At 41.8% G+C, this 140,111-nt stretch overlaps 12 protein-coding genes across 19 annotated transcripts in view; 6 read left to right on the plus strand and 6 right to left on the minus strand.

Annotated features, from left to right (window-relative positions):
* Window positions 1-20,419: 20,419 nt before the first annotated feature.
* nqo1 (NAD(P)H dehydrogenase, quinone 1) lies at window positions 20,420-24,883 on the plus strand. Its single transcript, XM_042062539.1, has 6 exons — window positions 20,420-20,423; window positions 22,040-22,207; window positions 22,322-22,452; window positions 22,566-22,679; window positions 22,898-22,999; window positions 24,488-24,883. The coding sequence occupies exons 1-6, from the start codon at window positions 20,420-20,422 to the stop codon at window positions 24,824-24,826; spliced, it is 858 nt and encodes a 285-aa protein (XP_041918473.1). The 3' UTR covers window positions 24,827-24,883.
* A 2,875-nt stretch (window positions 24,884-27,758) lies between these two features.
* LOC121682200 (gamma-aminobutyric acid receptor-associated protein-like 2) lies at window positions 27,759-29,877 on the plus strand. Its single transcript, XM_042062247.1, has 4 exons — window positions 27,759-27,948; window positions 29,077-29,132; window positions 29,228-29,400; window positions 29,502-29,877. The coding sequence occupies exons 1-4, from the start codon at window positions 27,915-27,917 to the stop codon at window positions 29,590-29,592; spliced, it is 354 nt and encodes a 117-aa protein (XP_041918181.1). The 5' UTR covers window positions 27,759-27,914; the 3' UTR covers window positions 29,593-29,877.
* Window positions 29,878-31,239: 1,362 nt separating this feature from the next.
* LOC121681586 (uncharacterized protein KIAA0895-like) lies at window positions 31,240-37,581 on the plus strand. Its single transcript, XM_042061395.1, has 7 exons — window positions 31,240-31,732; window positions 32,594-33,392; window positions 33,549-33,692; window positions 33,783-33,915; window positions 34,928-35,233; window positions 35,384-35,481; window positions 35,568-37,581. The coding sequence occupies exons 2-7, from the start codon at window positions 32,631-32,633 to the stop codon at window positions 35,727-35,729; spliced, it is 1,605 nt and encodes a 534-aa protein (XP_041917329.1). The 5' UTR covers window positions 31,240-31,732; window positions 32,594-32,630; the 3' UTR covers window positions 35,730-37,581.
* A 755-nt stretch (window positions 37,582-38,336) lies between these two features.
* Window positions 38,337-44,468, minus strand: csnk2a2a (casein kinase 2, alpha prime polypeptide a). Of its 3 annotated transcripts, XM_042061398.1 has the most exons (13): window positions 43,160-44,468; window positions 42,674-42,701; window positions 41,891-42,002; window positions 41,666-41,767; window positions 41,412-41,462; window positions 41,259-41,318; window positions 41,065-41,148; window positions 40,482-40,592; window positions 40,233-40,334; window positions 40,014-40,114; window positions 39,660-39,808; window positions 39,172-39,252; window positions 38,337-39,054 (listed from the first exon to the last, which is right to left on the minus strand). In XM_042061398.1, the coding sequence occupies exons 1-12, from the start codon at window positions 43,182-43,184 to the stop codon at window positions 39,179-39,181; spliced, it is 999 nt and encodes a 332-aa protein (XP_041917332.1). In that variant the 5' UTR covers window positions 43,185-44,468; the 3' UTR covers window positions 38,337-39,054; window positions 39,172-39,178. The 3 variants fall into 3 exon arrangements, with proteins under 3 accessions (XP_041917332.1, XP_041917331.1, XP_041917330.1); XM_042061397.1 differs by lacking the exon at window positions 42,674-42,701 and having other exon boundaries at window positions 38,337-38,585; window positions 43,160-44,465; XM_042061396.1 differs by lacking the exon at window positions 42,674-42,701 and having other exon boundaries at window positions 43,160-44,465.
* Window positions 44,469-45,519: 1,051 nt separating this feature from the next.
* On the minus strand, window positions 45,520-50,393 carry LOC121681584 (zinc finger protein 319). Of its 4 annotated transcripts, none has more exons than XR_006022193.1 (3): window positions 50,199-50,392; window positions 49,952-50,096; window positions 45,520-46,112 (listed from the first exon to the last, which is right to left on the minus strand). XR_006022193.1 is itself a non-coding variant. In XM_042061392.1 (3 exons), exon 3 carries the CDS (start codon window positions 48,998-49,000, stop codon window positions 47,210-47,212), a length of 1,791 nt encoding a protein of 596 aa, XP_041917326.1. In that variant the 5' UTR covers window positions 49,001-49,191; window positions 49,952-50,096; window positions 50,199-50,393; the 3' UTR covers window positions 46,339-47,209. The 4 variants fall into 4 exon arrangements, 3 of the variants coding, with proteins under 3 accessions (XP_041917326.1, XP_041917327.1, XP_041917328.1); XM_042061392.1 differs by lacking the exon at window positions 45,520-46,112 and adding an exon at window positions 46,339-49,191 and having other exon boundaries at window positions 50,199-50,393; XM_042061393.1 differs by lacking the exons at window positions 45,520-46,112; window positions 50,199-50,392 and adding an exon at window positions 46,339-49,191 and having other exon boundaries at window positions 49,952-50,153.
* Window positions 50,394-50,805: 412 nt separating this feature from the next.
* jph3a (junctophilin 3a) lies at window positions 50,806-58,386 on the minus strand. Its single transcript, XM_042062452.1, has 6 exons — window positions 58,093-58,386; window positions 56,987-57,843; window positions 54,626-55,391; window positions 54,322-54,446; window positions 52,673-54,003; window positions 50,806-52,417 (listed from the first exon to the last, which is right to left on the minus strand). Exons 2-6 carry the CDS (start codon window positions 57,366-57,368, stop codon window positions 52,337-52,339), a joined length of 2,685 nt encoding a protein of 894 aa, XP_041918386.1. The 5' UTR covers window positions 57,369-57,843; window positions 58,093-58,386; the 3' UTR covers window positions 50,806-52,336.
* Window positions 58,387-59,045: 659 nt separating this feature from the next.
* LOC121682206 (26S proteasome non-ATPase regulatory subunit 13-like) lies at window positions 59,046-69,952 on the minus strand. The gene is made up of 13 exons (XM_042062258.1): window positions 69,629-69,952; window positions 69,026-69,104; window positions 68,879-68,913; window positions 68,725-68,780; window positions 68,593-68,636; window positions 68,052-68,138; window positions 67,795-67,966; window positions 67,492-67,571; window positions 67,265-67,390; window positions 65,591-65,653; window positions 65,424-65,504; window positions 65,213-65,329; window positions 59,046-59,372 (listed from the first exon to the last, which is right to left on the minus strand). Exons 1-13 carry the CDS (start codon window positions 69,727-69,729, stop codon window positions 59,277-59,279), a joined length of 1,137 nt encoding a protein of 378 aa, XP_041918192.1. The 5' UTR covers window positions 69,730-69,952; the 3' UTR covers window positions 59,046-59,276.
* A 290-nt stretch (window positions 69,953-70,242) lies between these two features.
* sirt3 (sirtuin 3) lies at window positions 70,243-74,593 on the plus strand. Of its 2 annotated transcripts, XM_042062345.1 has the most exons (9): window positions 70,243-70,304; window positions 70,398-70,495; window positions 70,684-70,783; window positions 70,865-71,035; window positions 71,199-71,431; window positions 71,622-71,722; window positions 71,815-71,976; window positions 72,576-72,788; window positions 73,968-74,593. In XM_042062345.1, the coding sequence occupies exons 2-9, from the start codon at window positions 70,417-70,419 to the stop codon at window positions 73,980-73,982; spliced, it is 1,074 nt and encodes a 357-aa protein (XP_041918279.1). In that variant the 5' UTR covers window positions 70,243-70,304; window positions 70,398-70,416; the 3' UTR covers window positions 73,983-74,593. The 2 variants fall into 2 exon arrangements, with proteins under 2 accessions (XP_041918279.1, XP_041918280.1); XM_042062346.1 differs by lacking the exons at window positions 70,243-70,304; window positions 70,398-70,495; window positions 70,684-70,783 and having other exon boundaries at window positions 70,897-71,035; window positions 71,183-71,431.
* A 1,208-nt stretch (window positions 74,594-75,801) lies between these two features.
* drd4b (dopamine receptor D4b) lies at window positions 75,802-86,126 on the minus strand. The gene is made up of 4 exons (XM_042062518.1): window positions 85,383-86,126; window positions 84,760-84,872; window positions 83,977-84,626; window positions 75,802-77,868 (listed from the first exon to the last, which is right to left on the minus strand). Exons 1-4 carry the CDS (start codon window positions 85,671-85,673, stop codon window positions 77,666-77,668), a joined length of 1,257 nt encoding a protein of 418 aa, XP_041918452.1. The 5' UTR covers window positions 85,674-86,126; the 3' UTR covers window positions 75,802-77,665.
* Window positions 86,127-103,236: 17,110 nt separating this feature from the next.
* cdhr5a (cadherin-related family member 5a) lies at window positions 103,237-109,286 on the plus strand. Its single transcript, XM_042061700.1, has 14 exons — window positions 103,237-103,377; window positions 103,823-103,998; window positions 104,382-104,444; window positions 104,538-104,627; window positions 104,764-104,850; window positions 104,938-105,042; window positions 105,120-105,305; window positions 105,415-105,505; window positions 105,592-105,689; window positions 105,890-106,096; window positions 106,271-106,384; window positions 106,516-106,582; window positions 106,960-107,117; window positions 107,531-109,286. Exons 1-14 carry the CDS (start codon window positions 103,284-103,286, stop codon window positions 108,134-108,136), a joined length of 2,142 nt encoding a protein of 713 aa, XP_041917634.1. The 5' UTR covers window positions 103,237-103,283; the 3' UTR covers window positions 108,137-109,286.
* Window positions 109,287-113,825: 4,539 nt separating this feature from the next.
* On the minus strand, window positions 113,826-115,832 carry rxfp3.3a2 (relaxin family peptide receptor 3.3a2). Its single transcript, XM_042062155.1, has one exon. The coding sequence runs from the start codon at window positions 115,752-115,754 to the stop codon at window positions 114,480-114,482; it is 1,275 nt and encodes a 424-aa protein (XP_041918089.1). The 5' UTR covers window positions 115,755-115,832; the 3' UTR covers window positions 113,826-114,479.
* A 1,000-nt stretch (window positions 115,833-116,832) lies between these two features.
* LOC121682129 (A disintegrin and metalloproteinase with thrombospondin motifs 7) overlaps window positions 116,833-140,111 on the plus strand; it is a 64,882-nt gene continuing 41,603 nt past the window's right edge. Inside the window, exons 1-10 of one of the 2 annotated variants that reach the window (XM_042062153.1) lie at window positions 116,833-117,293; window positions 118,413-118,774; window positions 119,062-119,251; window positions 120,193-120,386; window positions 124,498-124,581; window positions 129,229-129,353; window positions 129,764-129,913; window positions 131,469-131,612; window positions 135,972-136,116; window positions 140,009-140,101. In XM_042062153.1, coding sequence (XP_041918087.1) covers window positions 117,170-117,293; window positions 118,413-118,774; window positions 119,062-119,251; window positions 120,193-120,386; window positions 124,498-124,581; window positions 129,229-129,353; window positions 129,764-129,913; window positions 131,469-131,612; window positions 135,972-136,116; window positions 140,009-140,101 — 1,611 coding nt within the window. In that variant the 5' untranslated portion in view covers window positions 116,833-117,169. Of the gene's footprint in view, window positions 117,294-118,412; window positions 118,775-119,061; window positions 119,252-120,192; window positions 120,387-124,497; window positions 124,582-127,325; window positions 127,602-129,228; window positions 129,354-129,763; window positions 129,914-131,468; window positions 131,613-135,971; window positions 136,117-140,008; window positions 140,102-140,111 lie in introns of those variants that run through there. The other variant, XM_042062154.1, reaches the window with a different exon arrangement.

Raw genomic sequence — 140,111 nt, forward strand, 5'->3', positions numbered from 1 at the left:
ATATTCACAGAAAACTGTGTCTGCCCTCTACCATGTGGGGTTACATGCCCACCAAGTTTCGTGTACCCCGGTCTTTCAGTGTCCCGGGAATCCTTGACGGAAATTTGGACATGCGAAAAAAAAAAAAAAAGAACAAAAAAGAAAAAAAAAATCATAAGGCAGTCATAATAATAAGCTATACTCTTCATATAATATATATAATAAGCTATACTCTTCCAATATTGATGCTACTTTGTCATATATGATGTGACATGCATTATATTGCACTGCATTTAAATGTGAGGTAATGCTGACATATTTTAGTGTTCCAGGTATTTCCAAATGTGGAACATATCATATTGGTTTGTTCTTCCACATCACTGACTTCAGCATGTTAGAGGTATTTGCTTGACTCTAAAATACTATTGTGTGATTTGGATTTCAGATTATAAACTGATGCTACTTCCTACTGTAATTCGTATTTCCAAATCCATGGAAATGAATCGATTAAAATCTTTCAAAATCATTGTTAGGGTTGTGTTTGTGGCTGTGACAACCCGATTGCTATCAAAATAAATGTGTTTGGCCAGTACAGCAGGTGGAGTCACAGTCAACAGTCAACAGTATAGCTCATTTGCATTAAACTTTCCAGGCAATAATTGCCTGGAAAGTAGAATGCAAATGAGATATGATGTACAGTAATAATGTAATGCACAGAACTATTTTTAAAAATCTATAAAAATAACAAACAAATAAATAAACAAACAAATAAAAAATAAAACAAATACATAGCACTGTTACTATACTCTGAATTTGCGTAAAATGCAAACAACAAAAAATTGGTGCCTTGACCGCAACACAATAATGTGAGGGTAAATCAAAATAAAAAAATACATTCAATACTGACTGAATCTCTGTCACAGAATATGTCCTAAGTTTACAAGGTACATTATAGCATATTATAACTAGTTGAATACAAGCCCTTAAATACAAGAATACCAGAGACAGATGAAAGAATGCCATTCATCAAAAGTCATAAAGCCTAAGTCAGCAGTTGGGGAACATCAAAAGTCATAAAGCCTAAGTCAGCAGTTGGGGAACATCAAAAGTCATAAAGCCTAAGTCAGCAGTTGGGGAACATCAAAAGTCATGAAGCCTAAGTCAGCAGTTGGGGAACATCAAAAGTCATAAAGCCTAAGTCAGCAGTTGGGGAACATCAAAAGTCATGAAGCCTAAGTCAGCAGTTGGGGAACAACACAAGTCATGAAGCCTAAGTCAGCAGTTGGGGAGCAACACAAGTCATGAAGCCTAAGTCAGCAGTTGGGGAGCAACACAAGTCATGAAGCCTAAGTCAGCAGTTGGGGAACAACACAAGTCATGAAGCCTAAGTCAGCAGTTGGGGAACAACACAAGTGCACGCCACAGGAATAGGAAGAGAGCTGACTTCAAAATAGTATTGCTTCCGCTTGAAGGGACAACGTTTTCTTTTCAACACCATCTGAAATCGGTACACTGCGACAGAGTTGAGGCTTTTGTCCTCCACTTCATCAATGATGCACCCCTTATACTTGCATTTAGCAAAATATATAATAGATGGAAACCTGTCTTGGTCTTTGTCTTCTCTGAAAATAAATATCAGGAAGTTAAGGCATTTTGATCCAGCTTACACACCAAGAAATCATCTATTATTAGCCCCAGGTGTAATTCTTACCTGTACAGCCAGGGGGAGATGGAGCGGTTGGCGTAGTCAGGGTAAGAGGGTACCACATTTGGAGGGGCTGTCCCATGAAGCCAACCTTTCATCAAGTTATCCGCTCTTCTTGAAGTTATACATTTAATCTTTGAACTGGATGTCTTCACCCAATGCAGTAGAGCAAGAAGCACCAACAACTAGATGTAAAAAAGTCCAAGTGTGTAAATGCTTTCAGAAAAAAGATTTAGTCAATATAAATATCAAAATGAGGTTATAAGTATAAGTGTAAATAAAAGTTTTCAAGGCTCATCTCAAAACAAACAAAATCTCCAACCCACCCTTTTCATCTCAGGTGTTTGAATGGTGTGACGTAGCAACCCCCTGAGGAAGGAGACCTAGCGGTACAGCGGTGTGGTGATTCTTATTGATGATTGTCTGTCCCATCTTGTCCTCCTTCCTTTACATTTATAGTGGCACAACCACCCTGGGGAAATCCAAGGCAACACTTCTGGCAAGGAAGTGGAAATCTTATTGGTCACCAAAAAAACAAAATCAGGTGAGCTCATCGAAAGCTGAGGCCAGGCTGAAATATTACAGCACCACCCTGACAGACAGACATGCAAATGACATGCAGGGGTGCAGCCAGAGAATCAGTGCACAAATAACACTGCAACTAAATATGAGAAACATCATTGTGAATTAATGATTTGTTTGATTTAATGTCTTATAGTTTATGCAATGCAAAATGATCAGAAACACCTCCAACCTAGTCATATGCACTCTTTAATAATAAAGACGATGAGGCATTTTTCATATCAGTAAGCAGGATTACTCAATGGAAGATTTTGTTTTATCTAATCTGTAAAACATTACAGATAACATTAAGGCCTTCAACACATTCACAAATTTCACAAACAGGTATCATATATTTTTTATTGTAAACATGTATTAAACTAACCTTTAAACTTCCTTACAGGACCTGTTTACTATTCATAAGGTGAGCATGATTCTCCACCCACCTGTTATGACGTATATATAGTTGGAGGCTTAACTTAGAAATTCCCTCAGCATGAAGTCATTTGCTGAACAAGGGGAACTAGATAAACCAGCACTCGAGTAGTAAAAGTGTAGGACAATCAATTAAGTGTAACAATAGCCCTTGTTTATCTTTAGGTACACTGAATAAAAAGGCAAACAATAGTGAAAAAAGCAAACAATAAAATGACGTTCAAAGTAAAGCAAATAGAAAGCTTCAAGATAAATGTGATGCGAGTAAAACAGAGTTATTATTAGAAATAAAATCACAATGATTTGGTAGCACATGTATAACCTATCGGGGAATATATGTGCACTCTAGGATAACTGCAGAGAGGGACAAAATCAAACCACACATGTGTATACATTTCTCTTATTTGAGGTTCCAATCCAAGGTTAACTGAAGAAATTCAATAAAGCATAGATGAGAAATGGATGAACTTACTAACACACATTCAATGTACTTTTCTGCAACCACTTGCATTGTGAATGCATCATGTTAACGTCAATGAAAAGCAGAATGCAACAAGAAGGGATTTTGTGTGATTGAGTGTGCTTGTTTCATTTTGAGCAATGTCCCTATAACTGATTACACGGAGGTAGAAAAAAAGGCAAAAAAAAGAGCCCGAGTCCAAGCTCCACCCAAGGCCATCTGTGAGTAAGATAAAAGGCAGCAGGAGTTATTTTAAAACCAGCCTGGCAGCAGAGAGTCTGGGATGCAGAGGCAGTACCTGAGTAAACTACAAACATTGACTGCAATGTGTATTCCCTCACATTGTTGACATAGAATGTTCTGTGAGGTATGCACTCTGTGACTTTTTGATAAAATTCTGAGAAATACAACTAGTGTTTAGTGTTTTTATAAGAGGCCTTCCTGAACACATCTGATAAGAAAAGAAAGTACAGTTCACGTTTATCCAAGAGCATGTTTCTTGTATTTTGACACTTGGGTGAGAGGAAATGGGCATCCCCCTGCATCTGTGATAGGCTTATTTCTAACATTAGAGTGTTATTGTTAACATAAAGCAGGTTCTGGCCAAGGCCCCCTAAATACCACTAGGTTCTGGCCAAGGCCCCCTAAATACCACTAGGTTCTGGCCAAGGACCCCCTTGATTATGATATGATTATGATTATTAAACCCATCGACAATACTACGGCAAATGTAAAAATACATTCAGTTAATCCTAATAATTATTTTAGCCACAAGCACTTTGCGATGGAGTATACAGTGTGTAAAAAATGCATTTGGGACTTTCTGCTATATGAGAGCTATCACTCTACAATTATTCCCAGTCATTATCATGGAAAATATAATATGTGACAAATGATTATAATGGCATTGTATAACAACCCTCATAGTAATAGGTATTTTACATTTTTCAAATGTATTTGTTTTTTTGCTTTTATTTTTCCTTCCAACTTGCTGTGGCCCCCCTGGCACCCCCTTGCGGCCCCGGCCCCCACTGTTATAGGCAACGCTGAACACTGCAGGCATTAGGACCTGTAGAGTCCTGTTTACCCTCAAACATTATTATGCAATGTAGGAAGTAATGATGACATGAGGTGTGTTTCCTGCTTGCTCCTGATATGTTGCTGAGCTCACACACCTACGACACACCCACTACTTTAGACACGCCACCTGAGGATGAGAAGGTTCTCGACTCTGAGAAGGTGAGAGGTTTACTTAAACAAACGGCTGCTGTAGGATGCACTTTTGCTCACTGCAGTGGAGTACACATTACTGTTGTCAAGATGGAAAAAGTAAAGCTAAATAATTACAGTAACATTTTAAAATAAAAAATAAAAATCCACACAAATCAAGTTGTTACGCAAAATGCAACATATCTCCTGCAAAATAATACACAACATTCAAAATATAATACATCTTAAAAGCAAGCATTTGTCTCACATTGTAAACACTTTTGTCATAATGGATACATAATGTACACTGTTGCTCAAAACCTAAAGCTCTTCTGTCTTTCATGAGCTTCTATATATATTTCAAGAGTGAACGTCAACTGCAGAGAGACTTTGAAATATACACAGTAAACATGTAAGCAATATTGATACCAAAAATCTTGATTTTTCCCAAATAATTTGCTGTTGTGAATACAGTATTTTACAGCACACAAAAACAAAGCAAACTACAACAACCACCACATGTAGTTGGACAAAAACCAAACACACTTTTGAAAAGGCTGATTTTCCAAAGACATTACTCTATATGTGTGTGTGTGTGTGTGTGTGTCGGTAGAGGGATGTGTATGTATTCATAGACCTATAGACCATTTCAACTACAGAAACAAGGTGTGTTCCTAAGGCATTTCCAGCGGCACAGTAGTCTGGATACCAGACTCTCTGACTTCGCAGTAGGCTACTGTAGGGAAAAGAAATCGAGCAGAAGCGACATTCTAAAAGCTTAACGTGAAAAAGCTTAACATGGCTTAAGATCGGAAAACAACAATCAATCATCACTAAATTTCTCATGGCCATCTGTCATGAACACTTAAGCCTGTTGTTGTGTAGTAGAATAGCACGACTTACTTGCTTTATTCAAAACCAGCGTTACAAACGTCAAAAACAGCATACAGCCAACTTGAGCATTGCACAGTCTATCCTTATCACTCTACTTCTAGGCTAGGTAGCATATCCTTATTAACCAATACGACTCCACCTAGTGGCATGGATGAGTATCACATATCTCACATATCCCCCTTAATAAGAGAACACATAGCACATCAATAGTATTTAACAGTGTAGGTCTATTCACCTTGGAACCATACAGTATATCAACCCATTAAGTATATAATATACACTTGTAATTAAAGATATGAGGAGCATTTTTTTAAAATGTGAACTGATCATGTAAAACCCTTACAGTCAAAATGAAGACTTGAACCTTTGTATGATTTATCCCTTACTCTACTAGTAATTCATTTTTATGGACTCAGCACAAAATCCTTAGTCCACTCTGGAGCTCTTCTGCACCTGACCGGTCTGGCAGGCGGTGTAGCTACATCAGGTTGTGGTGTAGCTGGAGTGTGTTCAAAGTTCAGAGGTAACAGCTCGCCCTCACCTTCTTCCATTTGAAGGGAAACCGGTGCCAGGTACGAAGCATTCCAACAACGTCCATCAGAGAGTAGGTAAGTGTACTGTCCCCTCTTTTCCATCACTCTAAGTGGCTTTGAGAACTTGCAGTGTGTCTTAGGAAGAATGCCAGGTTTTCTCACCCGGACATATGACCCACACTGGAAGGACACGCCTTTGGCCCCCCGTTTGTGATCAGTGTAAGCTTTGCTTTTCCTCTGGTTTTCTCCCACCTTGGATGCAACTTGCTGTAGAGATGGTGAGTGGTTTTGTGGAAGTGGACGTCCCGCCACATGAAGTCTGGTGCGCATGGGTCGACCATGCAACAGTTCCGCAGGTGAGCACTGGGTGGTGGAGTGCGGCGTAGCCCTATAAACATGGATGAACTCACGTGTGAACTCTTTCCATGGTTGTCCTTCGAGCAGCGCAGTCTGCAGGGTGTCTTTCAGGCTTCGATTGAAGCGTTCAATCTCACCGTTTGCTCTAGGATAGTAGACCGATGATTTCCTGTGTACAATCCCCCTGTCCTGGAGGAACGTCTCGAACTCCAGTGACACAAATTGAGATCCATTATCCGAAATCAGCTCTTTGGGGTCGCCTTCCCTGCTGAAAACAGATGACAAGAACTGGATGACAGTCTGAGAGGTGGCATGGGAAAGAAAAGCCACTTCAGGCCACTTGCTGTGGTAATCAATCAGTGTAACTGCAAAGCGACAATCTATGGGTGCCCTTTCAAAAGGCCCCACTATGTCTATTGCCACCTTCTCCCAGGCACCATCAGGATATGGCACAGGCTGTAGTGGAGGAGTGTGAGTGACCGCTGACTTGTCATGGGACTGGCACGTGATTCATGATTTGATAGCAGTCTCTACCTGAGCATCCATGCCAGGCCACCAGTATGCTTCTCTGAGTCTTTGCTTTGTCCTCACTATGCCTTGGTGTGTGTCGTGGGCCAGGGAGATGAATTTCGACTGAAGACTGTCTGGCACCACGAGTCTGTGTGGGCCACGTACCACACAATCACCCTGTAGGGAGAGTTCGTATCGAAGTTTGAAGAATGGCTGCAGGGCTGGAGTGAGGTGTTTTGCTGAAGCAGGCCATGTTGAGGTAAGAAGTCCACGCAACTGTGTTTGAACAGGACATGAGGTGCATGCAGCCTTAAACTCAGCATCGGTAACAGCGGTCAGTGTAGAGGTAAGTGCAACTTCTATATCTTCCTCTAAACTAGGCTCTGAGTGAGGGAGTGGAAGCCTGGATAGACAGTCTGCTGTTACGTTCTCCCGTCCTGGCTTGTACTGGAGGTCGTATGTGAATGAAAGCAGTCTAGACGACCACCTGGCGATCCGCATGCCTGCTCTACCTTGACCTTTAGATGCAAGCAGTGTAGTCAAAGGACTGTGGTCGGCACGTAATGTGAAATGTCTTCCCCATAAGTACGTTCTCCACTTTTCAGTTGCCCACACACACCCCAAAGCTTCTTTTTCTACCGTGGAGTATTTCCTTTCTGCCTGGGTGAGTGTGCGTGATGCAAAGGCCACAGTTTTCTCTGATCCATCTGGGTGCATCTGGGTAAGTACCGTGCCAAGGCCATAATCAGAGGCGTCTGTAGTGACAACTGTAGGTAGTTCTGGGTTAAACAGGGAAAGTGCAGGGCTATTCACTATGAGTTCTTTCACAGTGTCAAAACTCTTCTGAGCCTCAGGTGTCCATGTGAATGACTCAGAGCTACGGAGAAGTGCTCGGAGAGGCTCAACAACAGCAACGTAGCCTGGTATGAACTTGGAGTACCAGGATGTGAGCCCCAGGAATGAGCGCAGTTTGGGAAGGTCTGTAGGTGGTGGTGCTTGAGTGACAGCTGTCACATGTGTGGCATCTGGCTGAAGGCCATTTTCTGACACTGTATGGCCCAGGAAAGAGAGTTCTTTTTGTCTTATATTGCATTTTGACAGATTCAGCATTAGTCCAGCCTCCTTGATGCGCTGGAGCACCACAGTCAGCCTTTTGTCATGTACCTCAGCTGTTGGTCCTGCTATTATGATGTCATCTAAGTAGCACTGGACCCCTTGTATGTCTTTCAGGATCGATGACATCATCCGCTGGAAGCAGCTGGGCCCGGATGCCAGTCCGTATGGCACCCGCTTGAATCGAAACAGGCCATCATGGGTGATGAATGTTGTCAAACTGCGGCTGTCTTTGTGAAGAGGCACCTGGTGATAAGCACTCTGAAGATCTAATGTAGAAAACAGTGTCGATCCTCTCAGCTCTGTAAACATTTCTTCCATGTGCGGCAGTGGAAAGCCATCCACCACTATAGCCTTGTTAGGCTCTCGCAAATCAACACAGAGCCTCAGTCCTCTGCCCCCTTTCTTTGTGGTGACAACTATGGGTGAGATCCACTCTGAAGAATCTACAGGCTCTATGACATCCTGCTCCACCAGTTTTTTCAACTCCTCAGACACTGCTTCTCTAACAGCAAAAGGCAACCTACGCAGTTTCTGGTGAACTGGTGTGATCCCTGGCCGTACTTTAACCAGGTGTGTAAAGCCCTTAGCACATCCCAGTGTGTTCCGCTTAACGTTCTGGACAGTGGCTGTAGACAGCTTCGTTGTAACTTGGCCATCTATCACTTGCATTTGTAACGCAGAAAACAAATCCCTGCCTAGCACTGCAGACCCGCGTTTTGCAATGTAGAGGTCTGAGACAGTACTACTGCCACCAAAAGTCACAGTCACTTTCAGGCAACCCAGCACAGAGATATCATTACCCCCATAGTCTTTAAGTCTGTAGGCAGGCTTTTCAAGTACAGCTGTAGTGAAGAGCTTTGTGTACACAGTCTCTGGTAAGATGGACACTGCTGAGCCTGTATCTAGCATTAAATCAATGTCCTGGCTCTCCATCCCTTGTGTACTCACTTTAACGGTGCACATGATATTGCAAGCATTTCCAACACTCACATTCAAAATGGTTACCTCAGGCACAGCGATCTCCTGAACCTGTTGGCTACCCCTGCATACTTTTGCAAAATGTCCTTTCTTTTTGCAGGCATTGCAAAGTGCTTCTTTAGCAGGACACCCCTGGAAATTAGCTGTGTGTTGAGCAGAACCACACCTGTAGCATGTTTTTCCTTGTACTTTTTGAAAAGACGGAGGCGGTTGACTTTTTCCCTTCCTGAACTTGCCATGCTGCTGGTGAGCCTTCGACTTGAACTGCATGTACCGGGCCATCGGTACTTTCTGTGCACATAGCTTTAGCCTCTGTTACAGCCGTCTCAATCTGGCGTGCTATTGTTAAAGCTTTAGATAGAGTCAATGGTACCTCTAGAAGCAAACGCTCCCTGATGCGCGTTGAATTTGTCTTTTCGACAATCTGGTCCCGTAACATTTCCTCTTCCATTGCTCCAAACTGACATGTTGCAACTAGCTCCCTCAAAGCAGCCACGAACTGGTCTGTAGTTTCGCCCGTGCGCTGACCTCGTTGTCTGAAGCGGTAACGTTCACCCACGACGTTTACTTTTGGTGAAAAGAAATCCTGAATAGCCTTCAAAGCCTCTTCCTATGACTCGTTTGCAACTGGAAGAGTGTAAAAGACTCTTTGGCCCTCCGTGCCCAAACAGTGAATCAACAACGCGCGCTTTCTGGCTGCAGGCAAGTCCTCATCAGACATAGCCAGAAGAAAGTTTTCAAACGTGCGAATCCATGCCTTGAAAGGTATCGGCGGTTCACCAACGTTTTGTAGAAACGGCACAGGCTGGCTTAAGTGCAAGGTCGTCATCCTCGTCGCCAATATGTTGTGTAGTAGAATAGCACGACTTACTTGCTTTACTTGCTTTATTCAAAACCAGCGTTAACAGCATACAGCCAACTTGAGCATTGCACAGTCTATCCTTATCACTCTACTTCTAGGCTAGGTAGCATATCCTTATTAACCAATACATGACTCCACCTAGTGGCATGGATGAGTATCACATATCTCACACCTGTCAAAAAAACTAAACCGAAATCCAACGATTAGAAGATATCTCACATTGTTTTCTTCTTTATTGGCGCCTATGGCGAGAAAAAGGCTTAACATGGTTTAATGTACCTAAACAACGATCAATGATCGCCAAATTTCTCTTTCATATTGCTACTCAAAAGCACATAAAACTGTCAAAATATCAAACCCAAAGTCCAATTATTATGGACGTTATATGATATAAAGCGTTTCTGCTTCATTGAGGCCTAATGAAAGGAAAAAGCTTAACAAGGTTCAATGTACCTAAACAACGCTCATGTGATCACCAAATTTCTCTCATATATTGCTCCTCATAAGCACATAAAACTGTTAAAAAATCGAACCCAAAGTCCAATTTTTATGGACGTTGTTCAAAATGCTGTCAACTAGTTGTAGGCCTACGCAGCTGTGCAGCCCATGATGCGTGTGCATTCTGCACACTGTTCACGTGCTAACTTAGTGGCCAGACAGTGCTCAGCTCGAGAACCAATCAGAACTGTCAATTACCTCGCACCGGCGGTAGATGGATCTACGACTGCACAGAGTGGAGGAGGAACTTTTCCTGTTGTTGGAGTTCGGTGGATATTACAAGGACATTTCTCTGTTATCATTGTTACCGTGCGTCCATGAGACTGTAAGTCTTTGCAAATATGTTTGTGTGCTTATCTGCAGTAACATGTGAAGCGTTAGTTATTATTAGGCTATTCATGTGTAATTGTTGTCGCGTGTGGCGACACATTTGTTATTTCTTTGAAGGAACGGTAGCGTGTTCAGTATGCAATGTTTACTCAGCTTAGCATTAATAAGCACTGCCTCAGTTACCAATGGGGAAAATGAGTTTAGAAACCTCTCAAGCTAGGATGTCAAGCTAGGATGTAACTCGGTTACCCACTTAGAGCATCTGTGACACGGTCGCATGCTTTGCTTGCTTTTAAAGAGGCGGTCTCCGTGTTCTTAATGCGGCACGGTAATGCGTGCAGTCTTAAAGGGACAGTATCCAGTCTACCTCTGCCATGTCTGCATTTATAATGTATATGTATCTGCACAGAAGGTATTTATATACATATTCAAATGTATAGGTATTTATACATATTCAGATGTATGTACATATTCAGATTGTAAGCTACAGCTGAGCAGTTGTTATATTCTTATCGTAAAGTGTCAGACTCTTTCCTGCTTGCATAGAATAATTAAGCTTTATTTCAGGAATACATTAGTATGTGATGTGCATAATGTTATTGTCACATATATGTTTATTGCACTTATTGATACTTCGGTATGTCTTCATTCTGTTTATAGAAACCACAGTCTTATGTCAAGTATGTCAAGAGATCTACTAGATGAGTGGCATGTTTCTGAAATGTGTGAATAAACCAAGAGTTTGGAAAGTGACATCTTCCAGTTCTTATTGGACAACCTAAGACGATTAGCCTAGAAATCTAGACGCACCCTAGCGGCGGCAAATTAATTTGCTCAGCCTGTACGTCTAGTATCAAACCATAGGGATTTCTATTGGCTGACGCCGTGGACTTCATCCAATCACAGCGCTCTATTTTGTTTGAGTCTTAAGGCGGGCTTAACAGGATAACGACATCCTGCGACAGTGAACAACAAGGAAGGTGGCTATGGCGAACGAAGAGCGGTTGTTTGAATCGGCGTTGGCGTCAACTTTGGAGGAGTTGGACTTGTGCTTTTCTTTGAAAGTTGAGCAACACAATGCACTTAAGTCATTCCTTTCGAAGAAGGATGTATTTGCCGTTTTGCCGACCGGATACGGATATGGTCGTAGCGCTGGCCTATTGCATGCCTAGGCAGTTTGAAAGACAATTCTCTGCCCGCCCCTTGGATTAAGCGAGGTGAATGGTTCGATTCCAGACTATACATTTCAATGATATAGGATGGCCCGCCAGGCTATAAGACGATTGCTGCCTAACTAAATCAGCACTAGTATACATCAGTCTTGTGTCGGGTTCATCTCCCAGCACCCTCTTTTACAGACGTTATCTGATATTAAGCATTTTATAGGCCTAGGCTGCCTATGAAAAGGCTTAGGAGTAGAGTAGAATTTAAGTAGACAGGCGGAGCCGGGCTAGCGGCACAGATAACATTGAGCTAATGGTAAGTTGGGGACAAACAAAAAATATGTTTTAAAGTCTACATTTTGTAGAGCATTACACTAAAGTCTGATTCATTTTCATTTCAACGTTTCTGCATTGGTTTTGAAAGTTTCAACTGGAAATCCTCTAACAGACTGAAAGGGTTTAGGCCTATACTTAGGCAATGATTGGATGGTGTTCATTAAAGCAGAGGCGTATCAAGCTTTTTTAAAGTGTGGGGGTTGTGGGATAGGAAAATGAAGCAATCTGGCCAAATTATAAATAACTCCCTACAGGGACGTTGTAAGTATTTTCTGAGAGGGGTGCGGACTGGTGTCTGGGAGTTTCTCTCCCGAAAAAAAATGAGATTCTGATTGCTAAACACACCATTTTAATGCAGTTTGGGTGGGACAGAAGAAGCAGCGCCTATGTGTGGCTCATGTGACATGTAGGCCTACATGATCTACTGTACCTGCTATCACTTCACTATTTGACACTACCCTACATGGAGACATATCTCATGTTATAAATCAAGAAATCATTTCAGAAATTATGTTTTGTGCATGTGGGTTAGCAGGCTACAATAAATTGCCTCACAGACAGCACTTCAGCTGTGCCTACTGGTCGGGGTTCGAACCGGCAACCCTCCGGAGTCTGAAGCGCTAACCAGTAGGCCAGGAATAACTGTTCCATACGGTCTCGCAGATTCCTTCAAATGCGCCGGTGACTATTAGAATACCAATGCATTCTTTGAAGTTGCGCTGCACGCAGTTAAAGGGAATGACAGATGACATGATGTTACGCCCAAATCACACCCATGACTGTTTAAGAAACCTTGGAACGCCCTGTTGCGCCTTCCGCCCGATGTTTGATAATGAAAACACCCCCAATGTGGACTGGACATCCCACTAAATTTAAATAAGCTTTTCGCCAGTGACCACGTGTTTTAGACTGTCAAGATAGCGCCCAAAGTATTACCAAAGGGAAGTTTGTATTTGTAACTCATGTGGTTCAAAAGTTATAGCCGCAACCCTTTTGGGGCAGTGGCAATATTGGATTTGGCCGCCATCCAGGCCCCAAGGGTCGCTGGCTCCGGCGCCCTAGCTAAATCATTTCAGTATGTCTACTGAATTATTTCATATATTGTGCTTTTGACATTACAGTAATAGGCTATCCTAAACGCACGCATTTACACGGTAAAGGTCTCGTTCCTTGGCAGACGCTCAAGTATCGCTCTTTTTTATTATTACAGCTCTCTCTTCCTCGTAAGCCTTGAGGAGAACCTGCTACTCCACCTTTGAAAAGTTTTCACTCATGGTTTCGACTAATAGATGATGATGTCTTTATAAGTTTGCCATGAACGCGCACAACTCTAGGTTAACTAACACGGGGCTGATTGAACTAATTGGAAACCGGTGTTTTGGAACTGACAGCTCGGGTTTAGTGGCCACGGGTTCATACAACCTAGACGTTATGTTTTATCTCAGTGTTTGTTAAACCTCCTTTCTGGAATACCCCCCTGCACAGGCTGTTTAGCCTGTTTTAATTTCTAAGCATCTGTTGTGATTATCTTATCAAATGACACCCATGTTGAAACAGAGAAAGAAGATAGGAATGAAATGTGATTGATGAGAACAAATTTCACAAGACAAATTAGAACAAATTCTTCCGGTACAATATATTCTTCCCATGCTTAAATGTTGCATTTTTGACTGTAGATAGTTGTATGATACAGCGGGGGGAAATATTGAACATGTATACTTCCAATGAGACTATCTGCATGAAACTTTCACCAGACATTAGTATTAACTTAGGTAATCCACACATACAGTTATGAGTAAAAAAAATGGAATGACACAGGGGAAAAAGTATCAAACACGCTAAGAAAAAGCAGTACACAAAGGCAAGGAATGGCAAGGAACGAGCTGGAATCTATAGTGTACAGTACATAGTAGAGTAATTATCCCTCCTATCTGCAAATTAATGTAAGCTGAGTTAGTACATATGGGCTATAAAAAGGTTTTTCGTTACCAAGGTGTCACACAAGAAACATTTCATGATAAGTAAAAGCAAAGAGCTCTCCCAAGACCTTTGCAACCTTATTGTTGCAAAACATTTCAATTGAACTGGTTACAGATACATTTCAAAACTTCAGAATCATCCAGTAAGCAGTATTGGAGCCATAATCTCTAGTGGAAGGAACATCACTGCATCATCAACTGGCCATGCACAGGATCTCCTCGCAAGACTTCAGACCAGGAAGTCAGAAAGATAGTCAGAAGAGTAGTCCAAGAGCCAATGACCAGAGAAAGCTCCAAAAAGCTGTTTTTCATCTCTGGCAGATTTTATACAGTTGAAGGAATGATGAATGGAGTCATTTTGTTCCAGGAGAATCTTGCCATCCACCAGGATAATGAGGATGAGACATGGTTAGACCTTCCAGCAGGACAATGATCTAAAGCATTTAGCAGAAAAGAAAACTCTCAATTGGTTTCAGAGAAAGAAAATCTGGCGAAAAGTTCATGCAAATAGACTCATTGGAAGTATACTTACTGACAAAAAAGTTGACGTGTTCAATACTTATTTCACTCGCTGTATGTATTTGGCCTATGTTTCCGTATAGTAGGCTACACCATAGGCTTTCTTGAAAATAAAACACCAAAAATCCTTGATTACTTCCGCTTCAAGGTGCCATGTGTAATGTCTGCCAAAAAATCTATTCATACTCCACATTCTATAAAAGATGGGGGCAGTATATCTCAAGAAAGTGAGTTGGTCTCCTAGGGGTGCAACGGATCAAAAAACTCACGGTTCGGATTGTTCCTCGGATCGGATCATTTTTCGGATCAGCAAAAAAAAATATAAAAAATCGACAAATAAACATAAGTTGTGTCTTTTTGTTTATTAGCAATATAAAATCAACTTAAAGTGCACAATTAATATCTTCTTTTCAACATTATTAATGAAAAACAACTTAAAGTGCAACATAAAAAGGCACATCTCCTTTCTTTAAACATGGACCAATGACCATTAATAAAAAAACAACTTAAAGTGCAACATAAGAACGCACATCATCTTCCTTGAAACAATAGCTTTATGAGAGTGACATAAAGCCTACGTCCACATCATCAAAGAAGAATTAAAGAAAGAAAACAAAGCATGCATGAGCTTATAATTTCAAATTCTTTTTCAAAAAAACAAGGGTGCCTACATTGTCTGGGGAGAGTGTGAGCCTCTTTGCAGTCGCTATGTCCCCTGCTGTTGAGAACACTCTCTCGGAAGGAACTGAAGAGCCTGGCACAGCGAGATAGCATCTTGCCATCTTAGCAATATGAGGGTATTTACACTCATTGCTTTTCCACCATGTCAGTGGATCACCATCTTGCTTGCATGCTTGCTGCCAGGTAGAATGCCACCTCCTCTTTGATGATGTCAGCAGGAGTCTTGCTGTCCATGTCTTTGCTGGCAAAGGTCTCTCCAAAAAGCTCTGCCATCGCCGACTTCTTTTGTGGAGGAGATGTGTCCAAGTTTGCTCCTGTTGGCTCTGCAGCTTGACCCTGCAGAAAAGAATAGATGATTAATTAAACCTATTATTTATTTTCATGTTTCATAGACATGAAAAATGTGGCAATAACATTTAATGAATGCCATTATTACTGAAAATAAAAAATGTATGTAGATTTAAATTGATCATTTTTAAATAATATATTTTTTTCTTTACCTCATCACAATCTCAGTGGTGAGGTCACTGTATGTCCTCTGGCGTAGGTCAGGGTCTATGTGAGACAGGGACTTGAACCTCGGATCCAGGGCAGTAGATCTGTGAAGGTAGTCCTGTAGAGTAGGGGGTGAAGTGTATCTTCAGGTCCTCTCTAATGGCAGTCTTGACATCTTGAGTGATGGTGCTGTCTTCCACACTTGGAGCCATGGATTGTAGAATCCTTGTTTTCAGCGGCAGGATCATTGACACAGATGGCAAAGTTTCAGTGCTCAGCAGAGATGTAACAGTTTTAAGGGGTTTAAGCACCTGGAGGACCTCCTCTGCCACTCTCACATCATCATCAGAGAGGGTTATGATGTCTTTGACATTTTTCTTTAGGGTCTTGTCGGTCAATGCAGAGTATATAGCTGCCTGCTGCTCCAGATAACGCTCTAACATATCATAAGTGGAATTCCACCTTGTTGGGACATCATGTATGAGCTTATGAGTAGGCGGCTTTAGCATCTCTTGCCTTGTCTTAAACACATGAGTAGCTGTTGTGCTTCTGTGGAAGTAGGAAACCACCTTCCTGATCCTCCCAAGGAGGCGGTCCATCCTATTGACTGAGATTCCCTTCTGTGATGCCAAATTCACTACATGTGCAAAGCACCCTATCTGTGGGCCCAGTCCTGCCTCATTCGCTGCATTTATTTGATTTTTGGCATGATCAGTTGTGACTGGGATATTAGTAGTGGGCCTCTTTATCTTCCATTCCTCCACTGCTTGTGTCAGTACCTGCGCAAGATGACTGCCTGTGTGACTTTCGTAGAGGGGGCGTGTCAGCAGCACCGGACTTCTCATCTCCCAGTCTGCTGTGATGAAGTGAGCTGTTATTGTCACATAGCTCACCGGGTACTAATAGGTAGGCTAATGTGCAAATTGGATTATCGCTTGATGGAAAACAGAACGACTTCGAAGTATATGACTCAACACCCAAACTGAAATCAGGTCGGAAGCAGGCCTAGTCATGTCATTTCTCTTTAAACTGTTTGATCTTACTCCACTCTCTTCCATTCAGTAGGCCTAGCCATTGTCACATAGCTCACCGTTCCCCTCGACGTCCACCCGTCTGTTGTGAGTGCAACAGAGGGTGCTACAGATAGTTCATCCACAACTTTTTTCTTCTCCTGCTCATAAAGATCTGGCACAATCTTTTCGCTGAAGTGGGTGCGCGACGGGATGTTGTAACGTGGCTCGAGCACGCTCAGCATGTATTTAAAACCCTCGTTTTGCACAACTGAATATGGCATCATGTCTGCAGCTATAAACACACCGATAGCGTGTGTGATAGCTTTAGCCCGGTCGGATTGTGCAGGAAGGGGCTGTTTAAATGCCGCGGTGATAAGCGGTTGTTGAGCCGCTTTCAGTTTCACTCCTGTCAGTGAAACACCGGGGTGATGTCGCTGCAAATGCGTGGCCATGGCAGATGTGTTTCCACTGTTGTATGGCTTTCTAGTGCCACAGTGCCTACGCACCGTCACGGTTTTATCCACTAACCTCTTTCCTTCATCATTAACTTTGACAGGGAAACCAAAATGCTCCCAAACAGGGGATTTAAATGACGCGGGGCGTTCAAGCTCCTCCGTTCCTCCGCTCGCCATGACCACGCTGTGTGTGGACTGAACATGCGCACAATTGTTTTTTCATAAATCAATCCGCGGATCATGTGTGTGCCGAACCGAAATAATTGATCCGAACGGATCACGGATCAATGACGATCCGTTGCATTACTATGGTCTACCCTAGAGTAACAACCGAGAAACGTGTTTTGCAGTCTGGCTGGCGGTTATGTTGCCCGCATACCGCCTCCCATGGCCGAAACTGGTATTACGACACCTGTCGGGCTGTGGCTAGTAATTTAGCATGCTAATTCAGGTTGATATCTCTGCAGCACTATACCTTGTAATTTTTTAAATGACATCATCGCCCTTATTTATTCTCATTGTTTTGATGCGTGTAGCTCATTTTTTGGATATTTTTACCTCAATTCTTACACATGGCACCTTTCAACCCTTTCTGAAAACACTTCACAGCCACTAACCATCACCATCCTCCGCAACCATGAGGATCTAATGGAAAACAATCTTTCGTCACCTTTTTGCTTCATATTGTTTCCCAAGTGGCCGGCATCTCTCTGTCAATATTTGATTAATTCTGAAGCTATTTGTAGCTATTGTAACTGTGTAGCCTATGCAACATGACTGTTATAGGCTAACCTACACATACAGTACCACTCTGCCTTGCCTAGCCTACCACTCTGCCTACCACCCCAGTTGTAACAAACGGTGACGTGACATTGTGACGTAGATGCAAAGGCTACTGCTTGCTGGTGCTCCCACTTTTTTTTTTCCACCCTCTGTTTCCAATTTAATATACACCATTTTGCTGGTTTTTCTAATAGGTAGGCTAATGTGCAAATTGGATTATCGCTTGATGGAAAACAGAACGACTTCGAAGTATATGGCTCGACACCCAAACTTAAAGGGAAACTTGGCAGGATTTCCCCCTCTGCTGGAGAAATTGTGCATTATGCTATTTCAAACTGTGGAAAAAGGTAACGATAAAGCACATGGATTTGTTTACAAGCTAGCAAAATGGTTAGCATAAGTTCGGCAGACAATGTGGATGTTACAAGGTAGAAAACACTATTTAAAACGAGTTTCTTGTTTCTCACTTCTCTTTCCGGGCCGGTTTTCCGTCTGGGGACGCTAGGGGCAGCGGGAAAAGTCACCGTTTCCGGAACAGGTCATTTAACCATCCAAATGATTTCTAAACGGGTTTATTACGTTGAAATAGTTGCCAAGGTCCCCTTTAAATCAGGTCGGAAGCCTAGTCATGTCATTTCTCTTTAAACTGTTTGATCTTACTCCACTCTCTTCCATTCAGTAGGCCTAGCCTAAGTGATTACTGAAAAATAGCTTTAGATTAACAAAATAACAGCCTGGTTGGATGTGATATGGTATTTAAAACAGGTCTGAAAAGCTACAGCCATGTTTTCGAGAACTGAATTGCTTGGAAGAGCAGAAGAAGGCTAACCAGTGGGCAGCCGTGGCCCACTGGTTAGCACTCTGGACATGTAACCGGAGGGTTGCCGGTTCGAGCCCCGACCAGTGGGCTGCGGCTGAAGTGCCCTTGAGCAAGGCACCTAACCCCTCACTGCTCCCCGAGCGCTGCCATTGTAGCAGGCAGCTCACTGCGCCGGGATTAGTGTGTGCTTCACCTCACTGTGTGTACACTGTGTGCTGTTTGTGTTTCACTAATTCACCGATTGGGTTAAATGCAGAGACCAAATTTCCCTCACGGGATCAAAAAAGTATACTTATACTTATACTTAAGAAATGCTACATTATTCTTTGAAAAAGTACTAAGATCAGATGCACAACAATATTGAGATTGTACTAACTATAATATTGTCTGAGGCACTCCATTTAAATGTATTGCTCAACACTGCTATTGGTTTGGCTTTAACCAAATATTGTATTATAACCTAGGCTTGACTCTGCCCACTTGCATCTGACTCGCTCTGCCACTCCCACTTGGGGCCTAAATGTTAAATGGTAATGGCGCCACCTGCTGGTATCAAATATACAAACCAGAAGACATTCTTATGCAGAAAACTTGTGAGCTCTTATCCTCAGCACTTACAAAGTTCAAGAAAAGGTACACTGGACAGAGTGATTGGATGCCTCTCCTTTCAGGAAGAAAATCACCTATATTAAACCTATGAACAATTACACCACTGTCAATAGGCAGTTTTTGCTGCAAACTTTAGAGCTAGTCTATTAAGGAATCATATTAAAACAAAAATTAGAACAGGCATTCACAAAAAGTTTGTTTTAACAATATAAAATAACTGATCATCTTGTTGGTAGACTGAATTTAATGACATGTCTTACATTGCGGCTGAGTTAGCAATTATTGTAGTATTGTAGTTTGTAGTAGTGCATTTAATTTAATTTAATTTCAATGCATTTTATTTTAACAGATTAGAGAATAAAAGTTAAAAAAAAGACCATTGAAGATGAATTAATTTGTCCATAATATTATTTATTTGCAATTATTTTGAATTATAGAAATGTCTGGTTAAAAATAATTGTAAAATTACATAGATATATATAGTGCTTTGCACATCAGTTCTGAAAAACTGTTTTGCGGGGCAAAGGACCAATAGGGAAGTGTACATTAAATATTGTCTGTCAAGTTCTTCTGCCTGTCCCCGTCCCGCCTGGCCCAGCGTGACAAAACTGTACCGATGACATTCCTCCTTATCAGTCTCAGTCTAAGCTTGCTCAGGCAAAGCCTTTGTGTGGAATGAACCATTGCAGGTACAGCAGGTGTCTAGGTCACGCCTATGGGTCAGGGCAATAACACCTTCCCTATAGAAATGCATTTGTCAAGTCGTACCAACACACTTTTGCAGACTAGACTTGGTTTGTACTTCACACACAATCTAGTAATCTAGTAATGTGCTGATCACTAGGGAATATTTTTTTTTCAGTTAAACCCAAACCCCCAATTAGAAAAGTGGAATGTCCAATGTGTGGAACATTTGGAACATGTAGTTAGACCTGTCCTGTGGCTCTCCTGTTACTCTCCTGTGCATTATCAAGTGAACCGGCATCAACCATATCTATATCAGACTTCCTTTCACAATGCTTCTCACGCAAGTCGGTACCAGGGGCTGTATAAGAGCTGTGAGCACAGCACTCAGGCATTCCCCCAGAGTGGTCAGTCGAGATTGCAGGATTACTGTAGCCTGTTCCGGAAAACACACAATGGGTGAGTCTGCCTTAAGTACAACAGGGACTTCCTGTGTTTTTTTGTTGTTAAGTACCAGGTTATAAATGCATTTCAAATGTTTTCTTTTTTACTTTAATTCTATTCTATAATTAACTATTCATGCATTATTCATTGATAATGCATTAACCGGGTTTAATCCAATCCAAATCACTGCTTGAATTTGTGCACGGTGCTATGTCTTTATAGCTCATGCCAATTTCACTTTTTTCCTCCTCTTACTGTTTTTTTTATACTAGTTTACTGCTGGTAAAGTGATTTATACATACAATAGTTCACAAGTTAGGATTGTCTGTAGGGCTGTCTTTCTCTTATTTGAGTGTACACTTCATTACTGTTCTAAGGAAAGATAGTTTCTTCAAAAGCAGCATCAGATATCTTCCAAAAAATCACATAATCTCAAATCAGTGTTCTGTGACTGCGCTCTTCTTTGAGGATAATGTTGATGTACCTCTAACTGCTTTGGATACTCTGGAGGGGAATCCAATGCACAGATGTTTCCCATGCACTACTGCTGTTATATCCATGATATACATCATGAACATTTTCTACTTCATATTGTTATTATACCTATAACAAGATGTCTTTAGCTGCATATCTATTTAAATCATGCTAATCATGTCTATCAAAACTGCAAAAATAGTGGCATTGTTACATGTGCACTAGAATTTATCCATAGAATAGACAAGTTGTTTACATAAATCCTCTATCTGTGCTCGACACGCTCTCATCCAATGTAAAGTGGTACATCGTGTATATTACACTAAAGTTAGATTGGCCAGAATGTATGATGGAGTAACTGCGACTTGTGATAGATGCAAGCAGTCTACGGCGAACCTTGTACATATGTTTTGGAACTGCCCCTCTTTATACAGTTACTGGTCAGACATTTTTGCCACTTTGTCAGAAGTACTGGGTGAAAATCTTGAACCCAATGCACTTACTGCGCTATTTGGTATCCCCCCTTCCTTGAAGACACATATTCTTTGGCTTCTTTTGCAAAATCTAAGAAAGATGTTCTTGCTTTTGCCACCCTACTGGCGAGACGACTGATTGTTTTGAACTGGAAATCATCTATACCACCTTCACACACCCGTTGGATTAGGGACATCCTTTACTTTCTCAAACTAGAAAAAATCAGAATGTCAATTACAGGTAGAAGTGATATGTTTATGAATCTTTGGGGACCATTCCTTGAGTATGTCAACAAGTCTGATGTCTCACTTATTCCAGACTCCAACACCTGAAGGAGACATACTGAGCGTGTTTAATATGCTATATTTGTCTGTGGCTATGTATATGAAGTTGTTTAGCTATTAGTTATATCTTGTATTTAGCATTTTCTGTCTGATGTGTAGGTTTTTGTTTGTCTATGTCTGTTTGTTCTTTTGTATGTTTGGGGGTTGATTGTTCTTCAAAAAAAAAGAAAACTGTACATGAATGTGAAACATTGTTTGAGATCACTTTGCTTAATAAACAAAGTTTGGAAAAAAAAGGGAAAAAAAAAGAATAGACAAGTTTTTTTTTTTTTTTTTTTTGTCCCCCCCCCCCCCTTTCTTTTGCCGTACTCACACTGTTCCTATGTGTGTGTATTACAGCTGCCAAGACTGTCTTGATAGTTTATGCACATCAGAGCCCCACTTCGTTCAACTCCGCTGCTCATAAAGTCGCTGAAGAAGCACTAAAGGAGCAGGGCTGCAAAGTCCTTGTCTCAGACCTGTATGCCATGGACTTCCAGGCCTCTGCAACCAGAAAGGATATCTCAGGTAGACACCATTCTAATTCATTATTGGCTAGATATGTAGGTAGGTAGCACACTATACTGAGATTACATAATTTGAATCTCTTGTTAAAATGTATGCTATCTGATACTGAGCCAGGTGATCTGAAGGAACCAGAGAACTTCAAGTATGGAGACGAAGCGATGGCTGCTTGGCAGGAGGGTCGACTCTCTAAAGACATTACAGAAGAGCAACACAAGGTGGAAGAGGCAGAGTTGATCATCTTTCAGGTTTGCTCTCTCTCTCTTGCTTTTTCAGGTGCATATATTGGTATCTACACTAAAAGTACAACACTATAGCAGTAGTTATTTGACCTGTCTACTGATTCCATGTGTCTTCACAGTTTCCTCTCTATTGGTTCAGTGTCCCTGCCATCATGAAAGGTTGGATGGACAGAGTTTTGTCACAAGGATTTGCCTTTTCACTCCAAAACATGTACGACAATGGCATTTTTAAGGTACTTGTTGTGAAAGTTTTTAGATATTTCAGGTATTTTAGCCCCAGAGGGCAAAGGGGGGTTGATGAGGCCTGTTTGGGCAATTGAAGTGATACTATCTTTAAAAACTTGATTGCTTGACTGTTTGTCTTATGAAAGTGTGTTCTTGATTTGCAAATGATAAAGATTTACTTTGGACTGCATCTAATACCTGTTGGTGCGATAACATGTTTTTCAAGGACAAGAAGGCTGTGTTGTCTATTACCACCGGGGCCATGGAATCTATGTTTTTCTCTGATGGCATCAGTGGGGACATAAATGTAACACTGTGGCCATTGCAGGTCAGTATTTTATCCAAGTTCCATATTGCTGCAGAAATTCCCCTTTAAACATGATTTACAGTTTCATTAGATCTCTGTAACCAAACGGAAATAAGTTTAAACACATCAGTGGATATTGCCTTAGACTGTGTACTTTAAGTCACCGTGGTCTTAGGACAAAATATGGTAAGACAAAAAAGTCGATAAGGCAACAAAGATAATCTGTAAATGTCATGAAGACACTGAAGCTTTTGCCATAAGTGATGACAGCATAGTTGTGATTGAGGACAATATCTGAAACAATAATATGACAAATTATGGCAGTATATCCACGATATTCTCCAGCCAACAATATAAGTATAAGTATATATAATTTTTTGATCCCGTGAGGGAAATTTGGTCTCTGCATTTATCCCAATCCGTGAATTAGTGAAACACACGGTGAGGTGAAGCACACACTAATCCCGGCGCAGTGAGCTGCCTGCAACAACAGCGGCGCTCAGGGAGTAGTGAGGGGTTAGGTGCCTTGCTCAAGGGCACTTCAGACTACTGGTCGGGGTTCGAACCGGCAACCCTCCGGTTTCAAGTCCGAAGCGCTAACCAGTAGGCCACGGCTGCCCCTTAGGCCAATAGGTGTCACCATGACACCTCAGTATTCAGAGATACGTTTTTCTATTACATTATGTGCTTACATGATTGCAAAAGGGTTCTCCAATGTTTTCTCAGTTAGCCTTTTAAAATGATATCAGATTAGTAAACAAAATGGTTGCTGATAATGGACAATGATAATGGACAATGGTTGCTGATAATGGACAATGTAGATATTGCATTAAAGATCAGCCATTTCTTTCTACAGCAGTCGAGAACCCTTTTGCAATTATGTAAGCACATATTGTAATCTGAAAACTGCTGCCCTGATTAAAAAACAATGCAACTGATCTCAGCTGGTATTCTGTCTATAATGGAGTGGAATGGAAATGTCTAAGTAACCCCAAACTTTTGACCGGTAGTGTACTGTATTCTACGTAATGTAAAAGCAAACATTTTGTCAGTCATAGAATATCCATATAGAGTGCAGAATTGTCAATATTTCGAAATACGGTAAATATAAGTTGACGCATATAGTTAGCCTGCTGAGACTACACTAAGTTATAATGTGTATAAACAGAATGAAAGGAAGATGAAAACCAGATGGATTTCCAGTTTAAGGAATAAGGTGAATAGTCTACACTGCACTATATAACATATACTGTTTATACTGCACCACCTGTCCATACTGTAGATCACATAGCACTTTTTTCTTATTTTTTTTTATTTTTCTGGTTAGACGCAAACTGCATTTCGTTGTCTCTGTATTTGTACTCTTCACAATGACAATAAAGTTGAATCTAATCTAAAATGAATCTATATGACAGCATGACCTAGAATGTTGCATGATATGTGTGTCGTAGGCCTACCTGCCAGATAACCGTAGGCTGTCATGTCTTTGTCTCTATTATATGCTTCCAGAATGGAGTCCTTCACTTCTGTGGATTTCAAGTTCTTCAACCGCAGATCTTCTGGAGCATTGCACATACACCCCCCAACATAAGGACAGTCTTGTTGGATGCTTGGAGAGCAAGACTGAAGGGGATATGGGAAGAGAAACCGCTGTCCTTCGCATCCTGTGCACTCTTCGATCTTAGCTTTCAAGGAGGGTTTCGCCTGACCTCTGAGGCTAAGGAAAAACTTAACGTTGCTCCTTATGGCATCACAACAGGGCAACACATGGGCAAACCACTTCCTCCTAATAACCAGACCAAATCAGAGAATGAGGCTGCAAAAAAAATATCCGATATTCTGACATAATATGGCAATTAGACAGGGCATATTTGTAAGCCTAAATAATAACATGAATACAACAAACTATTGATGATTCTCTCACATACACCTATGTGTGTGTGTGTGTGTGTGTGTGTGTGTGTGTGTGTGTGTGTGTGTGTGTGTGTGTGTGTGTGTGTGGGCTGTAACGATATGTGTATCGAAACCAAAATCACGACACTCACATCCACGACCCTGTGTCGCGGTGAGAGAAGGCAGTATTGCGACACACCCCTTCCAGTGTTTCCGGTAGCACTTGGCAGCTTAGGCGGCCGCCTAAGCAACACACGTGTCCGGTACGTTGTCCAAAAAAACAAAACAACAGAATTTCATAGCTCTAGTAGCTTTCACTGTAGAGCTATGTGTGCAACCTTACCATATAGAAGTACCTTAAACCCCCTCTCCTTGCCCTACTCTCTCTCTCTCTCTCTCTCAGGCTCAAGATGTGAAATTAGCACAAATACATTAGGGAAACCAGATGCAAACACCATACTCATAAATTGAAGGACAAAAAAACACAAATACCTTACTCTCATATAAAATGTCTTTGTATTTAAATAAAATGTAATACAAACATATTAAAGTTAATTATCTAAGTTGTCTGTCACTGGGCTATGCTGTTCTAAAACAAATTCCATCATGGGGACATTAAAATATAATCAATTTTATTATATTTTTATAAAAATATTTTATTTTGTAGCTGTTACAATAATTTGACCTGCTTTTTTGTCTATTTGTTTATTTTCTCAAGAAACTTGAGGTTGGTATGAAGGAGTGTATTGTGTATGTGAGCAATTTCATCTTCCTGAATCTCAATATTATGATCACAACAGGTCTGGGCAAATTATTAATTAAATTTTCACGTGGGGTAACTTGTTGCAGGGCAACCATAACCGGTTCCATGTCTTCCGATTAGATGATTAATCATCAGATCATCAGATTAATCATTACTTTAAAGTTCTCAAGAAACTTGAGGTTGGTATGAAGGAGTGTATTGTGGATGTGAGCAAACATTGTACACATTGCACATGGTGCAACTTCTTGCAGGGCAACCACATAACCGGTTCCATGTGTTTGAATTGGATAAAGTTCTTATCTTAACTTATCTACCTGAATCTCAGTATTCTGATCACAACTCTGGGCAAATTACAAGTCAGCACCAGTGCTGCATTCATTGTTTTGCACTTTTATAATCGCATCACCAAAAGTAGGTTATTGGTTTTACCAAAAGAATTTGGCACTATTTTTAAACTACAAACCTATAAAGTATTTTAATACAAAATATGATGCCATTTTTTTCCAACTAAATAAAATAAAAATGACAACATACTATTTTGTATTTTACATACATGTATCAGACATACTGCCTATCCCTGGCTGTTGGCTGCAGCAACTCAAGCTAGGTAGTACTGATTGTTTTGTGTTTGTTTTGTGTTTATGTTAGTTTTGATCCAATTTGACAAGTGAAATAAATGTTTTTTTTTTTAAAGCTGTCATCGTCATAGGAACGATATTTAGGCTACCTCTGTTAAGCCTACACAAAGTTGCGTATTAAGGAGTATTTCCTGATCGGGGAAACCTTTCGTTCCGCAGTTCAATTGTGCCGCAGGCCAATAAAGGCAAGCGTGTTTGCCACTTACATTTCTGACATCTGACACTTCACACTGCTGCAAGTGCATCAAGAAAGGTCCCGCCTTACACCATGTTAATGGCCAATCATAGACAAGGATTTGGGGTGGCACCTGGGGTGGCCAATCGAATCTCAAGGGTGGCCTGTGTCACCCGGCGCCACCCCTCAGCATGCACATTTAATCCAATTAAAACATTCACAATCATGAAAGCTTTCGCATAGAAGACAACTAGCTAAATTGTTATTAGATCCGCTAAGCATCATTAGCACGCAGGGGCGTAGCACAATCCTGATGGGCCCCCATGTCCCCCCCTCATGCATATATTCCAGACTTTTCAAGGGCCCTCTCCCCCTTGGGGCCCGGTAATCAGTCCCACTTTTACCCCCAGTTCAACGCCACTGTTAGCACAAATTTGTTTAAAACTCTTGCATTCAAGTTGACTGATCATCTTAATACCAATGTATTCCAAGACTCAAAAGGGCCTGTCCCAAGGAGAACAAGTATTACCTTGGAACAGTCCAACCAGTAGACCATAATAAGCTAGCCAACACGGCTAGGCCTACTTTATTTACAATATTTCCAGGCTTCAACCAGAGCTGCTGTCAGCTTAAGCTGTAATAATAGTACCTAGGCTATAATCTGCATAATGTGCGCTGTCATGAATATCAGAAATTCAGTATTTTCTAAGTTTATATCAGTTGTTTATATATCAATATAATTCATATTATATAATATAATATTGTATATTATTATATACAATGTATAGGCTATGTATATTTAGTGTTCAAATCAGTCCAATTTATACATGTTTTCAAACATTCTAATCCTCTAGTGTTCCAAATTATTGAAATGTTATTTAATACTGTTACAGCCCTGTGTGTGTGTGTGTGTGTGTGTGTGTGCGTGCGTGTCTTTAAAGTTTATATCGAGTCCCTTTACTATCATTGCATGCAATACCTCTGGTTAAATGAGTAATAAAGGATGAGCAGCATTTGATATCCATTTGTCACAGAACACCTATTTATCCAAATATTGCCATATCATAACATGGTTAGCCTGTACTCACTGCAATTGGTTAGGTGGTGATTGCTGACCACTTGTCGACGATGTTGACTCATTTTGCATAAATGACTGTTTTGGTGAACAGTAATAAATAAAGAGTGGTTTTAGAATACATTTATTGCTTAGATTTAATCCTTAACCACGTAGTTTTAAGGTTTACATAATGCGTCTGAAGAAACGCTCTCCTACTTTGGGAGAATGGTATGCTCCTATTATGACGTATCATTCTGGGTTGAACTGTATCAAGGAGGCCTGTTTTGCTACCTTGTTTATGTCGACGTTCTTACTTTGTATCGAGTGAAGTAATACTAGCTCTTATTTAGGCCTAAGGGAATTTACTTTTTTTTATCTGAATATCGCGTCATAGAGGGAAAGCAGCAAAAATGAAATGGATGTTTAAAGAGGATCATTCTCTTGGTGAGCTCTGCACTAATTATTTTATGATTGTTCATATAGGCTACATTTCTGAAATATACGATTTGGGCTGCAGCCTATATAGCCAACATGTTAACAAATCAATCAGAATTTGGATTTGGCAAGCAGTTTACGAGTGGGTTTCTAGACCTTGACAGAACATCTGACTGTTCCTCCGTGAACTCTGGCTAACTGTAATAGCATTCGGCCAGATAGATAGTTGGGGTTACATTATAATTTTACATAGCGTGCGATTAGCGCCGTGCGCAAATTGATTTTTTAATTAATGGAAACCACCGAAGTAACCTCGGTCAGAAGCCTATAACAAATGTAAGATTATAAAAGTGAGTCTGGTGTTGACAAAACACACGCGTGACGCGAAAGGAACATAACCTTTCAACTCTGATAGCCTAAACGAATGTTGTTTTGCTTGTAAGAGCACTCAGTTTTGCAGCCCTTATATAGGCTGTCATATCAGTGTGAAGTGTAATAGCATAGGCCTAATTTAAAATGTCAGTCGACTCCAGTTTTCTACTTCGAGTTCACCCAGAGGTTGAAATAAAAATGAAAACGATAGCAGCACTGTGTTTAAACTAGTTACTTTCGATTTGATAATGTCACCATGTTTTGACTGCACGTAATCTTCTATATTTTGGAGGTCATTCCTCAAGTAGGCACAGGCCTTCAACTAACGCTTAAGTCTTATGATCATCCCATCCCATAAACAGTTTCTCAACTTTTAAAACGCTAAGTCATCATGTTGGCAACAACTTGCTACAGGCCTATCACATTGCCCTGCAACAACAAACCTCAGTTTGGTTTGTCAGGCTAATCATCCGTGTAGTATGCCTTAGAGCTGCAGAGGAAGAGGTATGCCACTATAGTGGTGTTTAGTTTTAAGACAAGTTTTGTTATTTTAGAGTCTGTCTTAAGTTTGATTAACTGGTTCTATCAGTTGTATTAGCTTTGGCCATATTCATACTGTCAATTCTGATCAAATACACAAGACCCTACTCAGACCTGGAGTCGTGATACAATAACAAGTCAGCACTACTTTTAGTTCAGATGTGCGTTTTCCCACAGGACCAGGTCTCTTATAACCTGCTGCCATTACTCTCTGTCTTTCCACAGAACATCGATGTGTAGAGTCAGCCAAAATTCGCAACAAATACCCAGACAGGGTTCCAGTGAGTATTAGACCTTCCCATTCTGGTACAAATGATTTGTTCTTGTATCTCCTCCGCCATTTTGTGTGTTAAATGTCCCGTACCCTGTTTTTCAGGTAATAGTCGAAAAAGTATCAGGATCACAAATAGTGGATATTGATAAACGGAAGTACCTGGTTCCCTCGGACATCACCGTGGCTCAATTCATGTGGATCATTCGAAAACGAATCCAGCTGCCATCAGAAAAAGCCATTTTCCTGTTTGTTGACAAGACGGTGCCTCAGTCCAGGTCAGACCTCAGTCTACACCAAAATAGCTAAAATAAAAGTTTGCTTGAAATTGTTGATAAGTATGAAATCATTTGACAATCTATGTTGTGTTTTCTTTCAGCATAACAATGGGACAGCTGTACGAGAAGGAGAAAGACGAGGATGGTTTTTTATACGTGGCTTATAGCGGCGAGAACACTTTTGGCTTTTAAAACACCTTGACTACTCCTACAGACTCCCCCATCACCCCTTTCTCCAACTCAATAATGATAAGCAAATGTGTTATGCGAAAAGGATGACACAATGGTGACCATAAAGATAGAGAATGTGGATGCACCAGTTATTGCTGCCTCGTTTGTGTGTTTTGAATTTGTGCACATTGACATTCTGTTATGTAGAGGTTTGAAAGAAGAGTTGTTTGTGTGTGTAAATAATTTGTATTTTTGGTTGGAAGTGCTTTTTATGTCTCATCAATGATGTAAAAATATTTTGTTTGATATTTCGTGGTCTTCATTTACTATAATATTTAACAACAAAATATTTTATCTATAATGAATATATATATATATATATATATATCCAACCAATAAAGATCTGTCAGATTATGTTCATCTATTGCTGTGGTCAGACTTCTGAACTGGAAATAACTACTCTTAGCAGCACCGGTAAACATAAAGGTGCATTTAAAATTTTAGAATATCATGGAAAAGTGAAAAGTAAAACTTTCATAATCTAGATCCATTACACACAAAGTGAAATATTTCAAGCCTTTTTTGTTTTCATTTTGATCATTCTAATCTTAATTATGGTTTACAGCTCATGGAAATCAAAAATTCAGTATCTCGGAATATTAGAATAACATATTTAAAACAGAGACGTCGACCTGAGAAGAGCTCTAATCAGCTAATTGTGTCAAAACAATTTCTTAAGCCTTTAATCTCTCAGTCTGGGCAGGGCAATTGACTTTTCCCATGATATTCAAATTGTTTGAGATGCACCTGTAAGAGAACAGTTCCCTTCAAAGTGCAGAGTATCTGTTGTGTTGTTATGGGTAGCCCTTCTTTAAAATGTAGCCTACACCTAATGTGAACTAGAATCTTTATCCATCAAACACAGGGAGAAGGATTTTTTCTTGGTGTAGCTAAAAAACGAGGTGCAGTATAGGCCTAGTTATTAAAAGATCAAATGAAGAATAAATAAATAAATAAATAAAATTCACTGACATTGAACACAAGCAGACAACAGGTAAGTGCATGCTAATGCAACAATTAAGATCAAGATAAATCACTCATAGGCCTATAGGTTGCAGCAACAACTAACTGTGCAGAAATAAAAAATATACGTCTACTTAAATATGTTTAAGTAATAATCAGGGTTCCCACTCTAAATCAAATGTAAAATTCCATGACTGAATTTCCATGACTTACTATATAATGAATGGTACAATATACCGACCAATGATTGCAGAGCAACCGCATATAGCGTTCAAGAATCATGAATAAATGGGCATTGAATAAACAAAGTTGGGCTACTGAAGCAAGCAGTAAAGCTAATGACCAGATATACACCAATTTTGTGTGGAAATATATGGGTCATTCCCATAGGATGGCCCGCCAGGCTAATGACCCGTGGGAACCCTGAATAATATAAAAGTGCAAAAAGCTGCCAGGTCTGAGTGATGAATGTTAATTTAAGGTGTTACTGATCCTGACCCTTGTGGCCTGAGGGCAGAAACTCCTTCTCAGTCTCAGTCCTGTTTCCTGAAGAAAGGAAAGGAGAAGTGGATTTTAAAGATTTTCCTGATTGATGGCCATCTCAACAGACTCATTTCTGTCACATGTATCTGTGACGAAAAATAGAATCATGTGATGTTGTCAGAATCAGACTTCATGATCTGATTCACAGTGCAAGTAATTGAAATATGATAGGCTTTTCAAGCAGGCTACTCTGTTTACGGACAGATAAGTGGCTTTGTGAGGTAGGCTATTAAAGTAGGCTAGTCTTTGAATGAAACGGGGCCGCCGGCAAATATATTTTAAAACATGAATTAGGCCTTTAAGGTCTGTGTGTCGGTGAAATTGAGCGTGCATACGCAGCAAACGTTTCTGCGCAATAGGTCATTTTGCTGCGCCGGGCCGCACTACGCGTCACTTTCCAACAACGTATTCCCGTATTCGGATGCCTACCGCCTACCATAGACGCCTATCGTAAATGTACCGTTAGCTGCCAAATATTCAGCGGATCCATCCACCGGAAGTCTAACCACCATTTGTACAGAAGACCAGGCAATAGTAATGGGACACTATGAATGAACACACACATCGAGTCGCTCATTCTCGAGAACGCTGCATAGTAAGTAATTGCTTTCTTCTACATGGGCGTTATAAACATTGATTCCAACCTATTTTGGTTAGTTTTACAACCTGATACTCACGTCATATACGAGAGCATTGGCTACTTCAATTGTTGCTTAGACAGGAGCCTTCATTCGAGGAGACGTTCCTTATTGTTCACCTAAATCTCCAACTAATTTAATTAATCCTGTATTTAATGGAATTTGGAACTTGTTACATAGGGACTAAATCATGTAAATGCAGTGTCGACCTACACAGGCAGCGTTGTCAAAGGGCTATAGCCTACTCTTTGATGTTGCTGGCTAGCTGTTTGGCAATTTGAAATTCTGCATTGCTTACCTCGCCCTTTTCACATCAACCGCGTGGATCATACACATCATGACATAGACTGTTGCTTGTTTAGGCTCATATGTATGCATAATGAAAACAATGTTGCTTGTAGTGTAAATGCAACAGTTTGTATTCGGTTGCGTGCAGTTATAAACTCTGATACAAATGTAGCCAACGGAGTCGACATGTGTCACGTTGACATGGATACAGGCCAACTGTATGCTGACCAAATACACCTTGAAAACACGCACGGTTTGAAAATATAAAGCCTCATTTCGGTAGTTCTGGATTTAGAATATTATATTAGTTCAATATAACTATAGGCTAACTATAAGGTGTAGCCTACAGCACACAGTAACATTTTTACATATTTTTTGTAGATAGATATTTAGATTAGGATTTCTTAATGTGCTAAACAGACTGGCTTGTTGTCATGTCAATGTTTTACATTTACCTCAGATACAAATAATGCCCGACTTTTGCTGTTTTAAGAGACAATCCGATGGACTAATATACTCCCCCTTTTCAGGTGTGCAGCATCCACTACATGAGCTGTTGATGTTGCAATGGTGCTGGACCTGGGTGATAATTGCATGGAGCAGACAGAGGGCATGGGTGCAGTCAGGAACAGCACCGATGGGATAGGTCCTGAGGCCCAGCCTGACAGAGCCAAACCCGTCAGGACCCGAGCTAGAACCAGCAGCATCGGCCAGAGGGACCGTCTCTCCCACAATGGGCTGCAGCCCAAGGCTTGCTCCGGTGCGGGCATCTCCACAGACACAGACCACAAGGCCGTTGCCGGGGAAACTGTGGTTCGTCGGGGCACAGGGGAAGTCGCGCAGGCAACGGGTCGGAGAGCTAGTGGGCGGAGGCCCCTGAGTCTGGAAGTCACCCCACAACGGCTGAGGACCAGCCAGACCACTGAGAGGAAGATCCTGCAGCCACCATGGCGGAGTGGAGCCCCCTCTCCGCCCATGCGCAGCCTAACAAGCCCCAGCCTGGGGCCAGAGGGGGGCTGGATGCGCCGCAGCGAAAGCACCTGCACCATGAATGCCAGCGTGACCCCGAGGCCCAGCAAGGGGCGCATTCGCTCAGCCACCTCCCTGCCCCATATTGCCAAGCTAGGCAGCCTCAAACCAATGCCCCCAGCCCCCTCACCCAGGGTGCCCTGTCTGCTGGTGGCCCTGCGGCCGATCAATCTGGAGCAGGAGCGCCAGACCTTTTTTGAGTCAGACTACCAGTACGAGCCTCAGTTTGAGTATGTTTCACCAGAACCAGTGAGCGTCCTGGAAAAGTACAAGGAAGGTTCTGGTCTTTTCCTTTCCCAGGTACGTTGCATCGAATATCAACATGATAATTAACTAAAGGGCTAAACAGGAGAAGAGAACAAAAAAAAATGTAGTGCATGTGTCCTTGTTTGAGGAGAAAAAATGCGGTGATTTTTAATCAGGTGATTTTTATAATTAACTGTCCTTCTATTACAGGCTATAGGCATCATGGAATGTGTTCTGAGGAAGTTTGGCACATATGAGAACTTTGAAGAAATCACAGGGGGAAGTGTGCTTCCTAAAAGCCGCGTGTGGGCATCGGCACGCAAATACTTGCAAAAGGAGGGCTGTGTGGGAGAGGTGGATGTTTGTTTTTGTTTGTATTTTTGCGTTTAAATGTTTCTTTTTGTAGTTTTCTCCTGTGACCTTAGTTGTTCTGTGTCCATCTAGGTGGTGGTGTGCCTCTCTGATGAGCTGCTGTCCCAAGCAGTGATGATGGTGGAGCGCTGTCGACCAACACTGACCATCAACCTGCAGGGAGCTCGTCAGCATTGGCTAGAGGGAATGCTCAGGCATGAGATTGGTATGCTACGGCCTATGGTCAAAAATTACTTTATGTCAGTAATAACAGTGTAATTATTCAACTATTTCATTGTTGGCCATCGCCATGCCACCAGAACCTGGCCAGAGGCCCTTTCCGAAACTAGTGATTTCGGCCACTCTCTAGCCCCTTGCACTCTGTTTGCGCATTCAGGAGGAGGCTTATTATTAAGGGCTATCCAAAACTAATTACTGTTAAGTGGTAGAATGTTATAAACCCTCCAATGCCGAGTGAACACCAAGGGTGACTTGTCGAGGGTCAATTGTCAATTAATGTGGCATGTCATGGAGGATGTTTTATACCCTGAGTACCCCTGTAAACAAATCCATGGTTCCGTTACAACCTGTTTCCGCTAGGGAGAGTGAAGTTCGTCCCAAAACTGAGTGCGATATTATACCCTACGAGCTAATCAAGGGAGCTTGATTTAGCTGTGAGGGTGATTCCCACCCTAGTGCACTCCGTAAGGGGGAGTGGGTAGGTACTAGTTTCGGAAAGGCCCATACTCTTGCAATATAGAATACATACAGTATATATCCTCATAGAGAATATTGCAAGAAGACCATGTCAAATGTATTATTGTAGTTTTCATTGGTAAACCAATATAACTCACCCAATCTTAAGGCAAAAAAAGAAATATGGTGACAAGGCATTATTTGAAAGGGATCATCAATTGCAGTTCCTCAGATTCATTAAGGGGGAAATGTAGTGAAGTTCTGTACTGTTACATAGTAATACCCAGTGTGAATTTCTCCAAATATGGATCTCAGTCCCTGTGAATGCTTACTAGTAGACGGGATATGTTTGAGCTTTATCCCCCTTAATCTGCTTAAGCCATCCTTTAATGCCAGAAAAGTTATTGCAGTAAATTAGTGCAAGTGTGGTATATATCCCCAGGTCTTTGTGCCATTCAGAGTATTGGTCTGTTGGAGGTGTTAAGATGGGTTCACTTCTAGGTCTTATTTATGCTTGGTACAATACGGATTATCTTTGTTAGGCACTCACTACTTGCGAGGTGTGAACAACAATCTCCAGTCTTGGAGTAGTGCCGCAGGCAGGAAGAAGTTTGGCCTGAAGCCTGCCAACCCCACCGAGGAGGGCCTTGCCAGTTTACACAGCGTGTTGCTAAGGAAACAGCCCTACCTGTGGCGTGCCGCTCTGCTTTACTACACGGTGCACCACGCTGCCAACATGAGCTTCAGTCAGCTCTTCAGCCACATAGCCCGCTTCGTCCAGGACCCCGCAGTGCGCTGGGAGTACTGCCTCCGTGCCAAGAGGGGACAAACTGATACCTCCAAACCAGGTCTGTGAACATGCCGTATGTTAGGTTAGCATCCAGTTCATTTACAGGAATTGAAGCCATACCTTGTTTAAATGAACTGAGCCATTTAAAAATAGTTTACCCAGATGAAAGGTCAATTTAAGTCTTAACATGTGTTTTTGGTTTGTACAGGCTGCTTCAGTAAGGATCAGGTATATCTTGATGGAATCCTCAGGATTTTGCGACACAGGAGAAACATTGATTTCAAGATGTTAACCTCTCTTGGCAAGGTCAGGTCCTCTGTGAATTACGGTATCCTGACGGTACTATGCTGGCCTTGATATGGTTGCTGATGCTTTTTTAAATGTCTTCACAGGTATCTTATGAGGACGTGGAGAGGCTCCGACATATGGCGGTCCTCCACAGGACCAGAATTCCTCACTTTATGCAGGATGAGGTGCGGTACCTTCAACACCTCGACTACATTGTTGAAGTCAACGAGCTGGATGATGCAGAGCTCCAAAATCTCGTACCTTAGGTCTTTTTCCAAGGCCTCAGAACCATGGACTGTTGGTGATGACAGGGGCCAAGGTTTTTACAGAGGACCAGGATGCCTGGAACGGGGCCATTGACAAATATCTACATCTTCACTATACACATACTATGATATCATAGATGTCATCAGAAGTAGCCTATTGGTTTCTGACTTACAGAGACCTACATGGCATAATCATATACCACTATATTATCATGTTTACCAACACTGTTGCAAGAAAAAGTTTCTAAAACCTTTACAATTACCTATCCTACTGTGTTCTTAATCAGACTGTTTATTACTGCATTTTAAATGAAAGATATATCATGGATAAAATCCTGGTGTGTCCAAAGGGTCCAGAAACTTTTTCTTACAATGATAATCCTAAACTCTCTTTAGGGTCATATCATTATCATATTACAAAGATAGTATTCCATAGCCAATCCATTTACTATAATTATGAGGGAACTATGATTAGCCTTACTTACGATAAATGCACAACCTACTGGGCAAAGCCATCAGCAGTTTTTATAATTGTCCATTTCTTAGATATTCCATATATCTAAATGGCACATAATAACAATGGAGTAAATTTAAGAACAAGTGTAGAGAACACAATGCAAGTTATGTCCTCTATGAATTATTCAATTTGATTTTAAATGAGAATTCTTGGGGCCCATAACTCAACGGTAGTGATATGATTCTAACTCCTTTTAAGTCACATATCAACTGGTGGCCTTGTATTTGGGTCAGTATACATCTTGTGTTGTATGAAAGCATGCCAATGTTGAACTAACATTAGTAATCATTCATCTGTCAGATGGACCTTGTGCATATCTAAAGCAAGTTGGTATAAAAAAAAAAAGTGACTGAGCACACCCTTCGCTCAACTCCTTTTCATGTACTCTCAAAGGCACTGCATTTAATGTATCTCCTAAAATGCCTGCCACAATATTGCTACTGCTTTGTCAACATTTCAAGATCACTCATGTTCTACATATTTATGCAACTATTTATTTTATATTTATTTTCCGTGTGTACTTTGAAAACGAATGTTACTGGTATTAGCTTTATATCTCCATTTTGAAGGAGTACATTGTTTCAAGCCTTAGTATTGTGAACAGCAGTAAAGGGCACCAAGGATGACTCATGACTAAAATTTAAATTTATTTTGCCACATATAAAAGACGTGGCAGATGTTATCAAGATTGTCTCAAACACCAACAAGTGCCATTGACTTGTGTCTCCTCGTGATATTTACAGTATACTGTAGCAGCAGCTGTACAGGGCAGCCTTTTATATGTATTGTACACTCAGTACAGTGTTCTGACCTCTTTCAAGGCATTAGATTTTACTTGATTCTGACTGTGCCGTGCACACCTATCTAGTATGCTGAAAGATAATCGAGAAAGAAAAAAAAAACGGGACCGTTTACTTCTCAAGAGCAACCTTGGTGGACTTTAACATTGGCATATACATGTACGTAGGTTGACTGTGACTCATCCAAGCAAGCCTGTTACTGCTGCAGCTAGGTGCAAAAACAGCTAAAAAAGCAAGTGCTTTCCATAGCTCCCTCATGGCTGTGATTTTGTTTTAGCTTATTTGTTTTTTGTAGTACCTGTTTGTAAATTGAAGCGTACTGGGCTCAGGGGTAGAGAGCAAAATATCGTGTTGTGTGCCTTAGGAAGGCGCAGGGCTTATTATGTAGTGGCCACATTTGTTTAAGTGCACAGACTTGTAAACACTTCTCTGTACCGTCATGTTACACACTGCACGAATATTGCACATTTTGTGTTTGATGTGATTAAACTGGAAATTCCAGTGTATTTATTAAAATACCACAACCAATTTGTCACCACCAGCCCAGAGTCTCCTCATTCAAAGATGTAACTAGAGTACACTTTCATACACTAGATATTTTGTTTTGGAGACCCAGTAGATTTCAGCCATCACATGTAAACACAATGGAATCTTTCTGGAATTCACTGAAACGGTGCATGGTATGTTCTGTCATTTCACCAGACTCTCATTACACATGTATTTGGTATTGAACAACTTTTTTTCCCCAGATTTTATTAGAGCACATTTTCAATTACTAGACCGGCGAACTAAAATGAATGCAACTTGTTTACGTTTGCTGCAACACTCCCACTGGATACCAAACCAATCCGAAACAGCAAGTCAACAAAATAAGAGAATGTGCATGTTCACCTTGCAGTATTTTGCTTTTGTTAAGCTAGTATGTTTTAACAATACAGAAAAACGAGATATTTGACACTAAAAAGAGATAGGTCACATTCTCAGACTTTTAGGCAAAGGTAGAAATTGTTAATGCACACTTGCAAGACAAAATTAAACCACTGCAAGGTAGACATGTTTTTGGAGCCAAAAACAAGGTTTTACAAGGTTTCTTTCCCCTGGTAACATGATTACCATATAAATACATAGTTATAGACATTTCATCAATAGTGTGACAAACATTACATAATGCACTTTAATATACTTCTTAAACATCATATATATGCAATGTCATTTTGGAGGCTTCTGTTGCTGTATAAATAATGGCATCCCTGCACTATAGTAATGTAATGAGGACATACATACAACAAATAAAATAAAATTTATTTATTCTCATTGATAGTAATTCTCAATCCAACCATAGCAGAAAAAAAAAAATTCTCCATGCCACTCAACACTACAGCTTCGGATTCTGACCTCATATCAGCAGGTGAGAACCCCGTCCAGCAAAAACCCCATTGGCACTGCTAGGACCGATCCCTCTTGAGATACGCAGACCCAATGCAAGGGGGGAAAGAGCAGGCATTCTTTCCTCCGGTGTCTGCCAAGCTTATTTTAAAACTGGGAGGGAGGGGAGAGGAAACAAAAGAGGGGAGCGCAGGTGGGATGGGGTTCAGTGTGTTCTTTTACAAAACGCTTTTTTTTTTTCTTCTCTTCTTTCTCTCTAACTAAAAATAAAAAGGAGTGGTTGGAGAAGGAGGGCGAACTACTGTTGGTTGTACTGTTCCTGTTGGGGGTCTAGAGCAGCGGGTAAACAGTGTGGGTTTGTTTGTCTGTGTGTGTGTGTGTGTGTGTGTGTGTGTGTGTGTGTAGAAGAGACGATTTGCCAGTGTATGCACATGTATTTTTGTGTGTCTTTGTTCGTTCTGTACATGTCCGTGTGCTGGATGACATTTTTGTTTTTTGTTTTTTTTGTTCCAGTAAAACTGTCCTCCTGAGGGGCAGAGAACTCTGCCACCAAAAAAGTTTCAAGAGTTGAGGTAAAAACAAAAAAAGACGAAAAAAGAATCATAATAAACTGGGGTGTTTCCTGGGAAGAGAAAAGGAAGAGATATGCCAAACCATCTGGTGAGTATTGAAAACTAATACACAGCAAGAGAAAATAGAGAAAGAGAGAAACCTGATGAAGCAACAGAAATGGTGATACCTGCTCATCATGTTGCGTTGGAGCCGCTTATTGCAAGAGTGCTGTCTGTGTTGGAGAGAGACTGTCCCTTCAGCACAGGATCTGTTGGGAGAGACCAGAGGTCACAAAGGCTCACACTGCACTACACTGGACTTCACTGAGGTAATGTGGTAAATACACAGATCATCCACCCATCGATGGATTAATCAATCCATCTCTCTCTCGTATATATATATATTACATTACATTACATTTAGCAGACACTTTTTGACCAAAGTGACTTATATATTACAAGGGATCACATTGTCCCCAGAGCAACTTGGGGTTAAGTGCCTTGCTCAAGGGCACAACGGTGGAAGCCGGGAATTGAACCGACAACTTTCAGGCTACTGCACGCTAGCCCAGCTCCTTAACCACTACACTACCACCGCCCACGGTATATATGAGAAACGCAGACAGGGAACAAAGGACAGACAGGGTTACTATTGGATAGGATGACCGAGTCTTACAGAAGTAAGGGTGCTCCATGGCTTCGGCAGCGGTCAGCCTCTGCTGATGGTCATAGCGCAGAAGCTTGTCCAAAAGGTCGAGGGCCTCTGGGCTCACCAGGTGCTGGTTCTCCGGCTGAACAAACTGCTCCCAGCGCTTACGTGTCTGCCTGCACAAGAGCCACCAAAACGCAACAGAGCAGCGACCCGTTAAGCTTCACCAACCAAAATTGTGAAATGATGCTTAAGGCTCCAAAGAATGTCCTTATACACTAATATATATATATATATATATATATATATATATATATATACACACACACTAATTTATACTCATGAGGCTCTTCCCAACAATTCAGCCCAAAGGATACTCACTGGCCCAGTAGGTCCTTGAAACGGGTGTCCAGTTCAATGTGGTACTTTTGCAGGTAGTCATAGAGTTCCTCTGTTCCCAGGACCTTGGCTATACGGACAAGCTGCAAGAACAATGGCCCAGTGAAGCTAAACATGACACATTCCTCACATAACACAAGCCTCTGGGTGTGGAGGCTAAATGCCTCCCCTCAGCTCGTCGGAGATAGCAAAGACAAATACCTGGTCATAGTTATCTTGTCCGTGGAAAAAGGGCTCCTTCTGGAATATCATACTGGCCAGCATGCAGCCCAGGCTCCACATGTCCAGACTGTAGTCGTACATCTGTAAAGAGAAAAGCCAGATAACACTGGAGTAAGACAACACTGTCAGACAAACGATGCACTTATAATCAAATGGACACAACGACTACATGAATCTAAATGGATCAGCAATTGGCTGGAAGAGAGACACAGATAGAGGCTAGTTCACCTGATAGTCCACCAGCAGCTCTGGTCCCTTGTACGACCTGGATGCCACCCTGACATTGTACTCCTGAGCAGGGTGGTAGAACTCTGCCAGCCCCCAGTCAATGAGACGCAACTGTTGCCAACACACGCGCACACACACACACACACACACACACACACACACACACACAATAAGATGACCGCAAGATGAACATATTGCCACACTAAGCCAGAGCAATAACAATAGGGAACACAGTGAATGTGGCGCCCTGACCATCTGGTATGTCAGGGCATTTTTATGCTTTCTGAGGTTTTCTGAGGAAAAACAATAGTTATGAATAGAATAAAATATAATACATTTGCTAAATAATACAACACAAGAATGAATGAACATGAGAGTGAGGTCATTTCTTGTTTCAGCGGCACTGTTACTGTTTGTAAGTGTTTAAACTGTAAACGGTTTAAGCAGATCAAATACCCAACACAGAGATCTGATACTACATGGGGACAATTGCAATACCAAGGTGTCTCTTCACAGTGGACATGGGGATATTCTCTTATACGAATTAGCAGACACTAATGATTTTAGAGAAAACACTGGGTACCTTTCTCATTTGGTGGTCTATCATCACATTGTGTGGCTTGACATCCCGATGCATGATCCCCATGCTGTGACAGTAGTCCAGAGCCTGTCAGAACACACACACACACACACACACACACACACACGCTGTGGTCACAATGTGCTGGATTGGATGTAAAAACAAGTGTAGCATTTGAAGTCTTGCAGTCTAATCACCTTGAGCAGCTCATACAGGTAGAAACGTATATCAAAATCTGTTAGCCTCTGGTACAGGTCCTACAAAGACAAAAGGCAATTATTAACCATTAAGAACACTGACTTCTCTGAATTGATTCGATAGATTCGGTCGTCCATTAAAAAAGCCTTTACCTTAAAATCTGTGTTATTAATGCACTCAAAGACAAGTGCTGGTGTCCTCGACTGTAGAAAGAAGACATACATTTACAAGGGTTGTCATAGATCGCAACTTTTCATGCTGCAGTCTCAGTGGTGGCCTCAAATGAGTTAAAACGAATAGAATTGCACGAACAGCTGACTCCACTTACAATGCATTGTGAAATATAACCATTTGCTACTTATTTCAGCTGGGAAGCTTAGAACAGACAATGTGTAAGAGTGCATACCACTGGATCCTTCACTGTGTCCACCAGACGAATTATGTTGGTGCCTCCTTTCAGATTTTCTAGGATTTTGATCTCACGTTTGATCTTCTTCTTCTTCACAGGCTGAGGGTGTTTAAATAGTCAGTTATACACAGGAGGTAATGAGGTAAATGCAGCAGACGGTCAAGAACATGGCCACCCATGTTAATAAGCAGTGATAGCTGCAAACAGTCATTAGGGCTTTACCTTGAGGATTTTGACAACCACCCTTTCATTGCTGTTGACGTTGATGGCTTCAAAAACTTCGCTGTACTTCCCTCTGCCCAGTTTACGTACAAGCTGATAGTCATCCTGGTTGCTGAATGTCACAAGAACAATAAATACATCATATTAACGTCAACAGCATCATCTCACCAGGCAACACCCTGAGGGAAAAAAAACATTAACAAGGCACCTCAATCACATCCAATGGCCTAAATATCAGTATAGGTATATTGGTCCAACAATAAAGCGGTACCAAAACCTATTCTACATCATTAGCTGTGAAAAACAAATCAAGCTACACATAAAAGCTACAAGCCAACTCATCCAGTTAGTGCTAACTCCTACTTGCACATATTTCACTGACATCCTAGAGGCTCCATTGTCTGTCCATCAACATCTTTGAGCTTGTGACAGTGTTGTTATATATATATATATATATATATATATATATATATATATATATATATATATATATATATATATATATCTGAGGTCAGGCTCAGTGAGAATTTTTCATCTGGAAATGTCCCAGTGATGCAGCCTGTGGTGTTCAATGAGATATGAGATTAGATTATAGACATGTTTCCTTTAACATATGGTTTTAACCAATAAATCCTCAAATGTTGAAGTTCAAAAGGATCAGCAGGTTTCAGATATAAGAAAAAATATGCCTGACAGCTGGGTCTCCCCCTGCTTTTATCTATCCATTAATAAACTTTGCTAGAACTTTCTATGTGAGATGTCAATGAAAGATGTGTGTCTTACTATAGTAGGTCGCAAACAGCATCAGTAACTGAAATGCACAGATTTCAAAATATCACTGTCAGTCAAAATAAATCTTATTTGGGCATATAATCACGCCTTGGTTGCAATTACCCGTGAGGGAAAGGTGCAACTGGCATACCGTTAATTAACGTGATGTTATGTGATGGTGGGTGGTAATCATTTGAGGCGTGGCTGTGGAAAAAGCCTTTGCTGACCACTCGCTGCTGTATGATTGATGGAGAGGGAAGGGGAGTGGGGGAAGCTTCACTTACAGTATTCACTGCTGACAGTATTCAGCCATAGCCCATGTTGTAGGCTTACTGTTTAGCCATCTATTGAGGGAATATAGGATGCATTTTGGCACATCACTAGATGATTATGAATGTCCATGATCCCTATCCGTCAATCACATATAATCCGATTGACATTCTGATTTCAACAAGCCACCAGAGCACTGATGGCATAACCAAAAGACTGAATTCTTACCTCCAGCTTGGGACGTGAGCTTCATAGTCCCAGTACTCTTTGCTCTTCAGCTTGTTGACATCGGCATACACCCGTGCTTTGCTACCGGCCGCTGGACCGGGCATGGCGGGTTTCAACAATCGATCTGTCCGAGACCCCCCTACCGCAAGACTCTTATCTATAAACCGAACAGCAGAACACCTACACTCCGGCGTCTGGACCTTAGCTGCTTCAGAGTAGGAGTTTCTCCTCACGACAAATTTCGTCCGTGGTTGGTGGCTGAACAGTGCTGGCCACCGCAAACTCTCATTAGAGCTAGCAGTGCGGATTGTCAGTACAACGATGAGCGAGTGTCCAAGCTTGCTGAACAGGCTGTTTGGCGGAATATGGAGAGCCAGTTTAAACGACGCGTCGGTATAAGAGGGAAATAACGTTAATAAGATGAGGTAGAAGTAAAATATATTGTGCAGCAGGGATTCAATCGCGAATAAACTGTTTATCCTGTGAAAAATAATAAATAACTGGAGAATAGCCACAATGTGTGGGCAACGGAGTTATTTTCTGGTTTCCACGTATAACCTATACTAGCTTTACTAGCTAGCTAACTACATTAGTCAGCGACCCGCGATCCAGTGTAGGGGAATGCAAACGGAAGAGACTGGTTTGCGGGCACTGTAGACCTTAGCTAGGAGTCGTAAGGCCCGTTGCAACTAAATTAAAACGAAGCTGTCAAGCTAACTCACCAAAAGACTAAATAAAATACGATATAATGCAAATCAAATAAACATTAATTACAAAGCATACTGACCGCACATATTGTCCATTGTGGCAGGATCGTCCATTCGCAGACGAGCAATAACGTTAAAACAAAATAGTGTAGAATAGCTTTTCGATCACAGGCTAACGGTAGCTAGCTAACTGGCCCTGTGTTTTAAGGTAATGTTAGCTACGTACAAAGTCTTTCGCACGAAATACACCGATTCACGCCCAAAACACCAATTCCCTAACGGCGTGCTCAACTCTGCCAGGGGAACCCCTGGTATCGCTAAAATGAAGGGGTGTGGGGATCCCCTTATTGGAATCCCCTTCGGTTCATTCTTCAGTGCTACGAGTGTTTGCGGGGACAGCGTTAGCTAGTCAGCTAACTAAATCAGTGAGAGACTGGAACCAATATGTCCATGGAACCAGCAGCCAGCGTCATCAGACAGATTTTTGGTTCCGGGTCTCAAAACGGCGAAATCCGTCGGGTCTACTGACTGATTAATTGAGTTTATAGGTGTACAACGAATTAATATGGACCAAAATAGTATTTAGTGCAAAAATAACTAACGTGTCATATGTAGCCTTCTGCAACTGAAAATGAACTCGATGTGAACTTTATTACGAACCAGAGTCTTGTCACTTTGACACACCCACATTCCGTGACCAAGGCTACGCTACACAATTTTATCACGTCGCAAAACTGCTTTAGCCTACATAGGCTATGTAATACAACAGTAATGTTGTATTGCGTTTTGCACTGATGCTGTACAATATGAGTCTGATAATCTGCATATGTCTATTGTTGTAAATGTTAGCAACTAGGCTACTGCTCTAGAAGCAATTCAACACTTCAATTTAACAATCACTGCAACCATATGCAAACTCTGTTCTGTTCAGTCTCCGGATGCATCTTAACTAGGCTTTAATTTGCATGTGTCCTCGTTAATGGATAGACATACATTGATTTGGTGTTTCCACGTGATAAATCAGCATATCACAGTTCTTCATCGCATCATTGGTTTTACTGTCAATGATCATTGCTACTGTGTCTAGTGTGTCATTCTGGATCAATAACGTGTAGGCTTTACTAAGATGTATTGCGCATGCTTCATTTTAAGGCCGAGCTGATCGTTTAAGAATTAGGTTAGGCTATCTGTTGAAAACAGACAGTAAAAGAAAGGTTGAACCCCCAATTGTACATTTTCTTTTGGTATATTATCTCCTAATGAAGGAAAGTTAAGGCAACTGGAAGTGAGTAGATATGTCCTCATTCAGCAGGAATCTGTCTAGCCCACACTAAACTGGAATTTGGTAAGGCTTATTATTAACAACAGCTTGTCAAGTAAGCAGAGATCTGGTAACATGTGAGACTCACAATGACACCACAATTTTTGATTGATTTCCAGCCACACTGACAATAATAGCCTCAAACAATTTCACTTATTTAATAAACTTAAATATTAAAAAAGCCTATTCAAATATAGCCTACTGTTTGCTCTGAATAGATCAAGTTTGCTCTGATAAGATAGGCCTTAGTATAGGCTAATCGAATTAAACTGATGTTCAAGCTCAAAGTAGAAGAATTTATATTTACATGAAAAATGTTTTTATTTGTAAGTGCTAAGTACTTGTTGATGGTTACATACAGTATATTGAAGATCACTTATACATTTCACTCACGTTACATGGCTACACAGTTTTCGAGAAAGTTAGAAAAGCTGTAACACGATGTTATGAAATCAAGTACGACCATGCTAGAGATTCCAATACTAGTGTTCGAGTGGCAACGGGTCACATACAATCCTTTGGCTTAAGCTCAGTCCCTAATAACTCAAAGCTCCTTTTACTCACAATCATTTATACATGTTCAGTCAGCTTATGAAAAAAATCTTCTTTTTTTCTCCTTTTTTAAACACATTACTAGACAGAAACACAAATATTGTCATTATACTCAAAAGGAAATCACAATCATTTCTGAGCAGAGAGACAAGAACTACAGAAACATAAGCACTGTTACAAGTTAAAAAAAAAAAAAAAAAAGTTTGAGCAGTCGCCCCACTGGTATGCTTGCACACTTCAAGTATGCTTTTTCTATAAGATGCCTCATGAATAGAGGATACTCAGTAACATGTCTAAAGCTGTAAGTAGACCTGCATTTAAAGACTGGTAGGAGGAAGAAACTATAGGGGCGGCAGAGATGATCCATGATGAGCTGAGAGAAAGAGAGAGCGTAAAGTCATGCTTAACATTTTCACATGAGAGAAAAAACAAACATAGAGAGCAGAAATTAAGTTTGCACAGTTCACAGCTGATATAACACAGATACTATGCAAATTCTACCACTGTCTGTGAAAGTTGTTATAACACATCTATTTACAGACATTTTGACAATAACCCAGTTACTGCAGAACAGATGTGCTTATTTTATTCTGTCCTGGTTGGTTTGTCCAAGTGGCTTCAAATTTGCCACAAATAATCCCTTCTCAAAATTCAACAGGTACAAGGTGTCAAACATACCTATATGTGGTCCAATAAGTGAAACAGCAAAAACTGTTGAAGGGACAAACTGCTGAGTCAGTACTAAGTGAGTCAGTACTAAGTATCATATTTAACAATACTTGGTGATGGAATACATTTAAGCACTTCCTTAAGCAACATGAACAATTTACAGGCATTTTTGGATGAATGTCTTTTGCCTTTAGACTAGTATCAATGATCAGGTGAGGACACCTCTTCATACATGTATTGTACATTCGTGCAAAGATATCCATTGGTTTTGGGGATAGCATCATAGCACTGGATAGGTTACATGAAATAAACGCATCTTCACTTGTATCACAATGAAAGGACACTGATGTCATTGTTCACAGGTAAAAAATAAGTCAACAATATATGATGAATACGATAAAATACATAAGTGCTTTCTGTGTTCATGGCACTTGAAGATTCCTGTGCCCATATGTTCAACCTTCAGAATTTGGATAAGAGGCCAAGAAGTACTGCACATGTCACAGGAGATTAGATAGTATGGCTGTCACACTGACAGCACAGTATGAGAAATGATTTTCTGCAATTCCAACAAAGTCTTACAGTTTGTGCTTAAGATATTTCCTTTGTGAAGAAACAACCAAAAAGGAGGAGGCAGGCATAAAAGTTGGCCTGTTAGAAGTGCATAAGACAAGAATATCGTATAATGAGGCAGTGTGTGAATACATGGCCGATGTAACACTGTAATTCTAACTATCAAGGAAGTAAAGGTGCTACGTAAGTTTATGGGTTCATTTATTCGAAGACCAGTGTATGCAGCCGTTACTGTATGCAGGGGGCCACAGGGTAGCCCCCACCTTCCGCAGTGTGCTGGACAGTGTGCTCCTGGAGTGCGCACAGGTCTCCGAAGCGCTCACCACACCACACGCATTTGAACTGGGCCTCTCTGGAGTGGACGCTGCCGTGCTTGGCCAGGTGCTCACGCTGCTTGAAGCCCTTGTCGCAGGTCGGGCATTTGAAGGGCTTCTCGCCTGTGTGGACCCGCCTGTGACGCTGCATCTCCGAGGAGTACTTGAAGCGCTTCTCGCAGTCGGAGCACTTGAGCGGCTTTTCGCGGGCCGGGTCGCAGTGGTGCTGCACGAACTCCGAGGACGACACGAAGCGGCGATCGCAGAGCGAGCACTTGAGCGGCTTCTCCGTGCAGTGCGCGTTGTTCTGGTGGCGCTGCAGCGTCGAGGACTTCTTGTAGCCTTTGCCGCACACGTCGCACTTGTAGGGCTTCTCAGACGACGAGGCAGCCGCGCCACACTTGTGCTTCAGCAACTCGCCCGACTGGCTGAAGCCCTTCTGACAGGCGGCGCACTTGAACAGGCTCTCGATGCCGTGCACGTGCTGGTGGTAGAGCAGGTGGGACGGCTGCAGGAAGCCCTTGTCGCAGAGGTTGCACTTGAACGGCCGGTCGGCGGGGTTCTTGTGCGTGCGGCGGTGACGGACCAGGGCGTACTGCTGCTTGAAGCTCATCTGACACTCCTCACACTGAAACGGCCGGTCCTCCGAGTGGGTGCGCTCGTGCTGGCGCAGATCAGACTGGCGCTTGAAGCCCTTGTCACACGAGCTGCAGCGGAACGGGCGGTCCCCGGCAGGCTGGCATTGGTGGTGCAGCAGCTCGGACGACTCCTTGAAGTGCATCTCGCACAGGTTGCACTTGAACAGGTGCTCACCGGAGTGGGAATACATGTGACGCACCAGGTGGGAGCGGTGCTTGAAGGTCTTCTCGCACACGGCACACTTGTAGGGCCGCTCGGAGCTGTGCGTGCGCTGGTGGTGCTGCAGGTGGGAGGCCTGGCTGAAGCTCTTGTCGCAAATGGTGCACTTGAAGGGCTTCTCGCCCGTGTGCACGCGCTCATGGCGTGAAAGTTCAGACAGGTGACGGAAGCTCTTGTGGCACACGGAGCATTTGTAAGGTCGGTGAGGAGTGGAGCCGTCATATGTGGAGGTGGACGATCCTTCACCGGTGTTGGCGGAGGACGAGGAACCGGGGTTCCCTGAGGAGCCTGGGCGGTACGTCTTCTCACAGATGGAGCACTTCATGGGGTTGCTCCCGGTGTGTTCCGTGTGGTGCTGCGCCAGCGAGGTGAGCAGCGAGAACCCCATCTTGCACACGCCACACACAAACGGCTTCTGCTCCACCTGAACACACTGGTGCTCCAGGAGATCGGTAGCCTGCTGGAAGATCTTCATGCACTGGGTGCACTGGAAGGAGCGATCCTGATTCACCATGCACTGGTGCTCGTGCGGGTTGGCCAGGTGCGAGATGTCGTGCCCGCAGGCGCCACACTTGTGGCTGCCCTCGCTGCCCACCTGCAGGGAGGGCTGCTGGGCTGGCACCGGGTGTGGCTGGGAGTGTTGGCTGTGCGGAGGCGGTGCCAGGGTAGGGTCTGGCTGCAGGACTATCCCGTAGACGGCGCTCCCCAGCGGGTTCTCTGCCCCGTGGGGGAGAGTGTGCACCACTGGGGGAGGCACTACAGCGTGCTGCTGCCAGGCCTCCGACATCCTGCCGCTGCGCACGTATGGATTCAGTTTTGAAGATGAGAGAGGTGGACCGTGGATCATGAAAGTTGTCCCTGATGGGGGAGAGTGAGGACCAGGCCACCAGCAGAGCAACCTAAAGTGTGACTGTCCAAGTGCACTGTGGTGTCAAAGCCACCTGTTTTATTTTTGGTACACCAACACCATGTGTAATTAATGTTAGGAACAAGATGTTCCACTAGTGCAGGTTGTGTCCTTCTTTACAGGCAAAACCCCTGTGAGGAAAAGGAAAGGTATAGGCTACTAAAACATGATGTCTAATGTATAGCAAAATGTCTTGTTTATTTTAAAAAATAAAGTGTACAATTAATTAATATTCAACCTGGCAATGGGGTGCTAAATGCACCCGTTTGTATTACAGAAATTGCACATGACCATAAAACCAAGTTTCACTACAGACTGTGTGTCCAAATTTGCATGAATAATTAAATCACTGGACTAATTAACGGCAATTTTTTTATTTTTAAGCGGCATGGCAACAATTTGGCAGCTGTTCTTGCCAAACAGTCGAACTAGCCTACCTGGTTCTAAAAGCGGCAACCCTTCATGCTCAGTGGCATATTTTCATCTTAAGACAAACAATAGTGTCACCTTTTCGCCATGCATTCGCTCGAATACGTTTCACGAAGAAACAAATCATAACGTTGGTGTGCTAATGTTAACCAATGTCGAGACAAACCTAGGGTGCTGGCATAACCGCTAAATTTCATTCAAATACAAGACGCTTGTCTGTTTTTGATGTTATTATGTGACCAGGTTACTGAAGCTTGACCAATTAGCCTACAAGTATTAAGATTGGTTTCTCGAAAGCAAACTGATGAGGCGAACTATGGACACAACTGCACTGTATAGCCAAAAAAACAGCCATATACGTCATTTTTTTCATTCGCTGCACAGCAAGCTAGATACATTGTTTCGTCAGTTGCAGGAATGTCTAGGTGGATTCAATAAATAGTTATTGTTACGATTGCCTACCTCTATCTCGCCGTTCGATGAACCATGGTAATTCGGTGAAATAGGATGTAAGTGGACAAACACTATTTCTCCGAGGGCTTGCGGCCCTGATGGTGATTCGAATCCGCGGACCTGCCCCCGAACACGGCCACCCTGTATTCAGAATCTCAAAAAAAATAATGCATTGCATTTTAGATACATATCTTCATATCGCAACGTTATATCGCCATGCATTTCTATTGAAATGGCTGTCCACAAATTACTGTACCTTCAAAGACGGGAATACTAAGGAGAATATTGTGCAAGTTTGCAGACGACGAGACGAGAGTCCATTGTGAATGCACTCACCGGAAACAGAACAGTGCCAGTTAACATTCTTGAGATATTAAAATTACAGAACTACAATAGATCACTCGTAAAGATGAAGTAATAAAACAGGATTTTTGTGACATACAGTATTCTGTCATATTAAATGCATCCGTTAGTCATGTCTGTTTCCAATACGTCCCATTTAGGCTACTCCGGTTTTTGTGCAAAAATGATGGATGGAATTAGGGATACGTCTCGTTATTATCAACCACTGTCTTACAGTAGGTAGCCTAATTATCCCAAATAATTATCCTAGATTTGTTCCCCAAATGCACTTGGCTGATATGCAGGTTGTTTTGCCGCCAAATTCCATTGCATTGGGAACCAGGAGAGAGAACACTAGGCTAGGCTATTGTTATATCAGTTAAGATAACTAATATTAATATATCCTACAGGGCCGACACAACTGTTGGCTATTGATGTGTTAAAACCGTTAAGTAGGTTATCTTACAGACTGGATGCATTAAAGTGTCAGCACAGGTCATATGTGACAAATGAGAGACACATTAACTTCAAACATATTTATTAATTTTCCACATAACTTGGAAACAACCTCATAAATCATTGAGTAAGAAAAGGCATGCTTTGGCATGCAATGATTTCACAACATGATGATGTCACTGGGTGAGTAGTATAAAATATACAGTAGCAGTTTTATCATTCAGTAACTCAGATAATTTCAGTCAGGTTCCACTGAGAAACGTAAGCTGGCATTTTTACACTGTTGTCCCTATTGTCGCCTATGTTGCTGGATAGAGAGACAGGCAGAAATTCACACAGAGTAACACCAGAAGAAAACAGGCTTAACAAACATGCTGTAAAAATCTCCTCAGGCTCATCAGATTTAATAAGCCATCTCTAAAGTAAACAGCTTTTTCTAGTTTTATCAGTTCAAATATGTATTGGGATAGAGACAGATCGTTCCATGCCCCAGCCTATGACCTCAGAATGCCACCTAAACAAAGCCTGCTTGCTGGGATGATTTTTCAAGTAAAAAAGGCACTCAGCATTTTCAAAGATGTCTTGCAAACTGTTAAAAGATGCTAACTGTTGAGTAATATATAATATATTTTTTTAAAGCAGTGGTCATAAGATAACAGTCTCAAACTTTACAGAGCGTGAGCCAGAATACTCCACCAGCAATGTTCCGATGTGTGTGTGTGAGAGATGTAGGATGGTGAGGTGGTGAGGTGTGTTTTCAGGGAGACTGGGTATCCAGTGCAAGGATGTGGGGAGGGTGTGTTGGGGCAGGAAGATATAGTGTCCACGGTGCACCAGTGTTAGCTTTGAAGTGAGTACAACAAAATGTTTTGATGAGCTTGTGCTGACACATCATAATATCGATGATGACCCGGGGATTGTGTTGGGTGTGAACATAATGGATGTGCACTCACCCAAATACAACATACATCTATACATTTTTTTCCCCTTAGCAATGCAGAGTATGACGATGAAGCCCTTTCAGATACAGTAGATCATACTTCTTACACTTAATAAAATTGGTGGTGTTGTTTTGCATGTGGTGTGTGGAGATATGGGGAAGCTATGGGTTCATGTAGTCTTGGCCTGGCTAAACAAAATCCTGTGCTATTTGCCCATGACCAGCTTACATGCGCTACAACGTCTTTGTACAGGGGACCATCTCACTACCCTATTCTATCTTGCTGCTCAGCAGGCCTGAATCTCCTCTCAAAATATATTATGAATTTAAATAAATAAATACAAATAAATAAAACATCTCATTAAGAGAGTTAAAAGTTCAAATGAATAAGGTATAGGTCTCATATTTTAAAAACTAAATGTCCGTAGTTATCGCAAAGCTTAAACAATACCTTACATGGGCCTTTATATTGAGCTGAGAGGAAAACAAAGTTAGAATACTAAAACTAATGGAACGGTGACAGAAATACTTAAATACATCGGTGAGGATGTAGCACTTAGCCAATATGAATTTTGTCCAAAAAGTGGACTTAAACTAAAATAATGTGCAATTTATGATGGCAATGCTTATATCATTAATGCAGGCCATACATGATGTTAAATGAAGAAATGGATGAATAAAATGGCGACCCCGATGTTGAGTAAAATCACCATGACCACTAGAATGGAGCTGGAACCCTGCAAACAGAAAAGAGAGCATTTCGTCATTTACTCATGAAGTTCAAACCAACAGTTAGCAGAAATTAAGTTGTTCATAAATGAACTGTATTTACGCCTATTAGTAGTATTGCAAGTTGACACATTATAGGTCGCTATAACGGGACTATGCATAAACAATTTGGACACATATAGGGTTTTATACAGGACTATGGATAACAATAATACGGATAAAATGTCATATACTGAGTGAAAGGACTTTGTTCTTATACTTACTGAGTTTGATTTGATCAGGTTTAGATGCTCCCCCTCGTGTTCCAGTGTGATGGGGGATGATGTGAGGGGCGGGGAGAGGGTGACGTCCCTGTGCAGCGGCCACTCCTCCAGGTCCACCCCTACATTCAGGCTGTCCAGCATTTGTACCGAGTCCATGGACCCTTCTCTGGCCGAGAGACCCCAGTCTTTGCTTTCATGGTTCCTCAGCCTCAGTCTCTGTGAGTTGTGCCCTTTGGGACCCGCACACTCGTTGCCTGAGCCCAAGTGTTGCTGGGGGAAGGACTCTGGGGGCTGGAGCCTCATCTCCACCCTGTAGTCATCCACCCTCTCCTCGTCTTGCTCCAGCAGGTGGGAGCGGGAGGGGCTCCACTGGGGGGCGGTGTTCTCGGCGGCCCAGCCCACGGGGGAGCACTTCCTATCCGGCTCGATGGGCTTGAAGTCAGACAAGGCGGGTTTGCCCACGACGTGATTGGACGTCGGCTGGCTCGGTTTGTGATTGGAGTAGACGTGGTCATGGGGTTTGCGATAGGAGGAGGGTGCATGCTGCTCTCGAGGGTTGTAATTGGAAGGGATGTGATCTTTTGGCTTGTGTTGTGTGGATATGTACTCCTTTGGCTTGTGATTGGAAGAAGCGTGCTCGTGGTTCTTGTGATTGGGCAGACTGTGCCCCAGAGCCTTGTGATTGGAATAGATGTGCACCTGTGGTTTGGAAGAGTCACGCTCACAGGACTTGTGGTTGGAAGAGGAGTTTTCCCACTCCTGATGGTTAGGCGCCGAGTACTGTCTGGAGCGGTGGTTCGACGGTGCATGCTTCCAGGGCTTCTGGTTGGAGGGCTTGTGTTCCCACAACTTCTCGGAGGGGGAGTGCTCGATGGGCTTGTGATTGAAGGAGACGTTCTCCCGTGACTTGTGATTGGCGTTGGTCTGCTCGTGGCCGTTCATGTGACCCAGCTCTGCCTCCTCCAGCAGGGATGGCGTGGTCGAGCGACTGCTCTCCCCCTTGCTCCCCCTCCGGGTGGGATACATGTCGGCCGACCAGCCGTTCCCTCCGCCGCCCCTCAGGTGGTCCACGCCCCCCCTCCCTTCCACCAGGACCTGGATCTCGGCCCCTCCCTGCTCGTCCACGGCGCCCTGGCGCATGAAGCAGGCGTTGCGGGCGCGGTGCGACGGCGGGCTGCAGGGCGGCGACGACGGGCTGCTCAGCACGGGGCTCCGCTCCGGCGTCAGGACGGGAGGCGTGGTGTCCGGCGTGCAGAGCTCCGGGCTGTCCGTGCCGGTCGACATCACCTCTATGTCCTTCTCCTTCCTCTCCTGCCGCTTGCACTCCAGCCCTGCGCACAGAGGCGAATGAGAAGGAGGGATGTTAGGTCAGAAAGCTACAATACAGCTTATGGAGGACAATGGAGACTTATGAGCCAATTAAGCATTACTCTGACACCCATGGGCTGACGTTATTGAAAGGAAGGAGCTACTCAGTCCCTCAAACCAGAGCTTTGTACACATGATATTACTGACATTCTGTGGATGCATTTAATCAATTTGTAAATCATACATTCAATTACAACTATGTACATGACATGCATTAACATTGCCCCTTTGTAACTTGCCAAATTTCTGCCTTTCTGTGATACACATAAAAATGAACTGACCATTCCCATAGTGATTAAAGGAGGGGGAGAGTTCTTTGGCAATGACCCTGGCTAGACGGCATTCCTCCAGGGCTCTCTGTGCAACACCCTCGGCAGCCTCTGCTTTTCCTCTGGCATGGCTCATTCTGAAAAGACAAAACAATCAACAAATGTTTCAGTGCTATGTACAGAATCTCAAAATCAAGTGAGGAGTTATTATTGTTCTTGTGTGTGTGTGTGTGTGTGTGTTTGTGTGTGTGTGTACAGAAGCAACAATGTGAATCATGTATCATGACACACTGTATATAGTTTGTGAGGCCTATACCTGGACAGTGCTATTTCAGCCTTCTGCTTGGCGATGTCTGCAGCCTTCTCTGCGGCCTCCACAGCACGGTCCACCTTCTCCCGGATCTTGCTGGCGCGCAGTGGGATGAGGTTCTTCCTCTTGCCACTTACCAGTGCGTTCTGCTTGTACTTCCCCTCCTCCTTCGTGCCGTCGGGGAAGGTGGTGCAGCCATAGCCATGACGTTTGTTGGCCAGCCACTCCCCTTCGTACCGCAGGCCGTCGGTGCGCCGGCAGACCCCCCAGCCCGTCCGCCAGTCGTTCCTCCACTCGCCGGCATAGATCTCCGTCACCGTGGCGTCCACGCTGTTGCCCAGCTCGACCTCGCCCAGGCTGACGTTGGAGTTGATGTCGGAGGCGGCCGAGCTGACGGTGCTCATGCCGGCCTCGCTGCAGAAGGAGCTCTGCTTGCTCAGCTGGCTGGCCAGGGAGCTCTTGGACTCCGAGCGGCGCAGCTTCAGGCCGCTCAGGATGGACTGACGGAAGCGGCCCTTCCTTTTCCGCTGCCGCTCGGCGTCGCCGTGAGCGGACAGCACGAAGCCGCCGCGCCCAACGGGGCTCCCCGCAGACCTGCCCACCCCACCAGCGCTGCCGTCCTCCTGCGACGGCCCCTCGCTGTGCTCCGAGCGCAGGGAGTTTATGGAGGTGCGCAGAGGGGAGAGAATGACAGCCGCCATGCCGTAAGGCACACTTTGTCGAACTCCGTATCCGTGTCGCATCCCCCCCAGCCACTGGCCTTGGTACGTTCCTAGGAAGGAAAATAGTTTTCAAGAGGGAAAATAAACTGTAGTTAAACAGAAAAAAAATTCTCAAAAGCATACCAGATTCAACAAACATTCAGTTATTGGAGACTGTAGTTGCAGACGTTTCAGCCATTGGTTGTGTTATTAAACTGAAGGTTTTGGATTTTGGGACATTGTATAGCCGTTTTATGGTTGCAAGTTGTTACTCAATTCCAGGGGTATTACTCAATTTCGATCATTTTGTCCCTAGTAAAAGATTTGGACCCAAATTGGTCTAAAAATAGGGACCGGGTTGAAAAATTCTTAAGTTTCCAAAGTCTGTGGCCATAGAAAGTTTTTTTTTTTATTATTTTGTTTTTACTAAGAATGAAATATAACACATACATTTTTAATTTAGGCTAGACATGAATATAATAAACTCGTTAAATTATCTGCCATTTATTGCGTTCTAATTGACTGTTTTCTACGTATTTTAGCAGCATTCCACACACGCAAATGAATGAACACGCACACGCTGTAGCCACTATTGAACAGTTCCGGCATCTAATTATCAAATTGACCCATGAACTGTCCTAGGTCCTGAAATTGAGGGAGGCACGTGGAATCACCATGGGAAGCGCCGATGTGTTGTAGACCTACTAATCGATCAGCGCAGTGATGAATAGGACATCCGAAATAAATAATCGAAATGAGTGCAAGTCTCCCAATTAGGCAAACATATGGGCCGTGGAGTAGAATGTTTTTTGTGGCGTTTTTAAAACACATATTCGCCGTGCGCAAAATCAGTGTTTTGTAGTTAGTATCAGGCGTTTCCTCCAAAATCGAGTTGCGTTTAAGGGGGTTATGAATCAGCACGGCAAAGAAACGAGGACTTATTTCCGATATCCCACGGCCGGTGCTTCTCTTCATCGGCTAATGTAAAAAACCCTCCTCTCCGACAATAATTATCAAACAACCATGGCAGCACTTAAGTCAGCAAAAGACACATATTGCCACACGACCAATCAGAGCTCAGAACAGCATTCTCTGGTGACACGATGACCTGCCTGCTGTCTCTAGGTTTCCATGGCAATTTACTGTACAGAGGCGTCTTCAGACCAATGCAGAGAAGCCGAGTAAGCTGATATGGTGGAAGGGTAAGATCCATTTTAGTCCAAGTTGGACAGGCATCTTATCACAGTCTCCCTGCATGCAGCACCGTTAGTCATTATATAAGGCCATACATGTAGAAAGCCTATTGCTGCCAAAAGGTATACCTATAGTAGGCTTATTCATGAACAGACTGCAGTCTTATATAATGGCAAAAAGCAGTTCCAGATGTGTGTAATTCCTGTTGTCACTTTGCCTACAGTGACCCCAACAGTGAACTACAGTGATGCTTGCCTCACATCGATACAGACATTGACATGGCCTAAGGTTATGGGGTCTTTTCAGCGCTAAGCTTGCTCCACCTATGTGTCTCCCCACTCTGCAGCAATACAAGATCATATAGATGCTACTAAAAGACAGAGATTGAATTAAAGGCATCCCCATCAATTCAGTTTAGTCTGAATGAGGAGAAATGAGCAGAAAAGGTGTTTACTAAGGGGTTCATACTCACCTCCATCAGAGTATGTCTCAGTGCCATATCCATCTTGTAAACCATTGCTCCAGGTCCCCTCATACTTAGCTCCGCTGCTTGTGCTCTCCAGCTGCCCGTAGCGGCCTTTAAATCCTTGTGTCCACTCGCCCCTGTACTCCCACCGGCCTTTGCTCTCCACGCCGATGCCGTGGCGCTTGCCTTGTGCCCATGTGCCTTGGTAACTGTTCCCGCTGGGCCAGGTGTACACCCCCAGGACCTCGAAGCCATGGCTCCAGGCCCCGGCATACTCCCCTTGGCCCTGGGGCCCCGTGCAGACCCCCCGCCCGTGGGCCTTACCCTGTTCCCACCCTCCACAGTACGACCCCCCATCATCAAAGTCAAACCTGCCTCCAGTGGACATGCATGAAACAGGTTTTGGCAAATCCTCAGAATGTCAAGGAAAACAGGTACTAATCAATAAAAGGTAGGTGTGGGGATAATGTGGTCGAGGTGAGATTAATTTTTTGCTCCTTTTCGGGGAAAGGCGTAGCTTTAAAAAAAAAAAAACAAAAAAAAAAAAAACAATAAAAAATACAAAAAGAAAAAAAATATGAAATTAGGAAAGAACTGACTCAGATAAATCTGATGTAGAAAACTTCTCAGAGCATGTTCATTATTGCCGTCTCCTCCTGGCTCCCTGAAAGAGAGGTAGGGCCTACTGTAACAGCGCTGCTGCTTCCGTCATTGGGCCCCTCCACCCGTGGGCACGCTGATCGTGAGCTTCTCGATCCCTCTCCACTCCACAGTCCCTCGGCTCCGCTCCGCTCGGCTCCGCTCTCCCTTGCTCTCGTTCTCTTTCGCTCTCTCTCTCTCTCACTTGCACGCGTTGTGGAGATCTGTAGGCAAACAAGGCCTGTTTTTTTCCACAGCCTGAGATCCACACAGCAGCACTGATATGCTCAATCAGACATTACATCGCCCCCCTCGGCGTGCCGCACCGGCACACAAAAATGGAGAGATACAGGGGAAAGAATTGCACCGCACCAGGCGTTTAAAAAAAATATATATATTAATAGAGGTATATTTGTTATGAATATGTAGCATGCAGTGAAAAATAGGATCGGAGGCCAGCTCTGTGTACAAACCTTTACATCCAGGTCTGGAGCAGTGTTCCTTCCCTTGCTTTGCTTTTTTTCTGCCTTCCGCTCTCCTTCCTCTCCAAGCTCCTGCTGCGATATGGAGCTGAAGCCTTTTCCCTTAGAAGATGCTGTGCCGGAGTCACAAATATCACCAATATTCCTCTCTTCAGCCTTTTGTATCTTCCCCTATAGGGTTTTGTATATCCCAATCTTTGTATTTAACCCATATCCATCCTAGCCATATGATGCTCAGTGTCTAGATTCTGCTCAACACAGGACTGTTCCACCCCAGCCAATACCCCTCCCCCACACATGCTGCCTCTTAAAGAGATAGAAACTGAACCACTGGAAGCACAGTTTGTATTTGAGCTCCACTGCGTCCCTGTGGGTATATGCTGCTTTTCCTAATTACGTAGCCTAATTTCTTCTCCTTCCTCTCTGGTTTAAAAAGAAAAAGAGATTGCAAAAATATGAGGGCAGGTATCAGGATTCTTTTGTTTATTTGATGCATTAAATCAGTCATTAAGCCCACTTTGGGGATGCATTGCTTTTGTGGATTGTTTTTGTATGTACTGTAGAATATTGCAATTTGTTTATTGCTTTTCCTTTGTATTTGGAACACATCAAGAGAAAATAGCCTTGCAGTGTTTTCCATAAATCAGTATATTTAGGTTCTGTATTCGTTTTTGATATTTACCCAGATATCATACTTTGTGATATCATTTTACTTAAGGAATTTCTTTTTTATTATTATTATTTCATCTTATTTTAAAAATGGCTCTTTTCACATGGGTATTGAATGAAATTGTGACCTTTTCCTACTCTTCGTTTCTATAGTCTGACATGTACAACAAAAATAATTGAAACCTTTGAAAAGTAATGTAACATACTGCCATGGTTATCTGGCAGCATTGCCAATAGTTGTAGTAAAGGAAGCGAATAAAAGAATTGAGAGGAAATCTATTTCATATAACTTTTATTTGAGGTTTTAGGTTTTGTCTTACAAGTCATTGGCAACATTGAACATTGCATGCACAGAACAAAAATGTTAAATGGACCATTCACAGACAAAAGCAAGAAATGGCAATGTGTTAATCTGGAATGAATGCCATTTCCTCCTGCACACTGCTGTAAAACGTGTAATACAAGTGCAAGAAATGTCAACCCATTTTGTTTGCAGTGACGGAGGTCTACGTGAGAATGTCGTGAGCCTGATGCTCCACCAACACCGCCATGTTCTTCACATCTCCACACCAGCTCTCCAGACGCTCGTGCATGCCCTTTATCTGCAAATATAACAGCCACATTTACACATCACATCTTGACTCACCATTTACAGTAAAGTCAAGGCCATGCAGACATTGTTGTTTATAGTTATTATTATTATTATTATTATTATTAAGTGTGCTTGCTGAAAGCAGCACACTTATTGTTCTTCTTAAGTTTTCTTATTCCTGTAAGCCCGATTTTTGGCCAGCTCCTGCTCCAAGACTTTTTGAGATATCGCCACCGGTCCAACTCTGGAACGTCTGGCCAGAACCGGTGTAGTGTGGAAATTGAAAATGATGTCACTGACCCTTGTCATTCTTCCGCCATATTGGATTGAATAGAAAGCGAAACTAAAGTTTCACAGGTCACAAATTTGGTCCGAACTTCACGAAACTTATACACGTGACGTACATGATCTTCACAAAAGTTACAGAAAGGATTTTTGATTTTCAGAAGCGTTTGCCCGTCACAGCCAAACGAAATCGGCGGCGAAGCTCCGAAACAGGAAGTCGTCCATATCTCAGGAACACTGTCACATATCGATACCAAATTTTGTATATTAACTCGGGACTCCAATGTGAGGGTGCATAAGCTAAAAAAAAAAAAGAAATATTCCAAAAGTTTCCAGCATTTGGCAAACCACCCACCCATATTTGGTAACTGCCACCTTTCACCTTTGCAGTTGCACCTCTATCACAATGCTTTCCAAGTATGCACAATGTCTCTGGGCAGCCCTGCCCACTCATGAAATCCTTGCTCAGCCATGGGATAGTATGGACTTATGAACTGAAATGGCAAGGATAACATTAGCTATTTATTGCTGACGTAGTACAGTTATTTTCACATTGACGGTATTCAAATACAATTTTTCATTATTGTTAAATATCATGATGGGAGAGTTTTATTAAAAATGTTACAAGTATGCAAATGCATATGTTTACGGGCATTTAGGTTTTACTGTGTTGTTTTGTTGTAAAGACATGCAAGGCATTCTGGGCCGTAATGGTCGGCAGCACTCCATAGGCTACGTATTAATATGAATAGGTGTTTCTGTAAACCTAGGGACAACAAACCGCTATCTCCGTTACAAAAACGAGCTGGTAATGGCTCATTGAAAAGGGAACTATGATAAAAAGATTGTTTTCCTAAAAGCATGGAGTTGACGAAAGAATAAGCAAGCAATGTCACGTTAATGTTAAATAGCCTACATCTGAACGCTAGGTGGCAACCTTGTATTACATTTCCCATCTACATGGGGTGAGATCATTAGAATTATGTGAGCTTCACAAGTAACAAATATTATGTAATTTATAATGGGAAATTATTGGAAATGTTATTTCTTGTTTATTCTAATTGCAAACCACACACATCCATTCGTAATCACGTACACATTTAATACTGAAACACTCATTTCGTTATTTGATGTTGCCTAGCAACTGCAGCCAGAGAACGTCTAAGCCTAGCCTAGTTCAGTTTTAGAAGGGATGAGTTCTGGCCAAACAAGTGCCCAAAATATCGGTTTTCCATGTGTATGTGCTGGATGGCGTGCGTCCTTTATGAAAGTGTTTTTTTTAGAGTTACAGACATAATGAGTCATGTTGTAGTGGTCAACATAAATGTGCCCCTTTTGTTATTAGAATGCTAAGCAGGGATTTAGCATGTTAAGCAGCGATTTAGTAGCATTAATTTCTTGTGTGGCTAGCTGTATGTAACTTAATTTGTGGGTTTAATCAGGTCCCTTTCCACAGGTGTATAAAATCAAGCACCTTGATTATCAATGCAGACTGCATGGTGCTTGATTAATACACCTGTGAAAAGGGACCTGATGAAACTCATCAATAGGGAGGAGATGTTGCTATGTATGGGATTTATGTTGCTTAGCGTAATGCCATGGTCATTTGATACGAGATGCTTGCACTCGTAACTCCTAACTTTAGGACTCCTATTTTGTTTTTACCAAGAGTAATTCACAAAGCATTAGCCCTAAAAGTAGCACCTATGTCGGTGACAAGCTTAAAAGAAGTCGCGAGGACTCCTAACTCACTAAGATCTATTCAGAAACAGTTTTTTTGTGTCATTTCATGTCGCGATGTTTTGAAATGCGTCTACAGGAGCTTCCAATCGCGAGGGAACAATTTTGCATTGCATAACTAAGAGATGCAGTAACACCACCAACAACAACCAAAACTAACCTATTGTCAACGTGTACATTAAATGTAACATTTCATTGTGAATTGTCAAATTAAAATGTTCTCCTCTTTGCAAACGTAGGCATAGGCATATGGTGACAGATTAATTTAATAATGTTGCTGCGTGAATCACGGTAAGCGCGAATGAAGTGGCCACTTCTTAATGGGACCCACTGTATGGAAGTAGTCTAAGTAAAATAGAGATGTTTCAAATACGATAAGGTTAATCAGAATTCTAGGATATGCCCGCTTGAAAATGGCAGAAATAGAACTGAACTTTGGCCATAGCAACCATCCATTTAGAACGACTGGCCTTCATAGCAACCAAAGATCTTAGCTGTGATTCATGTATGTTATGTGATGCAAAGTATAGAATAGGGGATGAAATAGACACAGGTCAAGAAATATAGTGCAATGTAGACAGTAGTATAAGCTTACAGTTGATTTACAGAAGGGGGTTTAGAGTAATATGAAGTATTCCTTTATTCTGATATACATCTGAGATACATAGGCTCTCAAAACAATCCCAAACAGACATAAGGTCTTTTTAGAGCAAATCCATATAGATTATTTGTCAAATAAACCAGTAAAACATAATTAGGTGATGGAATATATAACATTCACAGCTCACATTTTTAAAAATAATTCAGTGAAAAAGTATCCTGACAAACAAGCAGCATTTTAATGCCTTGGTCATATTTCATAATTTCAATTCTTCTGTAGGTTACCCGATAGCCCAGTTTGAGAGGCGCAAGACGCGTGACATTATTTATTTTTGCAGCCAATCACTGCTGTTGTTTTATTTTATGGATTTGATCTTAGTCATAGAAGCTAAATTCGAAGGCAGGCCACAGGTAAAATCCAACGAACCGCATTCACCCCGCAAGCCAATAGTTGAATAGCCCTCTCCTAGAGCTTTTGAGATATTGCCACTGCTCCAACACTGAAAGGCACTGTTAGAATGCTTGGATCAAGCCAGGTTCAGCATGCCACTATCTGCTCACGTTGCTGACCGGACCAGGGCAAGCACACTTTCGCAGTTCCGTCGGAAATGCAGTCTAGTTATTATTATTGTCTACCCTGGAAATACTGAATGGTCCATCTCTGCCAAGATCTGGTCTCATTCTGGGCTTCATTTCAACTATTCCTACATATATACTGTATATTCAGCGGATAATGATAAAAAGAAAGAAGGCTATGTACATCTTACATTTCTGACTTCTCATTTGAGAATAAGTAACCGCAATTTCTTTCTTTACGGCAAAATCTATATAGCATTATTTACAAGTAGGGCACAACATTACATATGCCTCTATGGAGAAAAAAGTAGCAATATACCTATTGTAATTTATATTAATCTTCAGAAATATTTTTCTTAATGTAATGGAAAGCAGAATATGTTGTAAATGAATTCACGGAAAAATTATAAATTTGGCTGATAATTGTGTAAGGGATAATGTATAGAACGCCGGTCATTACTGGGAAAATAAGTCCCGACAGGGCGAACCGGACCCCGACGCGCAGCGGAGAGGTCTTGTTCCGCCCTGAAGGGACTTATTTTCACAGTAATGACCGGCGTTCTATACATTATCCCGCTTATTATACGGCTACTTGCCAAAACAAAATAATAAACTCCCCACGATATGACTTTAGCCTACATAACCTAGCCTATTTGTTACCGTTCATCGTGGCATTTGCTGAGAAACAAATAGTTCGCAACACACGCTGCTGAACTTAAATCAAACATTCTTTAGAACACAGCTGATCAACCGTCTGCTTTCACGTTTGAATGAAGTTCCAGTCCTTGCGTAGTGATATGAAAGACATTAATCAGAAGCACAAAACCCGTTGCCATTGACAGCGGTCATTAAATGCTTTGCCGGTGATTTATGTAGATTTAACATAGGCCCAAACGTTGGGAAGGCCCATTCATGTGAATGGAACGTTCTGCAGCACTCTGAAGAGCCGTGTAATAAACATAATTAACATACAGGGCCCAAATTTTAGAAAAGAATCTCCCTTAGATAACGGGAGTGCATGCACACTGGATGCAAGGTGTGGTCAGACACACAGAGTGAGCAGAGCCAGGCTGAAGTTAATTACGGTAATAGAAGATTTGGTTAAAGCCGACCAATAGGGTTAAACAGGTCTAATCACATCCGCTTATCGAATGATAACATTGATTTTGACAGCAATTCAGCTATCGTCTCCTAAAATACAGTTAACCTGCATTTTAAATTCGGTTTTATCATCTTTGACATTGTTGTTTTGTACAAAAGCATGAGAAGAAAAAAAAAAAAAAAAAAAAAAAAAAAAAACATCAACATTTGAGTATCTAACTAAATCAGTGGTCCAAACATATAACTGTAGCTTTTCAGACCTGTTTTAAATGCCATACTACATCCATTCGAGCATCCCAGTCTTCATCAATGTAGCAATAAGATTTTGAGCAAAACATGTGTGATTCATTCACTTATAGAAGTCACGTTGAATCACATTTGCAGCCTCAGAGCATGAGCAAGAGATAGGCCTACATGTAGGCAGAGCATGAGCAAGAGTCTAAATAAGCAGAGCATGAGCAAGAGTCTAAATAAGCAGAGCATGAGCAAGAGTCTATGGAAAAGATAGGCCTACATAGTAGGCATAGTGCTTAAATTAATCCTGAAATATTAAATACATAAAATATTAAAAAGATTTAGAAAAAGAGGGCAGCTGCATTTTTAATAAAGTATTTCCAATTGAATCCTATTAGGGCTATTTTGATTATGCCAAAATATGACCATAGGCTTAGGAGTTTGTCTCGATAGGCTTACTATTGTAATATTCTATTCTTGTCTGGCATTGGTATTAATTGGAAAGACGTGCAAAAAGAGATGAATGAATTAACCGACAACACTGCAAATTTTGATACACAGGAAGATTGGTTTGTCTACTTTAACATTTTGATGTTTGTAGCCTAAACTGCCACTTTGTATCATACGTGTTGGCCACGCATTGAAATACTATATCACCATCTACGGATAGACCATGGTTGAAAATAATGTAGTCTACTTGATGTAGTCTATTTATGCACAGTCTAGAGTGGACAAATAGTTTGGAGAGAAATTACACATGCATACCCGATTTAAGTTTGGGTGTCATACACTTTAAGGTCGTTCCATTTTTCAGCAACTTGGATAAGGCATTTGTTTGCACATTGGCTAGATATACTATCAAAATGGTATATCCTATATTACAGGGAGTGAATATAAGCTACTAATAAAGCAGGATCAGTAGTGAGGAGTAGCCTACATGATAAGACTGGTCTAGGTTGCGTTCTCATGAACTTGAACTGTTGAACAATGTCACGCATGAAGTTGAAATCAGAGAGCATAGTTTGAATAGTTAAATGAAACCTCTCTGAACTCCAAATATCAACTCAAGGATGGCAGAATGTCCCATTCTTATCGTAAATGTTATTACGGGATGTTACATGTAAAAAATTTTATACAATAAATAGATCAGAATTTAACACTGGTTTGTGCTGGCATGTGATTGGTGTATTCAAATTCATTACGGCAGAGAGGTCTCGCCCTGCCTTAACGTAGCTTTCCTCCCAGAGATTATGTTATTAAACTCGGGCCCTCAACCTTAGGGGGAAAAAACAATCCAGAGTTTACAGTTCTTACCTGATTCAGATCAAGGACTCTTGGCTGAACCCACGTCATCTGAACTTTTTGGTCTACCTCATCTATATTGCCTTTAATCAGTCCAACTGATAAAGCTTTCATCACCAGCAATTCAACCTGAGATCAAACACAAAAATGCATTATTTGAATCTAAAACACAAATCATTCCATTGTCAACAATAACAAGTGGAAGTATTACTCAGCCATTTACTTCGTTTACTGGAAGTTTAGCACTCTGGGCAATCTCCTGAAAGGTGAGCTGTCGATTATTGGCTGGACGGGTAAAGGTCATCTGTGTCAGAGAAAAAAAATGAATAATGGGTCATTTTGGGGTCATAACAAAAGCATTTTTTTTTCCTTTCTAAGAAATTTGTTTACCTCCATCACACAAAGCAGTTGGATTTTCTGCATCAGCTTGGCTTCATGGGTCGCAAGGTCGGGCTGGAACAACCAGAAATTCCATTTTCTTTTAACTTTCAGAGGAGACTTTTAACAGGAATCTTTTAGTATGTTCAATCACACATATGTATGATGTACATAACATAATAGAAAACAGCCACCTAAAAGATTACATAGAATAGATGAACAGAGTATTTTACCTTGTTCTCTGATGTTAACAAAGAAGATATGCAAAGGTCTTTCAAAAACACTTAGATACTATTTTACAAGCCCATTTACAACCCTATAATTAGGCATTTTAGCAAATATCTAGAACCCCCTCATGCTTATCTAGCACCCACATCAATAATTAAGTGAGCTTTACGCATACCGTCCACAATAGGCTCCAGCAACGTCTACCTGAATCTTTAACTGGGAGTGATAATGTAACATGTGGAGGGAGGTAGTTTGTGACATAGTCTGTCTTTGTTCAGATCAGCCCATTTTTTTTTTTTTTCATTTCAAAGTCTGAGATTTGCATATGAAGAAGGAAACATGCCATGCACCAAAGTCTCCTTATTCAACCAAGCAAAGGTAAAAGTGGTTTTCCAATGTTTCCCATACATTGACTTATTTGTGGCGGCCCACCACAATATCAACACTGACCACCACACAATGATTTCCGTGATTAATTAACACGAAAACGTTGCCTGGTGTCCCTTTAATCATCTTCGTAAGTCGGTATATGGTTAAATGACTCATTACGGGGCGAATGAAGGCTCTCTCGACCGCTCCTACTGCCTGTAGGCAGAATATCCCACTTGCAAGTTCGGTGTATCCTACCCGCCGACCGAAGCAGGATCAGTTTACAGCACAGAGGCAGGCTAACGAAATGCTAGATTGTTGCAAACGTGTGTATAATGGCAGAGCCGGCGAAGAAGCAGCGAAGACCCTTGACGGAAGACGCAAAGAAAAGGAAAAGAGCTTCAGACCGAGCGAGGGGGAGTTTCGTAGAGAAAAAGCATCAGGCTTGCCTGGTGTCCCTTTAAATCCAGGTAGCATCATAACCACGTTGTGCAAATTTGTTCAAAACACCCTCCGTCACCTACCACCACAAATAGAATTTAATTCTGTGGGAAACACTGTTTTCCATTCTATTTCATCTTCAAGTTGTAAATGGGGAAAATTTGGCCAATCACATAGGGTGAGCCCCTAGTGGTCAGATTGTAGTAAAAATTATACTTCCAAAACAAGACATTGCTTGCAAGTATACAAATACATTTACATTATACATTTCAATTTCTGAGTTTACTTAATGATTTTGCACTGCTGGTTTCTATTCTCCCTGGCATTAAACCAGGACACAAATGTTTCGGCTTGCCTGCAGCCTATTGCAGCTTGGCTTGCATACTTGAATTAAGCGTACCATGGTTGATGCTCCTGCCATCAGCCAATCAGTGTGTTCCCCCATGTAATTTCCCAGTGTTTCTATCGAGATGACTCATGTGACATTTGCAGCTGAAATTACTGGCTCAAATTATGTTTCCTAGTAATGTCCCCATGGGAAACCTTTGTGCAACTCCCATAAAAAAAGCCAAAGCAAATCAAAGCTCTCTCAAGCAATAATCTCAAAACAGTGAGGAAAAGAAAACAGAGGGCCATATCAGACGTCACCTGTTGGCCCCATGCTGATTTCAGTGCCTGGAACTTCTCGACATTGCCTCCATTGAAGGCATAAAGGGTGTCGATCAGCCACTGCTTGTCTGTGTTTCTCAGAGTCTCCAGTACAGGGTGCATGAGCTAGACACAGATAATGATAAACAGTGAATAGGACAGCTTCCTAAATGATGTAGTAAAGGGCATGGTAAAGGGTGAACGTTTAGGATGTGAAAAGCACTTACAAGTTCACCAAAGTTGTAAACACCTTCTCCTAAAAGTCCTGCAAGGCCCAGGGTGAATGCCCTCTCTTGTTTCTCTGTCTCTAAAATAGCAGAACATTATAAATATGTGATTACACATTCAAACCTCTGGTAAAGGCAATCACATAACCTGATATACAGTGTATGTATTCATCAGGTTAATATTCACTTACCACACTTGTTTCATTACCTCATAATGTACAGACATGAATGAGACTGTTAAGCCTAAACAATTATGGTGTGGTTATTATGGACTTTGGAGCAAATCTCAGAAATAAACATTACCTGGAATGTCTTTAATATCCACACAACCCAAGTATCGTAAAGCATCTCTGTAGTAGAGGGCGTGGTTCCCAACAAAGCGATAGTACTTGCTAGATAAATCATAGAAGCGCCCATGAACTGAAGTAACACCTGCCAAATTATTCAGAGTCTCCTCCACTTCCTCAACAAGCTTCTGTAAAGTTAGCAACAAAGGGCACTCTGGTAAGACAGAATCACTTCATTAGAATCACACCAAATATAACTAAATGTCTGCGTACCTTTGTGGCAGGAAGATCATTGATTTCTAGTTTAAGGCTTCCGATGGAGGTCTTGCAGAGTATTAATGCCTCATCATTGCTCTTCACCTAATAAAGCAACCAAGAGACCAAAAAGTACAATGGCATGTAATAGGGCAGTGTGAATTAATCGATTAATCATGATTATGACTTCCATGAGAACATAATCTAAATATAATGATTAATTTGCTACATTTAGTTTTGATAACAATTCTTTTCTTTTGTCTTGAGTTGTCATGTGCATTTTGCAAGTATTTTTTCTGTTGGATTATATTTAAAATTCAATTTAAAAATGTAAAAATGTTAAGTTCTGAATATGGGTGATGGTTCCAAAATCACTGATTAATCATGTTAAATAATCGTGATCTCAATATTGAAAGAAATAATTGTGATAATGATTGTTGTCATAATCGAACAGCCCTAGCATGTATTGCATGTTGCTTTGTCAATTCTCCATTTTCAGTGGGCCTGCCCTGGACTTTCTTCCATGCCAACGGCATTCTTTAGGCTACTAAAATAGTACCTTTTCTTTTGTCTTCTCAAGGAATGTTATGGCATCTTTGGGATCTGAACAAAAAGTATAATATTTTGTTATTATAACATCCAAGTCTTTCATTTGGCTACATGGGTGTTGCAGTAAATATTAAATAATTACCTGATATTGGTCTAACAACATACAGAATTATTTCCATTAAGGAGAGTGGATTGATTCTGTATAGATTCAAAATAAATCAGAGAGAATGGTTAAGAAAATGGCAAATACGTTAAATTTCAGCAATTATGGAAAATTGATTAAGAGATTGTTTTACCTGTGGTCAAAGTCACTCAAGAAGTTCTCATAGAGCTACACAAGTGAAAAAAAGCAAGTCAAATACCAATGGAACACTACACCAAGAGTAGCAAAGTGTAAGCTTAGTAGCCCAACGTTACATCAGTGTCGATTCTCGTGCGTTTACCTGAATTAGGCCATCACCCGTGCTAAAACAGGGGTCTTTCACAAAGTCGGTCAATTTCAGGGTCAACTGGTGCCACAACCTGAAAAACCGTTCAAAAGTTCAACATCTGACAGCAAACCATACATGACTATATGAATAACAGTGAGATGTGCACATAGAAACATAACTAAGACAAAAAAAAGGGGCGCTATTACCAAGAACAGTTATAATCATAACTTCACATATAATTTCAGAGAGGGTTAAAGCGGCTCTTTGATTATTTGTTTGCATTGCTGCAGTCAGATTGTAGATAGTCGTGACCAGCTAACATTATTCCCTTACAGACTAGTTGGGGACAGGTGAACATATGACCCGTGAACTGGTGAATGTTTCCACTCAACATACTGAAGTTAGCTGCTAGCAGATACTTGTAAGGTGTGCCGAGTCTCGCTGAGGTAAATCAGAGAATGTCCGGGCTCTCTACTCTTTAGCCCAAGCTAGCTACTCGGTGTTAGCTAACTGACAAGCTCACATTTCCAAGTGTTAGGTAGCTAGAAGTGCTAGTAGCTACCATGGTAAGCTCATCAGCACGGATAGATAGATAAAATAACGCCAAAGCCTCACTTTTTATTATATAGGTCCTCCAGAGAGTGCCATTCAGCCGCCATTTCGGGGGTTGAACTGATGCTCTGTTGTTGGTTGAGGTACCCTGCAACATCTTTCATCTTGAAAGCTAATCTAATAGAAAGAACACTAACTGAAAGGCTTTGCTACCAACAGGCTAACCAATTAGCTACCTGCTTTGGGTAGTTTTGCAGATCAAGTCTAAATTTGAGTGTAACTTTTGTTCGTTCTACATATGACTCTCTCAGCATTAATGCCACTGAATTTCTCTTCTTTCACTTGTGGTCCCTGTGGTTGTTTGTTCCCCTCATATAAACTCTGCTAGCAACTCATGGCAGATGACGTCAGATAACGTACCACGTAATACGTAATATTTGAGCCAAATATTTTATAGTTTTTCTTTGGTATCTGACCTTTTAAGAAAAAGTGATACACTTTACGTATTGTATTCTAGATATGTTATGTTTTAATTAATTGATCCCTTATTAACAACTTGCAATCAGAGATTCTGATCGAAATTCGTGATGATGTGGTTTTTCTTACCCTATTTTATGAACTTTACGGTCACCAACGTCAACGACGAGCGCCCAATCATACGTTGTTTATTACTTGCGCATTGTCCAGCATGTCCTCTTTAGCTTTGGGCCTCTGTGTACAGGCTTTGCTAGCTTAAAGACTAGGCTAGCTAGCTACTGACAACTGCTCAATACTGATATTTCTTGTACATTCCTGTTCTGTTTAGATGTGACCTATGCGACTTGTGTCTTAGAATATACTGTACTTTCCTCATGGCCTCCCCTGCAGTTCTACAGTACAGGTTGTATTTTTATCAACGCATAATAATAAGGACATGCTGCACAGTCAAAGGTTAGTGTTTCTTTTCAGGTCCAATTACATTAGGTTAGCTAGCAATGTTTCTTTGTTGACGTTTAGTTTTAATAATGATTAAACGACATGCTGGATATTGAATATGAAGTTCATATTCAAGTATCATTCATTAGTTCCAATTTCATATGAAGCCACTGATGTGGAAGATCATGCTCCCCTGTTTTCAGAACACCAACCAACGCACCTGAGTTATACACGAAGGAAATACAGTTGGTGTGTCACTCAACAAGAACGGAAAGCCATCTCTTCAAATGCTATGCATTGCTGGTAAGCGATGCTGGTAAGATGTAGCGCAATGTTACACTTAATCAGGCCTGAAAATTAAGCTTTGCTCTATTTTAACATCAGGAGAAGCTTTTTCAATGGCCAGTCTCGAGGAATATTTGGGAAAAGTGGTGGGAGCTCCAAACAGCAAACTCTTGAGGACATTGCAAAGGGCATCAAAGAACAGGAATACAAGAGGGTTGTGGTGATGGCAGGAGCAGGGATCAGCACACCCAGTGGCATTCCAGATTTCAGGTCTGCACACACACCTGCATCCATGCCAAACCTCTCTCTAACATTTTGCTGCGAGATGAAGATTTATTAAAAAAAATATCAGAACATTATATAGTTCCTTGAACCTGGACTAGAGTAAACAGTCCCAAATTGAAATTTGCATTGTAGTTTTTCTCATCCACAGATCTCCTGGCAGTGGTCTTTATGACAACCTTCAGCAGTACAACCTACCTTATGCAGAGGCTATTTTCGAAATCAACTACTTCCACCACAACCCCAAGCCCTTCTTTGCTCTGGCCAAAGAGTTGTACCCAGGAAACTATCAACCCAACCTGACCCACTATTTTGTTCGTCTTCTTCATGACAAGGGACAGTTATTAAGGATGTACACCCAGAACATTGACGGATTAGAGCGAAGTAAGTCTCATTTTGCAAGTTGTCATTGCTTTCCCTGAGCTATGTTTCCAGGACACAAAATGCACTTTAATATAATATATAAATTGTTTGTGTGTATTTCCATAATGTGTAATAAATAAATAAGTTGTTTGTGTGTATTTCCATAGCGTATAATAAATACATAATTTGTGTGTATTTGCATTGATACAAGTTGCAGGCATTCCTCCCAACATGCTGGTTGAGGCACATGGAACATTTGCCACTGCCACCTGCACTGCATGCAGAAGGGATTATAAAGGAGAAGAACTGTATGTAAGTGACTCTTTTTATATATATTTCTGTCATACAGAAGAGTCAAAGAAGTGTTTTGTTTGCTATTAAACCACGTGTGTCTGATTGAACAGGCAGATGTGATGAAAGGAGCCATCCCGAAGTGCCCCACCTGCAAGGGGGTGATAAAGCCTGATATTGTGTTCTTTGGGGAAGAGCTTCCCCAGTACTTCTTCATGTACCTCAAAGACTTCCCTATGGCTGATCTGCTTATCATAATGGGTACTTCCCTGGAGGTAAGCTGATGCAGAGTTTATGTCGAGTTTAGCTGATGCTGATGCAGAGTCATCACTGTTTCATTAGAGAAATCCGGTGATTTTTCACATAGATCTCAGTTTTTCAAGGTCACTAAGTACTGTCGGTACAAAAAAAACCTGAAAACAAACTGTTTTACCTAACTCTAGAAGCTAAAGCATCCAGGCAGCTACAGTGCTACACTCTGGGAGCATGTTTGTGAGCCTCCATGTTCATGCCCCCAGAGTGAAGCGCTGTAGCTGCCTGGCTTCTTTAACTGTTGGAACTAGCAACTCGAGGTAGATAAAACCGATTGTTTTCATGAGTTTTTTTCCTACTGACCGTACTCAGTGACCTCGAAACAGAGATCTATGTGAAAAATCAGCAGACTGCCCCTTTAAGGATAGATCAGGATATTGTTTTGTTTTTTTCAACCAGTTCCCATCATAATAGCCTTGAGTATATGGGGCATAGGGTGTGTAAGCAAACGTTCAGAGAACATTTCTTTTACATATACTAGCCAGTTACCAACATGATTGTGGACCCCACAAATTCTGAATAGACCTGGTACAAACCTGCATTTCTATTCTATGACCTGCAGGTGGAGCCATTTGCCAGCCTGACAGGTGCGGTGCGGGGCTCAGTGCCGCGCCTGCTGGTCAATCGGGACCTGGTGGGTCCCTTTGCATGGGGATCCCCACGGCCCAATGATGTGGCGGAACTTGGGGATGTGGTTAGTGGAGTGTCAAAGCTGGCGGATGCTGTGGGCTGGACAGAAGAGCTGAAAGCCCTCATTGCTGCTGAGACGAAAAAGGTGGGCAATTTAAGTGTTCATGAGCAACATTCCCTCACTCTCACACTCTCACACACACACACACACACACACACACACACATAAACAAAAAAGGTGATGCTTATGTTAACAACTGTCAATGTAAATCTTTTTAGCCTTTCGCTGAGTATGATATACCACTGAGAAAACCTTATTTAAGTATCATAGATTTACTAAATTACCTAAGAATAACACCTAAACTGATGATGAACAAGGCTATTTTTGAGCGATGTTCCTGAGTATTGTTGTTTGGGCACATTCCCGTTAATATTGGGTAACATTTTCTTCTAGAGAACTGTAATCATCAGTAGGCATATTGTAATGATCATCCAATCAGAACACATGGGACCAGTTATGTGGTTGCCCAGCAAAATTGCTCAAAAAGCTGCCCCATATATCATCACCTTCCTCTGATGATAATGGGTGACAGGTCAGAGGTCAGAGTAATACATAGGTTTAATGATTTCACATCACATCTATGTCAAATATAGACGATCATCACTGTGGTTACATTTTGCCCTGCAGTATAAATACATAAATTATCCACGTGTCCATGTGAATTTTGGCATTCTCTCACAAAACACAACAGGCCCAAATGCCACTGATTGGCAACAAGGCTGGCAGCATGAAAAGTCTGCCGTGCAGTACCTAGATCTAATTTAATTTTGTTAATTGCTAAAGCATTTTGCCCCACTTTGAAAACCACTGCTCTAGATCATTCCATGTCAGGCATTTCCAGTTGAGATAGGAACTTGGTTATTTTCTCCATTGTAGAACAATTACTGAGTTCTGTGTGAACATTGATAAGGTATGGTTGAATTATTGTGATTGGCTGAGGAATGACTTCATAGCCACATGCACTAATTACTCAACCTATTTATGCTTGATGGCACTTAAATGAGTAAATATAAGTTTCCTCCGCCTGTCTCACTGTGTGGTCACTGTGAAACCCATTCACGGTGATCGTTATGCTTACAAATGAAGGTTCAATGTGTGCTGTAAGAAAAGGAGGGACGCATTTCCTTCAAATTTGCAAAAGTAGTAAAAAAAATAAATAAATCTTCCTTTTCCTTCCTTTTGTTCACCGGTTGGTAAGAATAGGCACCACTACTGACATCTCAAATACAAATGGTCTGTTTTGTTTTTGTTTTCTCTATAAAGGAGAATGAAGAATGAGATGCCTGGTGTTTCTGTCTCTGCCAAACAGTAGGCACCAGCCTAAACTCAGGATCCAATCACATGGTCTGTTTAACTGTAATATGCACACTACTGCACATCTGCGGATAGGGTAGAATTATCTTCTTCTATACTCTTCTCTGTATCTGTCTATATTGTGGTGGAATACAATGTTCTTGGGATGATATGAAGGCTCACCTTAGCTAATAGCTAATCTAAATCTTTCTCATGGAGCTAGGCATGCTAGCTTATGGCACTCTTCCATGCACATATTTTGGAATGTTGGTTTGTGATTTAAGAAGCTTTGAAAGTATTTATGAGCATACTTATGAGCATGCTCTAGTAAGTAAGTTTGAGGACTGTGAGGTGCAGCTCCCTATGAAAGTCTACCACCGATAGTGAAGGAAGGAAGATGCTTTCATTGTGGCTTGGAGTAGCCTACTTAGAGATTGTGCTGATCATTTCATTACCATGTTTATGAGATGTATTTCTTTATTTATGTTGAATTTCCTACATAATTTTAAGGTGCTAATGGTTTTTATAAATAAAATACTCCTTCAAAAAGGGTTCAAGATGCTCTTCATAAAGACACATTTCCCCCTTCAAACTTCTGTCTGTGTCCTGTGAATAATTTATTTTGCACTGCACAAATATGGTGTTGCACCAGAGCAATACTGGAGATCTGTTTGGGTGATGTAGCCTCTTGCCTTGTTGTCGTCATGCCCTGAAAAAGTGTGTTGCAGCGTCTTGGCAGGCTTTGCGTTTACTTTATTGCACATTTTCACAAACATTGTAATACTGGAGGATGGAGGACATTCCAGGCTTGCCAAACAAATAAAAACTCATCTATTTTGGTCGTTTGCTTATGTAATTTGTAACACAGGAGATGTGGAGATAACTTTGAGCACTCGTTTAGGATAAATAGCCCTGCTCGGTCATAAAGCCTCAGCAAGGCAAAGCTGACCCTTTTAGCCGCAGGGTCTTGTGCTTGTCATGTCCACAGTGAGGAGCTGGAAAATATCACTGTGGAGGCGATGCACTGCGATTTCTCACATAACCCACTTTGTGCCAAGCAAGGAATTGGTGAAACTCAAACGAGAAATGATGCATGATGAGGACCCAAGTGTAACAAACTGGATTTGACCCACAGCCTATATTGCAGAGTATGTGAGGCTTTTATCCAGAGTGTATACATATCCATCTGAATACAAAAGGTGTGCCAGTGATTTTATGGCAGGGTGAGGTGACCTGTTATATGTTTGTTTTTTTCATAGTGGTTTCAACATTTTAACAAATTGTTTGAGTTGATAGTAAGTCACACCTGAAAAAAGAATACTTGACGAATCAAACATTCAAATCAAATCCACATTTTGTCATTCATTCTGTCGTTGACAGGGCCTCTCCAATGATTGGGTGAGAGTGAATGAGGGACAGTTGGCTAAAATGCAGAAAGTTATTTAGTTTGACATGAGAACTGACTCACAAAAAAAAAAATTGTGGGCTTCCATGGTATGGGATTTAGGCCTAATGCAGCTCTCAATCACAGAATTACACTTAATGTTCTTGGTATGACGATGTATAAGCCTAATACTTTTGCCCTAACCTGACTGAAGCCTTAAATGTCTTACAGTATCAGCTTTTAGTCTGGGAGTGAGATAAGAGAATTCAGTTACAGTTCACCCATTGTTTAAGGTCAGAAACAGTTCAAGGACATGGGGCATAGCCAGCAGTGAAATTAAACTCAATTGGAACATTGAAATCTTTTCAGAAATACAGCAAAGACATCTTTATTGTAAACAAAGGTTTTAAATGCATTTTTTCTCAGTTCCATGAAAACACACATCCATGTTGTTTAACACTGATGCCTTCAGCACAGCCATTAATTGTGTTGAAGCACGCTAACTGTACTCCTCTGTCAGTCATCATACAAAGCTCAACCCATGTTGGATAAGCAGTTGTGATTCCTGAGTTTTTGGTGAATCGGAAATTGGCATGAATGGGAAGGACTTCAGACGGACCTGCAGAGCCAATTCAAATGGTTCATTTGGGTTCACCCAGGCTACATCAGTTTAATTATCTAGGCAGAATGAGAGATGAACTTTTAAACAGCTTTTGCCTCTCATCTCATGCTAGTCTTTACATTACATGGACTTATGTGGCTGACTCTGAGACAGCACCTAGTCCCTAGTCTACAGCACATTTGGGTGAGGCATTGCGTAGGATGCAGAAGCACTGGACCCCACTGGATTCACCTTCACATGCATTTTGAAATTCATCTATTTCATCTATTATTCAATTGAAAAAAGGAATGAGGAGCAAAAACTTTTGGCAGGCTCTCTCAAGCAGTCATTAAGAAGTGCACTTTCAACATATTAACCCAGTGGGCATAATTACACTCAGCATTTCTGTCTCAGAGTATTAAATGAACGCTATTCTTTCAGTTGGCCCGCTATGGTTCTTTTATTCCAACCCTGCAAATTCAAGCTTTGATAAAAGACTGCTTTAGAGCCCATCTTAGAGGTTTTGTTGAATATCGGTCTTGCTATCTGCAAATCAAAATCTTCTATTTCTTCTGCCCCTTTTATCCCAAACTTCAATGCTCAAACAAGGTGTCTGTCTCTCATACCATCCAGTTATTAGTCTAAGTCACAGTTCATTGAGACATTGCCCCCCCCCCCGAATGTATTGTATGATATTGATGAAAGGAATGTTCTAACATGGAAAAAACAAGTGTTGGATTTATGGTCCAATTTATTAAACCATTCCATGGCACTGAATAAATAAATAATTCAGGTCATATTTGTGTCTTCCTAAAGATGTGTTTTGCAATGTAAAGTTTATGAAACAACGATTAAAAATAACATAACTTGATTTTGTTTTCATGGCATTTCTCAGAGGATCTTAATCAAGTACAGGCTTGTTTACTGTTTTCATTGTCCAAGAACTGGCTGAGAGAGATATGAATTGCTGCTTTCTCCTACAGTTAATTATGTGACAAACTGAAGCATACTTCAGACTTTACAAAGACCAGGCTGGTGATGGCAATGCATAATAGATTATATGATGTTTTTTCATATGAGCAGAATACTGAATATTATAGCAACATCAATAGTCTATGGTGTTTTACCTGTACTGTGAATACTTAAAATATTTTAAAAATCTTTCAGGTTTGGGAACAGCAGGTGGATAGACTGAAGAATCAAATCATGTTCTTACAGCGTAACTAATAAATCACTATGAATCCTTACTTATGTATGGTGTCCAGCATCCTTGTGTTGGCAACACTTTTCTGGTGCATTTTCTTGTTCCGAGGGGAAAACATCATTTAATGGATAGTTTTCCACATAAAACGTGGACGAGAGAGAACAATAGGCACCTTTAACAAACAAACTTACATTCTGCTGTCACAGACATAAAAAAAATAGTAGCAAAGGTAGAATGGGTGATAGACCTGTACAAAAACATATGAACTGAATAATTATCACATCATCAGCACTTGGCCCACAGTGGCCCTAGTATCACATAATGCAGTCACTTCATTTCAAGAATCCAATGTGCCGTACAAAAAACAAAGGAACAGAATAATCATCACACAGTAGTTGAAGATCTGGCCCACAGTACCACGTCATGCACGTTACTTCATTTCAAGGATACGGCCACATTTGCGCCGTTCGTTTTTCAATTCACCAACAGGTGAGCACAAACTTGCGGAAGAACTTCCTGAACTCTGTGTTGAACACTGTGTAGATGATGGGGTTGAGAGCGCTGTTGACGTACCCCAGCCAGGTGACGGTGCTCATCAGATAGGGGGAGATATCACAGGACTCACACGTGGCCCTGGTCGTGTGCACGACGAAGAAGGGCGTCCAGCAGAACAGGAACGCACCTGTACACCAGTCAGGGACGGGACAACAGGTGTAAATGCTGGAGGGCAATTCCATGGAAAATTACGTTTTTTGTAACATCCATAACGCCAATAAAATGTGATGGTATAGTATGATGTGAATGATTTGAGCATTTGCTATTTTTGGCTGAAGAATGTACATGAGAAAAAATGAATGTTATCATTCACATCATACCAAGGCAAGGGATTTCACTGGCGTTATGGATATGACAAAAAGTCAATTTTCCGTGGAATTGCCCTGGACAGGTTACAGGTACCAGATTTTGACATCTTTCTCAGAGTGACATTGTTGAAAAATACAACTGACTTAACATTGTTCTTCCAAACGACCCACATACTGTTTGTAAAAAGAAAGACTGACTGAGTAAAAATGAGGTGGTAGTAGACATATGGACATGGTAAACATATTAGGATATCAGGCATTTAAAGGGTCACAGTCTAAGGCATTACCGCTGCTCATGTGACCACGTGCCACATTCCGACTCAGACACAGCAAGCTCATCACCTGAGACCTGTTAGTACCTAATAAGATAGCGAGGAGAACGAATGCACACCCAAGCAGAGGTGCTGCCCAAGAGATTATCATGAATAAGGAACGCTATTCTCTTTTAAAGATCTCATTTTTCCTTGAATAGATAACTTAAAAAGAGTTAAAAGTGGCTAAAAAAAAGAGTGGCTACCCTGTCCTCATTCAGCATGAGCTAATGAGGCAACACTTTCTTCCTGCTCTTCCTTAACAACAGCAAAGTGTTATACATCTATAGTCAGAGAATTGTTTGCACAAGCTACCACATTTATTGTGTTTGATGTAGAGCATAACAGCTTATATGTGGACAGTTAGGGTCTTTATTTGGCTATAATGTTAATTGCTATGCATCAACTTAATGTCGTGTTCACTGTTATATCATGGCATGTTACATTTTTTATGATGTCCAGGGTGCACCTTGAAGATATTGCTGGTGCTATGAAACTCCAGGCATCTACTCCACTTAAATATTCTGTTGGAACAAGCTCTTAAAATAAGCATGAGCACACTGGGCACTGAATGACAGAGTGAATGTGACATGGAAGTTGGCATTTTAAGGACAAATGATATGACAACATCCTCTTGCAACCCAACAACCGTTAGACAACTAGTCTAACTAGTCTAAACCGAGTGTTAAGTAGTTTTCTGATGATCCGTTAAGCTGTTACTGATCACTGTCTACTAGTGGACAATGATACTTTCAGTGTGATACTTTCTGTGACACCATAATACTTTCACTGGATTTCACATGAGTGTCAGCTTTGTTACTTCTGCCTCTTAATAAGTATCAATATTGAATCACCACAGGGCACACAATTACGTTTTTTGTAAGAAAAAAAAAAGAGGTAAATTCTGTAATATAAATTCCAAATTGTGTGATAATTCCCTTAAGTTAAACTGAAAAGTTCAAGTAACCCCCAAGCTTTGAAACGTCTGAAAGTGTAAAATTAGATTACAAGACTATACAAAGATTATGTGGTAATTGGATTTAAAGATTAAGACTATAGTTAGCTATGTGTTTGGGTATTAGGACAAATGTGAGTGTCAGTGTTGTGTGTCACTTGTGCACTTGTGTTCACACTCTTGTCAATCTTTGGTTCTGCGCGTTTGGTTCCCTGCCTGACCTTGTCACCCAGGCTCACTCCAGGTTATTTTTCACTTTTCACTCTTTCACTCACCTTTTACCATGCTGGGTCAACCAATGCTTTCTTTGGGAAAGTAATGGAGAGGAATAACTTTTCTCTAAAGGAGAGTTACTATTGATATTGAATTCAAAATGAGCTATGAATGAATATATTCCTTTTCACAGGCAGTCTAGTGTGTCCACGCATATAGTCTCGATTCAACCTGCTGAATCTCTTTCTGTTTACCATGGACAGAACCAGAGCAGGGGGTGTGTGCATCATAGTGAACAATAAGTGGTGTGATAGTAGGAATGTCAAGTACTGTCAAGACACTGTTCACCTGACCTGGAATTCATCACAGTCAAATGCAGACCCTTTGCCCTAAAGAGAGTAATGAGATCAGCTGAACGTACCACCAGGAGTGCGCTACCCAACCTAGAGGAACTAGGCTATACATCATGAGAGTAAAGTCCAGAGTAAAGAACCTCTTCTCTGCCCAATAACACCCACCAACGTAATAAAATAAAAATCTGCACAAAATCAGCACGTTTTAAAGGTAATAATCCTGTCAACGTAATAATAACGTAATAACTGTTGCCTAGGCCTACTGCCAACGTAATAACCCAATTTCCCACCAACGTAATAATAATTACGTTTCCAGGAAGTTATTACGTTGGTGGGAAGGTTAAAAAAATATTACATTAACTTCCCACCAATGTAATAAATCACTAATTTAGTAATAATATATCTGTTTTATGTAAGGGATAATGTATAGAACGCCGGTCATTATGGGGAAAATAAGTCCCGACAGGGCGAACCGGGTCTTGTTTCGCCCTAAAGGGACTTATTTTCTCATAATGACCGGAGTTTTATACATTAGCCTATCCCGCTTATTATACGGCTACTTGCCAAAACGAAAAAATAAACTCCATGATATGTCTCTTTACACTTATTTGTTACCGTTTCGTCGTGGCTTTTGCTGAGAAATAGCCTAAATAGTTCACAAAACACGCTAAACTTGAATCAAACATTCTTTAGAACACAACTGATCAACCGTCTGCTTTCACTTTTGAATGAAGTTCCAAGCACAAACACAAACTCCGTTGCCATTGACAGCGGTCATTCTTGTTTTCAGAGGTCCTTTCCATAGACAGTAAAAGAAATGGACGAACAGACTCCGTCATTTTCAATGGGAGGGCACTGAGTCAAATAGAACGATTTTTCAGTTGGTCCCCCCAGTACTGTGCAGACTCACACTTAACTTCGTGACGTTAGCCATCGAACTGAATCTTGTAACTCATATGATAGATACACAGAAATTCTTCTCACACTTCCTTCGCCTTCAAAGTCATCAAAGTTAAACATTTATTTATGTATTATTATTAATATCATCCTCACCAAGTCGTGTTAATGTTGAAGCTACCATACATGATCATCTTCAAAAACAGTCAACAAAACAAAAAAGTTATAGCCTTGAAGCTAATCTTCTTTCCACTTTTCCGACCTACGGTCAATCCATCGAAAACCTGTGTAATGATTAGTGCCGTTTTTAAAAAAAATAGGTTTACTTTTTTATTATTATTAGTTTGCCTCTGTGTAATGCTTTACCTTAACATACGGTCGTGTATGCTAGGTTTTGCTTATGAGTTACCGTCATAGACAGTAAGGTGGACTGAGCTTCTTATCCAAACAATACGGTTATCTCCCTACGGCGCGAAAGAGAGATTACGTCAAAGCTAGCTTCCCTCCAACCGAACAAGCTAACCATTCTTCTTACGGGTAACCAACGTTACGGACGAGGTAGTGGAGTCTGTTTTGCCTTTGTAGTGTTTATGTGGATTACACAGAAGCTACAATATCGGCACAGGATATATGTTATATGAAGTTATGGTATTTCAAAAAAATCCTAGAATGTATGGACTTCTATGGGAGTTAGCAGAGAGGTGGTCCCTCCAGCCTACGTCGATTCTTCTACTTCCGGGAATTCGCCTGCCCCCTTGGTCCTTTCCCAAGAAATAATGACCGCTAGAACTTTCGGAAATCCCATTCAAGTCAATGGAGCATTCTACTTGCATTGTGAAGAGCCGTATAATAACAGAGTATAGTTGTCAATACACCATCTAAACGATCTCATGATCGTAAAACTTTATACCCCCCCCCCCCATTAAGTAGAGAGGGTGAGGGGAATGGGGGGTTGGCTGTGGCCTCCGGGTTTCTTTTTGTGAGGGTCTCCAAGTAGGCTACCGCTAATAAGTGTCGTTATACAATGTCCAAGTCCAAGTGCCAAGTTACAGGAACATAAAAAAGAACCAATTTTGACCTCATGCTACGTTGTGATTGTTAGAAGAGACAGTGCGAGTATGTATGTGCATGCGTGTGTGTGTGCATGCATTAGTGTGTGTGTGTGCAGCTGATATGGCCTCCCATGAATGGAATTCCACGAAACTTGGCATGCATACAGAGAGTGTCATAATGATCCTGCTCTTCAAATTTTGTGTAGTTTTGAACATGTCAGCCAAAGATATCTGCGATTACAACGCCTCGCTTTTTCATTTTTAACCAGGTGGTGCTCAAACTAGATTTACCGCAGAGCGGTACAAAATATGACCGCCGCCAGTCCAGCACATTTTTTCCACAAAAATAAATCACGCTGAAAGGCCTATATGATTCTAACTGTCTCACTAAATTGCATTATCCACACTCAATTCTCACTGGTATCTGCTAGACAACAAGTACCAAAACATGATTCATAGATTTCACATGTAAAATTCATTTTATACAACCCCACCCCCATCTTGCCTGTTCATAATTCTGAGAAATTCTTGAATTGTGTGCATGTGTGCGTGTACACATTTATGTTTATGTGTGTGGGTGTGTGTGTGTGTGTGTGTGTGTGTGTGTGTGTGTGTGTGCGTGCTTGTGTGTTTGCTTGCGTATGTGTGTTTGTGCATGTGCATGCATGCGTACATATGTCTACTGTGTGAGTATGTGTCATACGTATGAATACTGTGAATGTATGTGTGTGCGTGTGTATCTGTTTATGCACATGTGTGCACATGGAATGGGTTAACATGACCCCTGGAGGCAAACATACGGAAAAAATTGGTCATCCTAGGCCCTACAGTTCTCAAGATATTCACAGAAAACTGTGTCTGCCCTACCCTCCTTTCGGGGGGTCCAGTACAGCGGGGGGGCTACAGATCAAAACGAAAAACGATGGTTCCATACTATCCATATGGGGTTACATGCCCACCAAGTTTCGTCTACCCCGGATTTTCAGTGTCCCGGGAATCCTTGACGTAAATTTGGACATCCGAAAAAGATCTGACTAAACCTATCAGCGGATAGGTCGCTGCGCGGCGGTCATAATAAGTGGATACGGGATGGGTTAACATGGCCCCTTGAGACCAACGAAAAAAAGTTGGTCATCCTAGGTCCTACGGTTCTCCAGATATTCACAGAAAACTTAAGTAATCTGGAAGAAAAAAAACTCTGACTAAACCTTTATGACCACCACTTTGTTAGCGTGGCGGTCATAATAATACAAGTCAAAGACCACTGCAGCAACTCAGACCGAGTGAGGGGGAGTTTCGTAGAGAAAAAGCATCAGGCTTGCCTGGTGTCCCTTTAAATGCCTGCCATTCAAAGCAGCCATTTTGCTGACTCCCACATCCTCCAATCATTATCAGCATTCTGTCTTCTAACAATCACAACGTAGCATGAGGTCAAAATTGGTTCTTTTTTATGTTCCTGTAACTTGGCACTTATTAGTGGTACTTGGTGGCCCTCACAAAAAGAAATCCGGAGGCCATAGCCAACCCTCATTCCCGTCACTATGGTTGTCCACGGTTTTTGGACCTCTGTATTTTCAAAACTGTGTGTGGCCCTGGTTGCCTCGGCGACCATTAGGTTTTTTTTTTATTTATTAACAAAACATATGTCAGAAGAGTAGAAAAACTGTAGCTTTACTGCTTGGCCCCCAGTTAGAGAAGGCAGAAACACAATGCGTGCATTCACTCTGCTTGGTCCCCAGGAAAAAGGTGATGAAAAAAGCTAAAGGTAGAAAGACAATGATATTCTATGTAGTATTCTGCTTCTTCTCTTCTTTTTCTATTTATTTCCTTATTTATTTACACATTGCACAGCCATGGAGACAGTGGACAAAGCATTCCACTGCCTATATTCTGTATAATTGTATGTGACTAGTAAATTTGAATTGAATTTATTTGAATTATAGTCTCAGTCTAGTGTGTCCACATATATAGTCTCAATCCACATAATATCGAGTCTCAATTAAAAATCCCACCTGTTCCATAGTATAGCGACCATACTTGCAATGATGCCTGAAGCCAACCGACTTCTTTTAACAACCTAACTTCTTAATCTACAAACTAGTAACTACTAACTAACAACCTCATGAGTAAATCAGTCTTTACTCACCTACAATCACCGGCAGCACCTTCATTGCTTTCCGCTCACGCCCGTTCAGTTTGGCCCCCTTCTTCTTCCTGCGCGGCGAGGGGCTGTACGTGACGTCCGGGTATGACACTGTCTGAATGACACTGTCCCTGTACTTAATGGGCAGCGGGAACTCTGGGGTGGTGGACTCGTCGTTGTCCTCCATCCTCGCCTGGGCCAGGTCCTTCTCAATGACCCGGGGCAGCCGTGGCGGTTGCAGTGGCTGAGGCTGAGACTGAGGCTCCTGCTTCTGCAGCTGTGCGGCCGAAAGGGAGGGCTGCGGGGCAGCCGCCAGGGCCGCGGGCGTCTGTAGGGTCCGGCAGGCCTGGATGCTCTTGAGCAGCCGGGCCTTGCGGGCTTCCTCCCACTGGCGCAGGCCGTAGAACATGCGGCAGTAGAGCAGCAGCATGATGGGGCAGGGGATGAAGAAGGAGCAGACGGACGAGTAGACCACGTAGTTGTCGTCCTCCAGCTTGCACTCCGACGTGTCGCGGTCAGGGATGTTGTTTATTCCAAAGAGAATGGGGGAGGCCACAGCAAAGGCCAGTAACCAGGTGCCGGAGAGAAGAATGATCTGCCTGTTGTCAACATGTTTGCGGTTGTAATGCAGAGGAACTGCAACAGCAATGAACCTGCCAAATGAAAAGTAGAAGGTGTTGTAAACAGACACATTGTAACTTATGGTAGTGGAGGACAGAAATGTTTAAACACAAATGTGTGTGTGTGTGTGTGTGTGTGTGTGTGTGTGTGTGTTGAAATTCCTACCTGTCAACACTGATGGCACACAAGTTGAATATGGAAGCTGTACACAGCATTACATCCATTGCCATCAGCCCATCACAAACAATCATGTTCAAGGACCAACTCCCACCCTGAAACTAAAAGGAGCATTAAGTAACTCAATCAACTCAACACATCAGACCAACAGACCAACCAATGCATCAGGCACCTGCTTTCCTATCTTATTTCTGAAATGTGTGAAATGTGCAAAACAGAGAAAATGATTTAACTCCTTTGTAAGCCTAGCCAACAGTAAAAGTTGCAATTTGGAAGAGCCAGTAGCCAGTACCAAAACAATTCCCAAGTTATATGATCTTAAATTAGCCATCTTCCAATGAAATTAAGGACCATAAACGTCACTGGTTTAATGGCATGGACGGGTTACAGTAGAAATAGATTTAGCATATGACGTCTGTCCCACGGTTACTTGACCCAGTGAGATACTTGAGCCAGTGCCAAGCTACCGATCCTTTCATGTTGTCATCTCCAGAGATCTGAAAGCCATTCCCTTAATCGAAAGGTTGTTTCATTTAGAGCTGAAATCTACAGAAACCCATGTGGAATTCGGTCGATTGGTTACTGTTGTCTAACATTTTAAGGATGCTTACCTCAGAATAAACATACAGTGGCAAAACCAGCACAGCCAGCATCAAGTCTGCAACAGCCAAACTGACAATAAAGTAGTTTGTTGTAGTTTTTAAAGCCTTTTCCGTGTAAACACTAAGGCACACAAGAGTATTTCCACAAATAATGACGATTATTAACAGTATTCCAAATACAAGAACAGGGAAGTTGTAGTAAACGGTAGCATGCTGCGTGGAGCAGTTAGAATGTGTAACGTTAGTGAGCATCGCTGTTCTCTCCCTCGTATGGACCGATGACCAAAAAAAAGCTTTCATCCAAGATGCGAGACAAGATGATCGAGTAGTGAGGTCTCATCGATGTCTTATACGGCCCTGGTGCCTGTTTTGAATGTTTACTATTTGAAGTCTATTATGTTCTTCGAGGAAAGTCCAAAGACAGCCACCAAGATCTGTCACCAGAAGCGCGTATCCGCATTGGCACCTTGGAACAATTAAGGGACCCACTGATATTTGTTAGAATGTAAAATATCAGTGAGTCATGTCAGAGTCATATCAGGGAATAAACGATTAACTTGGTTGAAGTTTAAATCGGTAGCTGTGCGGTGTCCTGACTGAAAATGCCAGAGACCAATATTCCGAAACCGTTTCGCGCATTGTCAACTCAGTTGTCCACAGTTTCCTAGAGAGCGATCTTGGTCCACAGTGAAATAACACAGCATTATGATCATCAGAGTCCAACAGAGAGGCATATTCCGTCTTCGAGGTGTTCTCCCGGTGCTGCTGAACTGAAGTCTTTGGCCACTAGTCCTGCGCCGGCTGAGCGCTTCTAAGATATTAATCTCTCCATTACGTACGGCATTAGGCTGCAAGCCTGGACTTTACGTGGGTCCGTTTGTCGCTCGAAAAGTAAACAATAATGCGCATAGTAGTCTATGAAAGATCACGCTACTGGCTATTGCTGTGATGATTGTTACATGCAAAAGAAATACATTTGAATCAATAATTACCATAGTTCCCAAGTTTAAACTGGATGGATGCTATACTTTTGGTCATGTGATGGCAATGGCAAAGGAAATGATAAATTGATGTATATTTTTTGATTAACCCAGTAGCCTACAACTTAGGGTCAGGTGAAGAAAAAACTTGTCCCAGCTGTTTATTCCATGGGTTAGTAGGCTAATTCATTGAGTCTGATATTTCAAACACCTCTGGGCCCGGTTCCCCGACAACGATGGATACATGCACTTGCGACTGTGTGTGTGCACTACCGAGGTGAAGTTAGTTTGATATTTGATATTCGGATATTCGACAGATATTCAATTTTTTTTAATGCAGCCGGTTTCACCCTGTGTTTGCAGACAATGTACAAACAGATGACCTGACTACTTGCTCCCATCCGACCTACTTAGGGACCGTCTATAAAGTACCTTCTGAATTACCTTCATAGTCTTTTTTGTCAATAGCTTTGACATCATGTGACCTAGTGACTCCAAACCAATGCAGAATAGTTATCCTATATGGGACACACCTCTTTTTATAGTCACTGTATGCACACTGTATTTTATATGAATATTTTAAAGAAAATACATTATTTCCCATAAGGAATGGTCTCCTTTTTTTCAATACCTCCCAAGTCATGTGACCTAGTGACTCCAAACCAATGCAGAATAGTTATCCTATATGGGACTCATCAGACACACCTCTTTTTATAGCGACTGTATGCACGCTGTATTTTTTATGAATTTTTAAAAGAAAATACATTATTTCATAGAAAGAAACAGACTCCTTTTTTCAATACCTCCCAAGCCATATGACCTAGTGACTCCAAATCAATGCAGAATAGTTATCCTATATGGGACTCATCAGACACACCTCTTTTTATGGTCACTGTATGCACACTGTATTCTATATGAATATTTTAAAGAAAATACATTATTTCCCATAAAGAACGGTCTCCTTTTTTTCAATACCTCCCAAGTCACGTGACCTATAAAATACACATATACATACATATAAAATACAGTGTGCATACAGTGACTATAAGAAGAGGTGTGTTTTATTAGTCCCACATAGGATAACTATTCTGCATTGGTTTGGAGTCACTAGGTCACATGGCTTGGGAGGTATTGAAAAAAAGGAGACAGTTTCTTATAGGAAATAATGTATTTTCTTTAAGATATTAGTATAAAATACAGTGTGCATACAGTGACTATAAAAAGAGGTGTGTCTGATGAGTCCCATATAGGGTAACTATTCTGCATTGGTTTGGAGTCACTAGGTCACATGATGTCAAAGCTATTGATAAAAAAGACTATGAAGGTAATTCAGAAGGTACTTTATAGACGGTCCCTAAGTAGGTCGGCTGGGAGCAAGTAGACAGGTCATCTGTTTGTACATTGTCTGCAAACACGGGGTGAAACCGGCTGCATTAAAAAAAAAAAATGAATATCTGTCGAATATCCAAATATCAAATATCAAACTAACTTCACCTCGGTGCACTACCCACTGTGCGTGCTGTCTGCGCAATAGTATTTTGAGATGTCACTGAAGAAAACGTTTGAAGGTGAGGAAGAGTTTGAGTAAGAAAGTGAGGAAATGTGTAGCCTATAGGCCTAATTAACATAGGCGTATAGACTTTGATACAGCACAGGCTAAACCACGAGGGTGATTCCTGTTTTGGATCAAATTTTTGTCCTGTGATTTCCTTACTCTTATTCTTTAATATAATTGGACAAATATTTATAACAAATCAATTGCATTATGTGTTTAGGTGTTTTGTATTGTTTTAACATAGATAAATGACTTGTTTTACGTCTCTTTAAGGCACTTTAAGGTAATCACAGGTATGTCTGACTGACAGGGTCAAAACAGCACAAAATTGGAGCTGCAGGATCATTATGACATCCTCTGAATGTATGCCAAGTTTCGTGAAATTCTGTTCATGGGGGCCCATACAATAAATTCATTTATGTGTAAATTTAGTGACTGTATACACCAACTGGCCTGTAGAGGTCCGGACAGTTTTCTGTGAATATCTTGAGAACTGTAGGGCCTAGGATGACCAATTGTTTTGTATGTTGACCTCCAGAGGCCATGTCAACCCATCCCAAAAATGAAAAAGCAAATACGAAGCATTGTAATCGCAGGTATCTTTGGCTGACAGGTTCAAAACGGCACAGAATTTGAAGTGTAGGATCATTAAGACACCCTCTAAATGCATGGCAAGCAGAATTCAATTCAAGGTGGCCCATACAATAAATAAATATGTGTGTACATTTAGTGACTGTGAGGGAGCGCTGGACCCAAACGCACAACATCAATTACCGACCGAGACTGAGGGGAGACAGAGGGTTTAAATACACAGGGGTTAATTGGGCACAGGTGCACAAAGAACAAGAGACAGGTGGAGACCATAATTAAACTAACAGACTAACGAGGATCAGGTGAGGGGCGGAGACACAGGCACAGGGAACAGAGACACATGGCAAAACAAACAAAGGAGCACATGCCACAGGACACAGGAAGTAAACAAAGCAAACAGGAAGACACAAGAGGAGCAGACATGATGGAAAGACACTAGACAAGGAAGATAAGACAGGATCCTTACACTGCGCATGCACACACACACGCACTTATGAACACATGCAAACACAACACATAAAGATACATGCACACACATGAAGGTACACACACACACGCACACACACACACACACACACACACACACACACACACACACACACACACACACATAAACACACACACACACACACATACACATAAACACAAACAAGCACAGACACACACACACATAAACACACACAAGCACAGACACACACACACACACACGCATGCGCGCACAGCCGCACACACACACACACACACACACACACACACACACACACACAAACACACACACACACATAAAGACACATGCACACACAGTAGACATGTAGGCATATGTAGAAGAAACGCTCTGATCAGTAGTCTGGATCACTTGTAGATTTACGAGTGTTTCCACAACGTTCTTAAGCAACAACTTGGGACTTCAGAGGAACTTTATGACCTACAGTACTTAGGCTTACGATGCTTTCGGGGGAACCGGGCCCTGGTCCTCAGCCTTTCAAAGCCTTTCAGACAGACATTCTGGCTATCTCATCTAGGCCTACCCAACAACCTTTAAATTACTCTACATTACCTTTGTGATGAAATTTGACATTTAGTATCAAACTATATAGCATAAATTATGTTTTTTTCTCCAGATTGCAACACAAAAACTGGACATGTTATATCACCCACAATCAGGAGGCTCTTTCGACTCAATGCTAATAATAATAATAATAATAATAATAATATAATAATAAGCTTGATTTGTATAGCACCTTTCATACACAGAATGCAGATCAAAGTGCTTTACATTTGAAACACAATAATAGAGAAGAAAATATAATACATTTGAGGCTAATGCAGCAATTTGTTGCAGTAGTATATAGGCTTTGCTAACAAATGCCTACATAACCCTTACTGGCTAGGGAAGCAAGAAGAGGCCATTTGAGATCACTCTGCTCCTTAGGCTGCACAGGCACAGTAACTGTCAGACACGCATCTGCTTGGGCCCTCATTTGAATTGTATTAGTCCCCATGTTGCTGGAGAAGCCAACAGATGCTCCCCCAGCCATGCTGCCTGGGGCGAGAGGGGGACACGTGTCAAAAGCTAATTCCTGATAGAAATGTAATCACATTCATGCCCAGGGTATGACCAGAGCATTTTGCAGAGCATCTTGCAGAAATGCATAAAGAGGTTTTACAATTACTTTTTCTTACAATGAAATGTTCTTTCACCCCTTATGTGGCATAACTTGCATCACCGGAATGGAAGCAGAATTGCTTGACGTAGCGAGTTGCTTGACATAGTATATGCTTGTATTGTTGCCTAGACAGACATACATGTCAAATGTGCAGCCTTACAGTTTCTGTGCTGGACAGACAACATCCCTCTTACAGCTCATCCTCACCTCACCACTGATGTACACCTCTAAGTCTGCTGTCCAGAGAAAACAGCAGCACCCTCCCAATCTCCCACGCCATTAACCATGATCCCATCATCACATTACAGCTGCAGGCAGCAGCACTGAAAACACGATGGAACCTGTGAACTCCACATTTATTGGCACAACCTGGACAATCTGGGATTACCCTCTATCAGGCGTAATCAGTGGAATGGACTGCGCTGCACCATGGCCTACAGGACAGCACAAACCCCAAGGAAATATTTTTACCAAGTTTGGAAATAACAACCGCTAATTTTCATGACTGCTAAAAGACAAGCCTCTGATAACTGTCTGTGCTTCATGTTTTTTTTTTTTTCATGAAAGCCAAATATGCAGGAAACATTTTTGGACCCAGCAGGTTTCTGAGCTAGCTGGCCATTACTATTTGTTCAATGAAGTGCCTATGCGAGTCACATTAGTCACATTAGTATGCCTCATTGGGTCTGATAATCCAGAATAATTAACATTTGTCTGCTGCTTGATGTACTCAGAGTGGACACAGTTTACAGCACTGTTTACACAGGTAATCCTGTATAGAGCCTAGGCAGGTAATGCCCAAATGCGCTTACAGAGACTCCAACTAATGTTATTTTTACACGAAAATTATCAGAAAAAAAACTGAGGATGCAGTTTAATGGAAACAATCCAAATTTGCTCATCTAACACAAATTGGAGACACACAAAAACCTGTACATTTACATGTATTCGTTTAAAGGATGTTTTTATCCAGAAACTAACCAAATGAAAAGATTACCGTTCAAGGTACATTGCAAAAGAGACTTTAGGGAACAATAAATACTACTTTATCGTCACTACCAGACGATGAGAGTGAAGAAGTTTAATTACTAGTGTAGTCAGGAAAGATAGTGGAAGAAGGAGAAGAGGATGGAGAGGAGGGGAGAAGCAAAGTTCAAAGTTCATGGTAAGAGCCTGTTAGTTGGGTTGGGTTGTTAGATGGGTTAGGTACTCTGGGAGGAATCGGGTCTGTTAGTTGTGTTGGGTTGTTAGATGGGTTAGGTACTCTGGGAGGAATCGGGTCTTGGAGAGCTTCTTGAAGATAGAGAGGGACGCCCCTGTTCTGGTAGCACTTGGTTGTTCCACCAACAGGGGACTGCACATGAAAAAAGTCTGGATTGCTGTATGTGTAGGCGGGGAAGCAGTTCCACACAACGCTCCTTTAGAGGAGTAACAGCTGGGGGGTAACATAGGCCTTTATGAGAGCATTTAAGTAAGTGGGAGCAGACCCAGCAATCACTTTGTAGGCGAGCATTAGTGACTTGAATTTGATGTGGGCGGCTAAGGGTAGAGCCAGTGGAGCTCAATGAACAATGGGGTATCGTGCCCTTTTTGGTTGACTGAAAACCAGATGTGTTAGTTAGATAGATAGATAGATAGATAGATAGATAGTTAGATAGATAGATAGATACATAGATAGATAGATAGATACATAGATAGATAGATAGATAGATAGATAGTTGATAGATAGATACTTTATTGATCCCCAGGGGAAATTCAAGGTCTCAGTAGCATACAGACAAGTTAGCACGTTCTGGACCATGTGGTAGTTTCGTGGTAGTTTCACTGCACGAACGAGGAGGCCCATTAAGAGGGCGTTACAGTGGTCGAGGCCAGAGATAACAGTGCTCTGTATCGAGAGTTGGGTGGCGTGTTGGGTCAGGTATGGCCTGATTTTTCTTATATAGAAGAGTGGAAAACGGTACTACTGGGCAACAGAGAAGGTCAGCTGGTCATTGATTATGACATTCAAGTTTCTCACAACCTTGATTGGAGGATAAGGAGTAAATTTTGATGTTGATGATGTGATGCTTAGTGCGGTTTAGTTTGGGGTGACATTCTTGGGGAGACAATCCGAGATCCATGCCAAGACCGTGGAGTTGTCAGCCGGAAATGACAGATAAAGTTGGGTGTCATCTGATATGACATAGAAAGCGAATAATCGGGCCCAGTACAGTGGTGTCCACGGTGTGAGTGAGATGTGGATGTTTGTCCTAGACAACAGGGGGGGGGGGGGGGGGCAGCCGTGGCCTATACTGGTTAGCGCTTCGGACTTGTAACCGGAGGGTTGCCAGTTTGAACCACAACCAGTAGGCACGGCTGAAGTGCCCTTGAGCAAGGCACCTAACACCTCACTGCTCCCCGAGCTCCGCTGTTGATGCAGGCAGCTCACTGCGCCGGGATTAGTGTGTGCTTCACCTCACTGTGTGTTTACTGTGTGCTGAGTGTGTTTCACTAATTCACAGATTGGAATAAATACAGAGACCAAATTTCCCTCATGGTATCAAAAGAGTATATATACTTACTTACTAACAGAGTTGTTTCAATGGCGTGGCCACTTTTAAAGCCAGATTGGTTAGGATAAAGGAGGTCATTCTGTGACAAGAATCCTGTGACTTGTTAGGAAACTGCGCTTTTGGGACTTGATATCCATTTGATATCTTCAATGAACAAATACAACCAAATGGTTTTATTTTCATCAAATGCAGCCCACAGCCTGTAAGTAAAGTCAAGAGGAAATGACAACACAATTTTATCGAGAACTAGTGAGAAGGCCGCCCATCGGGATACAGGCTAAGGATTTGCCCAAAGAGGGGTGTGACTTAAGAGTCTGATGTCTTTAGCCTAGAGATTCCAGACCCTGGTGATCTAGAAAGATTAAGGGTCTGGCCACGAATAATGTAATGGCCCAACTCGAGGGGCGGCACCAAGTGTGCATTTGAAAATCTCACTGCACGCAATTGGATAAAACAATACGACCAATGTTTACTGACTGATTCCGGACATCGACGCAATTGGATAACACTACGACTGTCTTTTTAGCTCGCCTCTGGCCCGCCTATATCAGATACACCGATGTGATTGGCTCCCCGTGATATAAGTGGCAAAAGTAACGTGCATCATTACTCATTACCAAAGTGTCTCGCAGAGACAATTCAAATTGTGCTCTTGTGAGAACTCTGGATTTTCCAGGGTATGATGTCTTGCCAATTGGCTTTGATGGCTCAACCATGATACCAACCATGACAATGCAAACATGTAAGTGGTGAAGGTATATCCTCTGTAAGGGTTTAAACTTTTATGAAATAGCCACGTTTTGGTTCATGAAAAGCTAAGGTTATTAGGTTGGTAAATAATTTGCACAATATGTGGGCATAGGAAACATGAACTCTGGATAATGGTAAATACCAAGTAATGGGTTTAGTTGAGATAACAGATATATAATTTACCGGTTAAATAAAAAAAAACTATGCTGACGAATAATTTCCTCGAGATCATCAACTCGACATTTCCCTTGCTCTCTTCCATTGTCTTGGCCTCTGGGTCAGAACAAGAGCAGCCAACTTGCTTCCCTAATTACAGTAATAGATGCAACACTGGCATAGGATTCCTCTTGTCAGAAGCGTTTAAAAAATATGAATGGATAGCTCTGACAGTCTTTGCGGGATAAGACCCAGCCTAACCCTGTTCCATTCAGCCTGGCACTCGACAATCCCTTGCGATCTTCATTTGGTCTTTTCACTGTATTGTGTGACTGCCTCGAGCATATTCACTGTTTAAATAATTTTCACTCATGTGCGTCGAAGAGCAATTAGACTTTCCTCATGTTGACAGGCATGGCACAGAGAAGAACAATGTGTACATACGCGGCTGTGTGTTTCTTCCACATGACTTGGTTTTCATCTGGGATATAGTGATCATTTAATACCATGGGTAGTTTGGCTTTAAAACAGACAGGAGCAGGCTCTACACATTTTATGATTTGCTATTTGTTAGAGTGCTGGAATTGAACTTGTGACTAGTAATGGAAAAACAAGACTCCCCTTTGCATGAACTGTTTCTTTTATTAGAGTGTCTGGAGGAATAATGTAATGCAACAAACAACCTTTTCTTGTTTTCTGTTTGATTTTAATGTTTTTTTATCACAGTGTTGCTCTCCTGTAAACTCTGTAGTGTACACCTTTGCAGGGACTGTGGCAGTTGACTCTCTGTGAACATTAAATGTGTGTGCGCACACACATCACACTTTTGTCAGCACTTTCACAGCCCATGTGATGAGTGTGATGTGCTCTCTGTAAATCTATCAGAGTTCTACGAATTCTAAGCCTTTTCCATTAGGTCTTATGTCTGATCCTTGCAACACCAGAGTCATAGGTTCAGTTCTCATAGATTTACAGTAAGTGTGATTTGGCTATCTTCCTTGTGAATTTTGGATAAACATAAATAAAAACAATAAAACTCTGAACCATCTAGAACACATGAGTATAGTATCAATGGCATGTCCCTCAGATTTTGCCCATAACTACAATCTAGTCCACTTAGCTTGCATCTAAACAAAATTACTGGAGACAAAAAAAAAAACTTTGTGTATACCGAGTCTTTATGTTATGCTAGTGATGCGGCAAATCACATAACCCAATTGTGTCTTCCTGAATATAGAGCAGGCCTATGCGCTATTCATGAACCCCCCCCCCCCCCCCCCCCCCACACACACACACACCTCCTCCTTCCCACACCTCTCACACATTCGCATACCCCTCCATCACCACCACCAGGAACAGAAAATGCAAAGTGCAATATCACAGGATCACAAAAAGCTCGCTCCTGAATAGTCTCTCACATCCTCAGCATCCTGTATAAATAGGAGAGGAAACAGGTAGCACATTTCTTTGCTGTGACTTCTGTGTGTTTGGTTGCATCACACAGCTGCATGAATCACACATGTGAAATACAGTTTACGCGTGATTAGGCGACAGCTGTTCAAACATTGCCATAGACTCAAACACACACACTCACACAAATTCACATTCACATCATGTGTGGAAAACAGAGACAAGATATTGTGCAGTGTGTGTGCTGTGCGCACTTCTCCTGAGCTAGGCTACTTGTAAAGTTCAAGTCAGTGTTAAGTAATGAGAAGGGGCAGCCTGTGAGCTGGCAACACACAGAATCTCACTGAGCATTAAGCAGCTTGGAATTATAGGCTGGTCAGTGAGGAGTATTAACCTGGGCTGTAAAGGCCTCTTCATTGTTTTCAAACTGTGGACTATGGTCACTGCTGTGCCTGACGTCACAGTCACAGCTGTTTTCAGATTTGTATTATTATTTTATTTATTTATTTTTTGTCAGTGTAAAACATTCTTTGACGACACACATATTGCATCAAAGGGAGGCCATCAAGACAAACACTAGAGGGTGCCTTGTTAGTGTTACAGTTTTTTCTGAATGCTTACTGTAAACTCTAACCGTGATTCTAATAGCACAATTTCTAAAACTATTAATACGTATAGCAAAACTCACTAAGTTTGGAAAACTAAAAGCACAAACACTGCTTTGCATTCAGTTTGCAGTTTTGTAACACACATTTTGCACAACTTTAGGTACATCCACTGCACAGCACTCTTTTTGCGGAACTATAAACACAAGTCACTGCTTTCACTCAATTTCCAAATGATCAACACACTCCTAGCAGAACTATACACATGTATGCCTATTATTTACACTATTTTGCCAACTCTCTGGCATACTTTCTCATGTGAAAACTGTTTTAGATAAATACTTTGCAATCAGCCTAAGCACTATATACTGTATAAGCCACAGGTAATCTACAATGGGTACAATGGAGGGAGCAGGAAGAGTGAGAAGAGTAAGAATTAGAGGAGGCCGAAGAATAGGACGTGGAGGTGAAGAAGTAGGAGGAAGAGGAGGAGGAAGAGGAGGAGGAGGTGAAGAAGCGAGAGGGAGAGGACGGCAAGGACGTGGAGGTGAAGAAGTAGGAGGAAGAGGAGGAGGAAGAGGACGTGGAGGTGAAGAAGTAGAAGGAAGAGGAGGAGGAAGAGGACGCGGAGGTGAAGAAGTAGGAGGAAGAAGAGGACGCGGAGGTGAAGAAGCGAGAGGGAGAGGACGGCAAGGACGCGGAGGTGAAGTTAGAGGAAGAGGACAAGTGTCAGGATCTGGACTGGACTGATTATTTTGTGCCACCCTGGTGGCCATTTTGGGTCATGTCATCCACTCCACAGCACTATTGTAAAGCAGAAGAGCCTGATCAGCTGGAGACTTCGCTCACTGCCTTGCACAACAGACAGACTGAGGAAGTCATTTGTCCCCAGGGCCATTGAACTAACTATTCAATGCTTCACTTAAGGGAAGATGAGAAATAGACTTCTCTGCATAGTCTGTCTGTCTCTCCACCCTCTCCATGTTTGATTACTAACTGCCCACTACTGTTTTACTGTTTTACTACTGTCCACAGCATAATGTTTTTACTACTGTTTTACGGCTACACTGTTTTTCATGCTATATTAGCACACATGACCAATGGCTTCTGCTACAATACTGAATGGCTGTAACCCTATTACCTCAACCTGTTCTTGCACTGACATAGTTTTTTATATTACCTTGTCTACATTATACTTTACTCTCTTATTTGTCCATATTATTTATGCTGGTCTCTAGACCTTATTCTTGCACTGTTGCACTGTTGGACTACTGTTGGACTACTTTTTGCACCTTCACCATGACATTCACTCTCTTGAGCACCTTACCATGCACACATAACTACTACAGTAGCATACAGACATCACACACAACATGCACTTACAGCAGAAATGGTAAATAGTGGTAAACTCCACTGTACAATAGAGACAGTAGAAGATAAGAAAAACTAACAAGACTATACTAAATATACTATATAAATTAAATTAAAAAATTCTCAGTGTGCTTGAGGGTGATCAACAGTGTTGGGGAAGTTGCTTTTAAAAAGTAGTGTTTGCTCGTTACTCGTTACTTCTCAAAAAAGTAACCCGTTACTTTACTTAGGTACCCTCTATGGAAAGTAGCTTATTACGTTACTCGTTACTTTTACGTTACTTTTATGTTGCTCGATTTTGGGCAGAACCCAATATCTGTTCCTAAATATGTAGGCCTACATAAAGTTCTACTATGGAGGACATAACAGGTATTTATTTTGTGTTCTTTATTATAAAAATGCCACAAACAGAGCACTTGATAAGAAAACATTGGGCTTATAGGCTTCAACTCTTTCATTAAACAGGCGCACCTCCGAAATTTAGTGCAAAGCTAGTGTAAATCGTATCAATAGGCTGGCAGTTGAGTTTACGGCAGTGGACAAAATCAGGGCACAGTGTAGGCTACAACTAACACTCACATTCCTCCCCTTAGTTTCATAGAGTTCGAAGTAATGTGAATACCTCCATCCCTCAGAAGTTAGCGTTGGCTGCGTATCGCTTGGTATGATTGCTCTTCATTGCTAGTGGAGTACACCCTCAATAGGCTTAACTCTGAGCTCGTAAAGTCCACTGACTTCGAGCGCCGGCGTTCCATTTGTTCATTGATGGAAAGGACCATTTCCTCAAAGCCCTGGCTACTGAAGGTTCCAGGAATGGCTACCCTGGCCGACCAGCTCAGGTCTGGGTAAGAGCTTTCAGTCCCTCTTTGTTCCCTCCGGTAATCTAGTTTTTGAGGCTGCTAGTCTCCCACCTGAACCCGCCCCTGCAGCCCATTGCCAGGGGCTTAGGGTGGGCCTGCTGCGCCTTCAGCCGGCCGCTTTAAGTCCAGAACCCCAGCCTGAGGAGTTCCAGTTCCCCCCTGAACTCACACTCATTAAGGTCCCTGAGGCTCCCTCCAGGAGGAGACGTGGTGCCAAGCGTCGGCCAACCTGGTCATCCGACACCATGCCTCCTTTGCCCAACCCAGAGGCGCCCGCTCCTGTGCCCGCAGCCGAGTCCGCCCCTGTGCCCGCAGCCGAGTCCGCCCCTGTGCCCGCAGCCCAGTCGCCCGACGTCGAGCCGGCCCCGCCCCCACCCGAGCCCTCCTCTGTCCCCGTGTTGTCTGTGCCCGTCTCTGTCTTTGTCTGTGTTTTGCCTGTTCCCATGTGCTTTGTGTTTACCTGCCTGTCACCTGTCTTTGTCTCCGCCCCATCTCCTTATTTGGTCTGTGCTTCCTGTCTTGTTAGTTTTCCCTCCGTTTCTGCTTCCACACCTGTTCCCCATTATTGTCTTGGTCTCATCCAGTCCTGTCTTTTTTGTTAATTGGTCTGTGTATTTCTGTGTGTGTGTGTGTGTGTGTGTGTGTGTGTGTGTGTGTGTGTGTGTGTGTGTGTGTGTGTGTGTGTGTGTGTGTGTGTGTGTGTGTGTGTGTGTGTGTGTGTGTGTGTGTGTGTGTGTGTGTGTGTGTGTGTGTGTCTGTGTGTCTGTGTCTTGCGCGTGGGTCCAATCTTCAGTACCCTGACAACAAGGAGTAAGAGTAAAACAGAATTACTAATGACATCAGAGCTACAATAGTGGACCATGTAATCAACCATGGAATGACTCTGAGGGAAGCTGGCCTACGGGTTCAGCCTAACTTGAGCTGAAATGTTAGGGCTGCTTTGCTCCGCAACTGGTTTCCAGATCACCCACTCTTCACTGTACTGGTTTCCAGATCACCTGCTCTTCACTGTACTGCTTTCCAGATCACCCACTCTTCACTGTACTCAACCTCCCCCCATACTGTACTCTCCATTCCTGAATCTAACTGAAAAGTCCTTCTCTGCCTGATGCTGGAAGGTCTATGACGGTCATCCCCATCAACACATGGCCCTTTTACAGGCAATGGAGGAGGCATGTGGGGATATTGACCAGGCATCATGTTAGGCCTAGATACAGCATTCCAGAAGTTATTTTCCCTGGTGCCTTGGACTAGAGGACATTGCATGTGATGTAGATGAACTTTTGAGAGAGAGACGACAGGATGTAGACTTTTTTTTTGTCTCAGTGAAATTGCTATTTTGTCTTTTGACTTGGAAAAACACACTTGTGTTTGTTTTGCTGTTTGTAAATAAACACCCAATACTTGAAGTTTGGATCCAGTATGTTTACAGAACTATGACAAGTTTGAGTAGACCTCAAACATGTTGTGCACAGATAGCAAAAGCCAGATGTGTGTTACAGTTTTTCTCGATCGTTTTGATACCTGTGTCAACTCTGAAATCACACTCTCAAAACAGTTAACACTCGTGTCTGAACAAAAGCACTCTAGACAAAATGACACATTTTGCTTGCAAAAGGCTGTTACTCTCTCAAAACACTTAAAACATGCAGCAAAAGCAAATCTTGCCTTCAAACACTACAACTTGTTGCCAATTAAAAAACACTCTTTAATCAATCATTACACACTGGACAACAAAATGCAAAATCTAGTTCTCAAAATGAGCATTTTTGCTATGTCTGCTTCATTACTTTCTCATTTTTCTGGTATCAGAAAAAAACTTAGCAAGATACAGTAAATTTCATTGAACTACAACTTGTCATTTTTCATCGAAATAGACCTACAGTGTTCACCTATTTTCATTTGGGTTCACACATTTCTCACACCCTTTTTCAAAACGGTTAACACAGATGTCATTCAAAAACCCCAAACTCTATTGGTTTTCCCGTGCTAAACTAAAGGAAAACATCTTTTCACAGACGGTATAGATTCCTTGCATAAGTCTGAATCTCTGATACACCTGTGTGATACTCCTTTGCACAATTCTTCAATCAGCAATCATTCATTATACATAAGAGATGTCTGTTTTGTGTTGCTATTTGCAAGTGGATCTAATGCACATTTAGACAAAGTACTGTATTGCCTATTTTGTGAAGGAAACAATACAAAAGGTGTTTACTCTAGGTCTGTTTCGATGAAAAATTACAAGTTGTAGTTCAATGAAATTTGTCTTAGGTGTTTACTGTAGGTCTTACATGTCAATGACCATTACATCTTGGGAGGAATGAATAAATTATTTTTTATTCAGTACATTTTGTCTTTTCATAGTTTTCTCTGATACCAGAAAAATGAGAAAGAAATAGAACAGACGTAGCAAAAATGCTCATTTTGAGAACTATATTTTGCATTTTGTTGTCCAGTGTGTAATGATTGATTGAAATCACACAGTGATTTGATGAAAGGATGTGTTGTTTGAAGGCAAGATTTGCTTTTGCTGCATGTTTTAAGTGTTTTGCATGCAAAATGTGTCATTTTGGCCAGAGTGCTTTTGTTCAGACACGGGTGTTAACTGTTTTGAGAATGTGATGTCAGAGTTGACACAAGCATCAAAGCGATCGAGAAAAACTGTAATGTGATGGCTTGTGTTTACTATTTGATTTTTACGAAGGTGTGAAGAGTTAAGCAAAGTTTTTTAGCTTTTGCAAGAGAACAATGTTTTGCTGATTTGGTGAAAGGTTTTCTTATTTGTGTGTAGAGTTTTGCAAAAATAGCCAATAGTTACAAAAAATGTGCTTAAGCAATCAGAAAAAACTGTAAATGAGCTTTTATGAATAACAAAAACAAAATCCTTAAATCCATGGATAATGGTCAAATCCCTTATGAGGCAATAAATAAGAGGATGCTAAATTTTAGAATAAAACTTTCAGTTTAGGGGAGAAGGAGGCCTACATCAGATTGTATAGGTTTACTGTAATATGGGTTGCACATGGACAAGAGTTCACAAGATAAACACATTTAAACTTTTCTCTCATTTAAACTTTTCTCTAGACACCTGACTCAGTAGAACATTATGGGCAATTTAAAAATAACCTTTAAGTCTTGAGTTTGCTCAAACTAAGTTCTATCAGAATAATTCCTTGTAGAATCCTTGTAGTCATTTTAAACATGTAGAAATCGATTCACTCTAAAGTATGTTTCCCAAATGTTTGGAAATTCTCCCCCCTGCTGGTCATAACAGCTCATAACAACCTGTTCTCATAATGCTGTAGGCCTACTGTACCTCCATGCTTGTCACATGGGAAGAGGTTTTTGTCCCCTTATTCTAAAAACAGCCATTCATGATGTTTACTTATACAACAGGGTAACAGTTATTGAATAAAAACTTTAATTTATATTTCAGATTTGTACAATGATTTTTTTTTTAAATAAAAAAAAATAAGGATAATATGCACACATCCAAAGCTTTTCAAGTGCCAGACAGTACAAGTTAAAAAGAAAATAAGTTCTAAACACTGTGACTCCACATAATATGTCTTTTTATTTTCTAAACGTTTCAATTCTCTCAGGCCTGAAGAGATCGTCCCGGAGGTTTGAAAAGTTGCCCTTATAGAAAATAAAAAATGACATATTTTGTGAAGTCAGTCACAGTGTGCAGATCTTCCTTTCTGTTTAAGACTCTTACAATAAGACACCAATGAGAAATCAATACTAAATAGTATGATGATCTAGTCTAGACATTATTGAGCCACAGAATAAGGCTTCTTGCAGAAGGGTACTAGCGGCTCCTATACAAATGCATGACATTAGCACGCATGTATGTGGCTGCACAATGTGTCTGCTTCATGTAGTACTGTGTCCCCTTGTTCCCACACTGAGTCTGTGTTTATGTGTGTCTGACTGTGTGTGCACGTGTGTGTGTGTGTGTGTGTGTGTGTGGAGAGAGAGAGAGAAGGGGGGATGGGCAGGGGCAGAGGGGGGAACCATGAGGCTGTACTTGTCTCGATATACTTATAGTACCCGAGCAGCTTCACTCCAAGGCAGTCCTGATGGACAGAGAGGCACGGAAGAAGATTGGGAGGCACCGGCCCGGCACCGGCCCGGCCACAGGCATGCTGGGATAACAAAGGATTCTGTGTCTCTGTGCAAACTGGCCTGTGGACACACACCTGTGGGGAAGAAGATCCACCAGGCCAAACAGGCGTGTTAGCTGAAGGCTGACTCTCCAGTTACCCATGGGCAAAAGGCTGACTCTCCAGGTACCCATGGGCAAAAGGCTGACTCTCCAGGTACCCATGGGCAAAAGTATTTCCGTGTTCTCCTCAGCACAGATGAATCTTGGCTTGACACACTAACTTTCCGTCACGGGATCAAAAGAGTATATACTTATACTTAGTTTTCAACACGCCAGCATGTGGTCTTAATGTCTCATAAATCAGCAATAGATCATTACAGCATATAATAGTTAATCTCGGCATTACAGCCAAATATACAATCTCAATGTTTCTCATTTGTAATACAGACACCTGTATCACCTGTGGGAATGAGTTGTCCATTGTTGTGAGATGACATCATCACATAGGGACCAGGGAGAGATATTAATAAAACAACAAATCAAACAAGTGGGCTTGTGGGATATTTATTCTATGACTAATTCTTTCATAACCATCCCAACGGTCCCAGGGAGCCCACTAGCAGATGGGCTGGAAACGATCTGGGCTGATTTGAACAAAGAAACCACTTTCGCTTATACCTGGAAATGTGTACAGTTTTTACACGCATGAAGTGACCTGCAAACACAAGCCAACAATCAATGTCCACAGGTGGAAAAAGACAAGCCAGGTATCTGGACAGGGGTTCATTTGCACATGGTGTATTATACAACCCCTCCCCCTCAGTTTGAGGAAAATAAAGATATTACAATAATTCAGAGGGCCTCTCTGTAGGGCTGCAGAAGCAGTATAATTTGAAACCAGTAGGATATGAAAACAGCTTCCTGCAGTTGTGACATTTCAAGCTTTATCAGAGGAAGACATTTTTACACAGCAAACCCACAAGAAATCCTTCAAATGATGCAGCCGAAGTGGGCACATTCCTCCCAAAGTTCCTTTGTAAGTGGAACATGGGCACTAATGCAGAATGACCCCTCAAAAACAGATGCAAGTATTTTAGTAGGAGGGAGCAGAGCTGTCCACTGCTGGCAAGCTCTTTAGGCAATATATGACCGTAAGATGAAGTCACAAACATTGCGACTGGAATCAACTCCCACTCATGAGGGAACACAGTCAGTGCTTTATGTGGAGAAGTACCAGCTGGTACCACGGCCTCCCCTGTCCTCCATACTTTCATTTGTGTGGATCAGATTATTGGGGACATGGAACAGCACAAATATTACGGCAAATCGCTAAATGGCCTCCTCTGCTGCCTCCTAACAGTCTGCCTTCACAAACTTAGCCAGTCGCAAAAACGTAAGTACAGCTTTGACCAACACTTCTTGTTGTTGACATGTAGCTGAGCTTTTGTGATCTGTCCTTTTCCTCCCCCCACTGTGCATGCAGTGTGGTGTGGTCAGCGCAACACACATGAATGATATTGTATGTTTAATATATATACGTAGAGGCATTGTATTGATGCTAAGCTCCATGTCTTAATACGTATCTTAAGATTATGTCATAATGGGATTCCAAACTTTCTGGAAATTAGAAACACTTAAAAAAATTATGTTAGACATATAACAGATATTGCCATGACATGTATCAGATATTGCCATGACATACATCTGCTCAATGTTAGGGAAAAAAAAACTCTGAGGCCTATGAATTTAAACTTTTTCAGGGCTGATGAAATGAAGATTACTGTTGATGACTATTTTCACCCACTACGTAAACTTTGCTGTGTTCTTTATTGCCCTAGTGTGCACGGTCCCCCCAGAGCCTGTGTCCATCAGAGAGAACAGCACAGTCGACACTTTCATTGCCACGGTCAACACCACGGAGCGGGATATCACGCTGACACTCATGGAAAACCCAGAGGAAGCTTTTGAACTGCGAGGGACAGACCTTATGGCCAAGAAAGGATTAGATTTTGAGGTAGAACTGATTTACTTTTAACCATGTTTGATGGTGTCGTTGTTTATGTTGTTGCTACTGTGGTTATACAGGGGGCAAATTGTGCTAAAGGAAAATGTAAGCTTACAAAATATTGGATATGAGTAACCAATAGAAAATAACTCAAGGTTTATCTTTTATGGTTTGTCTAACTTTGTTGGTTATATATTCTTTTTGAATGTGTAAAAGCCTGTGTGAAGTCATGTACAGCTCTCCACTCCACAGTCTTATCGTTTGATGCCCATGTCAATAAAATATATTGTTATTAAACTATAAAATGTAAAATGTATGATTTAGGAGTTTGGGTTGGGTTTCCATGTGAGATAGGCGTATGTTTCCACAACTGTGTTCCACAACTCTTTCAGGCTCTGCTTAGTGAAGATGCACTTACAGTCAGGATCAAATGCAACAAAACTGGCTTCAAAGCAGTAAGTTTAGTTCATTCCCAGACACATATTGTAACAGACGCAGGACGACATGCTAATAACCAGTATTATTATGGCATTTCTTTCCTTCAACAGGTTACCCTACCTCTTATTGTACAAGTAGAAAACATCAACGATAATCCTCCAACCTTTGCCAAGGATGAATATGTTTTAGAGATTGATGAGGTGAGTATGTGAAATTGTCTTAATCACTGTAGCGCTGTGTGTAGTCAAAATATGTATCTGCTTTTATGAACAAATATTATAGCGAATAAATAACTACTAAACCTTCACCCGTGTGACTTTCATAACTCTCTCACAGTTGATGCCAATAAATTCCAGTATTGGACTTATTGAAGCTTCAGATCTTGATTCAGATCTACTGTATTACACTTTGGATCCATCCACGGTAAACATAATGATTATCTGGTCTTAGTCACAGTATGTTAGTGCTACTGGTATCACAGATTAACAAGGTAATACATGTATTTTACAGAGCAAATATTTCAGACTGCAAACAGAGAACTACCCAAAGATCTTGGTGCAAAAGATCGTTGAATATGATGTCATCCAGAAGATGACACTGATTTTATACGTCCAGGTACGTGCATTGCAATCTTCATGTGTAGTATGGCAAATTATATTTACTGTCAATTAATTTGTTTCTCACCGAAACAGGACACACCCATTCCTACAGAACCTGGTGAACCGTCTTTCACAGCCACAACCACCATCTCAGTCAATGTGCGGGACATTGACAACCGCCCGCCATGGTTCCAACCATGCACTAAGGCAACAATCGGCATCGCAAAGCTCTGTTATAGCTCAGGATACAAGGGCAGAGTAAACTTAACTGAAAAACAAGTACGTCTTTACATTAATTATACATTTAAGCCATACATTCACTTTCATTGTGACTGGGAATAGCAGTAGGTTTAAGAGGTAGTGGTATAATTGGTTCCTTTTTTCCAAGGAAGGTCCTTTACCGTTGCAACCAGGACCAATATATGCGAAAGATGGAGATAAAAACAGAAATGAGCAGATCAGTTACAAAATTCTAAAAGGTAAAAAAAATAAATAACTAAACCTGCCATAAAGCCTGTCCACTTGATGGCTACTGCAATGATAAGTGTCTTACTTTTCCCGACAGGAAATGAGGACAGCATATTTCAAATTGATGAGAACACTGGAAACATAACAATGCTGAAGGCTGCTGACATCACTGGCCCAATTACCTTGACAGTTCTGGTAAATTCTTTGCTTTAGCTGTCAAATCATTGTCAGGCATTATAAAATTGATATTCAAACCGCTTCATTACTTCAGGACAGTCCACTGTCATTAAAATAACTAACCACTTGAAAGCACCATTGGCTGGTGATGCTGACAGAGAGCCAATGGACAGTGCTGGTTTGATAATGCTGTGGCGTTATATGTCGTTAATGCACAGGCCTCACAAGTGACCAATAGGGATCAGTTTGCCATCACCTCCGTCACCATTGAGGTGATGAAGAAGAGTCGGAATCCGCCGAGGTTTGAGAAGGAGCGGTTTGAGGCCTTCGTCTACACTACCTCCGGGCCAGAGAACATGGTGATGAGGGACAGGGCATCCAACAGACCCTTTAGAGTTAGAGCACGCGATGAGGATTTCGCAACTGTAAGCATAAGTAGATATCAGTTGTAATACCGCTCCCCCCCCCAAACTTTTGCCCATTGTTGTGCTGTGAATGTGTTGGTTACACAACAAATGTCATACAGAAATCAAAGCAAAACTATACACTTTTTGTGTTTTTGTGTTTCTGTTGATTGATGTTGACTCTGTCTGTTTGAGGGTATGAATCCTGACATACGATATGAGGTCCAGTACAGCAGCTATGTCAACGTGACCACAGATGGTTTTGTTCTTTTGAAGAAGGCAGTGAAAACAGACTCCTTTGCTCTGCAGGCAAGTGAGGAGTCTGACATGCATAACAAAAACAATGAAAAATCCAAAAACATTGTGAAACAATCTGCCAAAAACTTCCGTCCTCTGATACTCTGATTTATTTATCTGCCCATCTGTTTGGCGTTTCTCAGATCCGTGCGGTGGACATCTCTACCGGGGAGTCAGGGACAGCTGCTCTGTCTGTACAAGTCATACCTGGTGAGATTTTTTTGTATATTTTTTTAAGTATATATTTTGGGCTTTTTGCCTTTATTCCGACAGGGCAGTGAAGATAGAGAGGAAGTGAGTGGGAGAGAGAGATGGGGTAGGATCGGGATATGACCGCAGGTCGGATTCGAACCTGGGTTCCCGTGGGCACTTGGACCCGTACATGGTATGGGCGCTGTAGCCTATTGTGCCACAGCACCCCCCCATACATGGTGAGATTAATCTGACCACTTTTCAAAAAGAAAACAAGGTCAACATAAGGGCTTCATCTCTGTCAGAACACACTCACACACTCAATAACTCTCAGAAACGCAAAGCTCTAATTTTGATGGTACTGACATTTTTGTCTTGTTGGTTGTCTGCTGAAGTGCCGGGTGTCCAGTCACCGTCTGAAGGCTACAGGGCAGGAGACATGGCGTTGCTGGGCTTCGTCATGGCGGCGCTGCTGGTGATGAGCCTTATCGTCATCGGATTCCTCATCTCGCGCCTGAGAAAAGGGAACGCCAATGCGCTCAAGTTATCAGAGGTCAGCATCTTCTCATCCCAACTCTGTGAGTGAAGTTCTAGAATAATCACCCACTTTAACAGGCAGAACCCTTTAGACAGCCATCTGATTAAAGAGATTGAAGTCTGCAATGATTCAAGATAAAAATGTAAAATCACTGAGAAAGGGAATATGGTCTCCCACTAGGGCACTGGGCCACTAGACAAAGTAGTTTTACGACAGAATTTAACATATTTCCTAAACTAGATTTCTTAGGACACCTCATTCTGGACACCTCATAGAAATTATCTAAGCTGCAAAAGATTATTTTACAATTAGTTCTATTTTTGGCTCCAAAATGAGTTATTTTGCCTGGACTACAGGCTATCAAATGTTTTATCAGTAACACTGTGTTCACAGTGATGCAAACAAAAAAATCTGTTCCATATGTGCAGTGCCTAGATCCATGCCTCAAGCTCACCCAGCCCAGAAGGCGACCCCGAGACAGCATGCAGTTCACCAATGACGGCTTCATGAACGAAGGGGGAGGAGACGCCAATAGAGGGCTTCCCCCCAGGAGACACGTGGGCCCAGACCGCAGGCCGGACTCCATAAAGACTGCCCGGGCCCGAGCAATGATCCGCGAGCGGCAGAAACCACCATGCAGCTCCTGTGGCCATCGCGTCCAGGCCAACCACGTCCACAACAGCGGCCCCCCTGCTCAAGCCAAGGCCCGGCCAGCTGCAGGGCAGGGAGCGGAGCAGGTGAGGTCCATCCTCACCAAGGAGAAGAAGAGGGACGAGCGGCACAAGAGCGTCTGGTTCAAGGAGAGCGCCGACACCTCTGAGATCCAGGTGGAGATCATCCCGGACAACATAGGCCTCAAGCCTGAGGAGGACGCGGGGGACCTGGACGCAGACTCGGTGAACTCCGCTGCACCTGTGGGGAGCGAGATGGAGCTTGGAGACCTCACTGCTATGATCACGCAAGATCTGGGAGGCCCAGGGACCTCTGCTTCTGATAACAAGGAGGACGAGAATGGAGACAAACCTGACCAGTAGTGGATGCTAATTTACAGACACTCCAGTTAAAATATGACCCAAATGGGAAAAAGTTTACAGGAGACACACAGAAACAGATGCTCTCCTCTCACAGTAGGTTGGTAACGATTCCCACTTTGGCTTCTAGGGAACTCTCTGTCCAATGTTGCAAGTCTCTTTCTGCTTTTCCAAAACTGGTTGAATGCATCAGATAACTCTTCAAACGGTTCAGGTTAGATTGATCAGGTCTTTTTTCAGCTAATCATGGTCCAAGAAAAGTGGGAATGAAGGCCTGCTCATTCCCCATGGGCAAGCATGTGATACTCTTGTCTTGTCTCTACTGTGGGAGGTTTACGTGGCTTCTTAATTCAGCATTTTCAGCCAGGTATGACAGAGCAAAGTGAGGCCAGAAACATGCAAGACATGCAAAAGACCAAAACATATGGGGCCGGGCTCTAGTGCATGGATTAAGCCTAATCCTAGACTAACACTTATTTTCAATGAAGATTTTCATTGAAGTTCTCTTTTAGTCTAGGCCTAAATTTAATCCATGTGCAGGAAACCAGTCCATGAAAGCAAAAGATGGGAGATGATCTGAAAGGTAAAGGTAACTTATATGTGTACAGTTTATTTGTAATTGATATGGCACTTAATTGGCAATGTATTTTTGTGCACTTTTTGACCATTCTATGTAAAAGTGTTTTAGGGTTAGGTACAGTGACAGTGTTTTTCAGCCAATATGTTCCACTTTACTATTTAATAATGTGTTTATTTATTGTAATCATTTATTGATGGTTTGGTTTGGTGTTTAGGTCATCTTTAGCTGTAAGCTGATACTTTTCTTCTCACCATTCAGAGCTGAGAGACCGCTTAGGAAGGGAGTTTAGTGGACATGGTAAGGAGTTGTGCCATTACCAGAGTATGAATTCCACACCAAACAAGTTAATATGTGAACAAAAGTTTAAGAATGGCCTGAATGGATTTGATTTCCTATATAGGACATATTTGTGTTATGTTTCAAAGCATTGTTAATTGATTTGCCATTTTGGAATGTATTTGACACATACTACTCTAATGCATCTACCAAGTCATCTCAGTTTTATGGACATATTTTGATACTTCAACTTGATAACCTTACTAAGCACATATTAAGCATTGGTTTTGTGTGTATTGTGTGTTTGTATTTTGTTCTTAAGGAATGTTACAGAAAGAATAACTTAATAAATTATTTTGAAATCAGGAACATATTTTGTTTCGCAGTAACTTTTTATTATAATGAAATGTAAGCACTCTATAGGGAGTGTGGTGATTGGTTGCATTTGCCCATTATAGTGCCAAAACATACACCAAAGATAGCCAAATCTTACTTCATTTGGGTGTTCCTGCACTGTAAAAATACCCTGTTAAAGTAGATTTCATTACTGAGCTTGAAAGAGTCATGAATCATCACTGTTTGAAATGTCAAGCTTATGTGCATGAATCAATGCACAAATGATTAAAACATGTCTTGGCCAAGATTCTTCATATTAAAAAATGATCAGAAGTCTTTGGGAGAAAGTAGAGAAATTGCTAACTTTGTCAAAGCTCTGATCAAATGTCCTTGCTGTATCCTTCTGAGGTCTGCTGTCACCACTCAGACTCCACTCATTTCTCTGCTGTCACCACTCAGACACTGCTGTCTCCACTCATTTCTCTGCATCTTCTTGTACTAGTCCGATGAGATTAAATAGAAATCATTTTTCATTGTCCTCACAGGGACTGTGTTGTTTTTGTTACCTCACAACTGATAAAATGGCAGCTTGACAATTACCTGCATGTGAACAATTACTGATGAGCAAATTTGCTCTGATGAGTTTTAGTGGAAAACTCCATGAGGGATGGACCCCATATCACAGGCAATGCCCTGTGGATCTGCTCTGTGAAACGGTTCAAAGGCATCCATCCAAATGCTGCGTGTTTGTTGTTTTAGATATACAGTGGAACCGGAAAGTTTTGAGACCCTTTGAAGTTTCCCACATTTTGTTATGTTTCAGACTCATCTTAAAATGGATTTGTTTTGCTCCAATAATCAACACAACAGGTGTTTCTAAAAAAGTAAAAAATAAAAAATAAAATACTGAAATATCCCATTTACATAAGTATTCAGACCCTCACCAGATTCACCTGTGCCTAAATGAATTCATTGAACATTATTAGAAAAGGCACATATCTGTCTATATAAGGTCTTTTTATTTATTATGAATTTTCAAAACACTCCACACCTGTGTAACTTGAAAGGGTCTGAAAACGTTCTGGTTTAAGTTTTCCTAAGCGCATATAATGCTTTTCTTCAGGCCTGTTTTAGAACGCCGGTCATTATTGGAAAATAAGTCCCTTCAGGGCGAAGCAGGACCCTTCTGCTGGCTCGCCGGGGTCCGGTTCGTCCTGTCGGGACTTATTTTCCCAATAATGACCGGCGTTCTATACATTATCCCTTAGATAATGTATAGTGACACTGGTTGGGCAGCTGTGGCCCACTGGTTAGCACTCTGGACTTGTAACCGGAGGGTTGCCAGTTCGAGCCCCGACCAGTGGGAACGGCTGAAGTGCCCTTGAGCAAGACACCTAACCCCTCACTGCTCCCCAAGCGCCGCTGTTGTAGCAGGCAGCTCACTGCGCCGGGATTAGTGTGTGCTTCACCTCACTGTGTGTTCACTGTGTGCTGAGTGTGTTTCACTAAATCATGGATTGGGATAAATGCAGAGACTAAATTTCCCTCACAGGATCAAAAGAGTGTATAAAAAAAAAAAGATATTATTGGGGGTGGGCTCTCTGGTAACCCCCTGTCAGTGCTGGGCCCTGCGACGAATTGCCCCACCCCCCCCCCTGCCGCTCCCTTATGTTAGAATGTGCGAAAATGTACAAAAAATGAAGGGATACCTATATGTGATATCTGCAGCAATGGTAGGCTACATTTATGGAAGCATATACTCTGCTGCCATGACAGGATGACTTCAGGGGAGAAAAGAACAGCTGGTCAGTGAGATATTCTGAGGACTCCTTCCTGATGCTAAAGTCACAGGCCAGACACCTATTTCATGCAACCAAAGCCTCCAGGTGTGCTTTGAATGTTGAATGTGCTCTGGATGTTGAATGTGCTTTGGATGTTGAATGTGCTTTGAATGTTGAATGTGCTTTGGATGTTGAATGTGCTTTGGATGTTGAATGTGCTTCGGATGTTGAATGTGCTTCGGATGTCGAATGTGCTTTGGATGCTGAATGTGCTTTGGATGTTGAATGTGCTTTGGATGTTGAATGTGCTTTGGATGTTGAATGTGCTTTGGATGTTGAAAGCATTTTTGGTGTCTTTTCCTTTCCATAGGCATTCAGTTATGGAAATGAGAAGTATTCTTGTAAAATACTTTGCACTACAGTGTTTTCATGCATGTGTTATGGTATGACCGTTTAAACATATAAGCCTATGGCCATGATTGAAATGACTGCCAACCATACTAAGTTTACAGGAATATACTTGACTCAATGCCATTATAAGATTTCTCTATTATGAACAAATAATAATAAAAATATTTAAGCCTTCTTGCCCTACACTGATGCAAGCCACATTAGTAATATTTTCTCTACATTCTTAAAACAAATGTGTGTGTTGTTTTTAACACATCTCTTTGTCCAGACAGAGTTTGTGTTGAAAATAACACAACTTGCATTGTTTTTAACACATTTCTGTGTCCAGATAGGGACAACACATTTGTTTTAACAGTGTATGCTTCAGGCTGGGGATTCTACTAGACCACATCACAGCAGACAGGTACTGGCAAGCTATTTGATCATAGTTGATAGTCATCATCTCAAATATGTGCTAACTGCTAACAAAAATGGCTACAGGACAAGCATGATTAAGTGCGGTGCACCTACCTTGAGTACAAGATTGACCTATGGGATGATATTTTGCTCATTATGGAACTATATCTGTATCTGATATCAAAGAAAACCCCAGCTTCAAAGGAAGCTATACTCGCTCACTTTCTTTCTCAGAATGCAGTCTGTGAACGACATTCTCCATTCAACTACAGTATGTTCAACCACTTTCACTTTGAAGCTTCTGTTAAGGAGGATGCTCTCGGTGTTATGATGGAGTTCTTCTCAATGTTTAGTATCACAGACGGGGCTCGTGGAGAGAAGCACAGGAAGGCATATGCCACACTTAAGAGTGCCTCTTTCATCCCATATATCAAGTTATGCCTTTACTGGAAGCATACGTTCATCTTCTGAGGAGGACTCACAAGTTTTGTTATATAAGCTACACACACATTTGAGTTTTCCTCATAAATGGAGCAAGCTTTAGAGTTCAGTTGGGAAAAGATTTTCAATACTTCCTGACTGTCTTATGCATGAATCACATGTGTTTGGGGGGTCGTTTGAAAGGCCATGGAACTGTGGTTGGTACACATGCACATCTTCGGACAATGCACTTCCAATGTCAGAGAAATGCCATTCTGTTTATGTTGTGGCTGTTTCCTGGGGATTGTATATCATGTTTGGGGCAGCCGGTTAGCGTTTCGGACTTGTAACCGGAGGGTTGCCGGTTCGAACCCCGACCAGTAGGCGTGTCTGAAGTGCCCTTGAGCAAGGCATCTAACCCCTCACTACTCCCCGAGTGCCGCTGTTGTTGCAGGCAGCTCACTGCGCCGGGATTAGTGTGTGCTTCACCTCACTGTCTGTTCACTGTGTGCTGAGTGTGTTTCACTAATTCACAGATTGGGATAAATGCAAAGACCAAATTTCCCTCACAGAATCAAAAGAGTATATATACTTATATATACTGTTTAACAGATATAGATTGAACTTGTAAACCTTTGTCTGCTCTGTGTGACACCTAGCTGTCTGGCGTTTATGCTGTGTCTCTCTAAGTGCCCCCTTCTCCCTTGTGTATAGAGTGGGACTTCTGAGAGCAAAACCTGGACAAAGGAATGGCTCAGAAGGCAATTAAGGCTGCTGAGACAAAGCTCCTGGGCAGGAATGGAAAAGGGTCTTTACGAGAGAAACATGTTAGCTTTGAAATCCCATATACTTCTAAAATACATGCCTTACCTGTTCTGTGACTACCTTTGAATGAAAAACCTACAAAATGAATAAATGCTGCTTTAAAATGTTGGTTTAAGATGTTCACAATACAGCAGCCACCTGTTGGCTCAGAGAGAGAGTAGGCTACAATAATAGAATAACACTGCTTTATCATTCAAACATGGATCTAAGATCTCCAGAAAACTCCTTGGTCCCTACCATCTGGAAAACTGCTCAAGGAGACTTCAGGGTCAGACATGATGGTATGGTATTCTAGTCACAAGGAGAGCATAGATACAGTTCTTAACAAATGGAGGCACCCATAGGCTTTCTGACTCATTATACCACCCTGGTAACATAGCAACTGAAGTTTCTCATGGCGCCTCTTACATCTTTTTGATATATAGATCTATAGCCATTATGTAAAGGATAACAGCCACTGAGGTGTCCTGTTATACAGAATTAATGGACGAGGGGGTTCTATTTCTTCTCTCCGGGTGATGAAAATGTACATAGCCCATATTATTGGATCAGGATGCTGTCTGCCTGTCCCTACATACCTTCCTGCCTGTCAATCAAAACCAACGCAGTAACAGGTCAAGCGCATAAGAATTCTTTATTCTCAGTGTGACTGATCAGTAGTCTGGGAACCATATGATAATGTAAATGTCCATCTTCAGTCACATCATTCTCACCAAATGCATCACTAAGCAATAGATTAAAAGTTGATAGTTGACGAATACATTATACTACTTGAACTGCAATCATTCCAATCACTGCGACAACTGGACTGCAATGATAATGGGTAGGGTACAAGATACTGTATGCGTCATGGAAACAATTTGTGTATAATGTGGCCACTGGACATCTCCAACAGATACAGGGCATGATGTCATAAAACTATTTATACAATTTACCCAGGAAGGCAATCAATGCCTATTTAATTCAGACACCATATTTACATTTCTGTTTGATAACAGTCAAAAAATCCATTTCAAATTGTGTTTGTACCTTTCTTTGTCTACACAAGCACACAACATGAGACAATATCATGATTACATCGTAATCTCAGTATCATGACTCTTAAATCATTCTAAATAATACTTTACCATATGCAAAATGTCACAGTAAAATTACAAAAATAATCAACTGTATGTACCATAGGTTGCTGTATGAATGATGCTTGAATGAAGCACATTTCACATGTAAAGACAACATTACAGCACAATTCTTGGTCTTTGTACACAGTCATTCCTTTTGCTGAAACGGGTCCACAATCATAAGGTGTGGCTTAGAATAAAACTCAATTAAGAAATCCTTGAGTATATCCAGGTCGTTCCACTTTTCTGTCAGTAACACTTGGTTCCTCGGATGGTTGGTTGCATGCTAGAGAAAAGGATTGGTCAATGACAGAAAGTCTACAATTTTCGGTTTCCAGTACATTGAGCGGAATAATGCCTTGATGAAAGTCTTCCTTCTCTGGTTTTGTTGCCGATGTGAATGCGCGTAATTTACAAGTCGATGCCATAACTGGTGAGGATATGCGCCAGAACAAATTCTTTAACATTTTTCTGAACTCGCGTCGCATTAAACAGTAAAGAACTGGGTTCAAACAACTATTTGCATTGGCTAGGCAAATAGTTACGGGGAATACATACGTGTGCACAATGTAGTATGCTCTGTCCCAATGGATAACATTCAGTTTTACCAAAACTCCCCAAAATGTCATCGCATGGTTGGGCATCCAACAAAGAAAAAATGACAGAACCACAATTGTCACTGACTTTGTAACTCTAGAACGTCTTGCAGTATGGTTATTGTTCATACTTCTCCTACGAACGAACCTTAAAAGCATCAAGTAACAAATTGACAGTATAAGCATCGGCAACACGAAAGCAATGAAAATTTTTTGAAGATGGTATAGGGCAAGCCAGCGCTGTCCATTTGGGAATTTGAGTAAACACAGCTTTTCCCCAGCAACCGTTTTTACCGTGGCAAAAATGGTTGTTGGTGCCGTGGCCACAGTGGCCAAGATCCATAATACCGCACTAACCCATTTGACAGAAAACATCCTATGCCGAGTGCGGTTTCTCAGTGCTGAGGCGACAGACCAGTAACGGGTGATGCTCATTGCAGTCAAGAAGAACACACTAGCATACATGTTCATAACAGTGACTGACAGAATAACTTTACACATGGCATCTCCAAATGGCCAGCTAAAGTCCAAAGCAATGTCCACTGCCCAAAATGGCAGTGCGAGAACGAACAGAAAGTCAGTTACAGCCAAGTTAAGGACAAAAAAGTTAATACTTGATTTCTTTCTACTCTGCCTTAACTTCATAAGAAAAAATACCAACAGGTTTCCAACGAGTCCCACCGCGCACACCACGGAATACACAACAGATATTATTATCCTAAGTATTGGGGTGCCGTCTGCTGGCAAATCTATATCCTCAAGACTGTTAAATTTATTATCCGACAGAGTTTTGTTATTCGGTCCGTTCCCGGTCAGGTTGAGGATTTCCTCCATCCTTTCAGTAAGCTCTCTCATCAGCACCGGTCCGTTTAATGTTTGCATATCACCACAGCTGACTTCAGCGACGTGTCAATACAACCACATCATGTTCCACATTTATAGTCTAAAAAAATAAGCAATTGTTTGGTAGCTCTTGGGGCAACGAACTGCAAAACTGCGTTCACTGTTCCGCTCGGTGAAGTCAACACGCTTTTTATATAGGGTCCATTCGCCACTCCCGCCTTAGGTGAGAGAGCATTGGAGAAAGTTGTGATTGACAGTGTGTTCTGATGATGCAGCTAGTATCATTCTACATTTGATGCAAACGGTAGTCCTGTCTGTCTATTCTCTCAATTCCCCTTGAACCAATTTATTAGAAAATGCAACACGTTTGTGGCATTAGCCTAAAATTCAGATGCTACGCTACTATATTTATCCATCCCAAGTAGCTCCACTCTTTAAATCGTTTACTTAGCCTACTTGATTAAATTAACCGCAAATAGTCTAAATTAGGCAATATGCTATTTCGTAATTTGAGTCGGGGGTGCTATGTACAGGAATGCCCAGCAGAGGAGGCACTAACTGAGGCTATAAGACTGTAGGCCCTTTTGCGGAGCAGCTCTAAACTACAATGCATTCAGACTATGCAGCATGCGCCTGACTTGCACTTTGCTTAGGGGGACTTCAACAGACCGCGGAATGTTACAAGGGATTTCCCACTGATCATGGCTAATGAAGCCAGGATGCAAGCTTTGAAAGCGTGATCTGTCATAGTTATTTCTAGACAGAAAATTGGGACCCATCGTTCCATAAATCAATGGTTGACGCTCTAGCTGTCTCTTCTTGGACTGAAAATTAAGACTGCACTCTGCAGTCATGAACAATAGCTCTCAGTAATTGTACAAAATAACCAATCCTAATCCTAATGTAAAATGTTGTAGTCATTTAGTAATGCATGCACGCTAGGCTACTCCTAATACACAATGATTTTATTTTAGACGTGTTGAAAAGTCATTCGGACGCATTTGCCTTTGAGACCATATTCCAAAACGGTTACCAAAGATACAGAAGGACAAAGGATTCCCTTTTGCCATTCTTCGCTCAAGTTTCCAGAGAGGAGCATTCTTCGGGCCCTCCCACCAACTCTTTCGGCGAGGGCGGTTCTATAACAAAGTTTGGGTTTGTAGGAGAAACTTTCTTCCTGTGCTGGCAGCAGGGGTAGATGCTGAAGAGGCTGTGCGCCTTCTTAGCAAACATTCACACGAGCGGCTTGTGCATAGGGCATGAGCCCGGAGGAATGGTCCCTAACCTCCTGAACGCCAGAGCGTCTATGCTTCTATGATTTAGTTTCACAGGAGATATTATCCAAATGGTCAACCCGTCCTAACAATGCATTTCAAAATGAAAAGTCTTTAAAATGACAGTCGTTACATTAGGGGAACGAACTAGGTAAACGGTTCCATTGTTCGACTTACAACATGATGCTATATGTGTACTGTGGAGTTCATACGCTTCTGCGAGCAACTTCTTTTCACCTTTTAATCACTGCTGGAGTGCTCGTTATGCTTGAAAATATGACATATGGAATTGTACAAGGAACAGGTGAGCAATCTCTTTATGTCGATCAGAGGGGTTCAAAGGCCTCGTAAAAAAATCTTTAACATTCAACTCGACATTTATTATAGTCCGTATTTATTAATGCCATATTGAGTTCTTGTTTATTGATAGGTATATTTAGTGCATGGAATCGCATACCATAATAAAAAAAAACTTTGTCTTAAATTAGCTGTAAGTGAGCTTTAACATGTTGTTGTTAAAAAAGTAGGTAAATGTCGTTTGCAATCATTTGATGTACTTGGGGAAAATAGGTCAATAAAACCTTAGCGTGAACCTGGACCGCTCAGTGAACTGAAGTTACGGTGTGGTGGGCGTGGCCTAAGCAATTGGGCTGCAACTGCTACAAAGTTAGCCTATATGGTTGTCGAATTTGACTTACAGAGGTCAGCAGGGGAATGTGTATTGCTTGTAAGGTCGTTTTTTGTGTCAGAAATCGATTTCACATCCTTGATTAGATGAGATCTGTAAAGACAAACAAAAGCTGAATGCTAATAATAATGAATGAATGCTGACTATAATTCTCAGATATGATAGGTTATCTCCAACATGTCCGACTTCTGTGCAGTGAAATTTAAACTGTAACATTATGGATATGCTTCTGTATTTTGTCATAAGCGCTTTGGGTTCTTAAACATCACGGGTGAATCCAGTGTATGTTTGAGGCCAGGCAACACTCCCTTCATGACAAACTCCTTCCTTGACATCAAAAGAGGACTGACAGCAGTTTAAATACTGCAAGTGGGGTATAATAAGTTAGAGTTTCAGAAAACCTCAGGCTATAATGGAGACTGCCTTATGGTAAAGAGGCGAGAAACCTTTTTTTCTTACTTATATCCTGTCACTAGGTATTATGCTCTGGAGATTAACACTCAACTAAAGAGATGGCTTCCTACAGAGTACCCTGTCATTTCCTGACAGCTGATGTGCCTGATATATAGCAGCAGCACTGGACTTTAATATTTAATGCATGTTAGTTCAGACATAAATTAGTTTTCATTCATTTTGGCAGTACATGCCACAGTTGCAATGATAGAATAGCTGTGAAGAAGAAAAACATTGCACTTACATAGAAAAAAAAGATTTACTTTGGGCCTTTTGTTATAGATGCCCCCCAAGGACTTCCTCCGTATGAAGTAGTTCACCCTCTCAGGGTGGATTCAAGGGGTCACTTCATTTCCAGTGCCGTGTCCTTCCATGTGAGCCGGATTCAACGGCGGGAAACCCAGGAGGCCGGGAGGCTGGCTCAGGTTTTCTACCAACTGCAGTATGGTGGACGCAACTTGCACTTTAATCTCTCTCTGAATCCACACCTTGTTGCCCCAGGGTTTGTTACAGAAAAACGCTACGGTGGCCTGCAGGGCTCAAAAGTACACCGACCCCGCCACTCTCTCTGCCATTTTATTGGGAAGGTGTTGGAGGGCTCCGCCGCGAAGGGTCAAGCTGCTCTTAGCACCTGTGATGGCCTTGTGAGTGCCCTACACGGGATTCTGTTCAAATCTGGTTTTAGTTTTCCTGCCAGAGAAGAGGATAACCTTTGAAATTTCCAGAATAGATATTCATAGTGTGTTTAACTGTTTCCCTCTATTGTGGATTTTGACCTGATATGTTATTGTAATGATAAACTGGAGTATGTTTACATTGTATAGTTGATGAGCACTATCTCAAGTGAGATGATTGGATTGTCTGAAAGATGACATGCTGAGATTAAACTGAAAACATAGTATTGCAATGGTTATTATTTTCTCGGTTTCAGACTGGGCTTTTCAAGCTAGCTGAAGATGAGTTCTTCATCAGGCCGCTTGAGCGGGCTGATGGTGAGCAGGCACCACAGGCTCATGTTATTTATCAGCGCCAAGCTTCTCAAGTGGAGGATGAGCAGCTGCCGCCCCTCACTGGTGGACCTGCACTCAACGGTTCCTGTGGCTTCAACGGTGAAACACCAGGTGCGCACTGCAACACATAGTATTGCAAACACTATGTGCCTGTAAACAAAAACACAAACAGTCAGGGTTGTGCAGCAGCAGCATTTGCAGATTTAGCCTCCAATGGATTTTAATTTATTGTATGAGTTGAGTTGGAATATAAATTTAATTGGTTGTGGGCGGCACTTGGGTTTTGAGGATTGAGGATTTACTGAGCACTTCAGTCAGTCAGTGATTTAGTTTGCACGGCATGATTAAAGTGTATGGAGACTGAAAATGCAAGGGGAGCTGAGCTTCCAAATCAGCAGTGTAGTTAAATTCCGTTTTTAATGCTGGAGGGTAAACTAGAGCAGTCTGGGTAATTACGTTCTCTCTCACAATGATCTTATCTAAAATATACCGGTAACCAGCATTATAACATGTAAATTATGTATAATATTTTATATGAATTTAACTCAACCTTGATCCCAAAACTTTACCATTGCTTGCAACAATACTGTATAGAGAGCTTATGAAATTACTCAGTTGGATAATAGCTCATTGATGTAAGGGAAATAAGAGTTCCCCCTCCAGATTTCCAGAATAGATGCCTATATTATTCTTCAGTGTTATTTCAGGAGGCCTACACTGGCATAGAATAGTATTGCAATGAATAATGAGTTACTATGTTCCAGGTGAAAGATGTTTAAGGCAAATGTCACGATATTAGTATACCCTAACCCTAACAATGACAATATTTCCTTGTGGGAGTGATTTTCAGAACAGACTTAGTGTATGCTTTGTGGTGTTCTTAAACAGCGCTTGCAGTGCCCAGCAGAAATAAATCCCCCATTAAATCGGAATAAAAGCGCACACATTCTCTGGACATAATGGACAGGCAGAGCATTATTGACAGTGGTGAATGGGGCTGCTGGGTGGAGGATAGATTGGATGATTGAATTGAATTGTCCCTCTGTGAACAGATCCGTCCAGGGGTCTGCAGCGCTGGGAGAGGCAGCGGGAACGTTGGGAACACCGACAGCACCGCAGGAGGATCCACGAGCGCTCCATCAGCCGTGAGAAGTGGGTGGAGACACTGGTGGTCGCTGACCCCAAGATGGTGGAGTACCACGGAAGCAAGGGAGTGGAAAACTACATTCTGGCCGTCATGAACATTGTGAGTGCACCGTTGAGGGCTGGCGAGCAAAGCCAGGGCAAATGCTCCAGTTCCACTTCCACTGCTGCTGTCTCTCAGGTTTTATGCAGCACTTTTTGGAGAGTGTGGTGAAGAAAATCCTCAGAATTAATGTCTTTTTTTTATCCCTCCTATTACTTGCTTACTACTTTGATGCAGAGTTGAATCCCTCTGCATCCCTTCCACAATCTCTGTTTATGCAGAGGCCTGTTTAAGCAACCTTTAGGCTGCTACGGCTTCCTTGGGCGGCAGCCAAGTCAGCTGAGCTGACCCAGTCCCTGCACCGTTGCAGTCTGTTAGGCACATTTTCCAAAATACACCCATGGCATTTTGCCTAGCAGCTGTTACTAAGGGGTAGGCAATGGAAGACAGAAAGGAAGACAGATTTCAAAGACAGAAATCTTCCCCTCTTTGTTGAGCATGGAGGATGTAATGTGCAGGGAGAGACATTCATTATTCTGCTCTTCCTGCAGTATCGTGGAGTGAATGTTTTTTTCTTTTCTTTTCCTCTGGTCTGCAAGTGAAGTGCATTGTGTTTGATGTTATGTTTGAAGGCATTGTACTGAAAGGTGTGAGAGACACAGAGAAAAATCACAGGAAGGAGCCATCAATCTTTCCGTTAGTGCTGCGTGCATTCTTAAAAACACGTCATTCCATTATATTTCCTCTCCTGTGCCCTGCCTAGCAGAGAGAGAGAAAGAGAGAGAGAGAGACAGACAGAGAGAGCTAGAGAGAGCTAAGTGTTAAGGGACATAAACAGCCATGCCAGGTATGTAAGTGCTGCTGAAACAGTGAGCCAGGCTCAAGACGTGCACAGATGACGCAGTGCCATTAGTTCAACAAAGCATTGCTTACGTTTAGAATGGAGGGCTCTGATGTGTGGCAGTGAGAGAAAGAACTGGAAAGAAAAGCAGAATTTTGAGGAATAAGTCCCTTTATACCTATGAAACAGTCACCAAGAGATTGCTGTATGTGCACTTTGTTAAGGTGTCTCTCTAGCCTTCAGAAGCACCCCTGTTAGTTTCACTTGCTTTTCACAGATCTAACTGTAGCAGGCGTTGGTCATTCTTTCCAACCCTTAGAGCATGTTGAAGCTCATGTGGTGGTTTCCTGACATACGGCTCACAGTGAGATTCTCCACTGTTCATTTCACCCAAAGTGGTTTGCTGCTCCACTTTCTTTGATGTCTTCGCTAAAAACATGGGTTGATCCCTCTGCAGATTCCTGACTTTATAGCCTATTTTCGTCTTCCCTTACACACTGTGGTAGGGGAGGAGGTGTCGACTTCTCTTTGTGCCTCAGTCCTGTGGAGAGAGAGTGAAAGAGATATTTCCATCCAAGTTACATTTTCCCCAAGACAACAATGCTGTCTTTACTTTCAGACATTTGAAACATCAGTGCAGCACCTGTATTAACGAAGAGGTGCAGATGTGTTATGTGCAGTCAGTATGCAATAGTATTCACAGTGGCCAAACTAGGTTTGATCCAAAGTCTGCTATGCACAATGGTACTTATATATATATGATAAATATATATAATGTTTTGTATCATTGAAATGACAAAGTAATTTTGTTGTAGAAAATGAATTTCTTAAGAAATACTGTTCATTTGATGTTGTTTAATTCAGACTCTTTTGCCAGCTCCACTAGCCTAGTGTTGTGCCTATGGCTCACAGTTTATAAATGGTCAGTAGTGGGAACTACTGTTGCCATCGCGATTTCCTTTTAAAAGTTTCTTATTTAGGAGATATCAATTATCAACAATAACAAGCCAGCTGGAACCTGTTGCACTCTCTCCCTCTTGTGCACGCTACTCGCATAACGCAGGCCTAGTTAGATCTGCTGCAATGGAGATACTATGTATCTCGATGTAACAAGCTGTTTTGACATTGACATGGTAAACGCCCTCTAAGAAGAGTGTAAAGCAGTTTGCTGTAGCCTAAAGTTAATCACAACGTCGTCTATGCTGGACAAAAATAGCGAGCGGCCTATGATAACCTAATTAATTAAATGCACGGCGGGCCGGATTAAAGTGTGTGGCGGGCCGGATTTATGATAAAGTAATAAATGCACGGCGGGCGGATTAAAGTGAGTGGCGGGCCGCAGTTGGCCCGCGGGCCGTAGTTTGGACACCCCTAGCCATTTGAGTTCCATTTGATTGACCAGCAGCAATTCAAGTATGTTCATTGTGGACCATTTGGCTTTGTTCAGCATACTTCTTCCCGTAGAGTTTTGAGAGCCTGAGAGAGACGCTGAGGCATATGGACGAATATATGGCTTGTTTGCCATCAAAAGGTCTTTGTGCTGTTGCTGAATTGACTTCGCTGGCCTTGATGTCTTGGAGGGCATCAAAAGGGCTTTGTTGTTGTTTGAAGTCAACAACGATTTCAAGGGCTTTTTGACAGACGTAAGTTTCTGCCATGTGCAGTTCTGTGCTGTGCATGGCATTGTCATTATGTCCACCACAGCACTAGGTTTCCTTATATGTTTTATCTTTTTTCTTCTTCTTCTGTTTTTTCAACAAGTTGTTGGTCAACGGTGTGTTGGTGGTGGAGTGGAGTGGGGTGGTGTGTTGTGTGGTGGGGTGGGATGAAATACTGCATTGTTAACACATTATTCTTGTAATACACAGCTAATTGTATGAAATTCTTTCAACATTAAAGGCGCTCTAAGCGATGCTGGGTAGCGTCACTTCTGTTGATGTTTAAACAAAACAGAAAGCTAGCTCGCTACTTCCTCCCCTTCCCTCCCATGCAATTGAAACTCTCCTAAACGTGCAACTCGTCGTGATTTGATGGAACAGTTTCTTATGTTTTTATGGGCAAGGTTTGCCCAAGTTGTTTTGTGGCTGTTTTTGAAGCCTGGGTTGTCCACAGAGATCGCATTTTTTTTACAGTGTATTCATGACTCAGGCAGCTAGCGGATGTTGAGGTGATGTTTGCTGTAAGTGACAAAAAATTTTTTAGCCTAAAAAACGTATGACAACGCTTAGAGCACCTTTAAGGAGACTTACAGTATAGGTCAAAACTGGCCTATGGTTGATAGATTCTGCTCCTTTGGAATAAAAATACCGCCTTTTTTTCCCCAATTTTTCCTTTCTTCCATACAATCAATGTAAGTTTCCATAAAACCATCAATTACAACAAAAACAATAGCAGTAGATGAACAAGTTGGCAAATGCTGTTTGAAAAAGTTAAACTTTTAGATGCTTCTTGACCAAACTACAGCTGCCTATGGACTGCTGTTCAGTATGAGCTTTACTGCTTAGTCATATTGACATGAAAGAGTCAATCACACATCAGATGACTGTCCTCTGTGTTGTCCTTGTGTGTGTATAGGGTTACGGTCCACATGCATGACCAGGACTGGTCAACGCGATCGTAGGCCTACTAAACGTTATGTAATGTGAATTCATCCGTTATGTTCCTTTCCAGGATGGTTGATGTATCACCAGATAATGTTGATGTAGCAGTTCTGGACTACTAGACAGTTATATATTTTTCTGCTTCCATATTTATTCAGGAAGTTATTATTTGTATGGAATGCAAAGCAAGAATGGACAGAGTTTAAGCAAGGAGTGTCTTCAAAAGATAGAAGCATTATTGTAAACAATTATATCCTCTTCACGGTTAACTACATTGTGCTTATGAGTGTTCTCCCATAAATGGAAACAAATCATTGCCAGCCTCTTCTAACAAAGGGTGATTTTGACAAAGCTTTGACAAAGAATGCAATTTTCTGGGACCTCTTAAGAAACCCAGCTACACCAGCTAAAACATTAGAACATGCTAAACAGATGCACTCCACTGTTTGTTGAGCAGAACCATTTTCTTCCTCCTCCTCCATCTCCTTACCCCTTTTTGTTTTTGCAATGTGTCAGTGCTATTAAGGAATACATTTTGCTTTTAATTCATCTAGATTCAGATGCACTATATTTTGATACTTTTATATTATTTATTATCTAATATCTGACTTCTGTAGTGTATCATTAATGCCTCTATAATGTCAATATACTGTATTTCCAAGTGATTATTCCTCTAAATGTTTGAATTTACATTGTTAATATTTCTTCTGTTCAATGGGTTCTGTTCCAGGTAGCTGGGTTGTTTCGGGATGCCAGCATAGGCAATGCCATCAACATTGCAGTTGTCCGCATTATTCTGCTGGAAAAAGACGAGGTAAGAATTTCCAGTTGTGAGCAGTATTTTATTTGTATATGTGTACGTTTAGTGACGATATACTATGCATGCACACAAATACACACTCATGAACACACGCAAACACACACATAACATACACACACATGCAGGCACACACATACAGTACACACACAGTAGACATATGTACGCAGGCATGCACAGACTCAAGCGCATACACACACACCATTATCCCCACACACCCTATCTGGACACAGAGATGTGTTAAAAACAATGCAAGTTGTGTTGTTTTCAACACATTCGTTTTAAGAGTGTACAATTAAACTAATGTAATGCAGATCTTGGAATAATAAGAAAAAAAAAATATTGTATGGTTGTCACGGTTCAGACAGACGACCACAATTGCGTCACACCAGAAAGTTTATTAAACTTAAGGGAAAAGGGAAGTAGGGAGTGAGTGAAGGCTCCAGGGGTTACTGGGAATAACAGGGATACAGGGGTTCCGTCCAATGTGCTGTGTCTGTGTCCCCCCCAGTGGCAGCGATGAGTCCTATGACGCCGGTGGTGGGTGGTCCGGAAGTCCTGGGGGGGGGACACAGAACACAACAGGGCGGATGAAACAAGGCAGAAGTACAGTTCAAGGGAAATCCAAATTCGTAGTAGCAAGGCAGAAGACTGGTCAGAGTTACCGGGATCGAAGAGTAGTCAGGAGTCGTTACGGCAGAAAGCAGGTCTGGTTTTCTGGGGCAGAAGAGTATCCAAGATTCAGGCAGGTCCGGGGTCACAAAACAAGAGTGCGCCAGAAGCGCGAGCAAACAGGTTCCGGGTGTGAGCTTTGCAGACGATCTGACAAAGGAGAGCTGAAAGACAGGGCTTTAAATACTGGGAGAGGTTAGTGGGTAATGCAGCGCAGCTGGCAGAGTAATTAGAGCAGAGCAGAGCAGGGACAGGTGGAGCTAGTTAGGCTGAGTAGAGAGAGTGGTGAGCAGAGTGGAAGATAATGGAAACCAATTAAGGTGGTAACCCGGTGGAGTGAGAGGGCTCATGACAATGGTCCCCCATGAACGGAATTCCATGAAACTTGGCGTGCATTCAGAGGGTGTCATAATGATCCTACACTTCAAATTACCGTTTTTGTTACCGTAAAATACCATAACTCCTCAACAAGGTCCACCCGATTTTCACCCGACAGTTCTGACATTTTTTCAACCACCACAACAGAAGTTCTCATAAAAGCTCTGCCCTCACCTATTGACCAGAGATTCTCTGCCCTCACCTATTGACCAGAGATTGGAACTGAATAAGCAGAGCTGAGGCAGACTGAAGCTGACTGGAAATGGGATTCCATTTTTTATCCCTAGAGAGAAAAAAAGAATATGTGTCCCATGAAATGTACATGCACAACAGTGTAGTGGGTTCAGTGCCATTTTAATACCAAGCGATGTTCATAAATCTGTCATCCTAACAACTGCCATAGAAAAGCCTATTGCCTCATCTCATTTTGTTTATTTACATACTGTAACTACTTCCGGTTTCCTTCTTGGCTTGTGCTTGGTCTGTTACATAACCCCTTGTGGTGTTCTCTAAGAGAATCCCACCGAGAGAGCATTATGTGGCTCTGGAGAGAGATAACTACTGTTTGCTTGTCCTTTGCACTGCATCGCTCTCTTGGATTGACTCAGGAATGAGCACGCTCCGATCCGTGGAAACAAACAGTTGGCAGCCTCCTCTGAGAGTGGGGAAGCCATTACCACAGGAATTCTCCAGGTTTCCCCCCCTGATTAGAGCTGACAGCTCAGGCCAGACACTGTTGAGATCTGTGCCCCTCCTCGGGAGATAAGCTGTAATTGATTGATTTCTGCTATTCACCCAGCAAAGGCAGCAGTCTATTCTACTCTGCAGGTAGAATAAACATTGCGGCGCAGGATAAATGCAAGCATGTCTTTTTTCTGGCTTGGAGACATTGTGAAGATCTTGCTGTTCTTTCGGTATTGTGTTGCCTTGAGGCATGTTGTGCACTTCAATTAATGTTTTCTGCAGTTTTTTTCAGACCAAAGATATTGACACTTTTATGAGCTCTTTATGGCAAAGAGGACAATTTCTCTAGACCCTAGTAAGCAACTTAGATATACCTGCTATTCAAAATGTAGATAAATTCTGAAAGAGGCCGGAAAGCCACCAATATCCAACACAATGCAGCTCTTTTACCAATGATGCCTTCAATCTCATTCTGATGCTACTCTGACTTATGTCATGGAGAATAAAGTCTCTGACATTGCCAGTGCGCTGGATATTACACTGTTGATAGAGTAGTAGGATCATGACCCTTTCAGTCAGTTTTTGTCTAAATGGTGTTGAATATTGACGCAAGGGGCATGATTATCAATTCTTCCAGCGTTTTGCCTTAAACTACTTTGGATTAAAATAATCTGCGTAATGAAATCCATATAGATGTACAAGTTACAGCCATTCCCTGCCATCAAGTGCATCCAAGCTTTACAACAATGCAATAGCACTCACTAAACACTTAGCCCCTTTCTCAAACACACACATACAAATAATGTAAATATTTCTGTCGCCTGTTCCTATACCTGCACATATAGTACAGTCTTATCTGAATGGTATGTGGCTTACTACAGTGAAGAATCCTCATACCAAAAGCCTGAGCTCCAACCTCCCCGACTGGAGCCTTTATACCACTTTTTAAGCATGAGTCATTCTCGACCAAGCCTGCAGTGCACACCCAGTCATGTTAAGGGATTATATTGTGACGTTAATATGGTAATAATTTAGTCTTTTGATGGCTGATGGATCCTTTTCCTCAAGTGCCAGAGGTGGTGAAGTTTTAGCTCAGCTTTTGATGTAATAGACCAAGGAGAAATCCAGTCATCACATCAGAGGGGAGTTAAGAGGGGTTTTAAATGTGAGGAATCTAGCTCATGTGGAAGTTACAGTTGACACTAAAATGGAAATTTCCTCAGCAAAATGTCAGGCATTCCTCAGAACATGTGCTGTGTCGGACGGTAGTCTTTGGATGACAGGTATGAGATGCTGTCTGGAAGTACATGATCTGCATGCTTAAGCAGGTCTTGCCCTTAAAGGTGCTATATTATAGATCAAAGTTATCTCGAACACAGTTATTTTTGTGACCGCACTCTTGCTTTGCCTCACTGTTTTTACTACAGTGGCTAATTAGCGCCTTTTGAGGTGCAAAGTGGTATTATGAGACAGGATGAGGTGGGGCTAGCTAGGTGGTTAGCATTAGCTTTGTTGACACACAGCATAGGCATTCATGACATTACGTTAATCATCACTAGTTAATTTTGTATATAAATTCATATTTAATTATAATAAACAGGCTTGGAATTTCACCATTCTGGGGGCAAGGCCACTTGGCCTTCAGTTGGGCATATTTGGTGGGGGGCACAAAGGCCACATGTCAGGGCACCAAGGCCAAAGTTAACTATACAGTAGTAGGCTATAAAAATGATCAAAGTTGTATTTAGCCTATTCACTGCAGTAGACCTGCATCACTGTATGAAACATTACACAAACATGAAACATGACATATTACATATAACTGTAAATCATCTGATCATCTAATAAAAACAGATATCTAGGCTATATATAACATTTATTTTATATTTGGCCTGCTATGAAATCATGTAGGCCTATTGAACAATTTAAATGTAGCACAGCTCAGCTTTAAGAAACTAAAATAGCCTAGATGCATGCTTAGCATTTTTTGATCATTAAGGCTACTTTCACAAACTCTTAGTCAGCTGTCCTCTGATTTATCAATATCTAGGCGATATTTGTAACATTTATTTTGTATTTGGCCCGTTATGAAATCATGTGGAACAATTTAAACACATTGTAAAACTTAAAGCCCAAATTTGGAGACATCCATGCATGTCGAAATTTACTGCAAATTCAACTGGATTACTCTGAAACGGCTAACTGTACAGGGGACTGCTTTACACCTTTGTGTTCGGTAAGGTCTGCTGTTTGTTCTGATATATGGTTTGTCATGTGTTAAAAGAAGGGTTCGTGAAGTATTCCACCGAGATGAATGGGTAGGGAGATCATGGACGCAAAACCTTCAGTAGAATGTATGATTAAATTGAATTATATTATTTACTTTTCTCGCGAACCGTTCAACACAGCAATTATCGGCTAACATCGTTTAAAATCTGAGCTCTTTAAAAGCTCTTTCATGTGATACTTGTGATGTCTGTGTGATGAATAGGCTACTTCGCAAGTAGTTCAACTGAGAAGAATGGGTGAATTTGGACGCACTTTCTTGCGCTGTCACTTTCTCCACTGCGTAAAAGACTAAATTAATTTGCGCTGTGAATGCTAAGATTATTTTGACAGGCCACAGGCTAAATAAAAATCGCTATCAGTAGGACACAAAGCAGAATATTGAAAGAAGGGGGCACCAAGGCCACCGTGGCCTGTAAACCTATGATTTTCAAAGGGGCTCACGGCCAACGCAAGGGGCTACGACGGCCATGGCCGTCATGGCCGCCGTGAAATTCCTACCCTGATAAATTATAATTACATTGAATTATACATTTACATTATTCTTCTTAATCATGTTCATGTGCTAAACAAACCATTTGTCTTTAAATGTATTTCATGAAGGTGACTGTTTGTAATCATTAGGAGGACCTAAAGATCACCCACCATGCAGACCACAGTCTGAACAGCTTCTGCAAGTGGCAGAAACGTCTGAACATGAAGGGAGATGGACATCCTGTCCATCATGATGTTGCTATTTTACTTACCAGGCATGCACACCTCTCATTCCTCTTTGAACTCCAATCAAATGGGTCTTTAGTCTGGAGCTTATTATCTTTTCTAGATGGTGCCATTGCTTCAGGAAAAAAAGTTGTCACAGCATGTTAGGCTATCTTTGATAGAATCACAAAATAGAATGAGCCAGTGTGTGTGTGTGTGTGTGTGTGTGTGTGTGTGTGTGTGTGTGTGTGTGTGTCTGTCTTTGAGGAGGGGGGCTTTGCATGCATACTGTATGTCTTGCCAGGTGTGCACGTGTGTGAGGTTGTGTATGTACTCTATGTGCACGTGTGCTTGCTCTAAAAAAGAGGATAATAAGTGTGAGGAGAGCAAGGTGGACAGTCTTTGTGTGGCGGTTGGTGGGTGTTTGTGTTCGTGTGACGCCTGATCCCTCTCTCCTCAGGAAGGACATCTGCGCCTCCATCAATAAGCCGTGTGAGACGCTGGGGCTGTCGCATGTGGCAGGCATGTGCCAGCCCCACCGCAGCTGCAGCATCAGCGAGGACACCGGCCTACCTGTGGCCTTCACGGTGGCACACGAGCTTGGACACAAGTACGTCCCCACTAGTCCTAGTCACAGGGCTCTGTCTTGTGAGCATGGTCCGCATGGACACTTGAAATAGATATTTGGTTCTTCTCAAGGCAAAAATTATTAAATGTTTTTTTTATTACAGAAATTTATATTATGGCAGTATCGTTCCAACATGGCATGACCATGTAGGGTTTTTCTGAGATGTACCATTTTAGAGAACAGTGATTTGTAAAGCATGCATTTTGATGCTATTATATTTGCATTTCATGATTACATGCTTCAAGGAGTTGGTCCTGGAAAAGATTGCAAACACAGTTAAGGTCTGAAGTTGATTGACTCCTCCCCTCACATAGCTTCCATAATGTGCTGAAAATATGGAAATAACATCCATCTGTACTGTATCAGGCAATTTGAGACATTATGTAACATATTAATAGGTAAACTGAATTACAGTTTACAATGCAATATTTTCAATGTTTTCCAAGATTAGCCATGAATGAATTTTGATTATCAGAACGATCATCATTGAGAACACAGTGGAAAAACAATTGAAAACAATAGTTCACAATGTGATTTTCCCCAAGAATAGCTGTAAACAAAGTAACACTTGAAAACAGTGGAAAAAGATAGTCAAATTAGTCATCTATGGACAGATAGGCCATGTGTTCCTAATATGGTATTTTTAGTAAAGGACTGAGCAGATGATTTCATTTGTAAAAACAACAGGTACAAAACTAGGCTTTTGAAATCTGCCATCCTTTGGCCATCTGCTTTTAACTGGTGACGTGTGCATTTTCATTTCAGCTCCTGTCTTTGAAGGAATGCTTAGGCTTTTTTATATCCACACATAGGAAATGTCTTTATTTAGTATTTACCTCTCATTTAGAATTCAGAATAATTTTAGGGGTGGGTTTTATGATGTTAGTGAATAAAAACCCAAAGCGTTTAACTGTCCCAGTTAACACACAAAGTTTTGCCAAGAGGAGATTTGGCCGTCATGGAATGGGAACAACTGCCACAAGACCATCAAATGAAGCGTGCATCCTACGATTTCCAGCTGGATTACTGTTGTTATACACAACATTGCTCTAGTTGTTTCTTTGAGATCCTCGAGTGGGAGAGGTATTTATGATTAAGGCTCCACTTTATGCTGTAGTACTGATATGCCTCTATAATACAGAACTGCCTCCAAACAACCTTGATGATTTAACAAACAACACAAGCGAACGAGAATGAGAGAGAACACAAGAGAAATAGCGATATGGAACAGACGAAAACACAAAAGTTGTTGAACCTTTATCCAGTGAGCAAACAATCAGAACAGCATATCAATAAACTGTGCAACTATTTCCACATAAAATGTATACAGACAGAATGTCATGACGACAGCAGTTACTTACAGTGATGCAGACATCACTGCCACCCACACAGCCAGCTGTAATATTACCCCACTGGCCTTCCTGTCAAGCTTGTTGTACATTAGTGTTTCTCTGTTAGTGGTTGGGTGTGGAGATTTGCTGGTGCTGTACATTAAGAGAACTGACTCCTCAGTGATTTGCTCGCTCTTTCCCCACAGTTTTGGGATTCAGCATGATGGTAGTGGCAACGACTGCGAGCCAATCGGAAAGAGGCCATTCATTATGTCCCCGCAACTGTTGTATGGCGCGTTCGCACCCAGCTGGTCTCGCTGTAGCCGCCAGTACATCACCCGCTTCCTTGAGTGAGTCACACACACACACACACACACACACACACACACACACACACACACACACACACACACACACACACATTGGCAAACTGCTCCCATGGCTTCTGGCTTCTTCTATGTATTCTCTCTGTAATCTCTGTCTCCTGAATATAGCATATGGACGGAATTTTTGAAGTGTTTCTTTGAATTAGATTTTGAATTATGTACCTGCTTGTTTCAGTGACTAACTGTGCAAATTACAGCAAAACTGAATGAAAGCACAAAATATTTAACAGTCAGTAACATTTTTGTACTGAGGAAGTTTCATTCATCATCGCGGAACACTAAATCTTCTATCAGTCCACCCAAGATTGAAGTGAGTTTACCAAGTTGGTACTCGACCGAAATGAGATCTGGAAGCAGAGGAAATTGTTGCACTTATCCGTCCAAACAAGCTGTCTTGGAGCCCAACTGCTGTGTGTGTGTGTGTGTCTGTGTGTGTGTGTGTGTGTGTGTGTGTGTGTGTGTGTGTGTGTGTGTGTGTGTGTGTGTGTGTTCACGTGTGTGTGTGTGTGTGTGTGTGTGTGTTCACGTGTGTGTGTGTGTGTGTGTGTGCTCACGTGTGTGCATGTATGTGTGTGTGACAGTGAAGCTTTGACATCAAGACAACACTGAGCGAAATTGCACTTCAGGGTCTCTCCAGTTCTTTGTGAAGCCTCCATGTGGAATGCATTAAGCATGGCTTGACGTCTGCAGCTTGACCCTGGAAAGAGGTGGGGGGGGAGGAGTGTTCAACATGGCGGGTAGTCGCCTAAGACCCAAGGGAGACCCTGCAACACTATCAGCCACCATGGGCTGATTATCTTATGTGGAGCACAGTAATTGATTTATTTCTGCATATTTCTGTGAAAGCCTAGACCCAGAGCTCACAGTGCTTTACTCTTGGCCCTCAACTGCTTTTTTTTTGTACCATTTTTTTAGGCTGTTTTCTCTTCTTACAAAGTCAAATGAATCCCCTGTGTCTTTATGTAATCCTTGTGGATTTCCTCCGCAGTTCACATGATAAAAAACATGGCAGCACACTTACCCTGAACTCTGCAGTTGCTGCTATAAAGAGAATCACGTTACATGTGGCTCAGTGACTAGCTCCTGTTGCAGCATCTGTTTGCCACAGAAGAAAGATACACAAATAGGGCCATTGTTGGTGCATGCATGACGTTCCTACTAGTTCTGTGGTACAGGCTGTGAAAAATAAGGAATGCTTTCACAACAATAAGTGCCCCCAAGTGTATGAGGGCTGACTATGCTGTTGTTTTTGCATGCATTGTAAGTAATTAGTTCACTGCTTTGTTAGTTCACTTTACACCAAAAAACCTTACTGCCGCTTTAACTGTAAGGGCTATTAAAGCACATCTTTGGCTTCACAAGATGATTTTTAATGCACAGAATGAGAATACTGAGAACTAGCGAGACATGACTGCAATTTATGAGCTGGACAGACATTCCTGATGGTGTTGAATTGTGGTCACTGAACACATGCCAATGTCAGCATTTCAAAAAACTTGCGCTTGTTTGCCAGAATGTGAAATGAGACATTAAGCTGTTTATTGTCTTAATAGCAGGGATAGTTTAAGATTGAATCAGCAGTCTTAAATGACTTGTGTTATCAAAAGTGTTCATACAGTATGTACAAACAAACACTGAAGGTTAACACTGCTGTAAAAATAGGACTTAGTCGACACACTGCCTCACCCATGTACAACAACTGGGAAGCAGCACTTTTCAAGTGGCGTGTGGCATGCTTCTTGTGTGAGCCACTTGGCTCAGCTCTCCTCATATGAGGTCCAGACCACAGTCATCTCTTTCACTGGGCGTGTGAACTCATTCTCCCTCTTGCCAGACCTCTGTGAAGGCCATTGCTGCTGACCATGGGGGCCGGCGGAGTCCCATGCCATACCTGCCTCCCTTTCACCCCCCCCCCACCCCCCTTGTGTGTGAGGCATCACGCCGCTAGTTCTCCAGCTCGGCACAAGAGCGGCAAGCATCACACAAAGCTGCATTATGGCGCTGCACATCAGAGGTCTGTTAGAAGCTAACTGAATAGAGCGGCTTAATGAGATGCTGAGTGCAAAATGTGTATGGAATGTAGGAAGAATGGGCTGAGAAGTTGTGGTTGCGTTGCGAACAGATAGCGAGCCTTTTGTGGTACTTTTTGATGTCGTGCGGCCTCCAGTACCATAATTGCATTGATAAGTATCACAGAGAGTTTGACTGGCTAATGGGGGAAGTTGATAGCACGGGACTTTCATATGTTAACTTTTTTGAATTTGTGGAGATAATATGGTCATGCAGGCAAAGTCTTTTGTATTGTTGTCTATACATGCAGTCCCATGCTGAACTTGTTCTTTTCTATGGGCAACAACCCGGGTACATGTGTTGCAGGGAATTCATTAGAAGTCTGACCTGTTAATTGGATCAGTTCTGAGAATATGCATCGCAGCACATCAAGACCACTGTGCTGTGCACCATGGCTAACGAATAGAGAACCTCTGAAGTATTGTTAAGATAGATTAAAGAGCTTATTCTTGGGAGCGTTAAATAAATAACTCATTTATGTGGTCAAGGAGAATGCTTTAATCACCAGAACTTTGTGCATAATCTTATGTCATCTCACATGAGGCATGTGTTGTGTAGATTATTGAGACAAAAACAAAACTCTTTGGGGGTACAAGAACAGACAGGAAGTCTATCTGGGTCATCCTCTTCCTTTGAACTGTGTTTGTTAAGACAATGAATGACAGCATGACAAATAAGTACAGTGTTGCCAAGGGCATCAAATGTAGTCCTGTCCATAAAAGCTACGGTATGATGAATAGCCTTCCCTCCCCTGAATACAAATATTCAGAAAGTATAATAATATATTTTCTAGGCTGCTGAAAAAAGCTAGTTGATGTCTTTTGCAGACCACTGGGTCAGTGGTGTGCAGTCTCGTGTAGGAGGATTGGTCTTCCTGTTGTACCTCCGCATATTTCCTCCTGTGAGTTTCAGCTTTGTCATTTGACCCAGGCCGGTTATGGCACTCTCATCAGCATTCTGCTACAGAGCACACCGGTCTCTGGGTATACCTGCGTGAGAGGTCAGCAGACGCTTTGGGATCGGCCCACTCCAGTTGTTATTATAGCTTACTAAAACACCTGGATAATGTTTGACTTCTTAAACTATTTTAACATAAGGTGGCCAGTGATAAGGAAGGAAGTTCATGGAGCACAAATATCTCCCCAAAATATTATAGAGAAGCCTTAGTATAGTAATAGATATGACATAGATGCAAGACTAGTAGCAGTAGATACAACACAAACACATCAAACAATTGCTATCCTACTTCTATAACACAGTCATGGATATATGCATGTTCATTTCTTTCTTTTAAGTGCAAAAAATACTAAACAGCACATGCAGTCAATACTATCCTCGTAGATATGTATGTAATCCTGTGTAAAAGCAAAGTTAGTTAGTATTCCAACCTTTTTTTGTACCCTAACAGATCAACTCATTATTTTACTTCTCTCTGTGGTGGTTATGTAGGAAGGCCTGTAAAACAAATGAAAAAGTATCTGAAAAGGATGTTCTGTGCTATATCACTCACACACACACCACACACACACACACACACACACACACACACACACACACATACTGTACACACACACACACTTGTCTCATCAGTCAAAGAGAATGTGCTCATTAAGGGTGACTTCTGCATGCATTAACTCTCATTTGCCTCATGTCCTTTAATAGCCTGTTTATCAGACTTTTTCATTTGATACTATTTCCGTCAGATGTCTTTACAGATTTTATGGATTTATTGATACTCCTACATGAGTCTTAAGGCAGAAGTCTGTCTGCATAATGAACTAAGAATTATTTGTACTGTATGTGGTAATATCTTCTTGAAGAAGATTGCTATGGTTATAGCTATTATTTTTATAAAAGATAAGCTCTATGGCATTATGAGCCATCACGCTCATTAAATGCTCTACAGACCAATCATCTCTGTAGCAATGCCATTTAGGTAGATTATATACACATTATTATGGACTTTCTGTAGAAGATCAGTTTCCATTACAATTAACTACATCATGGCTTTGCCATGGTTCTTTATGATACAGCCCTTTAGACATTGTAAGGGTTGTAAAAGTGAGCTCTCTTTCTGTGTTTAAAAGACAGAATACATCCTATTCTTTCTGTCAGCCTATTCTGTTCACCCAGGTAGCTTTGCCTGTGGGCACACTTGTGTATTTATGTAAACAATTGCATAAAAGGTATCGATCTGTGTGTGGCAGTCACATCTGAGGGCTCTCGTCTGATGTCTGATTCGGTACTCCACAGTCGAGGCTGGGGCTGGTGTCTGGATGACTCCCCGGGGCGAGATGAGCTTCTCCAGCACGGCCTGTTGCCGGGCGCCCTGTACAGTGCCACCCACCAGTGTCAGCTCCAGTACGGCTCCGGCTCTCTCCTCTGTGACGAAGTAGATGTGAGTACATCCCTTAACATGCGTCACACACACATCACAGTGTTTGCTTGCACTACATGTTTCAGTGTTCACTCCCCTACATGTCTCAAGCACCTTGATAGCCCTGTCTACATTGAGGGACAAAATGACTGGGCCTAAGTGGTGTAAGCCGATGGCCCACTGTGTAAATGGGGTTATTATTACCACCATTAAATGTAACAGATTGTCACTTTGAATACTCTCTGTTAGTTATTCCAGTATAGCACAACAACGTTTTTAGGAAAATGCAGCCCTGCTCTGAATTTAGAAAATAAGATTGCACAATCCTGTAGAGTGAAGGCATCTTTGTAAGATGTAATTTTAAACATATCACTTATCTACCATTTTCATACTATACATAAATACTAAGTGCTTTACATTTCACTAGATTTTTTCTCTATATTTGACACAGAATCAGTCAAAATCCTTGTACTAACAAAATACATCGAGGCACTTTGAATCAGCATCTTCATGCACGTACAAGTGTTTCCCAGAGGACAAATGTAGTGCTTGGCTTACTAAGATGCTTGAAAGAATAACTTTTGAGGGCATCAGTGATGCCATATGTGCACTATTGAAGCTAATAGAATGATTACAGAGAGGTGGGAGACAAACTCACAGTTGGTGCACTTGAGACAGAAAGCCAGCCGCAGCTGAGATAAGCTGGAACGATTACGTTGGCAGGCTAGTATAAATGCCCTTAATCTACACTGGGGTTTTCACAATAGACATGCACCGGCTTCTGTCACTGAGAATCCATCTTTGTCAGATTTTGTTTGCATTAGCGAGCAGGAGATGACTTTGGGAAGATTATGGGATGGCTTGTTGACTCAATTGGATGAAAACACCAAGCCCATGCAGTCCCAAGGGCAACTCAACAGAGAGTCAGCACTGTGTGTTTATTCCTTTTTATTGACGGAGGACCGTTATACACGGTGCTGTACCTCATTTACACCTGAGAAAGCTTGTCCAAATCGGACAGAATATACAACAGACTGCAGCTTTTGGAAGCTTCTGGAGTTTTTGCAGGAAAAGAAAGAAGGGAAATGGAGAGAAAGAATGAAAGAAGGGAGGGGGGGGGAGGGAGGGAGGGAGGGGGGGTTGTGGGGTAGTAATGAGGCCACACACAAGCCCCAGCGCTGCGGTATGAGGTTTCAGCCGCTCGTTTCCGTAACGTGCTGTGAGGTTTCTGCGGGTGGTTTTGTAGACATGCAGCCAGACAGAAAAACAAGCAAGAGTGCAGGCTACAGGCACATCCCTCATTACAGCACTAGTCACGTCAAATGCTTTCCTTCAGCCAAATCCCTCATTGTAAATATTTTCGATTGCACAGACCTTTTCCTAGCAAACATTTGTTCAGATTACAATGGTAAACGCCTTGCTTCGGCCTCTTGTTTTACATGACATTTATAGGAAGTCACAGTGTTGTGACGTATGAGGTAACAGTTTGAGCCTAATAACTCCCAGTGTAAGGTTCCAGATCACTTCTTCTGGTCACTGTGGACAGTATTGTACTGTGGTCCAAGTAGGCCATACAATGTAGGTCAGTTCTATCCCCTTGTACTGTGATGGGTGATGCCATCTGGATCATTAATGTTTATGCTTTTAACTTGCCACAAACTGTGCATTAACTGCTAACAAAAAATCACTTTACAGAAGACCCAGCACATTGCATTGTGATGTCTATTAGGTCTGGAATAAATATACATACAAATATTTTGGTATGTATACTACTTGTATCATTTATTTTTGAGATACAATTTTGAATTCAGTCATCCACATCTACTGGGGTTGTCTGTTGTGGTCTGTGCTGAGCAATTACGGCTGTTTGATCCTGACAGAGGCATCAGTTTATATCTGCAGCCTGGCACATCCCACACCAAGCTTTTGTCACTGTCCGATGGCCTTTCCTGATTATACACTTGGGAGACGATTGCTCTCAGCAACAATACAACACACACACACACACACACACACACACACACACACACACACACACACACACACACACACACACACACACACACACACGCACATGCACACACATACACGCCCACACAAATGCACAAACACCCTCAATCATCACCAGAAATGTCACAGACCACAGAGCATATGATTGTCGTCATCTCTTAGTTCCAGATAAATTCTAAAATTGGCTTTCGGCTCTCTTATCAGTATCTGTTAGCAAGTGAGAAACTTATCAATGCACAGCTCTGCCAGGCTATTATTGTGAGCTGTATTCCTTGGCTCAGGAGGTTAAGAGCCCAGCCGATATTTGTTGCTTGGTGTGTTTGTTGCATTCCACATTTTTTTCTTTTGTCATTTAAAGTCTGATAACGATAACCAGATATGTGCCTCGAGTCTGTGTTGCAGACAAAAAAAAGCTATCAAGCACACAGGACAGGAACTCATTCTACAGATAAGCATCTTTAGAAATGGCCTGAGAAAAGGGGATGAAATGAGAACCAGCTAATGACTTTTTACTTCAATTTGACATTGTGGAGGTGTGTTCAGTGGAAGCAGTTGTCTTTTCTGGAGACAGTGGAACCAACTAGCACATTAGCACCTGTTTTAGACATAGTTTTGTTCCAATGTGCATCTGAAAACATGGCATAGCATGTATAAACAGAGCACAGATGGCTAAAACAGAATTCTGCCAGCTGCAAGAGTATAAAATCAGTTATTCTTTTCTGATTTATTTAATTAACTAATTAATTATTATTAATTATATATACTCTTTTGATCCCGTGAGGGAAATTTGGTCTCTGCATTTTTCCCAATCCGTGAATTAGTGAAACACACTCAGCACACAGTGAGGTGAAGCACACACTAATCCCGGCGCAGTGAGCTGCCTGCAACAACAGCGGCGCTCGGGGAGCAGTGAGGGGTTAGGTGTCTTGCTCAAGGGCACTTCAGCCATTCCTACTGGTCGGGGTTTGAACCGGCATCCCTCCGGTTACAAGTCCGAAGCGCTAACCAGTAGGCCATGGCTGCCCCCAATTTACTGTATGTATACGGTATGGGAGGTTGTGGGAAAAGTGGAATCTTTAAGCACAATTATGGGAAGTGATGTACAGTGAGCAGCTGATTAGGTATTCTTTTGTATGTATGAAATATATATGAAATGTGTGTCCACCTTTTCCTGTAAAAACAGGTGTAATTCTGATTGCAGGTTTGGTGTAGAGCAGTTTGCTTATTTGAACCAGAGTACATCTGCCACACAGTGTTAGAGAGTGATACAGATTTGTTTCTATCTCTGAATGACAGAACGCAGAACACGTACAGTAATTTGTTCCTTACTACAGTCAAGCAGTGTGTGTTCAATCACAGCAGTTGAAATGGACTGCAGCAGATCATCGAAATCTAGCGAAAACACTTGTTTCTTTTGGAGAGGGCCCTGTCATTTTGGATAGAATCTAGCCAGCTGGTATGAATGACAAAATAAAACCCACCAGGACTATATATAATAAGAGCCCTGCGTGTTGTGGTTGTGGTTCTGATAAACCTGCAGGGGACTTTTGGGCAATTCCATGAAAAATTAAATTTTTTGTAACATCTATAACACCAGTAAAATGTGATAGTATGTTATGATGTGAATGATTACATGACATTTTAGCATTTGCTTTTTTTGGCTGAAGAATGTACATGAGAAAAAATGCAAAAAAAAATGAATGTTATCATTCACATCATACAAATGCCAAGACATTTCACTGGCGTTATGGATGCGGAATTGCCCTTTTGTGTTTGCAGTCAAGTCCCTTATGCATCACGTTCACACCAGGAATATGAAGCCATTGCCCATGAGGACTGAGTGTATATTATATCTACTGTATGTGAGTAAAGCTCTGCTCTGCTCTACCTCTCTCTCATGCAGAATGTTTGCAGCACGCTGTGGTGCACTGTGGGGAACACCTGTCACTCAAAGCTGGATGGAGCTGTGGATGGCACCAAATGTGGTGAAGGGAAGGTAATGAGCA

The sequence above is a fragment of the Alosa sapidissima genome, chromosome 14 (assembly GCF_018492685.1).
Source record: "Alosa sapidissima isolate fAloSap1 chromosome 14, fAloSap1.pri, whole genome shotgun sequence".
Classification (NCBI taxonomy): Eukaryota; Metazoa; Chordata; class Actinopteri; order Clupeiformes; family Clupeidae; genus Alosa; species Alosa sapidissima.

Excerpts from the sequence above, each read along its gene's own strand:
- nqo1 (XM_042062539.1), top strand. Across the intron at positions 22,208-22,321 it reads AACCAGAAAGGATATCTCAG|GTGATCTGAAGGAACCAGAG; the intron begins GTAGACACCATT and ends ATACTGAGCCAG. Across the intron at positions 22,680-22,897 it reads ACGACAATGGCATTTTTAAG|GACAAGAAGGCTGTGTTGTC; the intron begins GTACTTGTTGTG and ends ATGTTTTTCAAG.
- LOC121682200 (XM_042062247.1), top strand. The coding sequence starts at position 27,915 with ATGAAATGGATGTTTAAAGAGGATCATTCTCTTG. Across the intron at positions 27,949-29,076 it reads TAAAGAGGATCATTCTCTTG|AACATCGATGTGTAGAGTCA; the intron begins GTGAGCTCTGCA and ends GTCTTTCCACAG. Across the intron at positions 29,133-29,227 it reads AATACCCAGACAGGGTTCCA|GTAATAGTCGAAAAAGTATC; the intron begins GTGAGTATTAGA and ends CCTGTTTTTCAG.
- LOC121681586 (XM_042061395.1), top strand. The coding sequence starts at position 32,631 with ATGGTGCTGGACCTGGGTGATAATTGCATGGAGCAGACAGAGGGCATG. Across the intron at positions 33,693-33,782 it reads AGGAGGGCTGTGTGGGAGAG|GTGGTGGTGTGCCTCTCTGA; the intron begins GTGGATGTTTGT and ends GTGTCCATCTAG. Across the intron at positions 35,482-35,567 it reads TGTTAACCTCTCTTGGCAAG|GTATCTTATGAGGACGTGGA; the intron begins GTCAGGTCCTCT and ends ATGTCTTCACAG.
- csnk2a2a (XM_042061397.1), bottom strand. The coding sequence starts at position 43,263 with ATGCCCGGTCCAGCGGCCGGTAGCAAAGCACGGGTGTATGCCGATGTC. Across the intron at positions 41,768-41,890 it reads TGGTTGTCAAAATCCTCAAG|CCTGTGAAGAAGAAGAAGAT; the intron begins GTAAAGCCCTAA and ends AAACACCCTCAG. Across the intron at positions 39,253-39,659 it reads CATGGAGCACCCTTACTTCT|ATCCTGTGCTGAAGGGACAG; the intron begins GTAAGACTCGGT and ends CTCTCCCAACAG.
- LOC121681584 (XM_042061392.1), bottom strand. The coding sequence starts at position 49,000 with ATGATCCACGGTCCACCTCTCTCATCTTCAAAACTGAATCCATACGTG.
- jph3a (XM_042062452.1), bottom strand. The coding sequence starts at position 57,368 with ATGTCCACTGGAGGCAGGTTTGACTTTGATGATGGGGGGTCGTACTGT. Across the intron at positions 54,447-54,625 it reads GCTGAAATAGCACTGTCCAG|AATGAGCCATGCCAGAGGAA; the intron begins GTATAGGCCTCA and ends TTGTCTTTTCAG. Across the intron at positions 52,418-52,672 it reads ACCTGATCAAATCAAACTCA|GGTTCCAGCTCCATTCTAGT; the intron begins GTAAGTATAAGA and ends TTCTGTTTGCAG.
- LOC121682206 (XM_042062258.1), bottom strand. The coding sequence starts at position 69,729 with ATGAAAGATGTTGCAGGGTACCTCAACCAACAACAGAGCATCAGTTCA. Across the intron at positions 67,572-67,794 it reads GGATATTAAAGACATTCCAG|AGACAGAGAAACAAGAGAGG; the intron begins GTAATGTTTATT and ends CTGCTATTTTAG. Across the intron at positions 65,330-65,423 it reads CTAAACTTCCAGTAAACGAA|GTTGAATTGCTGGTGATGAA; the intron begins GTAAATGGCTGA and ends GTTTGATCTCAG.
- sirt3 (XM_042062345.1), top strand. The coding sequence starts at position 70,417 with ATGGCCTCCCCTGCAGTTCTACAGTACAGGTTGTATTTTTATCAACGC. Across the intron at positions 71,723-71,814 it reads ATAAAGGAGAAGAACTGTAT|GCAGATGTGATGAAAGGAGC; the intron begins GTAAGTGACTCT and ends CTGATTGAACAG. Across the intron at positions 71,977-72,575 it reads TAATGGGTACTTCCCTGGAG|GTGGAGCCATTTGCCAGCCT; the intron begins GTAAGCTGATGC and ends TATGACCTGCAG.
- drd4b (XM_042062518.1), bottom strand. The coding sequence starts at position 85,673 with ATGAAAGCTTTTTTTTGGTCATCGGTCCATACGAGGGAGAGAACAGCG. Across the intron at positions 84,873-85,382 it reads CACTGTATGTTTATTCTGAG|TTTCAGGGTGGGAGTTGGTC; the intron begins GTAAGCATCCTT and ends TGCTCCTTTTAG. Across the intron at positions 77,869-83,976 it reads GGTGCTGCCGGTGATTGTAG|GTGCGTTCCTGTTCTGCTGG; the intron begins GTGAGTAAAGAC and ends ACTGGTGTACAG.
- cdhr5a (XM_042061700.1), top strand. The coding sequence starts at position 103,284 with ATGGAACAGCACAAATATTACGGCAAATCGCTAAATGGCCTCCTCTGC. Across the intron at positions 104,628-104,763 it reads ATGTTTTAGAGATTGATGAG|TTGATGCCAATAAATTCCAG; the intron begins GTGAGTATGTGA and ends ACTCTCTCACAG. Across the intron at positions 107,118-107,530 it reads ATGCGCTCAAGTTATCAGAG|TGCCTAGATCCATGCCTCAA; the intron begins GTCAGCATCTTC and ends CCATATGTGCAG.
- rxfp3.3a2 (XM_042062155.1), bottom strand. The coding sequence starts at position 115,754 with ATGCAAACATTAAACGGACCGGTGCTGATGAGAGAGCTTACTGAAAGG.